Source organism: Malurus melanocephalus, unplaced genomic scaffold (genome assembly GCF_030028575.1).
Source record: "Malurus melanocephalus ecotype Western Australia unplaced genomic scaffold, MMel_1.1 scaffold_70, whole genome shotgun sequence".
Classification (NCBI taxonomy): Eukaryota; Metazoa; Chordata; class Aves; order Passeriformes; family Maluridae; genus Malurus; species Malurus melanocephalus.
Genome location: NW_026623302.1, coordinates 2,001,147 through 2,107,122, shown reverse-complemented (window position 1 = coordinate 2,107,122; position 105,976 = coordinate 2,001,147). Strand labels below are relative to the sequence as shown.

General features: G+C 39.4%; 3 protein-coding genes across 6 annotated transcripts in view; 2 read left to right on the top strand and 1 right to left on the bottom strand.

The window, feature by feature from the left end:
- Positions 1-31,735: 31,735 nt before the first annotated feature.
- On the bottom strand, positions 31,736-55,466 carry MTMR6 (myotubularin related protein 6). Its single transcript, XM_057366720.1, has 14 exons — positions 55,339-55,466; positions 51,350-51,466; positions 49,259-49,421; positions 48,187-48,344; positions 47,351-47,479; positions 46,242-46,376; positions 45,056-45,188; positions 39,451-39,560; positions 38,268-38,393; positions 36,978-37,027; positions 35,976-36,176; positions 35,292-35,426; positions 35,086-35,212; positions 31,736-33,263 (listed from the first exon to the last, which is right to left on the bottom strand). Exons 1-14 carry the CDS (start codon positions 55,360-55,362, stop codon positions 33,003-33,005), a joined length of 1,869 nt encoding a protein of 622 aa, XP_057222703.1. The 5' UTR covers positions 55,363-55,466; the 3' UTR covers positions 31,736-33,002.
- Positions 55,467-58,426: 2,960 nt separating this feature from the next.
- Positions 58,427-94,828, top strand: NUP58 (nucleoporin 58). Of its 4 annotated transcripts, none has more exons than XM_057366717.1 (16): positions 58,427-58,733; positions 62,404-62,543; positions 63,815-63,850; positions 65,257-65,409; positions 66,427-66,561; positions 67,045-67,155; positions 69,846-69,870; positions 70,314-70,379; positions 71,141-71,315; positions 72,615-72,694; positions 73,354-73,472; positions 75,509-75,591; positions 78,528-78,729; positions 84,530-84,628; positions 87,460-87,555; positions 92,534-94,826. In XM_057366717.1, the coding sequence occupies exons 1-16, from the start codon at positions 58,642-58,644 to the stop codon at positions 92,701-92,703; spliced, it is 1,782 nt and encodes a 593-aa protein (XP_057222700.1). In that variant the 5' UTR covers positions 58,427-58,641; the 3' UTR covers positions 92,704-94,826. The 4 variants fall into 4 exon arrangements, with proteins under 4 accessions (XP_057222700.1, XP_057222699.1, XP_057222702.1 ...); XM_057366716.1 differs by having other exon boundaries at positions 63,812-63,850; XM_057366719.1 differs by lacking the exon at positions 84,530-84,628 and having other exon boundaries at positions 92,534-94,828.
- Positions 94,829-105,672: 10,844 nt separating this feature from the next.
- Positions 105,673-105,976, top strand: part of SHISA2 (shisa family member 2) — a 5,634-nt gene continuing 5,330 nt past the window's right edge. Inside the window, exon 1 of the mRNA XM_057366660.1 lies at positions 105,673-105,897. Within this exon, the coding sequence (XP_057222643.1) occupies positions 105,673-105,897 (225 nt within the window). The remainder of the gene's footprint in view (positions 105,898-105,976) is intronic.

The window sequence follows — 105,976 nt, the reverse complement described above, 5'->3', positions numbered from 1 at the left end:
GATAGAATGTAGCTGTTCAGTTGGTAGGAACCTACAGCTATCATCCAGTCCAACTGCCTGACCTAAAGCCTCAAAGCACATTATTGGGGGCACTGTCCAAATAGAATAGAATAGAATAGATAGAATGTAGCTGTTCAGTTGGTAGGAACCTACAGCTATCATCCAGTCCAACTGCCTGACCTAAAGCCTCAAAGCACATTATTGGGGGCACTGTCCAAATGCTTCTGATGGACTTGGGGYATCAATCCCCTCTTTAGAAAACCTGTTTCAGTGTTTGAGCACCCTCTCAGCAAAGAAATGCTTCCTAAGGTCCAGTCTGGACCTCCCCTGGTGCAGCTTCGAATCATTTCCACAAATTCTGTCACTGGGTACCAGGGAAAATGTCTCAGCACCTCCCTCTCCACTTCTCAGGAAGCTGTGAAGATCAGAGAGGTTGCCTCTCAGTCTCATTTTCTCCAAACTAGACAAACCTAGCCAAAATAACCCACCCCAGGCTCCACACTTGCTGAACACCCAGCTCTCTCTTGGGTGGGTTATTTCAGCTTGGGGCAGTGCTCTGCACCAGAGCTGCAGAGCAGACTTGTTTTCACCCAGAGCTGTCATAGTGCCTGTGCTCTGGCAGCCCAGCTGTGCCATACAAGACTAGTCTGGGCTCCTCAAAACAGAAACACTTGTCTAGATTTAAGCTTTTATTGCGAGTGAGTACCACTAAAGAGAAGTCGTGTGTGGGCCCACTAGCATGGAGTGCCCTTTGGAGTCAGTAAAAGGCTTTGCCATTTACTTCACTGTCTGGAAGAATTAGTTGTGGGTTTGGGTGTTTTTTTTAACATCATCAGACATTCATTGCACTCTCCCATGAGAGCAGGTTGAATTRTCTGTTGTGAATAATTTATCCAGTGAATTTAGTCCTGTTCATGTATAAAAAGTACCATTTGCATTCAGAATTAGAAGTGTTCAATAAGAGCAATATGAGTGAACATATCATTCAACTTACAGGTCTCTTCTGCCTCCTGCAAGAGACAGAGGAAGAGACAGATGAGGCAGAAGCCAGGATTTGGCTGGAGGAGGAGGAGTGAATTACATTTTACAGAGTACAAATTGGAAACATGCCCAGTACCCAGAAGCCACAGAGGCAGGAGTCAGACCAGAACCTTGGCCCAGAGGTGTAAGTTCCTCACCCTGACTGTGCCTCCATCAATTGTATCATGTCATGAATTTCCTCATTGCTCATACTTCTGCTCTTTGCACAGGTGAAGGATACTTGATAAAAAAAAGAGAGAATACCAAATGCTCTTGAGAAAATACCAATACAAAGAGCCAGGCATACTTTCAAAATTCGAAAGAACAAACCCGGATCATGTATCTTGGGAAAAAAATGGGTTAAAATGCTAATAAGTAAGACTTGGCACATGACTGAAATTCTCTGGTTTTGTACTTTAATCCTTGTGCTTTGCTACATTTCATCAATRCTTTGTATTTCACCAGTTCTTCTTACAAGGATTGGGTCCAGTGGAAGGAGGCTCAGAGACACAAAAGGCAGAGGAGAGATGATTCAATGCTTCACAGCTGTATGGAACAGACAACTTATTGTGCTTTCTTTCTTTTTATGTCAATATTTGTGGCTGTGACAGAGAGGGTGGACTTTCAGCTTGTTTTTCAGCCAGCTTAAAATCCAACTGCTCATGGAAGAAAGGGACTTGAAGGCAACCTGAAATTACTGCTTGGAAAATGTTTTGACAAATTGGGGTCTTTTCCACACATTTAGTTTCAATRCTTTTTGCACTTTGAAAAATACTGTTTCAATAACATTGAGGTACCTCTGGAAATGAATAGTMATTCTAAAATGAAATGTTAAAGTACTGAATTTTGAAATTGACAAATTAAGTGTTCCCATTTTTTTTTTACTTTTTAATATTTTGTGTTAACCTGAAGATATCTATGGATTTATCATGAACTTATGACATGCTTTTTTCAGTCCCCTGAATTATGGTAGGGATTCCTTTATGACTTCCTTTCATCTCTGTAGGTCTGAAATGGAAGTCTGCTTCTGACAGTGAAAAATGTCATAACTYTGCCTGCCTGGCAAGGGGGAAGAACGACTGACAGACACTTTGCAAAGTGAAAACAAATGAGGAGTTCTAATTTAAAAGCACAGAGAGACTTGGAGCCAGCAGGGAGCTTCTGATGACATTCTGATGAGTGGCAGCTGAGCCACTGTTGATGGGAGAGATGTTTCTACTGCATTCCCCCTGACCTGGCTTAGCCTGAGGGGCATCTGATAAGGAGGAAGAGATCCCATGCTGAGCTCCGTGGCATGGCTACACCAGCAGGTTTTATTCTAGCTGAAGGGGATACCAAAAAGGGTCTGTTCTTCAAGGTGGATTTTTTTTTCATGTTTAGACTGAGTACGAATGAAGAAAACCACACAAGAAACACTACATTAAAAAAAAAAAAAAAACAAAAAAAACAAAACTTTGAAAAAGGGTATTTCAAAAAAATGCAGCATTTATAGGTATACATTTTTGTATAGATTAAGGACTTTGTCATGAAGACTATCCTCTCCCTGTTCCCTGGACATACCCTACAGCTATTTTGGGCTGCTTATTTAACGTTGCTGTCACAGACTGCTGGTCCCGCTCTCATCCTTGACTCCACCACTGACCTGTGCCGTGATCCTCAGGAAGCCAGGGCTTTGTTCATTTCCGACAAGGCCACCTTCTCCAGTGACCCACGAGTGCCCAGTCCTGTCCCAGGCTCGATCCCTCCGGAGCGGCAGAGCCATAGGGGCACCCCCGCAGCTGGAGCCRCCGGGTGCAACAGCAGGATTGGCGGCGATTGCAAACCGGCTGCAGAGCCTCTCCCTGCCCTCTCCCCGGTCATTACACCAGGCAGATGCTCTCAGCTGCCCCAAAGACTGCAGAATGAATACTCAATGTAGCACAGAATGAATACTCAATAACATCTAGGATTCATCATGTATGAATTAGTGATGGGAGTGACAAGTAACAAACTGTCTGCTATCTCCTTTTGACAGAAGCCCCAGATTTTTGGTATTTCAAGGCTGCCTCGTGTGCTGAACGGGAGTACTGGGCACAGGAGGACAGGACAGAGGTGTCTGAACATATCTGCAGGAGTTTCTCCCTTTGTGCTTCATTCCTGTGAAGCTTCAGTGACTGCAGAGAGTCAGGAGCAGCCCTCTCCACATCAGCAGGATATGCTCGGTTTTAAACCAGGGTTTACCTGTTTTTTGCTGAAGTTCTTTCTCTTTTTTTTTTTGTTAGCATTCTCTGTGGTTGTATTTCACCCACCACATATGCTATAGGATCATAGAATTGTTTAGGTCAGAAAGGACCTTTAAGATCATTGAGTACCACTGTTAATTGCACATATGCATATATAATTCATGGGGCTAAAATACACTATGTCAATTCAAAACTTGTAGGTCTTCTTAATGATAAGCAGTGAATCTAAATCACAGAATATGAATTGCAGGAACTTAGCTGGCACAATGCCTGCATCTAGGCCCCAGCTGGTAATGGGAGAAAGTCAGCAGGCTTTTAGATTCCTTTCAAAAGCGATAGATAATTACCTCTCCAGGATCTGGAATTTAGGGATGAGTGCTGGGAGGCCCAGAGCAATAACACATCCATGGGGAAAACAGGCCCACTACCTGAAAAGTTGCTTCAAACATGGAAGTTTCTTTTTACATGATTAGGTGTGCTACTGCACACTTAAACTCTTCAATGCATTACAGCACCAGAAAATGGAAGAGATGCTGTTTGCCAGATTACTAAATCAATGGGCTCATTAAGGAAGACATAAGTATTGTCAGATCTCTACTGATACCTTAAAATCTGCTTAGGGTACTCTACTGGTACTCAAAAAAGAGAACAGTTAATAGCAGAAAAAAATCAGAAAAGAAATGGGGAATTAAAGAATCCCACTTAATATCCATGTGAGCATTCTTGCTGTAACACATATCAGTGGCAATGGCTGATCATACAAGTAAAGGGGAAAAGTGTCTGGATTTCCAACATTTGCCACTTGTTTGCATTTGTTTCCCAACAGATCCATGTCCTCTAATACTGCATATTTCCTTCCTCCCTCTCCAGCCTATGCCACAGCAGCTAAGACCTCTTTGGCACCATTCACTATTTTAATCYTATCTCCATTTTCACAGGTCAGACYATTTTCCGTATCCTTTTCTCAAAACAAACCTGCCCCAGCTGCAGAGACATAAAGACCAGAGATGTGTAGTTCAGCATGTCCAGAGCCTGGCCAACCTTGCTCACAGGCAGTTCAAATTTGGGGAGGATGTCTCAGGGAACAAGTTCTGAAGGCAATCTGAAAAATGCAATACATGGAAGGAAGAAAACAGAATGGCAAGTAGAAGATGAGGGATAAAGTGAGTTTCCTACACTCTATCAGACAGTCATCTTCACACAGGCTTCATACTCACCAGAAACTGCCTGATAAGTACATGGAAAACTGTCACTAGCAAAATCTGATATCAAGTCCATCATAACTGGGAGATGTGCATGTCCCTGTAAAGTACATCTGCAGTCTTCTGGGAGATAATAAACTGCCATTRCTGTGTTTTATTGACTGAAGAGCTGCAGTACTGGAAAGTGTTCAGTGAGCAGAACAAGACCTGTTTCTCAAAAYAGAGACCTGGACTCCATTTTCAGTGTTTTACATCTAAACTCCACAAATTTATAGAATTTGAAAGTGCCTGCTGCAAAAACACTTAAGAAACCAGAACGTCCTCTAAATCTCCAAGAAACCACACCAAACAAGAGCCAAGGTACAGATTCTTAAACAGGTAACAACCATGTTCTTCCTTAGCATACATGTGGAGGAAAGAAGAAAACACGAAGTTTCATTTCATGACTCTGGAAGACTATGTGTTGGACCTGACCTCCTAGTGAGGACTTCATGAGGAGGAATATTTGTCCTCATTGGTAATATCCTTCAAGCAAAGGCCAACAGCTTCTGTGCATGTGAAAAGGATCCTGTGGCCACTGTGAGCTTTTCTTTTATTGCTGTCTCCCACCCTCAGCATCCCTTCTGGGTGCAGCTTTAGAGAGAAAAAAATTAGTTCAGAAAGAAATGAATGAGCCAGTTGAGCAAAAAAAATCATGAGGTTTCTGAAATCAAGTAAAAAATTGGAACTGAGAAAGGATGAAGACACAGTAGCTTATCCAAAATTTTTGTAGAGTTTTTTGTTGTCAAGACAACTTTTCTGTATAAATGGCTTATATTTTACTGTACTAAAGAGCAAAACAGTATAATAATAGTAACCCTCCCAAAATGAAGCAAAATGTGATCTATACCCCAAAGAAAATTATTGAATGTTTTCCAGTTCAGTCAACAGATTGAAAAAAATCAATTCTCTTCCCAGTGCAAAACAAAAGGATTACAGGAAAATAAGGAAACAACCGAGAAACTGAAAGAGAGGAAATATCCATCATTTGTCTTAAAGCTAAATACAAATTAAAAATGAAGGCTGTGCATGTAGGCCCCAAGGGACAGATTTACTTCTAATTAATAATATGTTAGTGCCCTAGCTCTCTGCATTAAAAACCCAAAACCTTTTAATCCTGCTGGAACAGTATAGCTAGAACCTCTAAGAATTAACCCAGTCCAATCCCAGATTTACTTGCACTGTAATTACTGGAAATGTTTAGAGTTTATTTTCTTCCATATACTGAAYTGAAAATAGAAAGGTTAAAAAAGAAATCCCATAAATATGGGGTGTTTTAAATGTACATACTGCTATTTTTCTTTGGATGATTGCAATATCCAAGACATAATCAAAAGTTAAATTTTTTTTCTAATTGTGCTAGTTACATTTTTCTACTTCAAAAATAAAGGAAAATAAAATCTTGGCTGTGCAGACTCAGCAGGCCTGACAGACAATAGTAGCACAGGAGGGACGAGTCTTCCCCACTATCTTTAATTAAAAGCCCAAACAGGAGTGTAAGCAGATTAGGGGGACCATGGGGAATACTGGGTCAGAATATGTTTTTCAAACAGCTGAGATGCAATTGAGCATGATTTTTTGAGAACAATTCTGATGAGACAATTTACTGAGAGGTAAGCATTTAGAAAACTTTAATGACTTTGGGAAAGCCTCAGGTTTTCCCTCACCTTTGTACTCTCTATCTGACTTTTCCATTGACTTCAGCAGAAATACTTATGATTAGTGTCAGTAAATGTAAAAGTCAGAATGGGGACCTTAATTAAAGATTCAGCTGTCCACTAAATAGGATGCCTTGATAGATGTGATTTTTTTTTTTTTTGTAATAAATACTTATCCAATTTGCTAGCAAGGCTATTGTGAGATTCATCTGCTACAAGTTTTTTCATTACAATTACCAATAGATACATTATTCGTTTGATTTCATGAGTGTTCTGTCTCACTTTCCTTCTCTCCCCTCTTTTCACTTWGTATAAAGAAACTGGGCCTGGGCAGAACATGGGGTGGAGCAGTTGAGTTTGGGCTCAGATGAAAGGATTCAGAGCCCAAACTTAAAAAAAGGAAAAGACACCTGAGCACGTGTAGAATACACAGCCTGCATGGGAAATACTGAAAAGCTTTGGGACCAAATCTGTAATGTGGTGGGAAGGGAGGGAAAATTTTTTATTTCTCTAAGTGATTTTTATTCTGGCAGATTTTCAAAACTAATGACAAAATTCACTTGCAGTATTTTTTTTAGGAGGCCCAAAACTGCGACTACTCCTGTATGCAGATACACACTATATCTTTTGTACTTGGAATAGGGTATGTCTCAGCAGCTTCCAAAAGGGTTGGCTATAAGATGCCACACAAAATTAGACCATGCCTTGCAAACCTGTAGAAACCATTGACTTTCCTGTGTCTGGAACCAAAGGTAGTTTTTGTCTGCCATGCTTTAACTAGTTGCAGAGTAAACAGCTGCATCTCAGCTAGTTAGCTTAAATCCCCTTTCTTTAATGTGGCAAGAGATGGGTATTCTTAGGGTGCAGTTTATTTGACCTGTTTTACTGGCCTGTTTATGGGTGGACAAGGGAAATATTTTCCTAAAAGCTCTGAGTTAAATGTTCAGAGAAAAACACCTAASTTTGCTCAAATCAGCCCGTCTCTAAATGTTTTGATACTCGTGGGGTTTAAGTTATTTCCTCACTTTCCCAAAAATATCAACCAGCATTTCAGTTTTCAGATTTTCTTTTTGGGAAAAACATTGTTATGCAGAAATAAAACATTTTCTGCAGTCTCTAATGCAAGCACGCGCATTGCTCAGTGTATAAGCATGTGGCAGTGCCCTTTTGCACGAGAGGAGTCACTCAGTCATGAGTTTGCAGAACTGGCGCTCTGGTCATGGTCACCCCATGAGAAAGGCTTGGTGCAGCCTGGGTTTTGGTTGTGTCAGTCCCCAGGGCAATGAGAGTTTYTACAGGAACCTGCCCTCATCATCTCTGGAAACGCTGCCCTGCTTCTCACGGGCTCGCTGGCGGGAGGCAGTCCCAGGGATGCTGCAGCTCGTGGGGCTGCACACGATGAGCTCCACACACTGCACTTCCACTGATCCCGTTCCCATGGCCGTCCCGACCACCCTGGTCTCACCAAGGAGCACAGAGTGGGACACACAGCACAAATAACACCAGAGGTTTTTTTCCATGGGGCTATTTTTGATGAGTGCTGTTGCTTTGACGGCAGATCGTTTGATCAATTCCAACTGAATGTCAGCTAAAGGACGACTTTTCAGTTGTCTCTTTTTCCTTTTTTATTTTTTCGCCACTAAGAAAAACGAAGCAGTGGGTGTTGATTTATGACAGTTTTACTGAAATATCTAAAGAGACAGTGCAGTTTAAGAATAGATTAGTACCAAGAGAAATGATCACTGGGGCTTCCACTCCTGCTCTTTTTCTTGCTTGGACAAAACCGGTTTCCAAAGAAGCACCATTTGAACAAGAAGCATGTAATAAATGTAGGATTAGGCCCTTTCAATTGGCTGGGAGGGTACCTGGTAGGCAGAGCAAGCATCCCCCAGCATCTTGGAACCTGGGAGGCTCCCCTCAGTGGTGCTTCCACACACAATAGCTGGAATTCAGCATCCACCAAGGATAACTGCAAAACTCCCACCAAACTCCACAGTTCTGGATCAGGGCCAGGGGCAAGCAGACTGGAAATCTGTACCACAGGTTTGCCCAGTGTCTCTGGGTGATTGGGAAAAGCCCATTTCTCTTGATTCCTGGCCAGGGCATATCATCTGCTTCYAGCAAAACCCAATGGAAAAAYTATGCATCAATCCAAAAGACGTCASTTCTATCAAATGGGACGTCGAGATCATCCACTCATTTTTGTGGAGTTTTTCCACTGAGCTTCACAAAAATAGGCTGACAGGTGGTCACAGAGCTTTGCCTGAACTCGTGGATTACCAGGACAGAAGGAAGCATCCTGTGGCTGTTAGATCTGCAGACTTGGAAGAAACAAGCTGGAGAAAATGACCTGATTTTTTCCTAAAGTGCATGACTACGGCCTGTCTCTCTTTTGACATCCTTGCTTCATGACACGTGTGCACACACATGTGCATACCTTAACACACAGAAGTCCCAGAGGATTTTTTGCAGAGAGATTCCTCTCCTTTTCACACTGGTCTTAAACATGCCTGACAGTTCTCTCTCTCAAAGCAGCTCTCTGTATTAGTTTTTTTGTCTGTAATTGTATCTATGAAATAGTAAAGGGGATAAACAGACAACAAACTGCATCCTTCACTAACACTTATCTCAGATCAATTGATAATCCCTTGTCAGGCTGATTGCTGTCAAAACCAGGACAAGCAAAGGCATTTTTCATTCCCACCATTACAGCTGTTGTCTTTTTCTGTTAGCCCAATTAAGCAAAGCAAAAAGGAGTAACACCGTATCAGAGCCAGTTTGCCTTAGGATATAAATTGTCGTCCTTTATTTATTCGTAGCCAATGCTGCAAGAATAACAAAGAGATGCCATAAAACTCAACCACTGTGCTGAGAACACAAAGGAGCCATTTTTTCCCCTCCAACTCTTGATGGCACCCAGCCATGCTGCCCCATGGCAGGCGCCAGCCGTTCCTCAGCCTGGCTGGTGGAGGGCTGTGCTCAGCCACCCCGTGTTGCCTGCTGGGCACCAAGGCTCAGCCTCCCTCAGCCCAAGCCCAGCAGAGCTGACTCCTTCCCCTCATCAGTCCAGAGCCAAGGGGTTTGCTGGGTGCCTCCATGAAAAGCTGTTTCCCCTCCTCCATTGCTCCTCCACACTTGGCAGGAGAGAGCCCTACACCTTTCATCCTGGAAAACAAGAGGGAGCCAGTAATTTTCTCTGGCACTGTTAGCCAAAGCCCTCCTGGAAAGTAGCTGATGCTATTATAGCTGAAGTGAAGCTGACTTATGGCAACAAATGCCAAAGAAGTGCATCACTCTAGCGGCTTCTTGTCTGCATGGCAGGACACCCTGTTGTGTGCTGGATTGTCACAYGTAATCTATGCAAATGCTGTCATTAGCTTTAGCAGATGTTTTTTTATTATGCTGTTTCAAAACTGAGAGATCAGCAGGCTTTTTTTGTTTTTTACTAACATTTTGAGGAACAGAATAAATCACAATGGTCTGTTGCTAATGTGAAYGCACCCTTCCCAATATATAAGTCTCTGTACCTACTTCCACTCTATATAATAACATTTTAATTAAGGCTTTTCACTTTCTTGATCTACTTTTCAACAGAAATCCTCGTAACAGCTTTAGGAAGTAGGTTTGTGTTTAGTGCATGACTGTGACACAGGGAGACAGATGCCTTAGCGAGGTATCAAAGCAGAGAATCAGCAGCAAATTTAGGTTCTTCATTCCTGGTGTCTGCTGCCAGGCAGTGCCCCTCATCACAGAATACACTTTCTCTCTGCTTGGGTTTGTGCATGTCCGTTGGGTGCCTGCTATCAGAGCAGCAGGCAAGGTAATTTGGATACAGCCACTGGGTCTGGGAGGCAAGAGGGTCTCGTGGCATGAATGCAGGCTGTTTTGTGCCTGGTGYTTCCCTGGCAGGCAGAGCCCTGTGCAGAGAGCAGATGTGACCTCAGTGTCCCATCGTGGAACTGTGGCTGGGCCATGAGAGTGCCGGGGGCACCACCACGGTCTGACCGCGAGAGCTCGCAGTGGGAATTGGGGAAGGAAAAAAAGGCAAGACCAACATCAAAGAGGCAAGAAAGAGGGTGAAGCTGAACTAAGAGGATTTGCTGGGGGCTGTGCCAGGGAGCCTCTGGAGCAGCCATATGGCTGCAGGCAGTGCTGGGCACCACCAGCCTCCAGCACTGCTGTGACCATACAAGCAGCTCCTTCCCAGCAGCAGGRCAGTGGCGCACTGGGGTGGCCCTGGGCTCCCCACCTGCCTTCCCTACGCTCTGCAGCTGCTTGCCTGGGGTCACTGGGCCTCACCAGRGCATGGGGAGAGGGTAGAGAGGGCTTGGGAGTGCGGGGTGAGTGAAGCAAGGAGTGGGGCTTTGGAGCAGCCCAGCAGAGCTCTGCACCCCACCAGCCCCCGAGYATGAGCCCACCACCCATGGGCACAGAAGAGGGCATTAGGCTGTGCTGCGGTAATTAAGTATGGATCATGCATGTATCTCCTGGATATTTAAATGTGAACCAGTTTAACTGAGGTTTAATTAAAGCTGTTGCGAATCGGCTTAAATCTCTGCTCCTTCAGTTCTCTGGGAAGATTTTAGCTGATTTTAGCTGAGGTGGGATGCTATCTCCCAGAGGCAGGAGGGTTTGAGCTGGTTAATTGTTAGAGGCGTGTGAAAACCTCAATGTGCTGACCCAAATACAGCTCTCAGGAAGGGYTCATCTCAGCGTCCTTGGAAATCACTGAGTCCAATTGCTCTGGGAATGGAGTCTCACAGGGACTGGAGACATTTAGCCTTTCATCTCTCCATCCCAAATACAAGGCACACTTTCTGTTTTSTCATATAGGTTTGTGTAACCTAAAACAAACCCTATCAAAATACTCAGTTGCACAAAAAAAAGTGAAAGGGTAAGAAAAAAACAAATAACATCAATTAGCTCCCYTACTGAACAATTGGAAAGCATTTAGTGATCAGAAGGCATATAAAATAATTATAATAATGAACAGACCACAGTAGAACAGAGCCCTAATATAAATTTGGTGTGACTCCAGCAACTGACTCTCCTTTTGCACTTCAAACATGGTGAAGCATTTAAAGGGAATGATGCTTTCCCATAAATCATTTATAGTATTGATGACTTCTTTTAAGTTGTTTTTTTTWAATACGCTGAACATGATGGATGTTCATTTAAAATAAAGCATTGCAAATAATTTGCTTCTAGCTAGGGAGAAAGATTTTCAGAGATGTTTCTCTTAACATCAAAAGTGAAAAGTCATTTCCACAAAGGAAATTAACCTGCTACCATTTAAGAGAGTATAATATTCTCAAAACGTTCCTGAAAATTTTATGCAGCATCAGATGGCGAATTATTATCTTGTAATATAGTGTTTGTGCATAGTTATTGTATTTATTTTATACTATACAAGAATTGAAAAAAAACCAAGAATGACAGAAGATACTTCTAAAATGGCAGGAAGCAATAATCAAACACTTTAATCCACCTTCATTTCACGCTGGTAACATGTTTTTCTCTTTCTCTGAGAGTACTACAAYATGCCACCACAAATCTCTGTCCAGTGTGTTGCTCTGTATGGGGACTTTCCTGCTAAAAGCCATAGCCAGACAATCAGACTCCTGGGCTAAATTACAAAGGCAGGGCTCTAAAGTGTAGATATTTTTACACTACATCTGCAACACCAGGATCAGGCAGAACCCCGGGGTTCTRGTTGAGTAAGACAGCACTATCAGAGATGTAGAAAGCTGCACTTGCCAGTAATTTACATGAACACATTTCCAAGTGAGAAGTACAGATCCAGACATTGTATAAACCACAACCTGAGTGCCTACATTTGCATTTAAGCATCTTAATAAACAGCTAAATGAAAGCACCAAAAATCAAAGCTGTAATGCAAGAATAGCAGCTGACTTAACTCAGAGCTCAGCCAGACCCTGCAAAACCTGAGCCAAAGACCAAGCAGAGTAGTTAGGCTCCATATTTTGTTGTGATGAAATTGGAGAGGGCAGCTGGATGTACTGGGGCCAGCCCTGGGTCCAGTAAGSAGTTGGTTCCCAAAATCTTGGTTTCCAAAATCCTGCTCTCATTCCCTGGGTCTGGAGATGCCTGAAGAACAGCAAGGAGATTACTCTTGCACAGTCAGGGCAATATGGGTTTGGAGGTACCACACAGAGCCAGAAGAGGATTTTCCTTTCCCATAGGTCTCATGAGAACTGCAGAAGTGAATGCTTCTTAGACCTCTCCAAGGGGAGATGAGACCTCCTGGGGAAGCAGCCATGGAAACGGGAGAACTGTGGACAGCATGGAAGGGCATGCCAAGTGTATCCTTCCTGGTAAGGCACRATGTGCCCAAGCTGCACACCAAGCCTCCAGGAGCCCCCTGGGCCAGGATACAGCTCACTCTCATCAGTTCTGCATCTTCAACCCACACTAATACTGTGTGTCTGTGACAAGGATGGAGGAAAATTTGTCTCACACATAAAAAAAAAGATTGAATTTTACAGAATTTTAGAAAGTACTGACTACATGTATCACAACATTTTTTTATCTTAATGTGTACAAAGACATGACTATTAGAGATATACAGGCTCCATACAGTAGTTAGTAATTGTCAAAAAGGTCTTTTTCCTGTCCATGTGCTCATTTAAGCAGTTTTCTGTAAAATTCAACTGGGGATTTCCTAAAGATATTAAAACTTCCAGACCAGTTTAATCCCTGCTTGCTTTATCTACATTTCTAATTCTCAGAATGATTTAATTAGTAACCAGCATTACAGCATACATGGATTACAGTTCTACCAAGACAAAAATATTTTTAGCAGGATTAAAAAAAAATTTGCAAACCTCCTTCACTTTGGCGCAGTCCCCAGCCATTCAGCTGGACAAATGGAGTTCATATGTTTGTGAAATAATTTTGGTTTTGAGCACATTTCTTGAGTTTTTGCATCAGATAACTGCAGATATTTGAAGCTCTTTCTSTAGCTCCTCTGGAACACAAAGTGTATTGTGGATCACTGTTATCAAAATAGAAATGACTGTGCAGGGCCAGGAGTTGAATTTGATGATCCTTGGGGGTCTCTCCCAACTCAGCTTATTCTTTGATTCCGTGATTCTGGGATTTTTTGTTTTCTTTTGCCATAAATATAGAAATAACTTTATTGAAACCTGGGATGGACAATAGTGTCTCCTGACATGTTGCAAAGCAGAAGGAGCTGGGCATGCTGGGGTTGGTTCGTGTGAGTGGATTCAGCCCCACATGCAGAGGGGGCACCGCCTGCATGGCTGGAGGAGAGTTCCCTTCAGGCTGCTTTGTCCTGAGAAGCGACTGAGACCCTTGCTTTATACCCATTTCCATACACAACTGAAAACCAAAGAAATGAAATACCCCTGAATTTCAGGTAGTATTGTATGAAGATGAGAGAAGGAAAAAAACATGCATGCCTTTGTCCTTTTGTCCTTTCCAGGCAAGGGCAAAAAAATCTGGCAAGATAGTAGTTTTATAACTGAATTACAGTCGAAAAATATGCCTACTTTTGCATGAACTAAGACTATTTGAGCTCTCTCTAACACCCGAAAGGTTGCAGGGTTTGCCTGCCATGAGCCCAATTCCAGGCATCTGGCATCCTTGTTGCCTCCTCTGACCACAAAGACATCATTACTGGTGTAAGCAAGTTCAACTCACCAGGCACTGCTCTTCTGGCCCTTCCAGATCTTCATCTCACTGTTTCACTATCAAAGGGCAACACCCTCAAGAGAGGAATCTGGCAGTGTGGGAAGTGGCTGAGCTCCACAAAAAGCCCCAGGTAAAAAAACACCTCAATCTYATTTCTGTTTCTGATCACTTATTTCCAGCCATTTCTCATCTGCATCCTTAAAAAATTCCTTGAGGGGAACATACACCCCATGGAATTTGAGTTATCCCTGACACCCTTCAAAGGCTGAATCTTACGCAAGTGATTTGTTCACTTCTTTTCCATGCATGCAGATGAGAAACATTGTGTTCCACAGCACTTTCAAACAGACGCTTCATGTTCTTGTCCTCAAAAGCAGCACACACATTCAGTTCTTTATTGAGGCAGTAAAGAAAAAACAGGAAAAGACAAGGGTTTTTTGAGGAACACCTCCAGGAGCAGAGGATAAAACACACTGCCCCAAATTGGCCACTTATAAAAGAAGAAACAAGACCAAGAAAAAGCAGAGTAACAAACGAAGGACAGGGGAGAACAAGCTGGCGTGCAACAGAAGTCTGACTAGGCTTCTTGCTGGGCCTGATGAAAGGCACAGAAAACAGAGAGACTGGAAAGCCAAATGCGAGGCCAAAACATCCACTCTGCAGTGCTGTATCCCAAGACATGCCCCAGTGCCTGGYGTGACTCAAAGGAGAGGAGCCGGGACATCTGCAACCAAAGCCAGCATGTACATTCACGGAAAAGGCACCACCACCATGCCCACCCTGCAAAGGCAGCCATAGCACCTCTCTCTGGAGATTAAAAGGGCTGTTAAAAGGGCTATTTTCCCTCTGAAAATAAATATCTCATGTGTGACACACGCAGGTACTYACAGATGTGTGTACTTCCCTTGCTGAAGTGGACCATTGATTCAATGAAMACATGTGATTCGAATAACTGTAGAATTCAGAGAATCAAACTGATGTGTCTGTGACAGACAATTTTGTTTAAAAACACAAAAAACCAGAATTTACAGTTTTTCTAAGTGACGAAGACTTGGAGAGACAGCAAGGGATTCACAAAGGCTCCGTGAAAAACAAACCCTCAAACCCAAGAGCTGCCAGCTGACAAGAGCAGCCTGGACTTATTTGTCTCAATTAGTTAAATTTGTGATTTCACTTCCCCCAGGGTGGTTTTTTTTATTATTTTTACAAAGAAATTCCTTAAATCCTTAATTCTTGACACAATAGCTGAATGTCAAGACTCTCAATTTACATTACTTTTCCTTTCACCAATTCTGTGGGAGAACACAGGCACATCATTTAGTAATCCTGTTTCTGTTTCTCCAGCTATTCAACAGATTAGTAATACAGTGAAATAATGTTTTAATATTAACTTAGGTTCCTTAAATTGACGATGCTCTACAAATGGAAAACAATTAGCATGAGACCTCCTAGTATCTACAAATCTTACCGCAATTGTGCTTGTAGAAGGTTCWTTAGTCTTTCTTCAATATAAAATTCATGTATTAATGTATCAAGACCTTTTTTCTTGCTGCTACTGTCTTAATCTATGTGAGAGCTATAAGAGTTTGTGGCACTTTTTTGCTTTCCAAGTACAGAAATTCAGTCTGTTCCAGCAGAATTTTTATATTTCTGTTAGTTGGTGTAAGGCTGTGCCTATTTGCCCTTGATTTTATGTTTAATTAAGTCTACAGTATTCCATAATTAATCTCTTAAACAAGATCTGAAATGGAGATTAGCTCTTGTTAGAATTCTCAGTTTAGTCATCTCCTTTTACTACACGAAACAGTCAATGCAGTTCTCAGACACTTCGTTAACTCTTCATGCTGTTGCCCTCCAACACTTCCAATCAATACGTGCAAAAAAAAAAAAAAAAAAAAAAAAAAAAGAAGAAAAAAAGAAAAAAGCAAGCAAACAGCTAACACCATTCTGAGATGGGTTGGATTTTCCCTCTAGCCAGGCTCCCACCTATAAAATTTCTTCCACCAGCAGGTCTCCTGCATGCCGTTCAGTCCCATTGAAGCAAAAGTAAAAACAGTCTGCATGACTGCTCTGTTGCAAAGTTTGCCTCTTTCCACCCCAGCTCCCAGCCTGAATGTGCTTTGTCTGGGCTGCTGCTTTGATGTTGCATCAGGCAGTTTTGGAACAGTAACTTGAAGACAGCATTAAAGCCAGCCAAGGGTGAAACATCCAGACACTACTGTGCAATTGTGCAGGCAATATGCCATGGCTTCACAGGAAAGCTGGAGATGGCCACAGAAGTCCCCAAATTTGAGACCAGGGGTTGTCTGGCTGCTTCTCACAAGGAGCTCTGTGAAAGCCAGGCCAGAGCAAAGCTCCATCCTCCCATTTTGAACCGGTTGCTACTTTAAGTGCAAATAGGATGGATACAGCCTTGCCAGAGCTGTTGTCCTGTGTCCGTTTGGAACAATGGAGGATTGAGAGGGGATGAAAATAAGTTGTTTGTGTGTGTGTGTGCATCTGTCAATAATGAAGCTTAAGTTGAGGATGAGAGACGAGTGCTGGAGAGGTACTTAGAGAGATTCAGTGCAGCAGATTTATAGGTGAAATCTGGTTAGTGTTGATGCAAAAGGTTGTGGGGGAGATTTTCAAAAGCACATGTGGGAGGAGACTGCTTGCATACTATTGATTTTCTATTTTGGTGCCTAGCTCTCACYGCTTGTGACAGTCTTGTGAAGCACCGGAGCTCCTGGAGACGCTGAAAGAGGCCGATGAAGCAAGCAGGTGATGAGTCAACACTGACACCATCACCCACTGCAGAAAGGGAGGGAGGGAACCACGGCAAGGGGSCCCCGTTCCCCCACGCCGCAAAGCGAAAGCAGCACCATGGTCCCTGTTCCCCGCSTTTTCCAAATTGCTGGTGGCACAGGCAGGGGCCAAAGTGCAGCAGCACCATGTGCAGCACACACGGGCTGTGGGCAGGTTTGCAGCCCCTGAGCCACTTTCCGTGTCATTAACCCATCCTCATGCCAAGACGATCCCTCCTGTTTTGTCCAGAGCTGAGTGCTGGCACACGAGCACCAGGGGCAGAACTGCAGCCGGTGCCCATGCACASGGAGCAGGGAGGGGAGGATGTGAAGGCAGGGATGAGTTCAGCAAAGCCCTGAATCAGGGGCACTACAGCTCTCTGCTCACTGTCAGGAAACAGCAGCTGCTGCTCGACCACGTGCACTTTGTTTTTTCTCTGAAGGCAGAAAATAAAGTAGGTCACTATTTTATTTTCCAGAAGCCGAGATTAAGGATATTAGGAAAGGGCACAGTATAGTGTAAGCTGCTGATGAAAACACCAGAGACTCAAGCTCCATGTGTTTACACATGGCATGAATGAGAAATGCAGTTGTTGACATGAAAAACAGAGATCCTGTGTAGRTACTACACAAAGAAGGGATGTCAGGTGCATTAATTAGAGGCTATTAAGGCAAAAATGTAAGGTTTCTGCCTCTTGAAAAAAAACGAGACAAAATAGAAAAAAAAAATTAGCTGTCACATAAATTGAAGAGTGCGAGCCAAGTAAATGTTTATTTTCCTCAAGAAGGCTCAGTTTTTTTGTTGTGTTTCAAAGCCTCTCCAAACCACTGTGGGTAACCAACAGCATTGAAGATGATTAAACCAGTGCTGGGAGCAGCAGGACATCAGCTGTAGGACCACAGCTATAAACCCACAGCCATTAGGTACAACAAGCATTGTCACATGTGAAGAACTTGGGTGTTTTGCCCTTAAATCTCACACCCTGGGACACTAAAGCTCACACACCCCATTCAGGTGTGTTCCATCCAGCAAGAAACAGGGAACATGACATATAAGACAAGTCCAGTTACAAACAACTGGAAAATTTTAGGAAAATGAGAGAACCAAAAAATGTTTGGTTTTTTTTTTTTATTTTTTAATTAAGAAAAAKAATGAAGATATTCAGTGAAGAACTACAGGTAATCACCTGCAGAAACTATACAATGCAACAAGGATTTTGTACACAATTCTCATAAGTATGATTTATACATTGTAGTGAAGGATGCAATTTGAAACTTTGACATTTTCTCTACCTTAGACCCCTCCCTTGCAACTCTGCCCACACAGATTTGTCCTTACACAGGCAAGAAGGCAGTAGTCCTTGTTAAARTCAGTGAACCTTTACAGAAACACTCCTTCCAGCCCAGCATGTCACYACTGGGGCCTCTCCTGAGCAAGCATGTCACTGAGGAACTGAAGTTTTTGCAAATAGTCAGAAAGCAGCAAGACTGCAACACTCACTTCTATCTGTGATAAAGCAAGAATTTTAAGGTTAGACATTATTATGATGTATATTGCCTTGGAAACAGATAACATCTGAAAGGAAGGGAGAGCAGACACTGGGCAGATTTATCCATAAATCATTACAGGAGATAAGCTCAGCTGTTTAACCTATGGTGCTGATAATGCCAAGGTTGTGGTTTTGATCCCTGTATGGGTCATTCAYTTTGGAGTTGGTCCTGATGACCCTTGTGGGTCCTAAGCAGACAGGGAGTCCCACACCATGGCAGCAGTGACAGGCTGGGGATGCCCCTGTGGAAAAGCAAAGGAGGAATTAGGGAGGCAGTCAGTATGGGCAGGCACCAAACCCAGCCACAGCCTGGGCACCAGCTTTGTGCTGCCCTCTGTGCCCCAGCAGGCCAGCCTGGAGCTGGTCTAGCCCCTGGGGATCTCCTTGTACCTCACTTATCCTGCAGAAGGGGGAAAAAGTTATTTCAGTTTCATCCTTCCCAATCAAGCAAGAAAAATCCCAAGTCAGAGGCCTAAAACAGGACACATGGAAGGCTGCCTAGAAACATCTGTCTCTCCATCRTCTCCAAGGGAGTCCAGAGGAGTTTCAAATGCCAAACATCTGGACATAAGCTGAAACCTTGTCCCAGCTCTTCTGTGCCACCTGGGAGGGACAACACGGGTGAGGAAAGGACTTAGCCCACCAGGCAGAGCTGGCAGCTCCCATGAGCAGGGCAATCAGAGTTGGGAGGTTTGGATTTGCTTCACCAAAGGCAAAGAAATCCAGCCCCCTGATGTTATTGATCTGATTCTGAACAGCTYTGTGGAAAGTTTCTTGTTATTCACCTCTCTATTAACAGTTGATTAATTCTGCACTTCCCAGTTTCTCAAGGCCTCCAGATGTAACAATTTCAATTCTTCTCTTTACAGAGGAAAGCGAATGTATTTAAAACCATTCACTTCAGACATCTAATTTGTATATTGTTCTTAAGTTTTTCTTATTATTTCCCAGTTTTGCCTTACAAGTTAATGGAAAAGGAAGATTTACTGTCATAATTTTCACTGGTGCCTACCTTCAGSACTTTTTGCCCAATAGATCTGTTGAAACTGATAATAAGAGGAATTGCTACTGTCTGACTTCTGCAGAACTTACTTTTTCTCCTTTACAAGCTTTTGTGACATTATGCAAATACCAGCCATCTTAGATTAAGAACAGCACTTCAGCATAAAATATTCAGATTGTGCCAACACTGGCAACCTTCATATGGGAGCTTCATGCTGTTGTTCCTGCCTTCTAGATATAATATTGCCATTCTGCAATTTGATTTAAGTTTTAAGCAGTTTGGGAGGAATTTTTATTCAGTGTGATTTTACTGGATTCATAGATTAATTGTAGATATTTYCCAGATAATGCTATTAGAAAATAGAATTATCTGTAGATCCCGCCTCAGGGCCCTCAGKGAAATTTGTCCATATAAGTAAGATAAGGCTAAATCTTTGACCTGAATAGATTGCAATCTGACCAAACCAAAGGGAGAACTGATGAAAAGAGGATATTATCATAGTTTTCCACGGGCAAATAGGAGTAACACTGAGATTAAAAGACTTATCTGAGGTCAGAGATAGCCTGCAGTAGACCCTGCCATACAATTCACATCTTCACATTTAACTATGAAGCCATCTTCCTACTCTTATACACTCATACGAGATAATTTAAAAAGAGAATTATATCTTGATTTATTACTGTCTGGAAATTATTACAATGTCTCTAAAAGAAATAAAATACCYTTCTTTGCATCACGTATCTGTTCGTAATTTAGCCATTTCTCCAAAGGTAAAATCAAAGTTTTTTGCTTGGTCCACCTAAAGAATCTGGAATATAGGAATATTTACAAAGTATCTATGATGCTTGGTGAAAGCAAGTTGCATGCTTGACATCATCTATTTTGCTAGATTTGCCACATGGAAAGGAAATACTGCTTTCTGTAGCAATGGCTGCATTATTTTCCACTTACCTTGAAGTCAATCTCCTTCAGAAAGACCAAAACTCAGAGGTAACAAATTGGTATCTTCACTGTGCAGCACAATGGCTGACCACCTCACAGACGGCAATTTATATCTGGTGTTTCAAACCCTGCATTTTCAGAGAGAAGAGAGAGGAGAATTTCCTACCTGTCCAAAGGAATAAAAGATTCATCTCCGGGCCTTCCTCCCCAGTGAGGAGCACCACCCTCTGTTCAGCACTACAGACCAGCTCTTCCACGTCCCAGTTAAATGTGTTCAACTGTTGGCAGCACTTCTCATCCTCAGACCTTGGTGCCTCCATGGTATCGTGGCACATCCAGAGCGTGGCTTGGAGATAATGAGGGTCCAACACCAGCACCAGTGAGCCCTTTGGGAAGTACACGTGTAGGGGGAGAGCAATATTCCTTGGAGACATCACAGTTWAAGCACTCAAAAAGTGCATCTCCTTTTAGCATTGCAAAGCTCTGCAGAAACCTGCTTTTTAGTTCTAGGCTGGCTTTTCCAGCAACCTATTTACAGCACAGGCCATCTCAGACATTCCCCTCTCCAGAGCTAATCTGTTGATAAGTCTCCTGTGGCCCATGAGGCTCCAGTCTCCCTACCTGCCACGTGGACTCTGGTTCAAAGCCTTCCCTTTATCCAAGCTGGTCTCATGGCAACCTCTGAGCCCCAAGGAGTCCCAGAGCAGGTGGCCAGGAAGATGAAGACTGTGGTCACAGTGATCTTAGATGAGTACACTCAGAGTTGTACTCCCTCTTAAGCCCTTTTCCTTCTCTTTTAATTCATGTATCTTGATTAGTTATCTGGAGGCTGGGTAACTTCTGGACCAAAGWGCCTAGCTTCCCTGGAGGGCTAGAAAATGCTCRGGTGYTCCWTGGCRTGCTGGATTCACCASAGAGAGGSCCAAGGAGAGACCAAAGATGAGAGYKGGTCACTCTCTCAGGGTTTCTGCTGTGCTGCAGCCCTGCTCAGCCAGCGTGCAGCCTGAGTGCCAGGACAGCCTGAGAGGTGCCTGCCTGAACCCATCCAGGTCTGTAAGGAAAATGAACTGGAGCCTCCCCCTCCATGGGCAACTCTTAACCAGTACCTCAGCAACTAAAAGGCAGCAGGGCAGGGGGAGGATTTGGGACTTGCCCTCCTTGCCTCTTTTGCCAAGCATCCCTTGCTGGCAGTCCCTGAACCAGTTCCCTGCTCTTCACATCAGTGTTTTGAATCCTATTCTTCAGTGTCTCCTTCAGTGTCTCTCTGCCAGCCAGGCAACCCCAGCTCTGGGCTGCAGCCCAAGCTTTGCTACCAGTGGGATGAGTCTCTGGTATCTATAAATAGCATCCTTTGAGTCCCCTAAATCTCTACAAAGAGCACAAGGTGCCTTGCAATGCTCCCCAGTGCTGCTCTGAAGGCCACTGCCAAGAAGTGCTCCATCCAACCAGCAGTGTCAAACCTCCAGGCACCTCGCTCCTTCGTCAGCCCTCGCTTTCCCAGCCATGATTCTGAGCTACTCCGAATTCCAGCCCTCTACCCTGTGACAGCAGCAGGGATGTGTCTCACAGTGCCTCACTTGGCACAGCTGAGGGGGTCATCCGAGGCTTCCTGCAGCCACAGGACAGAAAGAGGCACTTGCACTATGTGGTTCCTGTGACCCATTTCTGACAGGCACCATCCCCAGGGCAGCTGTGCACCCGGAGCAGCTGTTGCTCAGTGCAGGAAGAGGGTGACGAGCTCTGAGGTTATTCCTGCACAGAATTGGGCACAGAAAGCTGGGGATGAGTCCCACTGGCTGCCACTGGCACCTGGGTACGTGCCAGCAGCTTGTGATTCCTCCTTCAGGTCTGCTGGAAAGAGTGCCCAAGGATTTTGATAATTTGCATGGATACTGGCTGAAGTGGGCAGGGTAATTTCATCTCTCCATTGCTTGTGTATGATTTACAGCTTTGACATGTATTTCTGCATTGCTCCTGTTTTATTAAATTAGTGCTAGGATCTCTTGAGGCAACTTCTAAATAATTTGTGCAGCTTACCTAACATCACTTGCACAAGTTCCCATATGAAATTGACCTGCATTCAACCCAGCTCTTCTAGCCAGCTAAATGTATTATTCCAGAAATGACTGAGAATTTCAGGACTGATGAATTGTTTAGCAACCTCATCATTATTCTGCAGGTTTTCATTCCWATTTGTAATCTTAGAGGACTCAATAAAAGTAGTAATTAATAACCATCTTCCCTAGACAGTTACACAGATGTCTTCCAACGCCATATTTGTAGCTTTCAGTTTTAAATAAAACCTGTTTTTCAAAAATCAAACTTTTTCAGCTAAATAGTCTGATAAAACATACCTGACTACATATTAAAGTCTACAAAAAATGGCAGAAAGAAAGAGGGCAGTTGCTATTACTTTTGTAATACCRAAAGAAAAAGAGTAATGGTAAAAGAGCAATAAATCAAATTATAGCTGAAAATTATAATGTCACAGCAACATAACTGCATTACATAAGTCGCCTCAGGCACTTTCCATAGTTCTAACTCAGTCTAGATGGCACATAAAAGCTCATTGGACAGGGACTRGCAGTGGGTGGGTGGCTCCAGCCACACTGTCATTAGACTGGCAGTAAAAACAAGGAATTAAACAGCATGGAGGGCTGCTGCTCAAACCCAGACTATCAGTAGCTAATATTTCAATTTTCAAGTCACCATAAAGATTGSTTCCAGGTATTTTATGTTCTAATAACAAGGTATATTTAGCTTTGAYAGACTTTTTCTGAAGAAGCTGCTTCTCTCCCCCACTCCCTCGCCCTGGTTCTATTTAACTTTTTATCCAGAGAGTCAAGGTCCCTAAAGAGGAGCAAGCAGCTGGATGAGGATGTCATGAATGCATTCCTGAGTGCTGAGCCCTTCATCCTCCATGGGGGTTTGAAAGTGAAATGAGGCTTTGCTTAGCCTGTGAATGTGAACCGSAGTAGAAAGGCTTGAAAGCTCCCTCTCCTAAACTGTATTTGGAGACTAACACTCTACAAWGGGCAATTAGAGCATTATGGAGCACGTCATAATTATTTGATGGATATTAATAAAATATTCCACAAAGTAAAAAGTACTTGGGAAAAAAGAGATTTTTAACACATTTCTTTCAGCCAAAACAAGTCACTGCCTCCACCGAGTATCTGAATAGGAGCACCTTCAAGACAATGGATCACTTTGAAACACTCCTTGCATGCAAAAAAAATCCCATTTCTATCAAACTTAGGAAACTGAGGAAATGTTATGGTTAGCAAATGTTGAGACCACAGTGTTCATGATATCTTCAGAGAAAGTTTACTTAYCCAATTCAGAGAGTATAAATCCATTATAAAGAAAACTATGAAAAAAATACACCAGATATTCAGTATTATTTTCAGGATTAAGTCAAAAGATATCTTTATTGTTTTGGTTTTCCCTCTCTTAAAACTATATGGATTTAAAGGATGTTTTACATWAAGTCTCACCCATTTGAAATGGCTAGATTTAATTGGAAAATTGTTAMACAGACACAGGAACATGCTGAAAATTTTCTTCCTCCCACAAAGCATACTGTAATTTGTAGTCAAATACAAATACAATTTGTTATCTAAAGTGAAAAACTCAGTTTAGCCCAACTCTACCAGAGAGCTGTGAGGGCAGTTTTTCTTTAATTTAGAAGCCGTAGRGACTCACTCAGTGATGTATTTGTAGCTCTGTTAAATGGACCAAATGCTGCTAGAAAATCAAGTTCCCTTGACCTCGCAAGACCTGAGACTCCTTAGCTCCTTCTAGGCTGTGATTAGCAAGTCCAATCACCTTTGCAGGGAAAGAGCACATCCTCAGCACACACACTGCCTGCTTAACCAACACTAAAGGCAACCCCATTATCTATTACCCTAATAAGCCTACAAAACCACAGAGTGAGCATGAGCAGCACAATTTCAGAACGCCTTTTAATTGCAGGAAATCAGAGAAGCTCTCTCTAATCCTCACAGTGAAAGAGCAGCACACTCTTCAGATCCTGAAGTGCTGCTCAGAAGTGCTGTACTTCCAACACTTGCCTAATGGTCCTTTTCAGAATGGGGTCAGGCCATTAGGAAATCTGCAGACCTGAAGATACCAATGATAAAATTACTGCACTGTGCTGCAGCTCAGACCAAGTGCGGTGCACTGTTACTAGAAATCCCCAATRGTAGGTTTCCACCTTGCTGACTTGGATAGTTGCTACCAAGAGGAGCAGCTCAGCAGTAAACCACTGTCCCTTGGCTGACCTCTGCAGCTACATGAGAGCAGCTCTTCTCAGCCTCAGTTACCTTGGAGTCTGAATATAGACAGAAAAGAGAGGAAAAGCAAGAGAATAGCAGAAATCACCAGAAACTGAATAGCCATAAGAGCACTTAACCACAACAGAGCATAGATGACTCAATGCAAATCTGCAGATAAGAGAGCAGTCTCTGCCAAGTTTTGTTCTTTAAATAAATTTTTGGCAAGACTTTAGGATAGCAAAGCAGAATTTTACATATGGATTCTTTTCCTAAAATAGAWCAAGCCAAATAGAGACCCTGGAATTTGAACCTTTATGACTATATATAACTCAGCTTTAGGGTAATAGAAATAACTCAATTCCTCTACACATTAGAATATTTCAAATATCAGTAAGTTAAAGTARTTCTTATTGCCAACCTTAACCCTTTCCTTACTGCCCAACTCTAGTGAACAGCCTTTCTTCAGCAAAGTCCAAGCAGAAATTCATCCTCTGATAACCACATGACCCACTCTTGGTAAGCAATCTCCTCCACATTATCTCTGCTTGGGAAGCAGCTTTCCTTTCCTTTCCTTGACTGATATCAGGAAACTGCCAGATATCAGTTATCTCTCTTCTCCCAGGCTGTCCTCTGGCAGCATAGATGGATGTGTGTGCTATGGGATATAAGCAGCAGCAAAGGWATTAGAGAGCAGTTCAGCCTCAAATTTTATTACAACTACCAAAACCTCAGTGTTCTCCTCTGCACCCACTTTCCAAAATTCATAGTGATGCTTACATTCAATTGTGCTCCATGTTCCCCCTTTATATTTTCCTGCCCCAAAATGCATTCAAATTCAACTCACCAGAATGTTAAAAAGAGCCATTAGATTAATATTTATGAAGCTGTCTTGATAAAGCACCAGGCACTAAAAGTGCTTAGCATCTCCTAAGACTACTAACCATGCACCTCTATCAGTCTTGATGCATTCACACTGGATTTTAAATCACTTATGAAATAGCATTTCCAAAACAAACCCCTCCTTAAATGTAAATTAACATATGCATAAACATTAATCCTTTTTCATCCACTAATCATCCCTTTTAATATTTTTTAATAGCTGTAGCTAGGTACGTTCCCTCTGACATTTCCTGTACCCAYAATGAGCATTTTAAAGCCATTCAGATAAATGATATAATAGCAATTAGAACATTTTTCCTGCTAGCATACTGTCCTTATCACATCCACAGAAAAAAGCAATCAAAGTTACTATTCTATCTTGGCAGACACWCTTTAATCTCTTGAATATATTGTGGACTAATGGGACACATCACCAGATAAACTGGAAAGCCAGTGCACATGCAAAGTCCAGCGACCAGGCAAAAAAAAACATTTGGTTTATCGAGAATCATTTCTTCTGCCAATATACTACTGAGAACAAGTTTACTAAAAGCTTAAAGTGGGATTAGAAGATAAAGAGGGATCCAATCACTGACAGCATTTTCYCCTCTAAAGCATTTTAGAGCACTAAGCTGCAGCAGTCTTGTGCTTTCACAGAGGGACTCAGCTCSAGCAGTATCAGAGCTGAGGAACACATCTGAACAACATCCACGCAGCTGAATATTCAGAGAAGARCCCTGTCCTCTGCCAAGCCATACTCTTGCAAGAAAGCAGGCATCTTTAGTGTTGTATCCAGGACAGCTTCAGGGGATGGAAAAATAAACACAAACCAGACAGGAGTTTTAGGATCAYTCAATCTTTCTGGAACTAACTTAAATTCTGGAACTAACTCAGCAAGCATTGAAGCCCTCCAGCCACCACCATATCAGCCTTTCCTCCTCGCACGGCACAGTGTGGCCACCACAAAAAACGACATATCCACGTCCATTTAGCCTTTATGTAGTTTTTATGTCCCATTTGCTTCACTTCAATCATTCTGCACAGTAGCCAGCTATTTCTTACACTTGCTGTCCATCCTCAGTCTGAAGACAGACTCTACAAGTGATGCACAAACTCTGGCAGGCTGCAGTTACAAACAAGTGAGGCAATGAATGCGCCCTGGGCTAAGTCCGTGAAATTGACCAGCCAGATTCCTGATGGTAATTYGGAGCAAGTTTTCCTTAGCTTTTGCCCCCCTTGTGTATGCACATACGGAACCAGTGCTCCCACCACAGCCAGTAGCACCCGCACACGGGAGATGCAGATGAAAATGCCCAGGCACTTCATGCTCTGTGCCACTGGACACAGAACCAAGTGACAGGTGTTAAACATATGCCACAGCAATCATAAATCATACTGCTCCAACTTAAACAGGAATTTTGACATTTTCCCCTAATTCTCCCAGATTCTCCCATAGAGTATTCCAACCATCCAGCCTGCCTTACCTGAAAGGAAGCCACCTGAATAAAATGGATTGAGGAGAATCCTCTAAGTTGCATCTACCTAAGCAGGAGGGTCCCATTCTGTAAGATCACATTGACTAGAAACTGCACAGTCCAATGCTCTGGTGCTTCAGTTTCCACCTATACTATGCACAGAAGCCATGCTCTCAGCACAGACCACGATGAAGCTGGATGTGGCTTAAGTAAATATGAGCTGTTCAAAGAAGCCTGAGCACTCTAGCAAGTACTTGTTAGGGAAAGTTTTAGCAAGCATTTTTGTCATGMTACTATATTCACTAAATAAGAAGTACAGCTGTATAGACCCTAAGAAGCCTCAGAATTAAAAATTAAAGAAAACTGTACTTAATTGTTAATGGAAAAGTCACCGAGAAGCTGGTGTTTTCAGAAAATTGCTCCAAACCATTTCCTAACCAAATTTATTGTAGCTGTTGAAAACATTCATCTGGATAACCAAGTATGCACTAATGGCAACAAGAAGTAAATACAGTATTCTCTTCTCCTGACACCTAAGTCCTAAATTAAGCTCAGAATCATGTCTGTAATTAACAGGCTAGCAGTCCAGAGTCAGTAACACAAAGCTGAGCCAGTCTCCCATATCTAAAAGGTACAGAAGCATTCAAGAAACCAATAAATAGGTCAACTCATTACTGTATTCTATACTCTGTATCTGGTATGATTCACCCATAAAATGAAAATTCTAATGTTCACACTCAGTTATTATAAATGCTTATATGTTACTATAAATATTTAATGTCCAGTTAGATTGGCAATATTAAGATCACTTTATTTTAAGCCTTATGGATTTTGAAAACATATACAAATAAAATATTTATAACAAAATTCCATTTCCTAAAGTTTCTTCAGGAATATACATCAAGCATGATCCCAGCACACAAATAAATGACTTTTACAGAAAGCATTACATAGAGCAATAAACACCAGTGAAACAGCCAGTCTTTCCAGATATTTTATAATGAAAAGTTCTCTTACCTTTTCCCACATCTAATATTTGACTAAGTTTGTTTTTTGGTTTGTTTTTGTTTTTTTTTTAATAGCCATGTCTGAATTTAAAATGTGTAACCAAACGGATTGTGGAAGTCAACAGGCACTCAGAAGCCCCAAARGGGAGAGTAAGCACTATTTTTCAAGTTCACTAGTTCAGGGGTAAAAATCCCTGAGAGATAGAAAAACACTAAACCCATTTTCTTCAATGGAAAGATACTTGTCAAGGGACATTGATAACAAACAGCCATAAAGATAAGCTGTAAAGCTGAAGAGCAATAGTAAGACTAAGCAAGGAAACCAACCTGTAACTCTAGGTAATGAGGAATGCTTGGTGGAGCAGCATTGTGGGACTTCACCAAGGCTGCCTGCYTGCAAGGAAAGTACTCAGCAGAGATATGTGCAGAGATACAAAGCACAAGAAATGTACGTGCTAACCTTGTCATTAAGATGGAAAGCTCTTACAGTGTATGCTAAAACTATAATCCCATTTAGTTATAAACAGTATGCAACTGACTCTCAAGAGTTAAAATACAAACAAGAATAAACAAAATATTGCACTTCAATTTCAACRTCACCATCAGGACATTTATTATATGAAGCCAGTAAATTAAGAAAYACATCCATATTTTCTGATCGATGCCAGTGCAGAACTGCTCAGCAACAGGTGTTCAACAGAGCAGGTCACTGAATTCTCTGGGACCTGGAAACTGATCTCAGAAGCAGCTTGCCTCTGACCTTCCACCTCAAGTCCCCGAGCTGCTGCTGGACATCAAAACAGCTCTACTGYTTCTACTTTATGAGTCATACCCTGCAGTGTCCTGTTCCTTGCCACATACTGTGACAAGGGTCCCCGACTACATCCCTTTCCTTAAGCCTATTGTGCGTACAGAAGCTGCACCACTGAATGACRATGCCATGCTGATTTTCAGTGTTATTTAACATGGAGGCAGGTCAAGCTAGCTAGATCAAGCGTGAGTTCACTTGCACTGTTCACTAAGGCTGATCTGAGCCTTCAGAGTGGTGGAAAAAAGCCATGGCACTTTCAGGTTATTGAAACATTCAAAGCATTAAGAAGCCCGTTACATCTGACAGACATCAAGCACCACAATAAGGAACACTAGGAGGAAAGTGTGGCATAAATAGTGAAAACAAGTCCAAGCAGACCAATGTAAAGACCTAATTCTAAAGGTTAATATACGTTTCACAACCAGTACACTTAGCCTGTGATCAGCCACAGGTTTAAAACTATTAGCAAATAAACAGGAGTTCTAAGAGCAACCTTTAGGTTCTGACCTAAAGATCTATAAATACCACTGGAGGGATGATCTAGTTTGAAATCAGATTATCTTTAAACTAACTAGAAAGCAATCATGCTTACGCAAGGCCCTCATGCCCGTCACACTTGCTCCAGAGCAGGACAGCAYTCTAAAGAACAGATGTTGACAGCATGTGCCCCTGTGCTATTTTAACATTGAGTTTCCTTATATTATTTATATCACTTCCTTAAGAGGACAGTAGTTAAACCTAGCTACCCCAACCCCACTTCAGCCCAACCATGCATCCAGTTTTGTGCTCAGTTTACCAGAATGGGAAGAGAAAGTTATCAGGGATTTGCTGATGTGTTACTTTATCAAAAGGCCTCAGGAAAACAGCAGCTAGAGAGGAAGAACACGTCACCTTTCCCAGCAAGGCATTCTCCACTGTGCTTACCCTGAGGAGGAGACACATCAAACTGTCACGCTTTAATTTGTGCAGGCTTTCCCTCTACAAAACCATTATATTAGGGCATTTGTTCCACATAGGGATGTGCGGTTTCATGGAAAAACTGCTGTTCCAGTTCTCTAAACAGATTCTCCAGACTTCAGGCCTCTGCCCTAGATTTAGGTCACTAGTAATTGGACATGTGTAGAAAATGCACAGGCTCAATTCAGTGTTGCCTAATTAATTTCTTAGTCTGTTGATTTGGCAGTCGCCCCACAAAACAGAACAGTTGGATACTTAAACTTGTGTTGAAGGATACCTTATGACACTAGCAAGCCTCCCAAAAATAAGCCCAACTCTTTTGGTAATAATGAAATAAATATTTTAAACTGCCTGGAGTACAAAAGTAAAGTCAGTTTTCGCAGGTGAGACTATCAGCTTGGTTCATTAAAAGAAAAATGATGAAGCACAGCACAGAATGTAGAAACCCAAAAACTTCACCTAAGGAGACCTTCTTAAGACAAAGGACAGAATTGACAGGTGCCAAAGTCTTGCAACCTATGGAGCAAAATCAAATGCACCAGCTTTATTCTGACATATTATATTCCCAAGCAACTGGTGAGCATATAATCAACCATAAGCTAATRTCACAGCCTGAAAGAGAGGGTTCTGCACAATATTTTGATCTGTATGAGAAGCCTTTCAGTATTGCAACTGCTCTTGGAATAGCATATTCATGATGAAGGAAAGCTCAYCCACTGAAATTAGAATTAAAATTCTTTCAATTCCTAGGCTTCTGCCACAGTATTTTAGTCAACTTACTTGATTTTTTTAAAATCCTTCTTGAAGGACACAGAACACTCCCACTGTGCTGAGCCCTGCCCATTCTGCCAAGCTTTCTGTAGGAGCTCACTTGACTGCCATCTATTCCCTTCACCACAGGTCCCATGTGCTTTTAGGTAGTTTTGGCTTAGGCCTAAACAGCAAATGAGAAGAGACAGATGCCTCTCTGCAGGAATTTTCCTCACTGGTGACCCTGGGGTTTGAGTTGGCAGAGCTAGCTGAACCTTACAAGGTGGTTGCTCTACAAAACAGCCTTATAAAACTCTATTCACATAATAACTGGAGTAAAATATTTACTTCAGATCAGGCAGTACTGTATTTTTTGATGGAAAAACAGGCTCAGTGCMTGAGCAGACAGTTTTATGGCACTTTAAAGGTGACCTAACATGCCTACCTTGATTTAAAATAAAAACACATTCCAGTTCCTTTCATTAAGAAGTGAACTCTGCCAATAAAAAGGACCTGAAGACTGAAACTCACTGTAACAGTACTGAAAGGGAACAAACAGATCTTCTATCCAAAAGCCTTGCATACAGGGGCACTCACATGGCTGTTAAAGTAAAAACAACATACAACAGTATTTCCAAAAAGCTTAATATAATCTTTTGAGTCTGTAAACTCTAAACAATAAATAGGAAAAGTGTACATGGCACACCAGAGCAGCTAAATATTAAAACAAACAAGTACAAATTGGTAACACTCACCTATATTGTCACTGATAAGTTTGTTTCGCTACAGCGATATAATACAAGCTTAATATACAAGATGTTTTTACAAAGGAAAACCACAGAACAAAGTTAATACAGAAGGTGACAGAGAAGGGGAGACAATAAATAACAAGGCACAAAAACCTCTCTTGCTGCAACCCTGTAAGGCACCACTTGTGCAAACATGAAACTATCAAAACCTGTAGTGGAGACATTCTAAATATGTTTAAATCAATGGTTAATGTATTTTAAATATGACACTATGCTTATATATTTGTAAATAAAAATGCATATTTTAAAAGTCAGATCAGTGAAATGGGTGAATTAATAGCCAAATACAAGAGTTACAGCTAATTTCTCTCAGACAGCTCTACAAGTGCACTTTGACCTTAACCTCTACCGGCCGTGCTAAGAGCCCTGGATCAAATATGGTGCAGAGGGAAAACTATGCTGCCAAACTATGTAAAGGTGTGGCACACCAGTGATTTTGACGAAACACACTTCAGGGATTAGGATGAGAATAAAATTATTTTCATTTAAAACCAAAAATTATTTAAATCAAGAGGTAAAAGGTCAGTAGCATTAATCTAACATCATAATTAGGGATCTTAATACCCGAAGTTATAATTTATACCTCTCTTCAAGAACTGGGCACCAAAATTTTTCTTCCTTATTGTGCTACCTGCTCAAAAAATCTATCATGAGACTTTTTCTGAAGTCTTCTCCCTTACTAGAAGATTAGATACATAGTTAAGTGCATAAACTCTAAGTTTTCTTTTTTTCTTATGTTCATGATCTCTACTGCAGCCTTCTACAAGTTTTTGTCCTCTCTCCAAATACATAAAAATCTCTAAAGATATTATCTCTAAGATACTAAAATTACTTAAAATATGCACAGGTTGGACAAGTTTTTATAAGATGAGAAGGGTATTCACTAATAACCAAAATTTTCTTCTATTGAAACATTTATGAGGCACTCAAGTTTCTCATGAGCTTCAGACATGCAACTTTTTTGTAATTTGGAACGTCAGTAGATTGCATTTCCAAAAGTTCTGCTCKCATTCTTGCACCTTGAACAACTGCACAGCACACGGTAAACACTCGGAACAAACCTGACGATTCAGTTATTGGTTAGGTTTTGTTTTCTTACGTGATTTATCTTACTTTACACTTAAATACCTTGCCACAAATCAAAACATTTAAGCTCAGACAACCTGCAGCTTTAGTGATGCTCAATCTACTGAGCTGCCAGAGAGGAAAATTGATCTATTATATTTTTAACAACAGAGGAAATGGAAGAAAAAACAGTCTYAAGTGATAAGGTAACATTCATATAGCTATTTGTTGAAAGGCTGTGCCAGCTTAGGCATGCTTAATTCTTTATATTCAGTCCTGTTTTAAGGATATAAAAATTTGAGCAAATACAATGTAAACAGAGCCAAGTAGACTGCAGTAGTAAAGGACAAAATAATTGATCTGACAGGTTTAAGGCCAACTATTTATGATTTGAATTAYGTCATACTTTTCCATGGCACTTAATACACTGAAAATTAGTACTGGGTGACACTAAGCAAGGGAATACGTACTCAACTATTATGCTATATTTACATGGAGCTTCAGTTCCTAAAGTAGAAAGTTCAAGTTTTCTTGTCCAAATAAAATTAATTTGTGAAAGACCACCTGTGGTTTCCTATACTGAATAAAGTAATATTACTATTTAAATCAATTTAGTGCAAACTGACCTAAGTCCAAAGACATACCATTCTTTGATTTTTAGTCACTACTTACCAAATGCCCCTATTTCTTTCAAAAAGAGACTTTTTCCCCCTTAAAAGAACAGCAAACACTTGACAATTAGCATGCTGTTCTAGTCTACATTAACAAAACTTGTTGAAATACAAATCGTGTTTTGGTCATCCAGCACAGACCCATCCTGAAAATGACCCATCTCTCCATTTAATCAGTCTAGAAGAACACAGTGCCAGATTTCAATTAGCAGGTCATCCTGGCCACTCCGTACTCCAAGCTGACAACGGCGGGCTCAGCTTTGGAGAACTCGGACACAAGCTCAGTGTAGCGATTGTCTGCTGTGTTGCTGCCCTCTATGGTTCGCACGGCGTCATTCACAGGCATAGGCGGGGGCTCCTTCTGGAAGCACGGAGGGGTCTTCAGCGTCACGGGGGCAGGATGAGCAGTCTGCTCCTGTTCCTTCACAAGCACCACATCTGGCTGCCCGTTTCTCTGCTTTATTTTCTGAAATACAAAGGGCAGTTGCTAACAGCCRGCAYGACCCTTTACTATTAATACTGYGCTYTTAAAGGAAAYKTATMCCCTTCTTTTGCTGGCCAACTCMGTGTCTGCAGAATTCTGTATTACAYACCCTACACAMGRTATGTAACAGTAATGTTAAATGTTAGGCCAYTCTTTATGACACTATCCCCTACAGTTTACAGCAGATGCTATAAGCACCGTTTRYTTAAAATTTGCAGCTGAGCAGAAGACAGAAAGATTGCCTATCAATGTCCCTAGAGAAGCAGAGGTTCTTCCAGGGTTGCCCCTTGTTTTGCTGTTATCAAGATAGGAATACTTTGTGAAGTAGAGGCAAAAGATAGGCCTTGGTACTGTAGCAATCAGGGAATCATGCAGTCTCTTAAAGACCACGAGTCTCTTAATGACAAAGCAGTTTGATACCTAAGGCCCTTCTATCCTTCCTRAAAACCTTCTAAAAAGACTTTTCCAAAATGACAATACAGTATGTTCAAATGCTAATTTAGCATAATGAATACGCTAAAAAATGTCAACTAAGGAACACGATAGGAGAAAAGGATGTATTCTGCCAGCATGAGCAAGAGAATAGGAAAGATTTGGATTAAGGGACTTTTCAGTTACACAGTTTGGGTTGTTCGCTTATATTGTTTTTGTTTTTAATTCACACTCACTAACCCCACAACTGGGGGCTTGCACTGGTTCACTGAATAGATCTGTTTGCTGATGTGTTTGTGTTCTATTAGAATTGAGACTAAGCCCAGAAGACTGGTGTCTCTCGACATCAACTTTTTACAGACGGAAACAGCAATAGCAAAGCCTATATGAAGATTTCAAACAACTACATCTCTTCATMATTCAGTCAAGTGAGAAATGTAAGCTCAGGTGAAACTAACATCTTGGAATAAGGTTCTCGAAAATTCAGAACTGAGACTTCACTTTACATCGGACTTATTCTTTAGCTTGCTTCATCTTGAGTTTTTTCCAGCTTGCTGCCTCAATTATATAAAAGTATTTAAAWATAAAATTAAGATTTGAAACAGTATTATATTAAGCGACCTGCATTTACTACATGCCAGTAGGATCAGTCTTATAAAAAGTTTCCTCCTAGAAAAGTTGAACTTCCCTACTCTCCCTGCTAACATAATATACAGGAGTTGTGCTACYGTTTCTGTCCATACACAAGTATTAAAACTGATAATCAGAAGACTTTTGCATTCCTTAAAAGGCATTATTCTTGAAATTTCAGCACTTTAACTGACTGCAACAGAAGCATCAATCAGCCTTTCCWGGCTGTTTACTGTAGTACCTAAATGTCAATTATAGATATCTGATCTCTGGATTTAGCTCTGTCTTCATAAAAGCATCACAACGTACATGATCCATAAATATGGTGACTTGCAACAGCATGCACCTGCATATAAAGTTAAAAGAAGGACAATACTTACTGCTTCCATTTTAGTAGCTATAATAGAAACAAAAAATTTTCAGTCTCCTTAGTTTAGCAACACAGCTAACAGCATATCCCATGGATATCTTGTTATCCAAGACAGTTTTATGTAAGTTCTGCAAAACTTACCTTCAGTAAGGCTTTGATGGTAGCACTTTTACATAGTACAGTTCATTAATAAAGCAGGACGAATAGTGCCTAAGAACAGTCATCATAGAAGCAAACAGTGCAAGTTCAAGTCACCATTACACAGAGTAAGTGCTAGGCCATATGGCAGTGACATTCCTGASAAAGCTAGCCAGCACTATTACAACTACAATTTGAAGAACAAGTCACACACACTTATTTTGGAATACTTACAGCTTCCAGTTCTTTAATGTCTTCCTCCAGTTGTTTATTTTGCTCACTCGTATTCATGATAAGGCTGAACATAGACTGCCTGGGATGCATACTTCGATCAAACTGATGGTACATATTTCTCCAAAACCTGCATCAAACACACAGATTTAAGTATGCAAGATAATAACAATGCTGAAGAAAAGCTACTGTATCTTATTTAAACTTACTTAAAATTGAATGACACTGTATTAGGTTCCAAAAGAGTTAGTTCTGGAGAAAAGTCTGGATTATAGAGAGGATTCTGATATTTCTTCTGTTCAGTCAAAAGGAATGGCCACAAGGAATAGGTCTTYTCTTTTAGTCTTAAAGCAAAAAGAGATGGAAGTCAACATCAACATAWGACTGCAAGCCAAAAACAGAAGATACTGCCTGTGGTGTGTAAGTTTTGCCTACTTGAAATAAACGCTTTTAAAATACCATGTGAGATAAATTGATAAAAACAGAAGTTTTCCAACTAAATGCATTGGAATATATTCTACTAATACTTCTAACTGAGTCATCTYGAGCAGGCAAGAATTTTAAGGTTACTTAGAGATTGGGAGAGAAAATCATATGACACTTCCAAACTTAAGCTTACCTACTCTTAGAAGGGGAAAAAAACTAAAAACAGATCAGAAGGAAAGATATCTTAACTTTCCCTATGAAAAATTAGCATGTGATTTTCTCCCAGAATTAGAAAGACTGTCTTCAGCATGCAAAAGTACAAGAAGCACTGCTGTTCCCTGATGCAGTACAACATAGTTTCAGCACTACCAATCCTTCTCTATTCAGAGYCTAAAATGAAGAAGATTCATGGAAGTTCTTAGTCTGCCAGAATAAACAAAAGACACATTACAATGTGCCTGGCTTACTTTAGCTCTTCTCGTTCTTTTTGACAGTTTCCAAGGAAGTTACCGAACTGGCAAGAATGGACGTGTTCGTGAATTTGAAGGAGGAAAGCCTCATTGTACTCAAAGGCTTGTGGGAACTGCTCAGTCAGATTCCACACACTTTCTAAAAACTGGGTGAACACTGGTGAGATCTCTTTTGGATCACCATCCAACTGACAACATCTGAAAAACATTCCATAAACAGATTGAAACTGGTTTAAATTAGAAATAAAAAAGTCTTAGCTGCAATTGCTTTTAAATGACAACACATTAATCTGACACTAGCTTTAGTTTGAAAATTGAGCACCTAACTTCAAGAACTGGGGCAATTTTTGAATAGAAATAAGTCTATATTTAACCTGTTTTTCTGACTTATAAGTAATCACACATCTATATTCAGTACAAAATAGCAACATAAGACAGTTAAATTCCTTTGTGTCTAATACTGTCAACATTTGGAGTATACCAGCTAAAAGCAAATTAATAAGCAGTAAATAGCAGCAAGGCTATCGTTATAGCTGATGACAGACAGATCAAGGGAAAAACCAAAACTCTCAACATATAGGACTTCTAAAGGTAGGCATGACTTCATCATCAAAGTAAACATAAATGCAAACTTATCTTTAAAGGCACCAAAACTACGAGTTTTATATTGCCTAAATAGCTGGGACATAGCATTGGATGGGTTTTGCACTGTCAATACATAGGTGCAGACCTTTCTGCAGTCATCAACTTCTGAGAGCAAGGCACCAATAGYACTAAAAATTTATGTCTACAATATAAATCAATTACTCAACATGCATTCGAATAAATTGCAGTACACTACAGACAGCARAAGAAGTGCCTTGTGTACTGAAAACAGCTTACTCATTGCTGAACTACTGCAGCTTCACTAGCAATGCAACATCTACAAGCTCTCTTTTGTTTAAGAATACTTAGATCAGTATGCTGTATACATTTTAATATATCAGAGAAGTGAACTACCTGTCAGAGAACTTGTGCCCAAAAGAGATCCAGTCTTTCTCTATCAAGACCTAGAGGATAAAAAAACCAACATCTCATGTAAAATATTAGTCAATCTTACACCTACAGTATTAACCCCACAGGTTATCGATATACTTTAAATTGGAGTCCAATAAGCTACAGTAGAAACAACTATTTATCAATTTGTAGCTTCTTTAGTTTTTATCAATTTGTAGCTTCTTTATTTTCTTGGAAGCTTTTCATGAGATTCTCAAAGCACATTTCTAAAACTARTAAARAARGTTKAGCAGCTTGCTAATCAGATAACTRATAATTTTAAGAAAAGCATTGYATGGCTTCACCAGTAGATTATTAACTTGCAAGATATGGCAAAGAATAAAAAACCTTTTAGTATTGCATGCCTACTGTCATAGTTTACATAAAACCACATCATATATTCTTTCTAACATTTATAGCAGTAAGTTTGTCAATATCAACAACTACTTTGTTTTATCACTTCAGTCACACTASCAAGCACCAAAACGAACACAGGACCTCCACAGAAATTCAACTGAAAGAAAGGATTAATCAAAACCCCAAAAGATTAAATTAATTTAATCCTAAAGATTACATACATTCTCACTATTCACAACAAATTAATACATTTCTAATTCTTCCCAAACTTCACTTTCAATGTGTAATATTTGAGGCAGTTAGCTCTAACCAATACATGGAACTAGTTTTATGTACTATCCTTGAGGAGGTCCCATAACACTTGCCCTGTGACTGCAGCACACTAATGATTTCCCTACTCTAAAATTTGAAATTATCATATGTAAATTCTTCTCTCTATATAAAATTATGAAGAAATTTAGATTGCTTTAGACATCTTTAGGTCTCTGTCACCAGGGAAGCTGTGATTTTTAGATTTTAAAATGTTGTTTTGGAGACAAGCAATAAAACACAGAGCTGCTGTAATTTACTACATGAACTATCTCACATAAGCACTTTAGAATCCTTCCATACCACAGACATGGAACTTATTTGGATGCAAAAGGCAATCATTGTAACATTTCTGCAGGGTGACTAAAGYGATCTGCTACTTGTATTTCAGTTTTTTAGCTTTTAAATACATTTTTTTTAGATAACGAAGTATTTCTGTAAGAAAGGTTTATCAATACACTGCAAATTTAATTTYACCCTTGTAACCATAAAAAAGGTCAGTATGTTTACTCTGCTCCCTTTCACATTCAAACATTTTACACCCTTTCTTTACCAAGGAGCAACTCAACATCGCAATAGTCTGCTTACCATGAATCCTTTGATTGTTCTGTAATAGGAATCTAGCAAGAGAGCTCCAAGAGAACAAACTTGGGAAGTCCTATCCCAGCCATCTGAACAGTGCACCAATACACTTGCACTCTCAACTGCTATTGCCTGCAAAACACAATTGCTTCTTAATAGATGTTCTTACTAGTTCTAAAATAGTAAATAAATTTAAAAGCTACATTATTTCCAACTCATACCACATGCCACCTTATTTAACAAAGCTAGAAAAATGTTTACTATGAGGAAAAGATTTAATACTATCAGAAAGTAGGAACCTCTCTTCATCGATTATAAAAAATTCCTTGAAAAGAAAAGAAATTCCMCTACCACCTCTGCGTAAGCTAACCTCCACAGGGGTTCCCAGTTCTCTCTCTCCCCTATAGAACTATATGTACAAGAAAATCTAACAATAATTCAATCACACATCAGATTAAAAAGTACAGATTAAAAAAAAAAAAAACATCAATACATCATTAAAGATACCACTTATTTATCATTAAGCCATATAAAAGTAAAGGCCTAGGAAATTATTTCTTAGCTGAAGCTAATAAACAACTCCTGTTAGCTCAGAAATTTTTGAGGGTCATCTTTAAGACAATTACCCACTTTCAACTGAAGTAACTCCTTGTTATTTCACCTAGCAAAAACAAAAATCCAGGTTTTTTCTTTACCCAGTCCCAYCAGGTCAAGCCCTTGGCTTCGTAAGTGCCTGGCAAAGGCAATTGTTCCTCTGAATTCTTCACAGAGTCCTATTTCCTTGCCAAATGAAGTCAGCATAGCCACCTTGGCTGCTGTACAATTACCRCCCCAGTTCTATTTTGCAGGATACAGTGAATAATAGTTTGTTCCATCCACCACCAAACTGGTTACACCTTTCAAAAATACCTAGAGAACCACAAAGCATAAGATCCCTTTGTCTCCCAACAAGATAACCAAAGAGCATTTAAAAAATCCCAAAATGTTAGCTGGCATATTTGATCTCTCTAATCATAAAGAAACACGAAATGCTTATACCAGCATATTAGATRTACTGGTGTATATATACACTAAGCAGTCACCTCCAAAAAGGTCAACTGCAGAATTTTACACATTACACAATATTAAGCATAACTTTTCTGGTAGGAAGTCAACTTCCTATCAAATAAAGAAGTAGCATGCAAGTTACCTTTGCCAGGAAGACAGCAGCATCCAACACAGCTTTGACATGACGCAGCCATCCAGAGTTCTCCAGACCAGACAAAAAGTCATTGACAGACAAACCTCTTGTGCCACTGACTGAAAGAAACCAAGAGTTAAAAATCTTAAGCAGCTGCAACTACCTACACTCTGTAATGTAGAAAGTAGAAGAATTGCATATTTTTTCTAATCCCCTATGTTCTAAGTTGAGTGGTAGTTTCCTGAAAGATTTCTAATCAAATGGTTAAGGCAGAATTCAACTCTGTACTACAGTAACCATGAGTGACAAGAGTAGGTTCTTTCTGTTTTTTTGACAAAATAATATTCCAAGTAAATACACTGGTTATTCCCACTAGGAAGCCTTACCCTTGTCTTACCAAGGAAGGCAATGCAAATGCTGAAGGCTTATTGGAAGTAATTACTGCTACTTGTAGAGAAGTAGCTGCATCCAGACAATAYAGAGAGTTCAGAGTAGTCACACACTGCCAGAGTTTCATCACTTTCACCCTGCTCTGGAGAATAAAGTAGGTGCAGTACAAGAACACAGGGATGAAAACAAATCCATTGAGACTTTGTCTACCATCAGACTTGACACATTACATTTCTGACTGATCCCTACCCTTCTTCCCTAATAYACTTGGATCCTGCAGCAATAAGGTCAATTCAGAGGGCAAGGAAGAACTCAAAGAAAAGATGCTTAGCTACAGTAGAAACAAYTATTAATCACTTTGCATCTTCTTTACTTTCTTGGAAGCTTTTAATGAGATTCTCAAAGCACATTTCTAAAACTAGTAAAAAAAGTTTAGCAGCTTGCTAATCAGATAACTGATAATTTTAAGAATAATATTGCATGACTTCACTTGTAGAAGTGTAACAACAAGATATGTAGAGGCAAACTAAAAGATTCTCCCACAGACACCAACTCACACATGAGAAGATAATGTGGCTCTYGTACAATTTTGAATAGCAACTCACCCAGTTGCATTACTGTCCAAACATGACAAACTTCTGGCAATTAAAAAAAAAATTTGCTGACTAACATTACTTCAGCTATGTGTAATTCTAAGAGAAGACACTCAAGGCTGCCAGCTACAAAAATACCTGCTTCTTCCACACCGGAAGCCTACTTTCYACTAAGCTTAACAGCTSGACTTGATGATCTTAAAAGTCTTTTTCRACTTAAATGATTTTGTGATTCTAAAGCATTGGGCCCCCGATGAAAATAAAAAGGTTCTGTAGATGAAAGTCAGCAGTAGAGATCGYGCAGCTGCAAAATCATCTTTATTTCTGACCATGGAAGGAAGTGAGTCAGCAGCAAAAATAAAGAACAAAATTCAGCAAATCATTCTGTGATGCAGCTTCATATTTAATTAAGTCCCTTGATGTAATGAAGGCTATACACTCATATCATTGTCTCAGAGCTTTTCTGTATCTGCACTAGWTGTTTCTCAGCTTTAAGCCAAATGAGTTTTGGCTCATACCCCATTGCTCAGGAAGATTCATAGTGCCAGGTACTGCTGAATAGTAGAGGAATGACAGGCTTCCAAATAAGTATTGAAGCACCTTTTCCAAAACCCACAGATCTTCATCATCTATAAAATGATCTAGTAAACCACAGCACAATGAGATAACAAAACATCAAGAAACCCTACAACAGAACATCTACTTCTAAAGGTTAGTCTGTAAATATCAGTAARAGAAGTAAATGCAAGCTAGTTTTCYCTTKTCTTTGAAGGGCAYGATTAGGCAAGAGTTTTGCTYCCAAAAGATCTAGCACATGGARGAAATCAGATGAGAACRTGAAATAGCTGAAAGGATCAAATMATTCTCTATACCAGCGGTGCCATACACATGATCAGTCACAACAGTACACAAACAGGTCCACCWCTCTAAGGTAAAGGAAAGAAACGGAAAACAGGCAAGTATCTACAAATTCAAACATTGGGAGGGAAGTGTCTTGGGTTGATGTTGTGCCAATCCTGTATTCCTATATTCCATCAGCTTGTATGCCCAAAATGTGTCTGTGCCTTTAAATCTGACCCAGAAGAAGGGGCAGGGGTGGCACGGGCAGTTTAAAAGCCAGGGCTGCTGCACAGCCATTGGCTTTTGGACCTCAGCTCGGTGCTGCTGGAGTCCTTGCTCACTGCTTGCACGGGGAGTTACGCTGTTGCCATTTAGCTAGCTCAGGTTTGTTAGCTTGGGCAAAGAGCTTTCCCTGGAGTGCCACCCACTTCTCTGACTCTTGTGATTTTTCTTCTGGAGCAATTCGGCAGCTGGTGGGGACAATCTGCGCAGCTCCGTCTCATCTCAGACTCCAGAAGAAGCCAAGCCAGCAACAGAAAAGCACACCAAGCCCTCTGTTACATCCACAGTGGGGACTGCCATCAGGTTTTCCATTGTTGCCCAGGCACCACGTGGACTTTTTTCTTTTGTTTCTTTTTCCYGGGGACAGAAGCCACCATCTTTTTCTTCGTACCACGTGGTTGAGCGGCTGTGGGGGGAGGGGGCGGCATGTATTCCTGAGCTTTAAATATCAAATAGTTACTAAGTTACCTTTCTATCTGTGYCYTGTGGGCACTGTGTTTTGTTAATAAACTACTTTTTTTCTCTTCACTTTTGCCAAACATTTATTTCATATTGGTGGGAAAAAACTATCACATTTTTCACTTCAGAGGAAACATTTACTCTGTAACATTTTTTCTCTGAAAACACTGTCTCAAACTGAGACAGGAAGGAATTGGACAGACAAAGCCAGGTCTAGAGGTATTCTTCATGGCAGTGCATTCACACATTCYGTAACTTTTGGTTTAAAAGGCACAAGCTTTCCAGCTAGAAAACAAACAGGCTTCCAGCGCTCAGTTTGTTTTCACCCAGACACTGCTGTCAAAATCTGCTTTTGATCACAATTTTCAGCTTGGCAGAAATATTTTACCACTAGTATTTTYCCTTTCTAGCTAGATTTCTATATTTTTATAAACGAAGGCAGAGATAGGAACGCATATGTTGAGCCTGAAGAGTTACTTTCAATTGCTATGTATTAACACAAGCATTTTTATACTATTTGGTGATTAAACCAATTGCAAAAAAAAGGCTTTTTCCAGTTCCTTACAGTCTTTTAAAAGGGCAAAGATGGYACTTATGGTACCACTAAGATAATTCAGCTACTTCACAATAAATACAACTCAAGGTGGTTCTGCCTATATGGATCCCATCACAAAAACCACAAGTCCTACATGCACATGAGCCCCAAAAGCTCAGCGCTCCCTTGCTTGATTGTTCTTATTCATAYTACTAGCAAAGCCTCAGGCAGCAGTTCAGGAGGTGACTAGACCTGCAGACTGAAGCACAGCAGGTTGCAGGCACAGGTTGTTTTTTAACAAATAAAATCTAAACAATCCCTTTCCCTAYACAGAAAACTCCACATAACTCACAAACCTCACTCAGCTAATACACGTTCACCATCAAAAAATATGCAACATATTGCAGCAGCTATTATTGAGCCTTTTCCCCAAACATTCTGCAGAAATGCTGCCTCTTGATATACACAAAACCCTTTTGCTTATCAATCTTTTCTGTTATGCAATATTGTAAATTAAATAAATAAAAACTGAATTTTGTATTTAACACCACAGCTACAAATTTAGCCTATGTGAAGTTTCTCCCATGAGTGTTGTAGTCTGCTCATCGGAGGGGGCAGAATTAKAACGTTCATGCTGAAGAAAACCATTTTAGAAAAGTTTTGAACCACTGCATCCAAGATATTCAAGTAACAGCTGAATCCAAAATGAAGGATAGACTGTAAATCCCCCTAGCATGCTCCATAGTGCAATCCCATTACAAAAGGATGCTGGGAAAGACTATGTCTCACATTCAGCTTGCCAGTGGMATCATTAGATTCTGAAGGCAATCAGGCAGACAGACACAGAGCTGAGGAGCAGGACACACACCAAACAATGAATAACAGTTGTTTGTTATAAAAAGTCCAAACAACTGAGGGCCGTCCCAGTTACAATGGTGCCTGAAAAAACAGCGTCACTGGTATCACACTCTGATTTGAGAACATTCTGTTCAGCACACCAAGGGGAAGTGAGTACACAGAAGCTAAATGGCATTTTTCCTCATTTTAAGCTATGAACCATTTTCATGGGCACATTTCTACAAGGGGTTGAAGAGTAAATTATTGCCCACATTCCTAAAGTTTAAGAGTCCTTCCTACCCTTGAAGATGCTTCTACTTCTAGAGTGACATTCAGCAAAATTCTAGTGAACCATACAGACTGRAAAGAGGTAGAACAACTGTATTCATTTACCAAAAAAGCTTATCTGAAGAACAAGTAATAGATATCACTCATTATTTATTTCAATAGTGTTCACACAAACCGGTTCTCCACATAAGGAAAAACTAAAACATATTTCACCCTCACAGAAACCTACAGACATATTTAGTAAGTCTGCTGGTGGGATGYCAATTCAAATGGAAGGAACATGAAGTCTATGAAGCTTAACTGTGTGATGCACTCACTTGTGCATCAGACATTATTACACAGGAGGAGGCCTCTTAAAAAAATAAATTAACAAGATTTATTAGCTAGTTTTCCAAMATTAAAGATATTAGTAAGAGAAAGAGTGATTATGCCAAATCTAAAAACTCAAGCTCAGGATCATTCTTCTCATCCTTCCTTTAGAMAAAATACATGCAGGAATAACCAGAAAGATCCATGTTATTGAAGCTCAGTACGATTCCATGAGGAGTGCCTGAAGAATAAGTTAGCAGTATATCCAGGATGAATGAAAACGAAGATTACCCCATTAGTCTTTCGGATTTCTTGATTAATGTAGCCAGAATGCCTTCATCAAAATAGGCTTCCATACAAGCATAAACCTTCTTCATGACTGGAAATACCTACATAATTCTAAAAGCCAAGCACTTACACATGTACTGTCTGTCAGGAGTGGAAGCCTCACTTCTGCCACTGTATTCTAATGTCAGTATTAGTACTCCACAAAATGTCTTAACTTTTCTCTCAGCTGTCTACCTAAAATAATATTACCAGAATTATGGATACACTTCTGCTTCTCCGTTTYCACCACCAGGAGGCAGGCAGTGGTATGGTGAAGTGGCTCACATTTTCCCTGCTCCCTTCTCTGCAAACACCTACAGGCACACAAGGGGCTCGCCCAGTTAAAAAGCTCAAGTTTTGTACAGACCATATGYTTATTGTGAATTCTGTGGAACAAAGTGCTCCTTGAAGAACTGATATTCTTTAAATTAAAAGGTAGCTAGAGACACACATTTGGAAAACACAGCAGTCTTTCTCACTGACATACTAATAAAGTTCACTAAAGACATATGTACAATTTGATTTTCTTCCAAATAACTCCATTCAGTTGGTTAACAGTTTGAAGGTCGAGGTTTAAGGTAATTCATTATCCCAGAGCACAGCAAACTGGTACTAAACACAGAGCTGGAATAAACCATAGCAATGTCAATGCAGTTTGTGTAACCTATTACAAAAGGCTTCAGAAAAACACTTATCCTGTTATTAGGATAAGTCCTTATTTCATATACATTATTTTAGTACAGTTAAAACATACCTTCCAGGAGTTTTTGCAAGCTAGATCTCATTACATGAATATTTTCAATGCCAACAAACTGGAACCTAATGTTTGAGTAGTTGTCTTCATTCTCATAGCCCTTCCCAGCAGCTCTGTTAGCCATTGCATTAAGCTTAAAAGAGGAAAATAAAAATACTGAAAAAAACTTGGAATAAAAATATCAAATTAAGAAACAAAAGTCAGGTAATTTCAACTGAATACATCAGGAAAAAAAACACAAGAGGACATAGTATAAACAGATTCTAATACACAGTTTGCAGCAAATCAGCTTGAAAGCTCTGAAGTGTAAGAAAGGGACACTGTACTAAAAAAAAAGCAGTCTGTATTTAGAACTGACATATGTGAATAATGCATTTAGTAATTTCTATTCTTTTCTCCATATTCCTAAAAAACATTTACTTGTGTCCAAACATTTCTGAGCAAAGGCACTACAAAACAACACACCTACAMAGAGTAAGACCCAGACATTTTCAGGTCCTGTGTTCAGACACTTGAGTGAAATTAATACTAATTGAAATGCWGATGGGTCTAAAGAGTGAGAGTTACCCACACACTGTAGCACAGCTYGTAACATAATTCAACTTATTAAAATAACAGAATTCAATTTAATTGGACAGTGATGAAGTATGATGGTGAGGCACKGGAAAACACTGCCCAGAGAAGTTGTGGATCCTGGAAGTGTTCAAAACAAGATTGGATAGCTCTGAGTAACCTGGTCAGAGGGGTTGGAGATGATATTTAAGACCCCTTCGRACTCAAGCCATTCTATGATGACCTCAGAATGCCACAACAGAATTTCYCCCACTTCCTCCTTTCTGAGACAGTTTATACAGATCATTTACACAGAACCCAGTACTTTCTCCCATTCCAAAAGAAACCCCATCACAGCTCACCATTTCATGAATTTCATTTCAAACAGTTAAAATTACTTGGATCCCACTCAACTGTTCACTTCTCAACTATATTTTAAGTACATTGTTATGCACCTCTCTAAGTTCAGAAGCATATTCAATTAATTCCAGCTGACCACTGGGACAGGTTCAATGTCTTYAAGAAAGCAAGTAATTAAATTCATACTTGACTCCAAATTTTTCAGACTGATACTGTACCCCTGTACYCTAATGTTCAGGAAGAGAGGCTTGTCTGTAGCACCTGAAGTACCTACCTTTGGTCTGGTGTCCATGACGTACATGTAGCGATTTGAAGGATTTGCTTTACTGATAGCTTGCAACATATGCTCATCTTCCAGGCACCTGGCACTGAAACCTGAGAGAGGTTGACTGCATCTGCAAATTGCAGCCTACCAGAGAAAACAAAGAACAGATCAGCATCAGTTTAGTACATGTACTTGAAGTGCTTTGCAAAATCTCAAAAGACGATGAAACAAATTGTTTCATTCAGCAGACAGCACCAGCAAACTGAATAAGGTTCACGTGTTTCAACTTTTTAAGCACATTTCYTGGAAACCTTAAAACACAGCACCTACAACTTAAATCTATCAGTTTATATAATAGACATAAAAATTCACAAAAAGTACAGGTTGAAAAATTACACTTTAGGAAAACAAGCTATTCCCCTRATATGGAATGAATTATGTGTGGTTTTACTAAAGCAGGTATGATTTYATTACGGCAAGTGAAAYTTGTTATTATCTAATGTCATTTTTGTAATGTAATTCTCAGTGATATGCTGTGTTTCAGATACGTTGTATTTCTTCCAATGTTCAAATAATAATGTAATTATGTACAAATCTATCTAGTAGCTTCACATTCACCAGTTAAATTCTTTAACTCAGCAAGATGACAGTCGTTCTCTCCTTCCACAGCTGAGACAGGTATGTGCTGCTTTACACCACCCTCTGCAAAATCTTATTTCCTACCCTGTAGGGTCTTTTTACCTTGCAAATAACTCCTTGAAGAACCAATTCTATTMTTTTGTTGGTTCACTGTTGTTTTTCTTTGAGGTTTTTTCCCACCATTTTGACCTGACAGACTCCTTAACAGAAAGCTATCTTTAGTTACCTTAACATTAGTTTCTGAAAACTTTAGGAGATTCAACTGATTATCAGCTGATTACTTAAGGATTTCTTTTAAACTGGTTGAGGTTACTCAGCATCCTCTTAAGCACCACTCAGCTGTATTCAGGGCTATCCTGAATCACATCCTTGCAATACACGTCACTGTATTTGAACCTCCTTACCAACCCTTGAACTACTGCCAAGTGTTGAGAAATACTTTTCAGCATATTTCCAGTAAAAGGAAGTCACACTAATACCTCTTTATTTTTATGATAATATGACAACACTGGGAATCTTCCTTTGCTTCTGAACTTGGAGCTACCAACAATTATGGGCTTGCTTGCAGTTCTGGGAACATAAAGTTCTCTAGGATAGGTTTCACAAATCTGAAAAACAATGGACAGAAAGAATTTTATGGGCAAGGCAAAAGACTATCCTAGTTTTATTGTATTCAATTTGACAGATGCCAGGTGAATTAAGATACAAAGGATAAGCACTACCATAATTCTTTMCACACACATAAATAACTCAAAGGAGACAAGCCATGGATACAGTAGCACAAACTGGTACCCAAGTTACACAGTCAAGCATCCCTACACCAGCATTCACTCTCAAGAATGCAACTCTGCAGTAGAAATGCTAAGAATGTGTTTCAATTAAAATACTGAGACTTCCTTATTTTTATTTAATATTTGCAGATTACAAAGTAAGATTAAATCTAATCTCAGAATCAGCCACACCACCATGACCAGCACTGCCAATGCTAATGTAGAATCCTGTTCAGTTTAGAGAGAGATCACAAAGCTGCAGAGCACATGAATTACAGGGGCTGGGCTTCAAACAGGTAAGTATACTCTAGCAACAACCCCAAAGAACCCATGTATCCATGCACACATACTGTCTCAATGAGGCCTTGGGAAACAACTTCAATTAGGAGTTGTGAGATTGCACACTGATTCTCCTCTACGTGCAAGTTTTTGCTTATTTGGCAAGCCAAGRGATTTCATAGTATTAGGCTGTTTTCTATTGGCCTCATCAGAGGATAAAGCAGAAAYAGATGCAGAGAAGAACATGTTTCCACTACAACACTTACCTTGTAATCACGATTTGCATCAGACAACTGCCAGTAAGCATTTGGTATTCCCATTCTCTTATACTCTTCTGCCAGATCAATMAGCTGCCAACCTTTGACTTGCTCAGACTCATTTTGTTTTGGATTATAAGAAAAGGCATAAAGTTCTTCATATTTTGCTAAAAGATAAAGAATATGTAATGRAGAAAAAGTCTCAGGCTTCAAGATTCACAGAAGCAAGACTAAATAATAGATACTCGACATGCCTGAAGTATCTTTTCTGCAACTATCCCACAGTTAACTGATACARTTACAGATACTTAGAGGTGGGTTATGAAAGTTTTCCTGAGTGTTCTTGACCTATTTCAGAAGAGACATTTCTAAAGTCGTAATGAGAAAGCACAGGTCACAAAATGAAGACTGACAAACTTAAAGCAAAAGGCAGAATTAGTAGAAGGAATTGAAAGTCACAGGAATTGAAATAACAAACTATTTTCAGAGGCAAGAACTGAAATTTACATATATTGACCTTAAAAATATTAAGTTTTAAAATTCCCCTTAAAAAAACCCTCAAAAATGTTGTTCTTCCCAGCATGGTATTTAGTTACCACAGATGACATTTTGCACTGTTCTAAACACAAAGCAGAAAATACAAAGACCATACTAAGTGACAGAATCTTTCGTAAAGCTGAACTGGTAAAGCTATTCTAGCACCAAAATTAGATCTTTATTTTTGAAACTGCATGAAATTAKTAAAAACTGATTTGCTTTGTGGGTTTTTACCTATGGAACACACAAGAGAGACTATACACATTTATACTCAAAATTTCAGGAATAATACTGGAAATGCAGAAAAGATGAAGAKATCTCTCATTCTGTTAAGGAATATCAGTGACCTACAAAAGTCAGACAACACAGCCTCTGAATTTTTATGTTGATTAATATTTAATCAATAAWATTATTTATATACCAAATCCATGTAACACTTGACATAACATGTTAAAAAAAAAAATAAAAGAGCCATGGATTTACACACAYGCCAACTTGTTGTCTATGCATATACTGCAAAGTCTTTTATAATTACAGGTATTACCTGTTCTTGAYAGCTGAAGCAAAGAGTTATAAATGTCATGACAATCTCTCTCTCTGGGTACCACAAAGTGAACTATCCTGAAGTTCTTGCACTGGATGACAAGGGGGCAGCCGGAAGTAGTCAAGGGAAGTTTTTCCACTGCAGCAATGTGATGATGTAGTATCTGTGACATACAAAATCTCAGAGAGTAAGCATGCTGATGAAACTACTACTATTTAGGCCAGCAGATGTAAGACACATTAATCAATGCTGAATACGGATTTTGACTAATTTTGTCAGTCAGTTATAAAAAGAAATACATTTAGAGGCAGAAATCCAAGAACACCATTTTGATCAGGATACTAAAATTTATAAAAATTTAATTATTCTTTTCCGCCCTTTAAAGAGTTACCTGACATTTGTAAGAAACAGTAAATATCCTCCTAAATGCAAAAGTGAGATGCAAAACTGCACTGTGGTTGTTCAGTTTTCTTTTAACTTTGTAAACTAACAGGCTTATATCTCATTAGGCAGTGTCCAGACAGGATAKCTACTTTTTTAAGGATCTACAGGACCATACGTCAGAATTTTCAGGAAAAATAAAGCAAGTCAGGGAAAACAATTCAAAGTCCTAAACATACAGAAGATCCAGAAAATTAACTAATAAAGTTTCATTATTTAACATCTACAGGAGAGAATAAAAACATCTGTTGTATTACCTATTGTGTTATGTAAACATGTTAGTCTTATAGTTAGAGGGTTTTTGACCACTTTAATAAAGACTGTCACAACAATGGACATACAAAAGCCATCCACAGATTTATCTCTAGGGCAAATCTACATAGAATTTAGGTAAACACATGGAAAGTAAGAGCTGTTCACTGTGGGAAGAAAGGCACAGATACATTACCTCAACTGAACAAGATGCTCTTGATGGAATTTCAATTACCTCACTGAAGCAATCAAATCCTCTTAAGCATTGATCAGTATTTCACATGCATCTGAAAACTACACTGCCAAATATGCATTTACAAARAGACTATCTTGCAGATATTACAATAATTATACTTGGTACTTGCATTATCATCAGAAATGCAGTACTTGGAGTATAGGTTCAATTTCCCCAAAACAAAAGGGACAGTAGTCATAGGGACATGCATAGGGACATGCAAGCAAGTAATGCTTCTGAATCATGTTCTCCCCAAAAACTCATTTTGTATGAAAGGATAACAGTTTGGTTTGTACAAAGTTGTATGCCGTATCCAAGAACAAATAATAGAAAAATTAATTTTCCTGAAAGCTTAGTCAGATAACTATGATACCAGATTAAAGGTAAACCAGGAAAATACATCTAAAGAAAAAAAACAAAAACATAACCACAGCTAGGGAGATGGTATTTCATCCTGGARGATCAAAGACTTAAGGCACTAACCCAAGGCAGGTGGCTGGGCTCCACTGGTAGCCACAACTTGATATCCACATGCATGCCATCAGGACACCGAGCACAAAAACCAGTGGGAATTACTGTACTACCCAGCCTTAATTGCACAACCCTGGTACTGGTCAACAAGAAGTCGCAGATCCATCTGAAATCTTTTATTCCAGAGATGAATACTTGTGAAGAAACGGCTGTTATATAGCTCTAAAAAAGTGCACATTATCTTTAATATTCGACCAAACCAGAGATTGTAGGATTTTTGCTATCTCATTTAACCTAGATAGAATGTAATTACAAGGTAAGTTTACTCTGAAATTTTAAACCTGATGCTTAACCTATGTATCAGTCTCCCACTCCTGCCTCAGAATTATGGTAAAAGTCAGTTATTTAAAGAAAACCACCACAGATGCATTCAGGAATACAAGTGAAAGCTACAGAAGAAATTACAGCAGCTTGAGGAAAAGTCAAACTTTTCAAYGTGACCTAATTTCAACTGTAGCAGTGTCACGCAAGAGTATAATCTGTGAATCATTAACTTATTATGATACCATGACAGAGGAGAGTAGAGGCAACAACTAAGAACATTTTWGTAAACAAATTCAACCTCAGATCAGGAAGAACAAATGCATCTGGAGAACCCATGCCTTTGAGCCACAAGCATTCATTAACCTTACCCATGTCTCTCTCTGGCTTGAATCTATGAATAACAGATGAGTTGCTGTAAGGTACAGAGTTCCCGTCAGTGACTTATTACTGGTGCTGAACCTATCCAGTAATTTCACTTGCTCTACCTGTAAAAAAAAAGCGGAGAGTGGAACAAAACTTGATTTTGAACTTTTGCAGAAATTAAAATCCAAACTTAGCAAAAGCTTTGTCAGTTCGTGCAATAATTTTGAAAATGGTAGGAAACAACAGAGCACACACAAGGCTATTTGGGCAAACTGCAGTGGTCACAAACTTTGAGAAGACCAACTAGTTAAAATATCCTGTTTCAATACAAAAGCTTGTATATTGAGGTTTTTTTAGTTTCTTTTTTTTTTAAAAAGTAAGAATTATTAATTACTAAGCTTCTATGCTGCTTCCCCAAAATACAGCCAACACACACTAACAATTTCCTGTTATTGAGATGCCAGCACTGAATTAACAGCTGATCTCAGCAACATGCTTTATTGGCTGTCTGCARACTCAAAGCGATAAAGATTATGCTCTCCCGACTTCAATTTTAGCTATGTACTGTCTTTTATAAATTCCCCAGCTTCAAAAATYTATACTATTATAGCTGTGCCTCATAGTCAAAATACACTCTTAATGAAATGTAAGCATTATACTAATAATTACARAAACCTCCTAAAAATTCAAGGACTGTATTGGCTTTGGAAATAGATAATTCAAGCTTGAGTCTTGCAAGGGCAAAGRACTCCTGGTATTCCATCAACATTGTTATCTCAACCCTACGGAAAACATTTCAAAAGAAAAATTATTCCTAGATAGCCTGCATTTTATCTGCTGCTCCTAACTTCATGGGCTCCACAGAGTGCTTTATTTGAACTAAGGATTATACAATTCTTTGTGTGCAAGAACAGGAAAGRAGTGTGGCAAATGGCATATCTGCAYGCATTCCTCTATTTCTTGGCAGCAGTGTCTCATTAATGCCAAGTTAGGGCTCTGTGCTACCATTAAATGCAWGGCAGAACTCCAAAAACTTCCACACCAGGACTCAGAGGAGGCAACAAGGAGAGCCCACATCTACTGTGCTGGTGTTAAGCCATTTTTAATTCCTATGCACAAATGCATTTACCTACTAAAGGCACATTAAAAAAAAAAAAACCCAGAAAAAAAAATCAGGTATTTCTTATGATCTACAAAGGCCTAATTTTGCTTTTGAAAGTTAAAAAGAACAACTTAATGAATACAAAATAGAATGAAGAAAATACAAATAGATACTAGAAATCAGCATTACTATAATATTCTAGATTTCAGTTTAGAAACCAAAAAAAATGGAAACTATATGCATTTGTACCTCAAAATACATTATGCTGAAACCACCAAGGTATCTGTCCTCAGGTATAGAGTAGCATAAGTGAATACACCAGAGCCAAAACACAGAATTCATACTGGGCAGATCCGCAGCCATAATCGCTCAAGTACCTGGCAGTATCTCCCCAGCAAATTCAGAAGAGCACAGAAACTGTTCAAGCTTTGTTCCAGTAAAACAACCAACAAAGTGCTGGGAAAAGGTTTCCTTCTCCTCCCTATAAGAAGGCAACTTTTCTCAAAACTGTATATCTACATTAGATGAGGACAAGCATCAATGCTCCAAGYTTCACTTACACAGGTAAAATCTTCAAGAATTCTCAAAGCTAAGTTGTAGCTATACCTTTMTTAAAGACAACTGACATATAATTTAGATTCAGCCTCCATAGATTCATTTAAACTTGACTCATTCCAGCTTTAATGGGTACTCAGCTTATTGTACACTTTTTCCTTTGCCATTTAATTTGATTTAGCAGCCAAACTAAGCAAAATTTTCTGTCTCCAGTAGAAAATCCATCAGTATTTTCACTGCAACAGATTTAACTTCAAACATGCAACAGATTTTACTTAAGAATTTTCAGTCTTTTCTACTACATTTTGCTTTTAAATGTCCTTAAGGATGCTTTAAAGATTCATTGCAAAACCACATATTCTTATTCTTAATTTCACCACCATATTTAATAAACTGAGTTTCATCACTTGTTCCTGCTCAAGTATAAAACTCCCAGAAGCTATTTTTAAGTTGATCTCACTTTCTTATTCAACATAAATCTGTTGAGCAGTTTAATTTCACAAAAAGTCAAACTTAATTTCAGGTATCTGTGCTGACAGTTCTAAGAAAAYTTTAGCTTCAATATTTCCAGCAAACTTAAATTGGGGGAGGTATAAAACCTATTCCATCACCTTCTCCTGGGGATAACAGCTACCCTGCACAGTAGTCAATCTGTGCAAGACTGTACTGTTATTTCAAGTTTATTTCTATAACTTTAATCAACTAACTTGAAGAAACAGGAATGCCGCTGTCAGATTGGAAAAAGCAGGGATGTCTCAGRACAGTTGGCAAGAGATTCAACTYGAACTTACAYACAAACTGAACTAAGACAGTTGCAGGATGTAATTTACTTTTCTTTCTTCCTATACCTGTCATGCTTGCTTACATGCATTTTAATGCCATCAGGATTTTCAATAAACCCACAGCTTACAAAGAGCCATGCAATCAACACATTTGTAACAAAAAAAAATTACGCTATTTCTAACCATTAAATTGATTTTTTAGAACGTATTTTTCTTTTATATGAACTATGAAAACAATTACTTCAAGTACTAAGTCTTGTATCTTACAAACTTGTCCAGAGCTCAGTTATATTGTTACATTAAATATTTTTTTTCCCCTAGCAAGGCCCCAAAAACATGCAGAAACTCAATCTGATGCAAAGAAGTCAGTGACCTGCACCCTTTCTAGTCTCAGTTTCAGGTCTGAAATTTAAATGGCTACTCTGATCAAGACTCTTCAGCATTAGTCTAGTTTTCATTTTGAAATCAGCTACTGAGTGTAACAATACAATATTAAGTTTCCAAGCAAGGACTTTCATGTTTATAAATAAACCGGCTGATAAAGAAACTTTATCTCCAATCTGTCAGYATGGTGCAAGATTAATAAAGAGTCACTAACTCTGAATTTCAGCAGAGACCTTCCTTCTGTTTCACATATACACAAGTGCATGAAAAAAATAAAAGTAGTTATACCCATTTTATAAAAGTTATGCAAGCTATTACTCAAGAMATTTAAAAGCCTGTTCCTTTACATAATGATTGGCCATAAATCCACTATTTGGACACAAACTGTGAAAACTCCCTTTCTAAACATATYTATAAACCTACTCTAAAATCGGACTACCAGGTTCAGGAATTAATCGCTTGACAATTTCCAGGACCCAACAGAGAGGGGGAGTCTTTTCAGCAACCTTTGCAGTCAGGGCCGATGAACAAGGTGAGAAAAGTACTGTTAGAAATTTAATTCTATAAAAGCTGTGACTTAAARACTTGMTTAAAAATTAGTCACAAAGRCCTTTTTGCACCTTCGTTATKCAAGTAAAACTRACATACGTATAAYAGAAAACAAAAGTCRGRGAAGTCCAAAATGCCAAYTACAACTTAGCTGAGATTTTTAATWGCCTAATACGTTATACATGSACTGCGTCCTTAACAACACACACCGGAGGCTCCAAAAAGGAAGAAACAAGTCAGATGTTTTCACAACCGATTTGCCTCCAAAATTACAAAAACCTGAAGGGAACCATATTCAGAGCACACAAAACAACTGCAATCCCCTCCCAGCTCGCGTCTTCTGTTCCCCATTCCACCACAGAAACACCCCACACCAGGATTTTTCGGGTCTTCTCCTTGCGACAGACACGGGGCCCCGCTGGAGCAGCTCGCCCCAAGCTCTCCACCCCTTCCAGCGGCACGGGCCGCTCCACAGTCCCTCGCGGGGAGGCACCGCCACAAAACCGCAGGAGGGAGGGAAAACAACAACGCYCTCTCCCGCAGCGGACGCGTCGGGCTGGGCGGACCCTCCCGGCCCCACAGCTACCGCGGCTCCCCTCCCGTGCCGCAGCGGCGGTAATACCTTGGTGGTACGAATGTGTTCCATAGCGGCGCCCGCTCGGCCGCAGCCGCCCCTCGCCCGCCGCCGCCGCCACAGAGCCGAACCGGCGGCCGCTCCGACAGCGCTTCCGGGACGGCAGGGGGCGGGGCCAGCTCGGCGCGCGCCCTGCAGCGCCCCCGCGCGGCCGGCGTTGGGAATGCCTGAGGGGCGGGAAGGGCTGAGGGGTGGGAATGGCTCCAGAGCGGCGTGGGAAAATGACTGGGGGTAAAAAGATATCGGTAAGAAAGTTACAAGGGAAAACACGGTTGTTACTCCTCGTGTGGAACGCGGTCGGCGCACCCAACCTCCCACACCAAGCACAACCTGAGGGAGACTAAACGGAGGGCGGAGCAGACGGGAGACCCCGCGGCGAAGCTCAGTCGAAATTCTTGCAGCCGTGGGATCTCGGTGGTGTTTTCCCGCTGATAAGATGAGCAGCGGCTGAAAACCAAGGGAGATAAAGAAAGATGTCCTGCTGTTGAACCAGCAACCATGGCGAAATCACTCTTCTTGGACTGATGCATGTTCCCATCACCAGGTTGTCTCAGGTACTGTCCTGAGATACCCACCCTCAAGATACGACCACCCCTCCTAAGATGTATGACTAAAGTCACTCAATCTCCACCTAAACATAAAGAAATAATATAAAAGTGAGTTAAAAATGAGAAGTTAGGGAACCTGACTGACTCCATTGTAACTTCTGGGATGAGTTGATGGACAGAATTTGTCTTCTTTCCCATGGTGGTGTCTAAGAACCGTACCAGTGCATGCTGAATGATTATCTCCACCTAGCTTTTGTTAGGGGTTACAGCTTGTTAATATATTGCTTTGTATTAGTACATTGCTTTGAATACATTTTTGTAGTCAGATACTATTACCGGCAATCCTCAAACCTTAACCTGTCACAATCTCATTAATAAAGAGTGTTGTTCTGTAACCTATTAGTGTCAGTCCTTCACATGGGCGCTGGCAGTCGCTGGCAGTGGGTGAAGATGTGGAGCAGGTGTCCCTGCAGTGTGACCCTGAACAGTCACACTCCGATCTAGTGAAGGGTGAAGGGATCTGCACAGTGAAGGGCCCCCATAATGAGATGGTGACAGACTGGTTGGGCACAAGGGTCTTGGTTTTCCTAGGGCACTGACAGACTAATTAAACATTAAGGCCTTGAGAAAAATCTCCCATTTTCACGTGATAGGCAGGAATAGCTGAGATGGAGGAATGGCTGAAGGTTATCCTGAGGTATGGAGCTGCAGGCAGGGGGCTTCAGCAGACCGGGGAGGAACAGCGCTACGCTGTGTCCTGCAGTGCCCCAGGGATTTCCTGTAAGATTCGTAGGGCAGGAAGAGCTGTGGCTGCTGTTCTGAGAGCCACGAGGCTCAGTGCTGGCCATGAAACCTGGCCTGGCAGCCAACCCAGAGGGAAGAAGGCCCTGGATCCCATAATGGTGAAAGGAATAAGCTGAATGTGTCTTTTCAAACAGACTATGTGAATCTGCTTGTAGATAAGAACTTAGAGTGAAGTAACAGAAAAAACTACTAGTTCTAGAAAATGTTTCTAATCAATGCAGACTGTTACTCAACCAAGGCCATGTTAAATTCCTGAACCTAGAGAAAAAGAACAAAGTTTTAGTAGAATTATGAACAGTTTCTTTTTCTTTCTTTATATAACAAAACTGAGGTGCGTATTAAAGGGAGGGCACAGAGTACGTGATTTGGGAAGTCTGTACCTTCCAAGTACCTCAACAATGGGGAAAAGGAGGAAGGTAATGGGAACTTAGGATAAAAAAGGGATTGTGTCCTCCAACAATTTCAGAGACCCCATGGGAAATGCCCCATGGCTTCTCCCTTTATTCAAATAAGGTTACCGGACTTCTCTGTCTTGTTTTTGGACATAAGCCTCTGGCATTGTGATTAATCTTCCTAACAACAGGGTGACAGTAGGTGTGTGGGAAATGAGCCATTCCTGTTTACCTAGGCTTCTGCTTCAGTCTGTGAGTCTTGCACGTGGGGATATTCCTGGAAGATAGTTCTTTTTGTTGTCTCTGTAGGTGCCTAGTCCAGGCTCTGTGTGCTTAAGCAGGGCCGGTCAGAGCCAGTTGCCCAATACCATGTCCAGGAAGATTTTAAATATCATTAAAGATGGAGACTCCACCACTACTTATCTGGGCAACCTAGTAAGTGCTCAGTCACTCTAGCAGTGTTTCCTGATGTTAAGATGAAGCCTCTCATATTTCAGTCTGTGCCCACCTCCTCTGATCCTGTCACTGGGCACCAATAGCAAGAGCCTCTTTGAGCCCTTTCTTCAGGAATTTATGTTTATTATATAGGTTCCCCTCGAGCCTTTCCAAGATGCAGACTGCCAGCTCTCTTGGCCTTTCCTCATATGAATGGCGTTTAAGTCTTGCGTGCAAAAGTGTGGCCTCATTGGGGTGCCTTCCCCAACCTACTGGCAATGCTTTGCTGGTTGTGGCTGCACCTGAGACAACAGTGTGCACCTCAAATCCTGGATTCAGTTTTGGGCCCCTCACTACAAGAAAGACATTGAGGGGCTCGAGCATGTCCAGAGAAGGGCAACCGAGCTGGGGAAAGGTTTGGAGCACAAATCTGAATAAGAACAGCTGAGGGAGCTGAGGGTGTTTAGCCTTGAGAAAAAGAGGCTCAGGAAGGACCTTATCACTCTCTACAACTTCCTTAAAGGAGGGTGTAGCCAGGTGGGGATCTGATTCTTCTCCTAGGTAACAAGTAACAGGGTGAAAGGACATAGTCTTAAGCTGCATCAGGGAGGTTCAGGTTGGAAGGACCTGGAACCCAAACTCCAGAACCTCCCAACAGCAGGAAATTCTTCACAGAAAAAAAAAAAAAAAGGGAAAAAAAAAAAAAAAAAAAACAAAAACCAAAAAGCATTATTAAACATCAGAACCGTGGACAAGTCGCCGTCCCTTGAGGTGTTTAAGGGACGACATGGCACTCAGTGCCATGGGCCAGTGGACTTGATGCGACGATCGCAAAGGGCTTCTCCCACCCGACTCCCGCCGTTACTGTCGCTTTAAGGGCCGTCGGGCCGTCCCGTGGTGCACTGCGGCGGGCGCGCGGAGGGGAGCGTGGCCGGCGTCCGTCCGCGCGCTCGGTGCCGCCGCTCGCTCTGGGGATGATGGCGGGCGCGATGCGGCGCTGAGGGGCCGCGACACCACGACCACCGACCGGCCGCCCGACCTACTCACCCACCGACCCGGCCCTCGCTGCCGGCACTCGGCCCCGCTCTCCTGCTGCTCCCGCCGCTGCCGCCATGTCTGCGGGCTTCTCCTTCGGCTCCACGGCGGCCGCCGGGGGAGGAGGAGGAACAGGCGGAGGTTTTTCCTTCGGAACCGCCACGCCGAGGTAACGCGGCGCCCCCAGCCCTCTCAGTTCGGCCATGCCGGCAGCCCCCCGCGGCCTGGGGCTGCCATGCGGGCTCGGGCCCTGCCTGAGCCGAGGCCCCCGTGGTGCGGAGGGTCGGGGCGGCCCGTACATGTGGGAGCGAGTCATGCCCCGGGCTCATATCTCGGCGCCTCGCCCACTCCCCGAGGGTCCCGGGGCTCGGCATTCCTATCGCGGACTTGGTGCGCGGGCGAAACGGCTGCCGCGGCCTCCCTGCCTTGTCTCCGTCCCGACCTGCGCCTTCTGCATAGACGCAGGAAGCAATCTGTTTTTAATAATGAAGGGAGTTGCTCTTCTCATTGTGCTTTGGTTTGGCTTTGGATGTCTCCCTTCACGGTTCACCCTGCTGCTCAGGAAGCAAGATGTGAACCGTACTTGCATTTAGCTTTCTCTCAGAGTCAGCCTGAGTTCGTGTGCGCGGCGTGGAGCACGCTGATATCAGAACCCACATGTTCAGTGTCCAGAAGTGATGTTCTGTATATGCTTTGAAGTTAGGTTCAATCATACGTTTTCTGACAAAAATAACCTTGTGTTTGGTGTACCGTATCTTGGAGTGAAAGGAGAACTTTGATGTGAATGTGATATACGACAGGGTCTGTACAAAAATCATTATGATTTTGGTTTCTCAGAATAACAGGTAAGTCTTTCTTGTTGGTGGGGCTTTTTCCCGTTTTCTATTTGTTTTCACACAACTGGACTAGCAGAGCCTGTTTAATCTGACCTGCCTACTGTTGCACCTCTGTTGAAGATTTGAACTGTTGTGGTACCTCGTGTCAGAGACTTTCCCAAACATGATCAGGCAGAATCTATCACCGTAGTGTAAGGTCAGTGGACGGGGGCTCTGCTCAAGAGAGCTTCACTTACGGAGATACATTTGGAAACACTTCTGAGAAACGTCAGGAAATAGCATATTGAGAGAGAGAGAGAGAGAGCAGGATGTCTGGATCTAAAGGTTGTCCATTTAATTCTTGGATTAAATGGCAGTATTGCTTCTTTGGAAGCCCATAAGAGAGGGAACAAGTATTCTGAGTTCCTCATAATAATGTAAATGTAGTGGTCATGACAGATTGATGACTTTCTTGTGTTACTTCTTCTTGTTCTTTGGGGGATCTTATTTGGGGATTTGAGGATTTTGAGTTTTTTCTCTCGTGGTAGTTTTTTTATTTGTTTGCTTGTTTATTTTAACTCTACAGTAAAGCTTATGTTGTGGGCTTCTTAAAGAGGTGTAGCTCTTTTGCTTTCCTAAGGTAGAATAAGCAAGTTAAAATAATACTTGTTCATTCAAAACCGTTCTTCTAAGTATACTGAAATAAGGGAAATTCTTTTATCTTATTGATCTGCACTTGTTGAAAACCGCCTATTGAAGTTAAATATTTTGATTTGGGGTTTTTTTTTGTGTTCTAGCTGCCTTCTTTACCTCTCAGAAAAAGCTTAATAGGTGTTAAGTAATAGCAGTATAGTGCTTTATATTTTTATGTATTTATTTACTCTTGCAAGCAGGACCAGTCTTCAGGGCCGTTGGTCGGGGAGAATCACAGGGGAAGGGGCCTTTTTCTGCTTCTTGAGCATGCCTGTGAGGAAGTTTGCTTGAGAATATATTTGAAACTGTAAGAAGAAGCTGTTCTAAGATGATATTGCCAGGTGTTGGGGAAAAAGGAATTTTATTGTCTAGTCCAAGCATAAATGTTATTCCTCAGTGTAACTAGAGATTATATTCTGGTGGCTGAAAGCCTCTGTGACATGCAAGCCTATCTAATTCCTGCTTTGCGCTGGTAGCCTTTCAGGTACTTGCACTCTTTTTTACTTGGTGTTCTCTATCATATGCTTTAGCCAGGTGCATTGCTTCATTCTAGTTCTAGAATTAGAGTTCCAGACTCTAATTCTAGAGCTCTGACTTCAGTGACCTGAGCTCCTCTTCCTTCCATCTGTGTTGTTCTGGCCCAGACTTGCTCCTGCTGGTGAGAATGCTGCCATTACTTTGTTCCTACATTTTGGGTTCTTTCTACCTTGAAAAAATGCCACTTCATTTTATTTTCATTGGTTTGATTTGGGTTTTTTTGGTCCTCCTATAGTGCTGAATATTGTGGTTTGTACTTTAGCTTTCTTCTGTGGAAATGCTATAACACAAAAAGCTTTCACAGAAGAACCATGTACTGGAAAAAAAAAGAGGAGATACATAACCTTTTGACTAGTGAGAGAAGCACCATATTGCATGTATACGTTTACAAGCATTTATGTCATGTTGCTGCAGTTTGGTATGTCGAAATTTTGGGAGTAAAGACAGCTGAAATGCTCTGGAATCTGTGGGACAGTTAATGAGTCTATGTCCTTCCAAACTTCTTGGCCATTGCTTCCTGAATTATTGCTTTAAAAATAACTCACACCTACTTTTGAACCAGCTGGGCTTGCCATGATCAGTTTTATAGATAGTTTGAAAAGTTCTAATTCAAGAGCTAATTGTACCCTTTTTTAAGAATTTACTTTTGTGTTTAACTTGTTCTTTTATGAGCTGCCCTCCATCCAACAAAAAAAGAGAGGAGATAAGGGAACAATGGGAATACTGAACATCTGAAAGATAAAAGTCTTTGACAGCTACTAGCCTGAAGTCTGAATTGCATTTTGTTTCAGTACTGCTGCTGTACTTATGCAAAATGTGTTTATGGAAACTTAACCTTGTTTCTAAAAGGCTCACAAATGGGACTCAGAAGTTACTACAAATAAATTATTCACCTGGTCTTTCATCAATTAAGAACAAAATTTTTCAAACCATAGACTCATCTGGGTGCTAATACCTGTAACTGCATTGGTTGGAGATAACCATGATTATTGTATTCTCCTTTGTTCTGTGCTAATTGTAAAGCTCATTCTTTATTTGACATGAAATCTCTAACTTGGGTAGCTACCCAGAAGAACTATTAAAGCCTTTGATTTCCTAGTAATGACTGATCTGATTCTGTGTTATTTCTCTTCCTCTTCACCTGTAAAAATAGGTCTGGAAGATTTTTTTCTGACAGTCAGAAAAAGTACAGTAGGCATGTGGTTAGCACCTGTGCGAAAGGATAGCATTTTGGTTCAATGTGTTTTGCTTCAGTGTGTTTTGATGATAAGATAGGTAAAGTTGTGCTGTTGGTGTGAAGGGTTCTTTGTCTCTGTTTATCATCACTTAATGAAAGAAAGCAGCACTGGTTGAGGGTTCTAGTCAGAGGTAACTAATTGGACTTGTAACCTGCTTTGAAAAGATCATGCAAATTTGTTACCATCTTTGTGCTTCCTCTAGCATGTATTCTCCCGTTTCAGTAGTACAGCCAGAATAATTAGGCAGAACGAATGAGATGATGTAACAGAGAAAAGGTTAAATTTCCAAGTGCTCTAGCAAGATCTATCAGCTCAGTAGCAGTTGAACAAATGCTGGAGTTAGTGTCAGGGATGCAATGGGAGTTACAGAGCTGTGGCAGGAAAGAGGGTGATGGGCTCCCTCTTTATGATCAGTGGCAGTGAGCTTGGACTCTGTCTTGTCCAAGTGGATTGTTTGTGGCTTGGGAAAGTGAATGATGGCATTGGAAATAAATTGAAATGGGGGGTGTTTTCATTCTGAAATAGAATTATTGCTAATAGTCTCATTTTTTAATAGCTCAACAGGAGGACTTAATTTTGGAACTCTGGGCTCTTCTACTGCTACAGCAACTACATCGGCTCCTTCACTGGGCTTTGGGAGTGGACTTTTTGGATCAAAATCAACCACTGGCTTTACACTGGGAAGCACCAGTACAGGTAGAAAATAATTCTTGTACAGCAGATTTCAGATTCAGCAGTGAAGAAATAAATTATATGTAGTCAAAGAACTGGGTCACCCTAAAGTGTTTACTATTTTACAGTAGTTCTGTAGCTCAAAATATTAGTTGCACAATTTTATAAAACTGCTTCATTGAGCAGTTTAGAAGATCATTGATTGAGAATTATGCAGTACCAGTGTGGTGGAAACACAAATGCAGTTACCAGAGAATCCTGATGTATTTTAGAAATCTTAACTCTTCATTCAGGAAGCTCAAAATTGACTTAAAGATTGAGGTATAGTTAGATTTTAAAAAATACTTTAAAACATTGAGAGATTGCATTTGTAATGCAGTGCTTATAAGCCTACAGTAGTAAATATTTCTGGTTTTGTTTGGGGATTTTTAATGCAGTACACCTGAAGGAATTGAGCATTTTCTTAGGTTTCTAATTCAGCCTATGAACATACAGTTTTATATAGGAGTAATGGAGTTCAAAAGAGTAAAACTTTAATGACCGGGGGAGTTTTTTTTCAGCCATCAACCAGGCATAACGCAATACATTTTACTTTGCTGCAATATTGCTAGATAAAATTATTCTTTTCTTCTTATATGCTTATATGAGTAGATGGGGAAAGCTTTAAAAACCAATCAACTAAAAATAAATTCAGCAATAGATTGAAAGCTTATATTACTGTGGTTGGCTAAATTGGGCTAATTTTCTTTCAGTGATTCTTTTGATAATCTAATCATATGGCTTTTAAAATATGAAATGGCCTAACACTGTGTCCAGAATTATCTCTTTAAGTTACAAGTGGGGCAGAAACCCTAAACCAAGACACAGGATTTTGCGAGGACTTTAGACTCAATAATCCTCTTCATTATGCTGCAAATCTGCTGGTTTACATACTGATATTATGTACTACCATGTGGATGAAAAAAATACTTGATAGAAATACTAGCTTTCATTTTTCTTACCTTTATTTATTTGAAATTTCAGACAATTTGCTGTTAACATCAACTTCACTGTTAGCAGCTTCTTAAAAAGAAAAACTAGAGTTTTTGAAGTCAGTTGTGCTTTGATTTATGCTGCTGGTGCTTACTAGTATTGTTTTCTCTGTTAATGTTTTATTTTCAACATGTTACAGAAAAAAACTTGTTTAATAGCTGTCTTAAAATGTTGCATTGTTGAATGTTTTTTACTGTCATAACTTCTCTGTGGTCTTCCATTACTGTTCTCATCTTGTTCATTTGTTCTTGTTCTTAAAGCAGGAACAGCAACAACTATTGCTACAGGACTGACGTTAGGTAAGGACCTAATTTGGATTTGAATCTTATACAGACAAAAAAACCTGTGGACACAAGTTTATCTTGTAATGTATAGTTAGTTATCATATGTGAGCTTTTTCTCCATTGCAGGTTTCTCCTAATTGTAGTTTGCTTTGCAGTCCAAATGAGAATGGAGCCCTGCAGTTCTGGAGACTGTTACCTGTTAAAGGATAATTCAATTATTGTACAACAGTGATAGTCCAAAGTTGGACTTGGTATTTACATACCCCTTATGAGTTTCATCCTTCAGCAGAGGGGAGGGAGATATGTTGTCAAAAGATTATTCATGCAGTATTTCTTGGTCTGGTGAACTCTGTGTGAATACCTCTGTTACCTCTTTTAGAAGAATTAAGAGGGTTGAGCTGGGAACAGACTTCGAGAATATTTTTTGTTTCTCTCATCCATCTGTGGTGACCATTTTGCAGCTGTAATTAGAAATACAGGAGTATGTAGGTTGTTAGCTTGGTTTTGATTTTTTTTTTCTTTTTAAACAGCGGCTGAGGTCTGAGGAGAAACTGAGTTTGACAATCCCAAATTTTAGGGGTGAAGGTGCTACAAGACACTGTAGTCAAAGAAATTAGAAGCCATACTATGAATAAATAGGAAAAATAGTGTTGAATTAAGAAGCAAATGACATGGGCAGAAGAAGGGAGGAGCACTGCTAACCTAGAAGACACTGTGTGATACATAATCATACGTGGAACTCTGTACTATGCAGATGAGCATTAATTCTTTTCACCAGCTGGATGAAATGATGTCATCCAAAAGAGACAGCAGTTACTGAGAATACGAAGTATGTTTTTGCTGTTGTGGTTTATTTATGTATATGCACACTCCTTTACTTTGGAATGGGGATTCTAGAATGTGAAATGTGTTCTTACCATGAAAACAGCAGGAAGTGGAAGTTATTTGTTTTACTTCAAAAAGGTTCGAGGGCAAACTTTGAGGGAATAACATATTTTTCTTCTTTACAAATTGAAAGGCCATGTGCATTCATTTTAGTAGGCACATTTGAGAACTTGTCAGTATTTTGAACAGTATTGTTTATAGCTTATTTACCAATGTTCTGTTATCTACTAGATGTTTTTGGTGGAAGCTTTTCTTATTTTTTTTATACAGTTTTAAGATTGCTACTAGATAAAATTGCTAGTCCAGAATTAAAGCCCACTGGATCCCTAGGAATTCTAAAGTAAAAATGCCTGTGCAATTGATGTAAACCACTGCATTTTTTTTAACGTTCTATGGAATATGTTACTTGATGCAAGTAGTCTTTTGTGCTGTGTCACTCATGATGGTTAAATGAGATGCAGAAGAGGTGGTGAATTTAGCTTTAATTCTCAAACAGAATGTTTCAAGAGTGTTAACTGGTTTTGCGTTTCTTTTAGGCACGCCTGCCACCACATCAGCAGCTACCACAGGCTTTAGTTTAGGTTTCAACAAACCTGCAGGTTCAGCCACGCCATTTGCTTTACCTGTGACTTCTACCTCAGCCGGTGGCCTCTCATTATCATCTGCCCTTACATCAACTCCTGCAGCAGGTAAGAAAATGTTTAGGGGTTTGGGGTTATTTTCTGTTTGTTTGCTAGCAATAAAACTTCATTGTATAACAGTTTTAGATCTATTTTTCTATTACTTAGGTAATCCTGTGGTATTTAAATAAAGGGGTTAGTTGGATTTCTCGAGTACTAAATTTGAGTACCTTAATATATATAGAATTATGGTCAGCTTACCTAGTGGTAGTGACTGCATATAATGTAAGTCATTAGAAGTGTGGCATGAGCTGATCCATCATGTAAAATTATTTTTCTTATTGTTATTCTAACCCCGCTGAAGATTGAAAGCTTCCTATTGTGCAGCTGCAAAGTGTGGAAAATGTTTACCTGTTGCAGATGGCCTAAAATGGTTAACTAGTCGTGAAAATAAGGCTTTTCCAGATGACTTGTCATACTGATATACACCTGCCACCATATTTAACTCTGCTGAACTGTGCCTTGCTTGGTGGTAATTGAGGCCAGAGTTCATTTTTCTTAACCTTGGAAGAAGGCATTTGAGCCCAAATTTCTGTGCCTTCTGTTCACTGTGCCTTTCGTGTTTACTCAGTTCTTCCCTGTACTGCTGAAAGTTGAGATGCTTCATTCCAGAAGGCAGCTCAGACTACCTGAAATGTTATTGTCTCATATGTCTTGTGTAAATATTTTAATGTTAAACATAAAAGAAGAAAATGTCAGCATTTTAATATAAAAATCAGTGTCACTTACTAGTTCAATTACGCTGTAAAATAAATTCTGTGCCAGTTTCTAGATTCTATAGTGTTCTGGGCAACTGCCAGAATTTTGGTGTAGTTGCAGGTAAATACGGACTAATTAGGGTTGTGAGATTGTAAAGCAAAATAACATAATTCCAAAGGCTATGGCTGTATTTGAAAAATCTGCAGGAAATAAAAACACTCATTATCCAATTATGATAAAGATAATCTGTTCAGACCTTTCAGTTGTTTCAGATTGTCTGTGGATGTATTGAATTGTCTGCATGAAGCTGGTTTCCTTTTTCTGCAGGAACTACTGGCTTTACATTAAATTTGGGTGGCACAACTGCTCCAACTACAACTGCTTCCACAGGCCTTTCCTTAGGAGGAGCTTTAGCAGGCTTAGGTGGTTCACTTTTCCAGAATACAAGCGCAGCAGCAACAGGTGAAAGTTATTTTGGTTTTTTCCTCCTGTCTCAAAACAGTGACATTAATGTGTGATTGTGTAATGTAAGATATAGTTTACACAAGGTCTTGCAATGTGGGAGTGTAGTTTTTAATAGTGTCACGGTTAAAAACAATGTTGCTATCCATGGACAATAAAAATGAAACTGAAATAATTGCCTCCTTTCTTATTCTTAAATTCATTTGTACTTGCTTTTTAAAAATATAAAAGCAGGGAAATCTTTGTCATTACCATATATGATCAACTTCGTTGAGCCAATTATGGGGAGAGGGCAATGATATATGACTATCTGGGGAGAAATGGAAGGCTTATTTTTTACAAGTTTTGGTCTGAATAAAATCTTTCACTGTTTGTGTTATTTCATGGCTTCCTTTCTTTTCCGCCTCTAGAGAAAGAATTTGTGCAGTGCTGTAGTCTTGATAACACTGCAAAATGCAAAAATGCTGTTTGGATTTCTTGTAGGACTTGGACAGAATGCTTTGGGTTTGACTCTGGGGACAACTGCGGCTCCTTCAACTACTGCCAATGAAGGTCTTGGTGGCATTGATTTTAGTAGCTCTTCAGACAAAAAGAGTATGTTTGTTTTAATTTTTTTTTTTAAGTTGAGAGTATTATCAGAACACTACAGTAAAGACTATTTCACTGGGTTAGGAGTGTGGAATTGAAGTTGAATCTTTAGCTTCTTCCCTCTTACAAGGCATTTCATTCATTAGATATTGCACTTGTACAGAAGAACAAGATCATGTTTGCAAATGCAATATAATATTAATTAATGTAAAAATAAGTATAAGTTTGAGGATCTGAATCCCTCAGCTTTTTGGGAGTGAACCAGGGCTGCTTGCTGAGATGCCATTGCTGATTTCTGCAGAAATCTGTCAGATGGTCACTAGAGGGGGGAACAGAGCTATGTGTAAGTAGTGTGTTCCAAATATGAAAAGCACTGGTTCGAAACTGGTGTTGTCCAGCTGTAACAGATCTTAAACTTGTTTTTTTCTTTTGAAAGCCTGTACAACTTAAGTGTCCTAATCTTAGGTGTTATCTTCAAAGCTTTTCTGGTGATGTGTAGTTCTATATGATATGTTCTGTCACGTTATTTAAACCAGCTATAAAAAACTTTACTTCTGTGGTAGTTTTGAAGTACCGAAGTAAAGGAATATTGAGCATTGACACATGGATGCTTGTTAATTTGCTTTGCTTTTATTGAGGAATCAGTACTGTTAATTTAACCTCTTGATTTCATTCAGGACTGACATTTTGAATTAGTTATGTCAGTAACTAGAAGAGAAGAAAATATATAAACTCTATTAAACCATCTTTACAGTGTAGCATAATTTGTGGAGAGATAGTTCTTACTTGTAGAAGATAGGTCATTGACTGTTAAAGCTGAAGTGCTCTTCGGTTGCAGGATGTTGATTGATTTTGGAATTTATTACTGAAACTTGGAGTAATGAAAAAGCTCTCATACTTAGGGGATGTCCTAAGATATAATATATCATAACACTTCCATGACATACAAGTATCATAAAATAAGGACCAGAGAACCACAGAGTCAAAATCAACTTTGGTAGTAGTATTGTTTTGTTCACCTCTCAGGGTGGAAACTTAATTAAGTAACCCGAATTCCCCTATTTGTTGTATATTGGAATTGGGTGAGTTAGGCTATTGCTGTCAAGATGAGCAGAGCACCCTTAGCTAAGCAGTGGGAGATGTCAAAGGAGACTATGTTTTTTGTGGTTTTAATTCAGAAGTGTTTCCTTAAATGGCAAGTGCTGGCTTAAGCAGCCCTGATAAATATCCCTACCTGTGTGCTGCTACTTAGTTCTGTCAGTGCAGTTGTTTGTATTACTATATGAGGAACTGCATTAAGATTTGAGAGTGGTGGTTTTGAGGTTTTTATTTCCCTTTTCCACATGAAGAAAGGGAAGGAGGTGATACGGCTATGAAAGAAAAGTGCCCTAGGAATCATAGGACAGATAGGGACTAGCACTTGTATTCTCTCTTCTGATTATAAAAGTTTTTGCTTCTGAAAACTGACCATCTAGGATTTCTTTAAAATATGGCTGTAGGGAAAAAAGCTCTGTTCTAATACTTATTTTCCTCTTCTGTTGCTATAGACAATGTTAAAAAAAGTGAAATCTGTAGCACTTACTTGCCTGGAAAGTAACAAAATCTGGTGGCAAATTTATATCTTGTAAGTATTGTGATATACAGTAACACAAACAAAAAAGGTGGCTGGAATGCAAAAGCAAAGTGTATTTAGTTTTCTGCCTATTTTTTTGATTATCAGCAGAGAAAGAAGTCCTCTGTACTTTTTTCCCCTAATTTTGCGTAATTTTTTTCCCTTTAGCAGGAGGCATAGGGAATGGTTGTGAGTGCAGTTGGTCTAAGGTACTTGGTGACAGAGTCTGCAAACAGTTTAAAGAGATGTTCCTTCTAAAAGTAGTAGTTTCTCCTGGCAGGAGCGCTGACTTGTGTAGCTTTAAACATCTGTGGTAGTAGCATTAACTACGTAGCTGCTTTCTGCCTTGGTGGCACTGACAGGGTGTGAATTGGATTTAGCTGAATAAGATGAAGCCTTTCTCTTGGGCTGAGTGCATGCTCTTCCTATAGCAGACCATTGTGGTATGGAATGCAATAATTGCCACATCGGTAAGTAGAAGTAGTTGTGCTCTGTGTTATTCATGATGGTGTTCTCACCATCTTTTCTGTCACTTAGAGGCATTTGGCATCTTGTTCCACAGGTGTGTAGTTAAGAGTGTGTAGGTGGCAGGTAAGCAGTAACATTTTCAGTTCTGTAAAATCCCATTCATTTCTGGACTTAATGCAGTAACAGAATTCTTATGGAAGCTCGGTGGGCAAACATTCATTGCCTTTGTATCTGAGACTGCCATTGCTGAATTCAAACACTTGAATGTTTTGTGGGTGCAGATGGATGTGAGTCGTGGTTGCATAAGCAGAAACAAATTTCTTACGCAACTGGAATTGTTTATGCATTTGTAGTGACTTGTATAATGACACAAGAGGTTTGTTATTCCAAGTTCCATGAAGTTAGCACCCCAGATGTTGAACTGTTGTTCCTGAAAAAGTAGTTATCTCTGAAGGGGGTGTAAATTAAAAGATCCTTTATTTTATGGCTAGCCTAGTCTGTTTTGCTTATCAGGAGAAATCAAGTAGATTGTAGTCATTCCTTAAAATATCATTAAGATTTCTTTGTTTGTCCTTCAAAGCTTTGTTTATGACCTACAGTTGTTTTTTTTTTTTAGGTGATAGAACAGGAGCAAGACCAGAGTAAGTGTCAAATTTTCTTTATGTTCCATGTTTTAATAGAAAACTGCTAAACAAGTATTTTAGCTTTTCTGCTGATTTGATACTGAAAAAAGATGTGCATAGCTGGCAGTTGCAATATGGGCAATTTAGTAATGATTGATCATGATTTTAAGCACTGCAATTCTTCCTTGAAGTGCAATACCTGCAGCTTATCTGGCATCTGCTGTAGACTGATCATCGGGTCTGAAAAGTGATTTCTGCAAACATATACAATGCTTACACCACAGGCTTGGACCCTGGCGTAGGATGTGCATGCATTAATCCAAATCATTCTTAGTTGCAACATTCATGCAATGGGTGCAAAACTGTGTAATCACTCTTGAATGTTTTAGTGATACTTAGTAGTCATGAAAAAATGTTTGACAGTGTTAAAGCACCATCTAAATATTCATTGTCTCTCATAGAGATAGCAAAGCTCTGAAGGATGAAAATCTACCTCCAGTAATATGTCAAGATGTAGAAAATCTACAGTAAGTAGTGATTTTTATTTATGATAGTTGATTAGCTAAAGTATTGTACAATGTTGATGCTCTGTGACAACATGTTCCTGCAGGCTGCACGAAGGACAATTCATCAGCAGGTCAGCCTTGGGAACAGAATGGATGAATAGTTCTAGTAGCTGAAGTCTTAGTCTGTTTTTTCAAGTCTCACTTTTTCATGCATTTATGCAAATGGTCTGCTCAACAACGTGCCCATAACATCTCTCTCTTGGAGTATTAAGCCTGTTGCACTTGCATAGTAAGGATTGAACCTTATGTCCATGTTGCATGTGCATCATGGATCTTCTGTGGAATAGAAAACTGTAAAAGAGTCTTCCCTTGGGCAGGAAGGAAATGGTTTGTAGACTAGGCTGCATGCATTGTACATGTGAGTTCAAACTGATGATTGCTTTTACATATATGTTTGTATTACATATACATATACATATAACATTATATATATCTTTGTTTGTCAAGGGTCAGCATACCATTTTTGAACACTTGCTATTTAAAGTTGAGGAGTTTGGCAGAGGGAGATAGTTTTTGTTTTGGTTTGATTTTTTACAATTTAGCATGCTAGGAGTTAAGATAGTATTATGCCATACAATAATTTTACTCTTCAATGCTTGGTTTTGGAAAAATAAATTTAATTGCTATTTAAATATTGTGACCAAGAGGTAAACACTTTGGTACTTCAGGTTCAATATATTATGTTTCTTTCCTCCCCACCCCAATCTTTTTACCTTCCCCAGGAAATTTGTGAAAGAACAAAAGCAAGTTCAGGAAGAAATTAGTAGAATGTCCTCTAAAGCAATGCTTAAAGTACAAGAAGACATTAAAGCTTTGAAACAACTTCTCTCTGTAGTTGCCAGTGGACTACAGAGAAACACTCTTAATATTGACAAGCTGAAAGTTGAAACTGCACAGGTATAATTGATTATAACTTTCGTTATGTAGAGTTTGTATGTTGATTCTTTCATATAGACTAGATAGCCTTCTTTATGAGTCAGGTTAACATGTGTCCCAACTAAAACAGTTGTAAACAGAAGGAAAAATTGAATTACTTCTGATCTATTTGAAGTTACTGGGGAAACTGAAATATGTGATGTCAGTATTTTCTGATAATTACAACAGCAGTAAAATGGCTTCTATTTAGGAAAGTATTCCTATGTAGCAAAGGCAACGAAAGAGAATGTGTGTCCACTTTAATTCAGTTTCAGTAATAGATTCAGCTGCTATTGAAGACACATTTGTAACAACACGATGGACTCTGGAGCAGCAAAAATACAAATATGTTGTCCTCTGATAACTTTGGAGGAAAAAATCCCAAACTACTCCATAAAGTTTCAGGGACCAAAATATTTTGATTAGCAGTAATATTCACTTAGGGAACTTGAGTCTCAACTGTGGCACCAGTCTGTGTCTTAACTGTACAGTCTGAGCTCAAGTTCTGATGCAGACACTTTGCAAATTAAGTTCTATAGCACGTTTTATTTCATCTAGCATATCAAGGCTACTTGAAATATAAATAAGTGATCCTTTATTCTCAAGTCAAAAATTTGATGTTTTTTCTTTTACTCAGCAGTTGCACCTTGCCAACGGTTTTCTGTGAAAACAAAAGTTTGTTAATGATATTCTCATATTTCTGTACATGATGCGGTTGAGTATAAAGCCAAAACCGGACACTGAGAAATTCTTAATAGTAAAATTATTAGGAAGTACTAAGCAGAAGTGTAAGCTGTAATTGGCATGTATAATGTGATCATTTCCATAGAGAGGCATTTTTCTAAACTAGTTTATATTTTTTTAAAAAATAAAAATAATCTGTTTTGTCCTATTTTTTCTCTTTTAGGTGTGTTACTTCCTTGACATTGACTGTTGATTTTTTTCCCCACTAGTCCTCAATAATTATAATATTTCTGAAGTGCAAGAGAAAAATATCATCTCTGACAGTTTAGTGCAGTATTTTCTGAACTTGGGAGCACTTAATGTGCTTTGAGTATGTGCTGTCTTTTGTTCTGTCCCCAAACTTTGGCTGGTATTTGCAGTTCTTCAACTTCCTGATAGTCTGTAATTTGGAGAAATTCTGATCAAATTCTCATCACAGTGTTAAATATATGAAGAAAATACTTTATGAGAAGCAAGAATGGAATCCTAGCATTTTTCTTTTTGAACACTTCATGCAGAACCTTATGTTTTATTTATTAATTTTCTCTATGTATTTAGGAGCTAAAGAATGCAGAAATAGCACTGCGAACACAGAAAACTCCTCCTGGGCTTCAGCATGAAAATACAGCCCCAGCAGAGTAAGTTGCTGTTATTCATACAAAATAGTCAATAATGCAACTTGGAGAAAAATTGAGGAGAACCTTATTGCAGTCTTTCAGTACTTAACAGGGTCTTGTGTAAAAGGTGGGGACAGAGTTTTTAGTAGGGCCTGTTATCACAGGGGCAATGGATTTAAGCTGAAGAGGGCAGATTCAGATTAGATACAAGGAAGAAACTTTTTCTGTAAGTTTGGTAAAAGTAGAAGTTGCCCAATGACGTTGGATGCCCTGTCCCTGTAAACATTCAAGGACAGGTTAGGCAGGGCTCTGAGCAACCTGATCTCATTGAGGATGTCCCTGCTTATGGCAGGGGATTTGGAAGGGACCTTTCAAGGTCATTAATTCAACCCAACTGTTTTAAGATTCGGTGAACTTCATAATACTTTTTCCCCTGCACCTTGTAACATTTATATGGAGTGCTTCATAGAAACATTGTTTTATTTCTTCACTTAATTTGTCTTTATGTCTTAGACATGATAAATAATCTTCACTCTTTCTCCAGCTGTAGAATGACGTTAAGACTGTCATTTGACCTAACTATGCAATTAATTGAGAATTGATAGCTAATAGAGATCAGAAAAAAATTTAAACAAATTAGTAAAGTTTAATCATACAATTTCATTGTGTTACTCATCTAGCTACTTCAGAATCTTGGTCGAACAGTTTGAAGTACAACTGCAGCAGTACAGGCAACAAATAGAAGAACTAGAAAATCATCTTGCTACTCAAGCAAATAATTCACACATAACCCCACAAGGTAAATGTTTCAGTTCTAATCTTTTGTACATGAACAATTTAGCAAACTTACACCATAACGAAAACTTACTAATTAATCTCTCTCTGCTTTTGCTACTGTTGGGGATTTTTTTTCATTTGAAATGCTGAACAAATCAGTGTTCAGATAAATTCTGCAGGCGTTCAGGGTGAAGACTTGGATTAAAGGTTCCATTCATAGAGGTTCTTGAGCTTTTTAGGATGGATCCATTTCCTGAGTTGAGATTTTTAAGCCTTGTTTGTTCTGACATCCATGTCTCCCTCCCTTCTGCATCTAGCTAATGTGTGGCACCTTTTGTCTTGTACTGAGCTTTCTGACCAGGCAAATATGGGTGCCTGCCCTGTCAGCACCAGATAAAAATGAGAACTTTTCCTTAATTTGGAGCTTGTTGGTATTTCCTTCAGCTCTGACCAACTGAGAAAATTTAGTAGTGTTTGCTGCCACATTGTTCAATCTTGAGAAAATCTGGTCAATGAATTCTGACCACTGGACAGTAGTCTTCCTGTGGTCATAGACAGTTTTATCATTTGGGCCATTTTAGGTACGAGTCCTGCAATAAGCAGTGATTTCAAGTGCTTGTCTTTTGGTACTAAATGGTACATCTTGCCATCACAGGATGGGGCACAGACTTCTGGACCTTATATGTCAAAAAGCAAGAGGACTGTCTAGACTTAGCTTCCATAATGAAAGATCTACTGAATCCTGAGGGTTCTCTATCTTTGTGTGATCTTCTTGTCCATCAGGACTGTGAGACAGATGCCTTCACAGATTTTCTTACTGTTTTTCAGCAGTTTCTGCTGTAATTGAAAGGTTTCTTGCTTGTGTAGGCAAGGCTCGATGTATTGTGCCAGTATGAGCATATTGTCAGCAGTGATCTGGTGACCTAATCAACAGTCTGTTGCATAGGTAGCCTTTACCGTACAAGAAAAACTTCCTTTGCCATGCAGGTTTCCATGACTCAGAATGTCCTGAAAATTTTGAAATGTCCAGTAGTCAGTCTGGAGGCAACTTATTAATACTGTCTGGAATCTTGTGGCCAGTCTTCCTAGATACTCCTACTACCTCCACAAGATTGACTCTACAGCTTTTCTGTTTTACAAGAGAGAAATTCCCCTATGGAGAGGCTAACATTTTCAATTTGAGAATTGTTGCTAGACCTATGCACCTTCAAGAGCTTGATAGCTACTACATGCATTTCAGAAGGCTCTATGCATCCTTCAGAGGAAACGCAGGAGCTGATCTTTCCACAATGAAAGCACCATTTTGGCACTTTCCTGTCTTTCACTTTGGTACCTTGTTTCAATACTTCTTTAAAAAGAGCACTTTTTTGTCAGCAGATTACTTATTCTGCCAAAACCTTTGAAATTTTCCCTTTGGTACTGAAGTTCTGCCTTAAATGTTGGGTTAATGTCCTGAAAATACTTTTCTATCTCTGTGGGAAATAGGATATCCTAAATATAAGACTCTTGTAGGCAAGAAACTCCCTGTTGTGTTTCTCTGATTATGATATGCTTGTGGGTAGAGCCAAGTTAAATGCTTCTGTATACTTGTTAATTATGCCTTTAAATAAAGCTTCCATTCTACTGCTATCTCTGACAAAATAATCACTTAACTATGCTTTAAGTCAAAAAGAGTGGAAAATATATACAAATAGGAGCAAATCTGATTTAACTATATGTAGGTAAAAGCCAAGGAGGTAAAAATTGTTCCTATGTAATTAGGTGGAATTAGTTTAAATCTTACATTTTGGCTTTGCTGAATAATAGAGTCATAGGAAACCCTTTACGATGTATATAAAAATAAATATGAGAAAAGAGTACCTTTCAAAATAAAGTTTGAAGCCCTGTTAAAAATTAGTCCTTGTATGATTTATGGCACCCAATTGCTGCAAAATTGTGTATTTCATGCAATTGTGCTTTGTGTGGTATATGGGTTTTGGGTGAGTTTCTTACTCTGGTGTAAACACTAAATCTTTTCTGTTGATTGTCACTTACTGATATTTTATATGCTTCTTACAGATTTGTCTATGGCTATGCAGAAAATCTATCAAACATTTGTAGCTTTAGCTGCACAACTTCAGTCAATACATGAAAATGTAAAGGTATGTCGTTTTGATGTGTTCCTGCATTTTTCCTGTATTACTTCAAGGAGTAATTTTTTTGAAAATACATCTTCAGGTTTTCTTTTTAGTATTCTTTTTTTGTCCTTCTGCTAAATTGGCTGCTTTTAAGATTTTTCTAACTGTCCTGGAAAAGTGCTTTGATTTAAAAAGTAGCTTTTGTTGAACTGAGGTTTCAATTGAAGTATTTTCTAATAGGATGACAGCAACTGACCATAATCATTTGAGTTAGAAAATGTTTTTAATTTAATCCCTATCCTTAAAATGTCTGTCTCTGAGCTCATGCTTGTGTATTTTGATTTTTGCCCAATGATCTCTTGATCTCAAGCAAAGATGATCTAAGTCTGCTCTTGCTCAAATAGGTAACAGGAGAAAAAAAAAGTAAGTTTCCATATGTGAGATTTTTCAGCATATCAAAGAATTTTGGTTAAAGTTTTGTTCTGTCTAGTTTGTTGTGTTTAAACCTTGTTTTCATAGTTAGTCGTACTTGTAGAAGGAAAAAGAAAAGACTGTGTATCAAAGTTTATGTATCAAAGGTCTTAATTAGGCCTGGTTTTGCCATCACAGACTGCCACTCACTCAATTTCCATTTTCCATTTACAGTTCTGGATATGTTGACAAAATATCAGTCCTCCAGTCCATGATTTTTCTTGAAAGCTTTGGAGTCCTTAGCTACAAAAATGCAAACCAAACCAAACAAACTTGGAGTACAAGTGTTTGAAATTGTTTCTCCTAAGTGACTTCCTTAATGCAAATAATTCTGTTAAATCCTCTGCTGGTTTCCTTCTCTAAGCTGCTTCTGCACAGCATTTGCTAGTTCTTTAAACATCTGAAACTTTTTATTCAGAAAAAATCGGGTTTCATGAGTGCTGAGGATCTTGTATGATCTTAATTCCTTGCATTTCATTGCTTCTGTCAGAAAAAATACTAACTGGTTTGCAAATACCTGCAAATACTTGTGCTGCTCTTAGTTAATTCAGTTTTGCTGCCAGGTACGGAAAATATCAGCTCCTCCATATTTTCAACAGAATCACCCCAAAACTATCCCAAGTGTCTTCAGGCTTCATGGTTTCTGAGATCTGAGAGAAGCCTGAACTTGTGCAGTGGTCTTTGTGGTGATGTGTTTCTGTTCTTAAATATGAGCAGCTGATTTAGTCTGCAGATGTAAGCAATGGTATCTTCAGTACCTTTGAGTACCTGAAGAGGAAAGACCTTTCTTCAGTTTATAATAAAATTCCGTTGTCCAAAATTAAGGGGATGGTTTGTGGATTTTTCTTCAGGGAAATTTCTTTTTACGTTTAATCTGATGGGTTCATATGGATGCTGATATTTTGGAAATCATTTTATAAATAAAGCTTCAAAAAACAGAAAGATGATTGCACTGTTCAAGTGAATCTGCGGTAACCATCTGTTTTAGTTTATCAGCTACAAGATGCTGGAAGAGGAGAGAGTTTCGAAGCTGTGGTCTCTGCCTTATGTGATGGTTGTGATACAGTTTGTGGAAGGCAGAGCTGTGATCACAGTTCATTTCTTTGCCTGATGTAGGCTTTCAGTTTGCACATACACTTTGATTCAGTGGTTTAAAGTTGTAAAAAAAAAAGCTCCATGGCTTAAAACATCTTTGCACACTGTTAGTTGCTGAATATATCTTGTATGAACATAGAAATGCATTCTGTATCTCAGGTCAGCAAGAAGTAAAATGCACTTGGGCCCAATTCGAGTATGTAACATCATTAAATTACCAACATAGCTTAGCCTTAAGAACTGCTCTACGATGTSTACTGGCATTTGTCAATTCTTAAAGCAGACAGTATGGCATTGTATTAAATCCCATCAGACTTCTACAAGTCTTTTCAAAGACAGCATTTCTGATGTGATAATGGGATCATTCTTTGCATGCTTCCTGTTGTTACTGGTAGGTTTGTGATTACAGCTGTTCAGATCCTGCATCAGAATTTTTGGACCATAGACTCCTCTTTGAGGAAACAAGCAAATGCTTAGCCCGGAACACAGGACATAGTATGCCTTCCATAAACTGGAAACTGTTGTCCTTCAGTGAATCTATTGCATTTTAAAGATTTTCTGTTGTAAGTCAGAAATAATTCTAGGTAAATAAACTAAATAAATCTAGTTAAAGCTATTTATTCTTTTTTTTGTTATGCAAGATATCCACAGTTACCTCAGCTGTGACAGACAGAAATTGTTCATGTTGAACAAGCCAAGCTGGTATTGCCAGAGAAGGTGGCGGGGTTTTGAGGGGCTTAAGGGCAGAGGCAAGGGAAGGTGAGGCATGACACAGCAGATTTGGGCTACTAGTTACCCTAAGGCAGAATGATCTGTTACATTTGTACTGTGTTACATTGCTAGTAGAAAGCATCAGAAACAAGAGAGTACTAAAATTTTAGTAAGTTCTTCAGCTTTCTGCTAAGAAGAAATGCAAGAGTGAAAGGAAGGAAAGAAACACAGGTGAAAGTGATAAGGGAGCAAAACCAGACTCCATGGAGAAAGGGTAGCACTTAAGAAAACAATGTTATTTTGCAAGGTAATGTGGCTTTATTTGGCCTCTTGGGTCAACTAAGTACAGTGATACAAATTGAGTTGTGATTTACACCAATGTTGAAAGACTTAAGCTAACATAGCAAATGGTACCAGTTATGCTTGACAACTTTGCAGAATTTAAGTAAGGAATCTATTCTGGCTGTAGCTTTTGCAAAACAGTTCTCTCTAGCTCATAGCCTGATAAGGTTTTTTGGGTTTTAGAGGGAGTTTCTTGTTTGTTTTGATGGTGGTGTTCGTTGGTTTGCTTTTTTGTGGGGTTTTTTGTTCTTTTAGGAAACGTTATTTATAACTCAGTGTCTCTTTCCTTAAGTGTTTATGTTAAATACATGGTACTAAAATGGCTTCCTCCCCCCATTCAGATGCTCAAAGACCAATATCTTGGCTACAGGAAAAGCTTTCTGGGAGATGCCATGGATGTGTTTGAGGCAAGACGAACAGAAGCTAAGAAGTGGCAAAGCGCGCCACGTGTTACCACTGGACCAACCCCTTTCAGCAACATACCAAATGCAGCAGCCGTTGCAATGGCTGCAACACTTACTCAGCAGCAACAGCCTGCTACAGGTCTGAGTGCATTCAAGTTATAGATTATTAGTGCTACGACAATAGTAAATTCGTGTAACATTTTCTATGAAGTCTTCCTTTGTGTTAGACTAAAAATCTCAATGTTGTGCTGAGCGAAGTTACTGATACATAGCCGATAGAGAAATGCAGGGTAGACTTAGCAATAATTATACAACAGATACTTAATCATGTGAATTTACTTGTATTAGTGATATTTACTGTATTGTTCTAACTTACCCCTTGGAATGTGAGTCTTCACTTTTAACTAACATCTCTGAATACGCATAGTATAGCCTCTTTCCAGAAATTGTATTGTTACAGTAAATTATTTTAAATCAGTGAGGAGAGAATATCTAAATGCATACTGTCTTATATAAAATTAATAATGCATTTTTATATAGCACTTTGGAACTGTAAAATAAAAAATGCTGTAGAACAGGAAGGATAATGAAGCAAACTTCTGCAGAGTAGGAAGTCAGATGCCTGGCTTATTTTGTAGCCAAGTCCTTTGTCAATATGATGTTGGATGAGTTTTTGCTGGCCATTCTGCTTTTTTTAATAATCAGTAGAGAAAGTAGAATGGGTCAGTAGTTCTGCCTGTGCATGTGAGTAAGAGGATGACCAAAAGAGAAGAAATGCATGACCCAATGCTAATAAAGAATGGATACATATGGCAAAGGAAATAACTTAAGGCACCTTAATTGACTTTATTATACTAACCAACCCTCCCTAGGAGGGATTTCAGAATACAGACAACTCAATTTATGTCATCGTTGAACAGAAATAAGGTAAATTCCATTTAATTTTACTTGAATAGGGATAAATATCTATGTCAACAACTTATGAAAAGTATAGGTAACTTCATTCTACCTTTAATTTTCTAAAGTGTTATTTACATAGGTGTACTGAAAGTCATAATAGTACTGTCTCTGGTCTTGTAACAGCAGTGATATTTTTGAATTATTTTAATTAGAGACATACGCAACAACCACCTTAAGTCTGACACATGATTAGACTGTCCTTACCTTTTCTTGAGAGAAATACAATGTGCTTCCAGCCCCGGCCCTTCTAAACAGCAGCGAGATGGGTTTAAATCATAAACATGCCAAACTATCTTGAGCACAAAAAAATCTTATGAACTACTTCTTTTCAGAATTTCAGTCATAGACCACAGTCTTTCTGTTGCTGTTGTTAATCCATGGAAATTTTGTTGCTGTGGCACCTTCAACTGAGTTTGGTTTTAAACAGAAAACATGAGTTAATGTAGTGTCACACTTCAATGGTTTTAATACAGGTAGTAGTGTGGCTTGTGCAGCCTAATGTTGCCAAAGTAATTTACTCTTAATCTTTTTCCTTGTCTTACATTTGTTTTTTTTAAAGACTCTCCATGGTCGTTACAGGATTAGTTGTTAATGAAAGTCATACACTTGAGATGTCACATTTAAAGTCATTCCTGCATTTTCATGAATCGAGGTGAGGGATTTGAAGTTCCTGAACTTCCTAGTCCAGATTCAAAGGAACTGCTAATAACTTCAGTAAACTTATGCCACTTATGGCATGACTTTGTGACTATTCTCTTAGTAATAGGAATGAAGAGAGGAGGCAGAATTGGCCTGTACCAACACAACTGAGGTAATGTGACTCTATACCTTGAGATATTTTATAACATTTTATAGTGAAACTAATGGAATTGTGTGAAGATTGGTTTGCGGTTTGTCTCTTTTCTTCGTGGTTGTTTGGACAGAGTATTTCAAAAACTAAAGATGTGCCAACTACAAGAGTGATTCAGATAGAACAAAGCCATTAACTTATATCAGACATACCAACAGAAGAACACAGCAGTCCTTTTGCAACTTACTCAGTTGGAATACTTAAACCCTCTGTGCAACTCACTTGAGGACCTGAAGAAATAGAAATAGATTGATGTTCTGAGTGGCACTTTAAGAATACTTGAAACTTTTGCGTTAGATGAACAAAAAAGGTACTTTGAGTTCCCTCTAGACCAAAAGTAGAATTAGTCAAGCCTAAACTATTTCAAAGATATCTTGAAGTCCTAAAACCTTGTTATATGAGAACATTTCATAGCTTTCCTAAATTACTGATTTCAGTGCTTGACTTTTTCCTAATTTCAGTTTAAGGCTGCCACTTTTTGCTTTGGAAAAGAAGAATCTGTTCTTTCAGTTTTGCAGGAATTTTTGATTTCCGTTGTTTGAGTTTTCAGATGGCCATTTGCTGTAGTAGGACTGTGAATGCTGCATGTTTTAGCTTTGTATTATGTTGTAATGAATTGGATATACTATCTGCTAGAAGTTAAAATTGCATATATTTCTTTGCAAAATCTAGATCCTGAGGGTGGGATAGATGGGGGATGGTAAAAGGTTCTGAGAAAAAAGGCTATGAATTGAGGTATATGTAAAGGGAAGGGTAAGAGATGTCTGTCTCATACCTGACCTGCTGTTACTTTTTTTGAAGATGAGAATAAAGCAAAATTAATCTGGCTTTTGAAGTTTTTGGTGAAAAATGTAATATATAGTACTCTAGTACTGAGGGATCAGGATGCTTAGTCTCTTTTTTAAAATACTTGATGTTTACATGGTTAGTATTTAATAAGATTAACTCAGAGTTAGTGCTCTTTCTCTGAAAAAGCTAAATAATAATTTATTTTATATTTCTTTTCAAAAGTCAAAAGTTTAGTAGCTACATCTGAGCTGTAGGATCAGAGAGTGTTTCCCTTGTTCCCAGGTGTAGATACGCACCCTGTGTTCTCTCTGTATGCCAAGACATTTCTGGTTTCTATTGAAATAAATTAAAGCCAGTTCAATCCTGGCCATATGGAACAAAGGGAGCAAAAATGCACTCCACTGCTCACCTGGGATGGATAATCAGAACATCAGGACTGTGGTGTGCACATTAAAGCACATTTTTTGTGCAGCTTTTTGAATCTAGAATTATTAAAATTATGCTTAGGTTGTGCACACATAAAACCTTTCTCCATAGTTTGGCACTTTCATTCTGAGCACAGCTTTATAGGTAGCAGTGAGGCTGCTTGTGCTTTTCTGCAGTAGTAGCCACAGTTTTAAACAGTTTCCCTGAGCAATCTGGAACAGCTTGAAAATTAAAGTTGTGGTGGCTAATCTCCCTATCATATTATTGATGGGATTACAATAAAAGATTTCAGAGGAAATTAAGGCCTCGTGCACTCAGACCTGTGAATGCATGAGGCTGCAACTGGTATTTTTTGGCTAAATTGCCGTAAAAAAATGCTTCTGTTTGAGCTCACCTTTTCTCCTCTAGAAATAACCCCCCAAGTACTCACTGTCTCCTTAACTGGTGAAGTACAAGATTAATCAAAGCAGTATAAAGCTGTTAGCACACTTTATGTTTTAACTTTACTTAGTATGAGATTGAAGTGCTAATGGGAAAGGGTACTGAAATGTTTATAGCGTTTAAAATTTTTGTTGTGTAGTTTGATATTGACCTTGGTTAAAATTAACCAGTGGATTACTTTGTCAAAATCAGATCTAAATTTGTGATGCTAAATTTGCTCACTGTTAGGACCAGCTGTGATTTAAAAAATTGCAGAAATCTGTCTGACCTGTCTGGGCTCTTTGTAATGGGTCCAATTCATTAAACTGAAGTGCTCTACAGGGCAAATACATCAGGTTTTAAAACATTAAAATGCTTGTTATAAAGAATTTGTCTTGTACCTGTAATAGCCAGAAGTGCCACTTTTTTCTTGCTAGTACTCTAGGCATCGAAGAGTCTTACTAGTTTTTTGCTATTGAAGATTATGTTTACTTACAAGAACTGTAAGTAGTGATTATACCTTCAGAACATTATGGTACAAAATCAACAAATACCATTTGCTGTTGCTCAATGAAAAGTTTGTTAGCTTAAGGCATAAGATCCTGTTTTATATGATCTGAAGTGTTTTAGTATAACTTTTTATACTGGCTCTAAAAAAAAGGCATGTTGCATTTGGTAAAAAGCTTGGCCTGGAGGACTGTAGTGTTTTGTTTATAAGGTCTTCCACTAACAGTGCCTCCTATTGGAATAGAAACCTGTGTACTTGAGAAGGAACTGGATATGTGGTTTGGGGTTCTTTTCGTTTATTAGCTTACTGATGTGTGTAGGGGGGGTTTGGTTTTTTATTGTTATTTTTTTTCATATTTTAAAGAGCTGCTAGGTAGATGTATCAGTATTTAAATTGGATGTAAACAACTTTAGTTGGAAATTTGTGGAAATTTGTAATTGCGACATCTGATATACTTTTTTTAAAGTGGAAGAAATAGCTTGGGTTTCCCAACTATTCCCTGCTAAACAGAGACTGAAGGTTAACAATTTTTGTTGCCCTTCAATTCTAGTTTTAACACTACTTGGAGTATACAGATGTCATTCAGCTTGGATCACATAAGAATTTTTTGTTCCTAGCAAAAGGTGTTACTTTTCAATATACAGTGCCTTTCACTTGATTCAAAATGATTTTCCATTTAAATCTTCAAGTGCTCAAATGATTTTAAGAGCTTGAAATATTCTCATTTTAAAACTCTATATAAATACTAGTAATGAGAAATTTTGAATTAAAATAGCCCAGAAGTGATATGAGTTTAGGAAAAAGGCCAAAATCATCTGAACTTTATACTAATATTTGAATAAATCATCACTTTCACAGATGTAGGATATCAAGTATGTTCAAAGATGGAGAAGGCCATCTTGAGCAGAGGTGTGGATGTCTGTGGATTGAGAGTTTGGCACTGTATTTTATCTTTAATGGTTAAACTTTTTAAATAGTGCACTGAAAACTGTTTAAAGAAGACAGGAATAGAAGATTGTACTGTGAAAACTGTTAAAATATATTATTTATCAGAATTAATTATTTTAAAATGTGTTAGTGATGGGCTAGCAAGTTGACCCTTTATTCCCCAAGGTTAAAGTGAAAAAAAAAAAAAAAAAGAACTGAGACTGTAAATTTCATCTTGGCAGACAAATTGTTTTTTTGACAGTCCTGCATCTTAATGTGAATATGCAGGGAAAGTTCTGTCAATTTTTTTAATCATAGAACAAACTCTGACTCTGAAATTTTGAATGTATCTAACTCTTTAAGGTACACAGAACTGTGCCTTTTGTAAGTGGTTATTTAAATAGGTGGTTTGACTAGTTTACCTTATTGAATGGTGTTATGTAGCAGACCTTAACAGAACTCAGTTATCACTTGTGTGGAAAAAAATGAATTGTCATGTTACTGTGTAATTGACTTGCTTAAAAATGAACAATAAATTTAATAAAATTAAGTCATTGTCTTGTTTTTTTATCTTACTGTTCTGTTTAAATTTGGATGAAATACTTGAGTAGTTTTGAAGGATTCTATTAATTAAATTAATTTTAGGTAATACAGTTTTAGTTATATTCATGTCAGTTCTTAGGATTTTAATTTGAAAGTTTTCCCTTATTCTGATTCCATTAATAAGGTGGCAAAATGTTGTTACCTATGAGTTCTCAAGGTTTTGATTAACATTTTAAAGTTTAAGGTGAGACTAGTTAACTTTAAAAATACTAAATTATGTACTTATAATTTTAGGTTAGTTTCACCTTATGACAATCAGTATTTTCTTAGATTTCTGCCAAGTCAGTGTAGAGGTGGACAGTTAAGTGAGAAATTTTGATGAGGTAAAATCTGGAGTCTTGATGGGATTTGTTGAAAGCAATGATGTTCACATTATCAAATACTTGCATAAGTAAATAAAGGACCTTTTTACTATGAAAGAGTAAGGCAAGTTTGTTCTCATTTTTTTTGTACCAGGGCCACAGCCATCTCTGGGAGTTAGTTTTGGAACGCCATTCGGCTCAGGTATTGGCACTGGCTTGCAATCAAGTGGCTTAGGTTCTTCAAGCCTTGGAGGTACACTTTAACTTTTCTAATCTTTCGTTGAATTACTATACCGCACAGCTGAATCTCTTGCAGACTTTTAACTCCACTAAGAAGATGATCTGTTTAAAGGGAAGACCTTACAATTTGGCAGGTCTGTGCTTTCCAGGCTTCCTTGCAGAAGTTGCTAGGGCTAAGCCGTTGTAGTGAGACCCCAAGATGAACAGGATGAGGTAATCACATTGAAGTTGTGCTCCAGAAGCTAGGGAAGGACATCAAGTACATCCATTTGGAACTACATCTTCACTTAATTTTACCTATGAGAAAGTTAGACACCTGAGACTTTAGATCATGCCATACATAATCCATAGAAGTTTTTCACTCTTTAACTAAAGGGTCCCATTTCTGCTTGTATTAAGAATAAATGTTAAAAAGTTACTGCAAGTACGGAATCCTGCTTGCTGGAATCTATTTGCTTTAGCAGTCACTGCTCTGTGGTGAGGTGGAAAAATCTCTCCCCCAGCTGAAAAAGCAACATTTGATAGTGAGGGAAAAATACTTACTAAATGTTAATAGTTCTGGTAGGGAATATATTCTGGGGGGACACATGACTCTGAAAGAGTAGGTGGTATTAAAAAAAAATACCAAAGTTAATGTAGATCTTCTAAATGTAGTATGTTCTCAGTACTAGAACTACAGGTAGAATTTAAGTGACTAGTAGAATCTAATTGCATCTAGATTTCCTGTCTATATTGGTCAGGGTTCCTTCAGATACTAGTGTCTTCTGAAGCTTTTATAAGATCTGCAAAGAAAATTGTTACATCTGCTGAGCACCAACATAATGTAGTTTTGTCATGTTACATCCTCCATTCTCTGCAGCCTCGGTCCACATTCCTACGTTTTACCTATGAGCTGAACATATGAATCAGTATTGTAATGTATTTAAAATAATGAAACACCACGCAGTATTGGGAAGATGATGTAACTTGAACATTACATGAGTTTTACCTTAAATAATCACCTTGAAATTACTTTTAAATCTACCAATGTCCCTTCTCATCAGATTTTAAGCTTTTTCAGATAAAAGAAAGTCTGTATACCTAAACAAGAAAAAAAGTGAAACTAACGGGCTAAAAGGAAATTACTTGAGCATTGCTGGTTTTTCCCACAGTGTTTTAAGTTCCTTAAAAGAAACCAAACATACAATTATTCTGTTTCTTCTGGAAAGATTGCCGACTAAAGGTTGTTCACTAGTTCTTACCAATGTAAATAAATGAACATTTCCAACTGCTTCTAGTTTTGTCCAAAAAACCTGACTTGTGTTCTCTTTTTTTTCCTAGCTCTCTGCTTAGGAAGGTATTTGCTTGCGTTATTGACTTGCAAAATGTCTTTTAATAAATCCATAAGACTATCTGATGGAAGCAAGTGTAGAAGAATTAATACATACCTGCAAAATACCCTGTAGAACACACCCTGTAGGTGTGTTCTTGGAAACAAATTAGCAGAATGATTGCTTAAGTTCGTTTGGGATTTTTAATCATAGGGATTTGGTTTTTTGAACAGGACATTTTCTAATGTTATGCTCTGGAAGTGCCATTTTAATTGGGGAAATTTGCTCTTTCCTTGGAAGTTCTGTGAGCTTTGTCAGTGATAAACAGACTTTTATATTTAAGTATATAAGTTATTAGCATAAATCCTATGTTTTGTTAAATATTTGCAAACACCTTGCGTGATCATTGGTTATGAATTTCAACCTAGACAGGACAAGGGAATGTAAAATTTAAATGAAGTGTCTTACACTGAAATGATACCTGTCATTATCTACCCTTAATACCCCTTAGATTTAAAAATTTCAAAAAACTAAAGAACGCTGCTTCAGATCGTGTGTGTGTTCAGTCCTTATTGGTTTTAAAATCTCAAAAATCTTTTCATAAAGGAACGGTAAAGGCTCAGTTTGCAATAAATAAAAAGATTTTCTCTGACACTTGAAACTTAAGATGGGAGCATGATTTCCTCAAATACAAATACTGTTCTCATTTTCAAAACTCGAGACAGCCAAAATCAGAGAATCTAGTTTTCTTACAGTTCCTATTTTCTGGCCTCTATTTCAAGCTGCAGATATCAACTTACTTTTCCTTCAGAGTGACCTTATATTAATAACATCATTTGAAACCTTAAAAAATTTATATTACGAAATCATAAATGTCAATCACAAAATCAACAGAATTAATTTTATTATAGTTATATGTTTGTGGCTGCCCTTTTATGACTATTTTTCACATCGAATTTTGTGAAGTTTGTTTCTGTTCCCTATTTAACCTATTTTGTAATTTCCTAGATAAAGCTGATCCCCAATAAGCTGGGAGGGGAACGACTCTAAAATAAGCCAAGAGTAAAAGAAGAAAAAATGCTGAAAGAAAATGCTTGTTGTTTTAAGCATACATTTTTTTCTAGAGTTGTAAATTAAGATTGTGGCTTTCTGTAATAAGTGATGTAACTTGTATCTGAATCTTCTTAGTTTTAGCTCGTTTGGTTACCATTTGCTTGCCAATTTAACAGCAATTCAACAGAAATTTCTTAAACTCTTGATAGTATACTACACCTGTTTTTATCACTTTTCCTTTACTCAGTTTTGGATTTTGAAGGTGGTATTTTTCTCAACTGTTTCCAGTTTGCACTGTTTTCTTAACATAGTGCTGTGTTGAGAATAAAATACTCTTCAGGCAATAATCTGAGGAATATTTGTTTACCAAATAATGCTTAGAATTATGTTTGGGTTAGAATACTCACCTAAAACCTATGTGTCTTTATTTGCTGTGTCTGTAATTTGTTTTTGTTGTATGTCTTTACTATTATTCTACTAGGATTTGGAAGTAGCTCTGCCTTTGGAAGTAGTGCCACAGGAGCATCATCATTTGGATTTGGAACTACAAGTAAACCATCAGGAAGTCTAAGTGCAGGTTGGTTTGTTTCTTTTGAATTCAAAAATCAAGTTTATTTTAAGTCTTATAATTAAACTTCTGTGCTCACTCCAAGAAGTTGATAATGTGCTTAAAGATGCATGTGTATATTAACATAACTATTTACTTTCTAGATAGACTTTTTCAGGTAAGTTTTTGGGTTCTGTTAAAGGTCTCCTGTGTAGACAGTGTTGAGTGAGCATTAATATTTCCTGTTTCATGGTGTCTAGGAGTGAAAGCAGGAGATCAGTGCAGTCTCATACATAGAAAAGCAGGTGTCACTTGAATGCATTGGTATCAGTTACTGATTGAAATTAGTGTGTAAATTAGTGACAAATATACTAGTAATTTGACTTAACTGTATTTACAAATAAAGTTAAAATTATTTTCTGGAAGCCCAGCGGTTTCCTTAAAAATGATAAATGCTCAATCTCTTTGAATAGGAAGTTATATGTATTGTCTCTCTGTATATATTCATCATTCATTTATTAACTACTTCAAAAACATTTCTGTGGCAATTAAACTTCACAGTACTCATTTAGCTTTTTTGGTTTAATTTTGTTAGGAGTGATAAAATATGGATGCTGTTGCTCCTTGGCTCAGATGTCTGAAATGCAGCTTGCATCTCCATTTACTTTTTAAATAGGAATAATAGCTTACTAAGCTATTACTAAGCAAATAGCTTCTATAGTCTGTCTTACAGTCTACTTTTCAATGGTCATTGAAGGAGAATCATGTCTCAAGAAAATATTTGTTTAATAGTGCTTTGTTCAATTGCTATTAAAAGAAGACAACATTCTGCTGGTATTTACTAGGACGTACTATGATTTTTGTTCTGGATTCTCCTTGTTTAGTGATGAGTTGTTAAGCCGGTAGAGTACCTTAAGTTTTGTATTATAAGGTGGAAATGGCTCACTGAGCTGGATGTTAATGTTCATGGATGTTAACAGCCTATACAGTTCTTGATGGAACCGTTTTTATAGTATTGGGTGTCTAAGCATCAGCCACCTTTTACTTAGTTCCTAATATGAGAAATAATTGGAAGACTTACACTGCTGATGTTTTTATCTTGTAGCTTATTGTCCCTGAGCCTATATTAAATTAGCCATTATATATAAATAATATTGTAGCATTTCAGCTGCTAAATTACCAAGTGAATAATCTGTTTTCTAACATACTAAAATAGAATTAGAAAGCTACTTGTATGGATCAATTGTCCATCGCTAAGGAATTAACAAGCCAAAGTAAACAGCAAGTTTGTCTTAACTGTGCTGGTGGTGTGCACAGTCAATTTAGATATCATTTCCCTCAAGCCATGTTTTGTCATGAGTCAGTGCTGTCAGTCTCTCTTTTGCAGGTGAGGGGCTTGCATCCAATATAATGAATATTTTCAATTATCAAGAGTCTGAGCTACACAAAGTGGTAACCAGGAATAAAAACATATTAAATGTAATTTTTGTCATTTTGTGCTTAGAAAATCAAGTGGTCATGAAATCCTTACCTGGACTAGGATTATGAAATAGAAATGACTCTGAAAAATTTGGTAGCCCAGAAGCACACTAACTTTTACCTTTTCTATTCAAAACCATATGTCATACAGCATCTGGATTGCATATGATTTTAATTTTACCAAGGGTGTATAAATGGGTTTGATACCTGAGGCTAGCCAGGTTATATTTTTTTTTTAATTTATTGTGTTTCTTATATATCATTTACAGGATCCTGAAACCGTGTTCTGCTTTATATTACTGTGTAACGGTTTCATCTTGTTTCTGAATCTATTTTTTTGAAAAAGCTAGGAAAGTGAGTTGAATATGGGTTATGGAATTCCCTATTATTGCTGCTGGGGCTTAGATATGAGCACATAAGTATTTTCCCAGACTAATGTGTCTGGAAACACTAGTTATTCTAGGCTGCTTAGGTTGCCCCAAGTCTCCTCCACAGAATTTCCATTGGTTTGATCTTATCTTAGAATTCAAATTATAGATTCCCAAATTAGTTCTGTCAAGTGTGTAATTTTTATGAGCTACATTGAATTGCTTTTAAAAATCTGAAAATGTAGTGGTATTTCTGCTCTTCTCAGTTTCAGTTTGTGTGTTTGAGGAGAAAATTCTGATCCTCTGATAGTACTTGAGCATCTTCTAATAGTAAATCTGACTTAGTCCAGGAATGGTTGTTGTTTTCATCAGTAGATGAAAAACAGAGCAGCTTCAGTCTTCTTGAAGTTCTTTTAGCACACAGGTGTGAGATGGAACAATGTCTCAGGCTTCCCTCTGAAACATGCAGAGACACTGTGGAAAGCTGACTCCAAAACAAATCCCATTCAATTCCTACTCCATTTAATTGCAACCAAAAAGGCTGATGTGAGTGGGCTACTGTAAAGGGCATTAAGACTTTCAAAGAGATGGGAAAGGAAAAAAATCACCATTTAATTTATTTAAGTTTAATAAAATGTTATGGGAGGCAGTGTATAAACACAATTTTTGTGAAACAGATGCTAAATATATTTTGAAGATCTGAATTGAAAATTCTTGTTGGAGACTTACTTTTATTGAAGAATTGCAGTCTCAGTAAACAAGATAAGAGATATCCCATGATCAAGTGGGATCGTGGCTGGATGCACTCGTACTGCTGAAAAACAGACCTTAATATAATCCATGAGCAGCTTTTTGATAGAGAGGCTGTAATAAATCAGTAAAGGCTGTTGTTGAAATACTTTCTGATCTAAAGCACTCTTTGTGGTGTGGGGGATGAAGGCAAAAATAAATTGCCATCTTATGAATTGCTGTTTCTCCCTGTAGTATTAAAATTACCAAAAAAATATTGCCATGGCGAGGTACGTACTCATCTTTGGCTTACCAAGCTAAAAAGGGCTGATGGAAGGAGAGATGCAAAAATGTGATCTTAGTGCCCTTCAGGGAGATGTGGAGGCTATGTCCTCAAAGGGCAGGTTGTCATTTGCTTCCTGAAAATGGCTGTTCCACAAAAATAATACTATTTAATCAAGGAAATTGCTGATCACATTGTACCTATTGTTTAAGACTTTGTGAGTCTTTCCTCTAAACTGGGCTGTTCTGTGACTGATTGTCTTTTCTTGCAGCAGGCATAAGACTCAGTGTGCATACCTTGTTCAAGTTTTTTATCCTGAAGACTTTTCATTTGAGTATTCAGCTTTATGGTTTGGCTCACTTCTAACAAAACTTGGTACCTTGGCCTTTTTATGCTTCCATGACAGGAGAAAACCATTTAGATTAATTTCATGTCTGCCTTTCTATACTTCTGTGGCTGCTGTTATTGTCACTTCTAATGTAACAGCTATTACTCTCCGCGTTGTTTCTAAATTAACAAGCATGTTCTCAGTTTTCTATAGGGAGTAATGCTTGGGTGTTGTCTTGAATATATGAAGTAAAAAGGTAACTTCTTTTCATTCATGAGACTCGTTGATACATCTTAGCTGGGATTCAGAGTTACTAGAGCAATGGAAGAACAGTTGCATGTGTTTAATCCCTTACATCCTGGGATGAGAGACAAATTAGCCCACAAAATTTAGATACCTAAATGAACACTAATATTTAATATCATATGTCACACTCCAGGTCTGTACAGCCATTACACTGACATGCTCTCGGTCTATGATGTAGGACTATGAGTTACTGGAATGTTGATAAAGGATTTTCTTGATAAGATGTGTGTAACCCAAGTCCAGACATTGCATGGAGAATAGTTTTTTTTTAAGTAGTTCTTAATGCAGAGCATCAGTAACAAGTAAGAGAATGGAAGACATCAGGCTTGTGAGAGCTATTTTAGGATTCTGATGAGACAACCCATTGGGTTTTTATTTCTGTACTCCAAAAATGTTCTAGGCATTAACTTGAAGATACTGATGTGACCAAAGGATTGCTTTAACTAATGAAGCAATATAAATTAATGCATATTCAGAATATACTCTTTCGTAATTGTGAACGAGTCCCATTTTTCTTATTATCTTAATTGTTTGCAGGTTTTCAGGTACAACTTGTATGAAGCTCTTTGTTAAAATTTGAACTTGCTCGTGTCATATTATTTTGTGTCTCTTGAGACAACAAACAGTGAAGTTGTGAATTTCTGCTTCTTATTAAGTAATCTTTGAGAAATTTCTAGCATTCTCTAATAGTTGCAGTTATAATCCAAGTTGGTTGTGCATAACTGATACAAATTTATAAAAAAAAAGTGAAATGAGTTAGTGTTATGTTTCTGGAAACTGTAGGCAGACTTTGTTCAACTAATCTTATTTCATAGCTGAAACAAATGTTCAGTTTGTTTACCTTAATAGAAGAGGGGGGAGGACTTTAAACAGCACGATTTGCTCAGCTAGGTGCTCCGTTTTCCCAAAGCTTTGTTTCCAGAGCCCTTTTTCGGTTTGTCATAAAGGGTGTTTTTTAAATACAATTTGGCAAGGATTTTGAGCCTTTTCTGTCTCAGATTTAAGGTGTGGTCTGTGCCATGTGTGGTACAAAGACAGGCCAAGGTAGCCAAGTCAGTAGGAAGAAGGCTGAGCACTCCAACTCCAGCTTTGCCATTTCTCTGCTGTGAGTGAAGTGAGTGGTTCATGGCTGGCCTGTACCTTCTGCTTTTCCTCCTACCTTAGGGGAGTGCATTGCAAGTTTATGCTGAGAACTTGAGGAATTATGGTTCTGCTGTTGTATACTTTCAGTGGGACTTTCGTGTGCTATTCTTGTATGTATAATGGTATAATAGACTTGTGATTTAGGATACAATCGTTTGCACCCACTGAGGTGGTCTGTGTCAATGCTGCAATATCCAAATTCTTACGGCAAATACAAGTGCTCTAGCAATGTGATTTACATTGTAGGTCCATGTTGGTATGAAGTGTAACAACTGCAGGTAATAAAGTGGCTGGTGTTTAAAACGTCAAGGAGAATAAACTTGCAATCCTGGTATAACTTACGCTTTGAAATATTTTTCCCTCCCTCATAAGGCTTTGGAAGCTCGACTACGTCTGGGTTTAACTTCAGCAATCCTGGCATCACAGCATCAGCTGGCCTGACGTTCGGGGTGTCTAATCCTGCATCTGCAGGCTTTGGGACAGGAGGGCAACTTCTTCAGCTGAAGAAACCTCCAGCTGGAAACAAGCGAGGGAAAAGATAGACACCCCTTTTAGGGAGGGGAAGCCGATCAACTATTCATTTGAAAAGTATATTTTTCTAGATTGATACATTAATAAAATAGCATCCCAGGAGATTTATAAAAATTTTGCTACTTTTCCCTAGTGAAATCATATTGAACAGCTATTTTCTTGTGAATAGAAACCTGGTTTATGTATTTTTATTTTGGGCCCTAGTTTTAGAAGTGTTCTATACTGCATTATTATTAAAGAATCTTGTAAAATCATCTATTTAACCTAATGTTAGTAGCAGAGTATTTTTTGTTAATAAGCTTTATACCATATGAATATATGCATATTTGTTTTTTCTTTTTGTACAGATAAAATATATTCTAGTACAAATACTAGAGTTCATATCTTCTGTTCCTGGATATGGCCTTTAAATCTACTTCAGGGTGTTTTTGTGTATATGGATGTAAATATATACAGTACAGTGCACACAAGTGTGTGTATGTATGTGTATATATATATATGTATAAAACACAGTTGTGCGTACCTTCCCCCTTAGACAGATCTCCTTTTCTTTGTGTGTTCTGTTTCTCCATGTTATCCTGTGGTCCCATATCTTGAGATTCCTAAGAATTTCAAATAGTGGGTCCCAGGCTATGTCATCACTGCTTCTGTGTTTTGTTGTTTAAAACCAGCTGAAATACAATGTTTACTATTTCATAGCGTTTGGTAGATAGTGATTAGTAGCTCTTTTGTTTTTGGTTTTTTTAACCTTTTTATTGGCCTATTTAGCAGCCAACTCTAAAGAAGAATCCAAGATTTTGACACAGATATTTCATAGGTAACGTTCCCAAACTGTTTGATTTTTTTTTTTTTTCTCCTGAGCTGAAGAGTAGGGCACTGTAGGATTTCAGCTGAAAGCTCAGAATGCCACAAGGTCTCTGCAAGCAAGAGTTGTCAGGCTGGATGAGCTTTTCCCTGCAATTGAGGGAGATAGGATGTGCTGTCCTAATGAAAATCTGAATTAGGTATTACAAACCCAAGTTGAGTCAAGAGCTTCTCATTAGCACTGCCTTAAAAGCAAGTGGGCATTTGCTTTCAAACAAGGTGCAGTACAGTAACTTGCTTCTTAAGAATAGAGGAGGAAAAAGATGTTATTTGAATGTTAAAGCTAATGCAGCAGTAGTTTATGAATCTTACATACCACAGCATAATAGCTGGTGCTGCATCTCCAATTTGGTGTGCACTATATCTGGAAGAATACCTTGAGAAGGAAATAATAGATCAACTGATTCTTTGCAAATGATGCTGGGTTGATGTGTGAGCATGAAACTTTGGAGCCAAGTTGATTTTATGTAGAAGTTTTGTAATTTTCTTTCTATTGTCAAAGTGCTACTACCACTTTATATGTTTTGGAAGTGTCTGCATTCAGCAGTGATTGCTCTTTGACAAATGTTTGGTTTGTCACTTAATCTGATAAAATTAAGGGAATTTGAGCACAGAATTCTTCACTTTTGTATTTGTATGTTATTGCATCTTTGTGAGCAGTCTCTTAGGAAGGAATATGTGGTTTTTTTAATGTCACAGAAAAATAAAGCTTACGGTTTGTTTTGATTTCAACCTGTTTTTTACTTTTTATTGGGCTGCAGTCAAAACTTAATGTTTGTATTCCTTTGTTACTGCTTTTTTGATAGTTAATATGTTAAACCACTGGACTCTTATAATGTATTAATTTGTAAAACTAATTTGAAAGGTGTACTGTTTGTCCCTATGTGCAACTTACCATTGTGTGAACAATAAAACAATAATGCTGTGATCCTTGTAAAATATATTTGCCTATCTGAGAGATCGTTGCCTGTTGTTCTCCTACATTATAGGAGAAACAAAACCCGTACTGGCTAATATTTAGACTGTTTTTTCCTAGAATTCATATAGTGCAAAAATTGTTTTTGCTGAAGATAGTGCCTTGATCCTGGATTGAAAGTGTGGAGGGAGAGAGAGTGAAGGGAGGTATTGTATTGTGGGGTTGTCTAGAATTTCTTCACAGTGCAGAGTATAAACCTGGATCGTGGTGTAATGTAACGCAGCATTAGGAATGGCTTTGTAAATTGGAAGCAGTCTGAGCCTGCTGGGTACCTGTGCTCTGTTTCTTTTCACATTAAACAAGTTATGTTCTTAATTTAGCCTAAGTGATTATATAATACAATAATCACATATTGCAGTACAAACTAAAGTCAAAATGGGATTTGAAATAATTATATTGCCAGAATATTACTTGGATGGTTGAATTTAGCTGTGATTTTCAGGGATCAGCATTGTAGACACTGTTTCAAATTATTTCCCCCCCTATTTAAAGTTATGTAATATGATTAGAATGTAAAATACAAACGTATTCAAGGTGTGATTTGATTTTCTATAAAGCAGGTTAAGAAGCTGGCATGCATTTAAACACCATGAAATTAAATCAAGTGTGGATTATCTGTTCTGTAAAGAAAGAAAAATAGGTACTGGAGGAAGGTTCAAGTCCCATGTAAGATGTGTTTTTCTATTTGTACCTTGTACAGCTGTGGTACAAACTTACTTATGTAACCTCTTTATTTTGCTTAAAGTGCTTTGTTTTTTCTTCAGTGTTCTCCCTGCGGTGAAGATAGCAGGAAAAGGGAAAGGGCTATGCCTTAGATTGCTTGGTTCAGGAACCTCTTTCTCATACAGAACTTTCTTTGCACTCACATTTGTCTTTGTTCCAGTCAAATCAAGTAGACTCCACACTTACCTACTGCTTTCTTGTGGATTGTGAGGCAGGAGATTGAAATTGAGTGGGACAGAGTTTATGCATCTTCCTCGCCACAAAAAATCCAAATCAACTATACCCTCTCCATCTACGTGTTCCTAACATAATGGCGTTTTGCACCTTGATTGTCTTTATAGCAGCATTTGAAAAAAATTAAATAAGGTTCAGGAATACAGCTTTATGGCCTTTTCCCCCCTCTTAATTGTCAATGGTAGTTTTTTAGTTTTTTCTCTGCTACTTATGAGAACAGTAGAAATAATTCAGTCATTCATGCCAGCTCAGTTATGTTACTGGTTATACCTGGAATGTCTCAGCAGAAGAAGCACTTTCTACGTTCTTAATGAGAAATTAAGAGTATCTGTCAGTACCATAGAGCACAAATGCCTTATGCACTCAAAAATTTTGTTTCCCTAAAATTTTTTCAAGTTTCTAAGAACAAAGAACTGTCCATGTGCAAAAATTTCCAGCAATAAATTATATCCTTTTGGGGCTAAGTGCTGGGATTGTGCTGTCAGGTTGTTTCTCTTTCCTCTCATAAAGTACCTTTCAGCACTGTGCCTGCTGTCTCCAGACACCAATGGACAGTTAAAGTATCACAATCTAGACTGGTATGGATTCTCATGGAAATGGGCACCTGGGTTTGGGGAGGGGCATGACATGGAGTTGATGCCTGTAGCAGCTCTGGAAGGCTACAGTTGCCCACTGCGACAATGCCCATGGAGCTCCAGCACAGCTGTGACGTGCCATCTCCAGACAGCCAAGCTGGTAGGTTCCTTGAAAGGAGGATGGAGGTGTGAGGGGGATGAAGTGTGAGGAGAGGTGAGGGGATGTAAGGCACAGGGCTTTCTGCTGTGAATGGGACAACTCTTTTAGTTCAGTTCAGGATCATTTCTTCTGAGCTCAGGGTTGAATGCTCACCAGGTGGCAGGAGGCTGCCAATTACACACTGCCACCACAGGGTCCTGGCAGGAGTAGCTGTCATGCAGCACATACAGGGAAATGGTCAGTGACCTGCTGTGCCACTTGAACACCCGCAAGTCTGTGGGGCTGGATGGAATCCACCCAAGGATACTGAAAGAGCTAGCAGAAGGACTGGCTGAGCTACTTTCAATCATTTACCAGCAGTCCTGGCTAACCAGGGAGGTCCTGGTTGACTGGAGGTTAGCAAATGTGACACCTGTCTGTCAGAAGGGTCAGAAGAAAGATCCAAGAAACTACAGGCCTGATAGCCTTGACTTCAGTGTTGGGGAAGGTCATGGAGCAAGTTATCTTAAGGGCCATCATGCAGTATGGGCAGAAGAGCCAAGGGATCAAGCCCAGCCAGCACAGGTTTGTGAAGGGCAGGTCCTGCTTGACCCATCTGATCTTCTGTGACAAGGTGCCAAGCTTAGTGGATGAGGGAAAGGTTATAGATGTTTTCAGCTTTGACTTTTGTAAAGCCTTTTGACGTGTTCTCCCTCAGGGTTCTGGAGGACTGGCTCTTACAGATTGGACAGGGGCCCTTGTGTCAGCAAGTGTTGCCAGCAGCACCAGGGCAGTGATCATCCTCCTGTGCTTGGCACTGGTGAGGCCACACCTCCAATCCTTTGTTCAGTTCTGGGCCACTCACTGCCAGGATATTGAGTTGCCTTGTCCAGACAAGGTCAGCAGTGCAGGAGAAGGGTCTGGAGTGCATGTCCTATAAAGAACAGCTGAGGGAACCTGGAGAAAAGGAGGCTCAGAGGGGACCTTGTCACTCTCTACAACTGCCTGAAAGGAGGGTGTAGCCTGATGCATGTCAGTTTCTTTCAGGTAACAAATGACAGGACAAAAGGAATTTACCTCAGCTTGTGCCCAGGGGAAGTTTAGTTTGGATATTGGGGAAAAATTCTTCATTGAAACCTTGATGTCAAGCACTGAAATAGGCTGCCCAGAAAAGTGGTTGAGTCACCGTCTCTGGACGTGTTCAAAAATGATGCAGACATGGTGCTTAGGGATGTGGGTTAGTGGTGAACATGGCCATGCCCAGTTAATAGTCAGACTTGATCTTTCCAATCTAAACAATTCTGTGACAAGGTATGTCATCTTTTCTTCCCATGTCATAAACATTTTCTGACACACCTTTTTTAAGGTAGAATTTTTTTGAACTTCAATATTTGAACAATCCTTCTGATCAATTTGATTCCTGTTCTTAGGAGATTTATTACTTAAATGCTTTTTTCACTCGGCCTCAGGAATTTAATCTTTATAACCCATGGCTGCAGCTAAATGCCACAGTGAGGAGGCTGGTAGACTACATGTTCCTTTAGCTTTGTTTTCTGTTTTCTCACCTTTTAGAAGTAAGGCAATTTTAACTGATTATGAACAGGTTATTGTTAAGTTTAGAAGCTTCTACAAACTAGAAGAGCTTCTGGTTTGATTTTACTTTTGTTTGAGTACATATCAGCCCCCGCCAGGATGTCATATCATTTTTGTTGAACAGTTGCATGGAAAACTTGGAATACATACTCCTGTCCTAAATAGGTCAATAGCTGAACAGGCAAAATATATTTAATTTGTCTGTTCAATTAATGTTTCACAGATTTGTCTTTTTTTTTTCTCTTTAATGCAGGGAGGACTCTACAGCATGTGCTTGGGTACCACCAGGACAACAGTTTATTAGAACATCGTGTAATTGCTTCCAAAATAAAGCTCTGATTAGAGGCTGGTAAATAGCTCCTGGGCAAAAAAAATCCCTTGCTGGCTTTGTGCATTTAATGTGCCACTTTGTGGTAACAGGATATGTTTCTAGGGTGATGATGATCCTGATCACAAAAGAAAGCTAGGAGAATGAGATTTGTTCAGTCACTATGCTATAGTAAAATGGGAAAGAAACACAGACTTGATGAATATTCAAAGTCAAGAATTCAAAATCAAACTTTATTATATGAAACATGAAATTCTGAAAAATGCCATGTACTCTTATTAAGAGGAGAAGGGGGTATATTCTCATGGGAAAAGAAAACGGTGACAGGCAGTTTGAGCGGACTGTAGGTGAGTGAAACCTTGGGGGAAAAAAAGTATGCACAAGTTGTGTACAGTTGGGTAGTCTATTAACTGCATAGTTAAGGACCTAGTAGAAGCTACCCTTAAGTGAAAAAATGCCCAAACCACCTCATCCTGTTAACAGTGTTAGCATTCCTTGGTTGTTTGAGCTATCCTTATTTCTTTGTCAACATACACATAAAGGAATCTAATCTTTGAACATAAACACTTTCACCGTTGTTCTGTCTGGGAATAAGGTAAGACAGATGTGATAAAAGGTCTCCTTACTTAAAAAAAAGTCTATCTTTCAAAAAGAAGTTTGGAATGAGTGGGCCCAAATGCCAAGTGGAAACAATGGCAGCAAACAGTTAACGGGGGGAAGAGTCCTTTTGTGTGTGTCCTTTAGTGATGATGTGTGGAGGACTGATGGCGAGCATACCTGTATCTTATCAGTGTGCTGCTTTGCTTTGGTGCAGGTGTACATGGCACAGCTCTCCAGTGCATTGCCTTCTTTGTCCTTGGCAGCTGCTGGGCTTCTAATTTAGCATCAGATTGGACAATATTAATGGACAGAAGTGATAGGGAAGGAAGGTGTCATCCTTAATGCTATGGAAACGAGTCTTAGTAATGCATAACCCATCAGTTTCCAATAGAAATTGCCTTTTATTTTATTCTTTTTAGTGGGTGACTGAGGGAACTGGTGGCTCTCTGAAGGAACTCTCTGCACCTGACATGGCCATTGCTTACCCCTACAGTAGCAATGTCATGCTTAGACTGCAGGAATAGCTTCCAAGGAGCAGGCAAGACTTTGCATATCTTCATCAGCCACAGCAGAAGCAAGGATTACTTCCGGGGATGGGGGAGACCTTTGGCTGCTAACTAAGCTTATGGGGTATATGGAGCATAGGACAAAGCTCCTCCCTGATCCCATGGTAGCAAAGAGAAGCTGACGCTGAGCACTGCTCTGAGAGCAAAGAGAGAAGGCTTTTAATATTGTTTATGTTGGCACGATGATGCTGTCAGTGTCAATAGCAACCTCCTTGTATCAGGGATGTGCAAAAGAGGCTGGAACTGTGAAAGACACTGGCAGCTTGTCCAAATTTAATTTCTGTAATGGAGAGGCAGATCTAATACAAAGGCATATTAGCTTAAATTTATACTTTGTTAGTAACAATACTTAGCTAGAAATATCCCTCTGAGTAATTTGTCATTTTACACTTCAGAATTGCACCTTCATCATCACCTCTGCCCATAACTTACTTCTAGTGCTGCAGCAGCTGGTGCTTGTTGCTCTGTCATGATGATATCCAGGCTATGGAGCTGCTGGGAAAGGGATATGGGGGTAAGATCCTGGTCTCAGGTAGATGGATGGTGATACCATTCCAGCAGTGACAGAAACAGTAACACAAAAAAACCTAACACTGCAGAGTGTTGGATGTGTCATTTAAAGTTAGCTCTGGAATGTGAAGCAGGGCCAAAATTCCAAAACCTCTTCGCCAGGCTACATAATTGTGAGGTAAATTAGGAATGATTCAAGCAGATACAGTAATCTTACTTATTTTCTAAGCAGTATAAAATATGTTCTGATCTAGAAAATATTCTCATAGATATTGTTAGTTTTTCACAAGAAGTTGCTGCTTCTTGCCCCTCTGCAGTAATAGTCCCCAAAATGCAAATTTCATTGCACTATATCCTATTGACCTGTACCAAGAGAAGCAGCACTTGTTTTCTTGCTGGACCTCACTGATTTTACTGCACAGGCAAAAATTGTAATAAAAGGCAACAGCTGCATGGTGATGCTACTTTCAGTATATGGTGCCCAAATCCTTGTCTTGCACTATGGCAGCGGTAAATTTCTGATTTGAAGTTTTCTTAGGTTTCTCTCCCTCCATTTGATAAAATGCTAATACTTATAGTCTGCGTGGCATGAACTGAGGTGAGAATTTGGAAAATCCATGTACTTTCCTGGGTTTTCCTTTTTTTAGTTGAAATAACTTTGTAATAATGATGCCTTGTCAAATTGGCCAGTTTCACTGTGAAGGAAGACAGTGAGATGATGAAATTAGTCCACAAGTAATTCTTTCTCTGATTTTGTCTGAGAAGCAGAAAAAGAAGACTAAAATTATTTCCTTTTTTTGATAGTGGTTGCAGTGGTTGGTTGAAGCAGAAGTAATAAATCAATTAGAAAACAGCATCCCATTCAATTTTAAGAAGTGCTCATCAGCTTTGTATCAAGGCTTTTATATATTGCACAGCAATCTGTTGTGTCTGCAGCAAGTGGAAGCTCCAAAAATCAATGCACTAAGACTCGAGGGAGAAGAGCCTGATATTTGTATTAATAGGGCTGTCTGAGTGTTTGGACAATGCTAACAAGCTCCCTGAAGCTCTGCTTCAGCAGGGCTCAGTGTTGACACTGGGGGACATTTTCTGAGTAACAGGCTCCTCCTACACTCGTGCATCTTTAGAGAAATGTCCCCCAGCACTTGAAGATACTGTTACCCGCTCACCTTCCTTCAGCTGCATCCCCCAAGCCCGTTATCAGGGCAGCGGTGTGTTTTGGAGCCAGACTGGCGATACGGGAGGTGTCTGTGCCGGCTGTGATAAGGTGGTGCCAGCATTGATTCCTGCTGTCACTGGCAGTATGTGCTGACAGCGAGCACTCACAACAGCAGCTGAACTTTGCCTCCTGATGTGCTCAGTGCTGGTGCAGCCACTCAGATTCACAGCCCAGCCCCTGAGGAGTATGCTAACTTCATATCACTTCATTCAAAGCTATTTTTACAGTGCTTTGCCTCATTCTGTGACTGGGGTTTTTCTTTCCTTGGGTCATCTTGATCTAATTATTCTCAAGGAAATGAGGGCCAATAAAAGAAAACATTTTGCTATGAATACACGTGTATTTTAAAATGTAGATATTAAATGTGTTCCCTAAGCAAATAAAAACCAGTCAGCTTATGCAACCAATACTATAGTTGGAGTGGCAAATTAGAGTCTTAAACATATTTAAATTATGCTTGCCAAAGGTATAGCTACACTAGTATAAAATAACCACTAATAACCAGGGTGGGAAGAAAAGGATGCTACTAAGTTCAGCTCATACATTCTGGTAACTATCCTCATCTGCAAAATCATGTTAGTATAACCTGTCAGCATGGATTGCAATCTCAGATTTAACAGTTCTTCATACAAGCTCCATAGCAGAGTTTCAATAATGCTACTCTTCTCACTAAGTTCACATGGGGGCAGCAAGGCATTGCTTTAGCAGTGGGAAATACAGTTTTGCCTGAGAAGTGACTTTGCTGGGGTAAATGGAGAGGATACAGGGATTTCAACTTCAAGGTGATTTATTGGTAAGTTAAAAAACCTATGAGCAGCAAAACAAACTGTTTTTGAACTGACTAATCCCCTACATGGGGTTTCATATTGGAATGGATTCCTTTATTTTATGTTATCAGGAAGAGGAATCTCTGCTGTTGAAGTGTACAAAAAACAATAAAATCCAGCTCTTGTGGTAAGCATGGTTTGGCTTTTACATGCCAAGTCATCTAAACAACAGTACCATGATGATGAGTTGTAGCTGAAGATTTCAGGGTATGTTTTAATTTACAGTTCTGATTTGCAATGTTATGGACACAGCTGTAGAGCCAAAGTAATTCTTGATAAGGTTGCAAAATTGTTTGACAGTAATGATGTTTCAGTAGGTATGTGAGCTAAATGAAATGAGAAAGGTACATATCTTCCTGTTTGACATCCAGGGCTGGGTAATGGAAAGCAGGTAATCTCACTTGTGGCCAAGTGACAAGGCTACCAAGAATGAAACTGGAAATTCCAAAGAGGAAAAGAAGAAGATATCCCTCTGCCACCTAAAGTTTATCTCCAGTGGGTCAAAAAGAGAATAGGAGCTGCTGCCTCCTTAACATCTCTTAACATCAAGGGAATGTGGTGAGCTGCAACAGCATTGGTTGAAAATACAATGGGGAAAGCAAAACATCCCTAACAGTGAGAACTACTTACACACCCACAGAGGCTCACAGCAGCTTGGAGAGTTGTGTTGCAGGGTTTTCCTTTTCCTGGCCCTAGGAGAGATTCCAACCAAAACAGGCAGAGATACAGAATAAGGTGAGAGGTCTGTGTTCCTCTGTTATCTTAGAGGATTTATAGGATAGACACCTAAAGGGGAGCCACAGCAACTGTTGTTGCTTACTTAATTGTTACAGTTTCCTCTAATTTGTCCTTTCTTTTCTTTCCTTCCTGTCTGATGGGTGCTGGCACAGCCAGCCCCCACAAATATTTGTGGTCCCTCACTGTGAATGGCTCAGCAGCTCAGACTCAAGGTGGGGTGTCCTCATTTTTCCCCCCTCTTGAACTGGGAGTTGTTCAGAATGAAAGATGTGCTTTTCTATTTATCTCCCTTTTCAAGCCTTTCTTATTTCTGATTTTTTTTTTTTTAAAGTAGAAGCTGTTGTATTTGCAAAGAGCTCTAGCACATGAGGCCTGCCAACCCTAGGAAAGCAAAGCACTGTGCTCTGAAAGCACATAAATACTTTTGAAAAATTTCCATCTGGAGAGAGACTATACTAGAAAAACAGCGAAAATGCCCTTGTTATAATAAGAAGAATGTCTGTCAATGCAGAGATTGAATGAATTTACAAGGTACGAAGATACCGGTCTCAGAGAGCCACTTAAACATATGGTGGTGATTATCCCACAGCAGCTCTGCCTTCAAGGATCAGCATCCAGGATGGGTAGTGGCACAGGCAGCTATGCCACAGCTCTGTGCTCAGGCATACAGGTGTGCAAGTGCTGCTCTCACCACAGCTGGACACTGAGTCCTATAGAGGTTGTAACACGCTATAGATGGAGTTAGCCCCTATACTGCTGCATAGAAAGTTTGCAGATCAGAGCATTAAAAATTATGTGGAAAATGCACTCCATCAGTTTCAGACAGCTAGCAAAAAGTACTTTTAACCCTTATTTTCCCTGCACTAAGAGAGACAATTGCTCTAAGAGAAATTATTTTTCAGGACTAGCAGAACAGCAGGTGAGTTCTTCAGATTCGTGAACTAGAACATCCTGAGATTATGCATTTGGCTGGAGAAGGGCAAAGAATATTTCTTCTGACTCTAAGACCTCAGAAAACTATACCTGGTAATAGTACTACAAATTCAGAGACTTGTAGAAAAAAAATAAAGCTTAAGCAGACAATAGAGATTTGTAGACTGTGTGATCATTATGGAATACATGTAGGCTTTAAAAATCTTTTCCCACTCTAGCATCTATATGATATTTTAATTATATCTAAAAGTTGGACTATGCTCAGTTTGAGGGAATGTGATGTGTTTGGTGTCCTACAAAATCTGGGATGGGTTTATTTTATATTGAAATAGATTGAACTTATCTATATAATATAATATATAGAGATTGCTTGACATGGGAATATAATGAGATAATATAATGAGATTGCTTGACATGGGAAAGCAAGTGAAAAAGTGGCAGAGTAGAAAAGACTGTTGCTATATTTATGTGTTTCCACATATTTTGGTTCTGGATTTTTGTATGCTTTTAAATTTAAATCATAGGGATATTACCTGATCAGCTTGTAAAGACAGTGAGGGGGGGAAAACCCCTACAAAAAAAACCAAAACAAAACCGTCCGCTAATTAGTCTATTGCTAAACAGGATCTAAAGCATTTTGTAAAGTGCCAAATGTTTTAAGTTTCACAAAAGCATAATGAGGTAAACTGTTATCTCTGCTGTTATCCAGGCAGGTTAAGACAAAACCTGAGCTTGAATATATAAAGTACCTGTTACAGATAATCTCTGCAGGGAATCTGGTGCTGGCATTTTGTTATGACCAAGGCTCCTAACTTGGAGTACAGATAGGTTAGATTAGATAGTCTGCTTCTGACCTCTCTTCTCATAGTCTGGTTTTGCTATTGAAAGAGAACCACCTTACTGAGTATCGGTGAACCATCAATTTGAAGGACAGGGCTGGGAAAGTATTTTGCTTGCCACGTATAAAAGAATCAAGAAGCTGTTTTTCTTATTATGAAACTGTGTGTCTAACCCAGATTTAAAGAAAATTATCTCGTTGGAAGGCCTCTGTGAATATAGGCATTTAACAGCTGCTGCGCTGTCACTTCTGGCTGCCAGACATCCAAAGACAGGTCACCGGTGGGAGCTCATGGTTCTAACTCCTTCCCTAGACAATCCCCTTCTCTCCCTGTGCCCTGTGGTGCCGTGGGGGACATGGGCTGAGTGTATGAAATCTGTCATTGGCCAGGACTGTCCATGGTGGGCTCCACGTGCTGGAGCTGACAGGGGAGATGACACTCAGGTTTTGGAATGGAGCACCTTAATCTCCATCAGTTGAATCGCTGCACGTTTCTTCTCGTTCACCGAGCTGGATTCACTGGGTGATGTAAAACCTGTCATGCTGCAGCTCCACTTCCCATCTTGATAACTACAAACTTTTGCAAACGTTAGCTGCTCTGGGTTACTAATCCTCTCTGAGGTAGGTAAGGCTTGAAGTGTGTGGGAAGCACCTCTGCACCCTGCCTTGCAGCAGCACAGTTCTGGCCATGGGCTGAGCTGCAGAAGGGCCGTGGCTGGGAAAGAACTCACTGGGAGCAGCAATGAAGTCAAAGGGGCAAAATGCATTTTCTGGACCCTAATTTGAGTAGAATCTGGCGCTCCAGACCACCAGCTCAGTGAAAGCCTGTAGCTGTCAAAGAGTGGCTGAAATGAGAACAAAAGAGGGCATGGAAACGCAGAAGGAAGGGCAATAATTTGAAGAAAAGCTTGAAGGAATGAGACAAATACACAACTTTGCAGTCACCTTCCTCCCAGCGAAATGCCTTAACAACAGGATTTAAAACCAGTGCCCCTTATCAGAGCTCCCCTGCTTGTGCCTTTTCATTAAAAAAAGTGTCTTTGTACTTGATGCAATTATTTTAAGTCAGAGTTGCGACTGGTGTCACGAGAGATGTCTCACAGGGAGCGAGAAACCACAAACTTCCATGACGCTTCAGCAGCTGAAGGTGCGTCCTTGTGCCCGGCCTTGGGCTGCCACTGACTTTTAAGAAGTGGTGAAGCAAATTGACGCCGCAGGTTTGGTTTGGGTGGCGGTCCCTGCGGTCCCCGCGCTCCCGGGGCAGCGCTCCCGCGCCCGGCGCTGGTGCCGCCCCGTCGGGGGGGGCGGGGCAGGCGCATGCGCACTGGGTCTCCCCGGCCGCCTATAACTGCGGGCGCGGCGCCCCCCGCGCAGAGCGGCGGATCGGGCGCGGAGCCGGGCGGGGTGCACCGGGGGCAGAGCGGCGCGCTCGACCCGCTTGATCCGCTCCGTCGGTCGGAGGATCGTCCGTCCCTCGCCCATGGGCGCGGAGGAGGGCGCGGGCCGGGCGGGCACGGCGCGGCGGCGGGGAACGAGAGCCGAGTAGCGGCGCTCCCCTCCTCCCCGTGCCGCTCCGCCGGTGCGCCCCGGCGGCGGCTCCGCACCCCGCGGACCGGTCCCG

What these genes read in the sequence shown, in the direction of transcription:
- NUP58 (XM_057366716.1), top strand. Translation starts at nt 58,642, where the DNA reads ATGTCTGCGGGCTTCTCCTTCGGCTCCACGGCGGCCGCCGGGGGAGGA. An exon ending in TGAAAGTTGAAACTGCACAG is followed by an intron (nt 71,316 to 72,614) that starts GTATAATTGATT and finishes CTATGTATTTAG; the next exon opens with GAGCTAAAGAATGCAGAAAT. An exon ending in AGGTTCTTCAAGCCTTGGAG is followed by an intron (nt 84,629 to 87,459) that starts GTACACTTTAAC and finishes TTATTCTACTAG; the next exon opens with GATTTGGAAGTAGCTCTGCC.